Source organism: Mytilus edulis, chromosome 1 (genome assembly GCF_963676685.1).
Source record: "Mytilus edulis chromosome 1, xbMytEdul2.2, whole genome shotgun sequence".
Lineage (NCBI taxonomy): Eukaryota > Metazoa > Mollusca > Bivalvia > Mytilida > Mytilidae > Mytilus > Mytilus edulis.
In genome coordinates, this window is record NC_092344.1 from 113505093 (window position 1) to 113649271 (window position 144179).

Below are 144179 nucleotides of genomic sequence, written 5' to 3' on the forward strand. Positions count from 1 at the left end.
GTTTTTGCCGGTGACGGATGAACTCGAAAGTGGTCTATAGGAGTGAAATTGAAAATCGCAGTTGCAGTACAATTCATTTTCATATTGAACATAAATCACTATTTATATAAAAGTGCACAAAAAGAAACGCATATAGGTCCCATTCATTTATTTTAATTGAACAATTGAATATTTAAGCAATATATAGTTTATTTTAGGTTGTTACAGTATTTTAAATATACAATGTCGGTATTCATGAGCAATTTTGAAATTGTACCCGGATTTAAAACCCTGCCCTCAATCATTTTACCATCTCAAGCCATCGTTGCAACATAAACATCAAATGTTAATAAAGGTCTGAATACACATGGTAAAAAGATGGAGAACAGCCGTACAAGTTCGTCAAAATAAAGACTGAATTTTAAATTTGTCATGTCTTTATACTAAACGAATTTATTAATTCCCAACAAAAAAAAGCTCCAAAAATCTTACAGACAGTTGTTCTATACTGGTACTAGTAGACATTTAATGAATAAACCTTATTGTGAAGATTGTAAAATGTTTATATGTTTCCTTTATTAATTTAATGACGCTACAATGCACCATCGTCATATTAGATTATTGGAATAAACAGCAAAGTGGTCTTCGAAATCAATGACTTAAAATCGACTCTTGGGTCATGTACATGACACCACCTTAATATATGTGTACGACGATATCAAGTTATATATGTATATAAATAAAGAGATTTGGTATGATCGTCAAAGAAACAACTAACCACTACAGCATACAATACGTGGGTTTAGACTGTTACTGTAAATACTGTGTAAAATAGAACTTAAAAGGAACGTGATGTACATGTTTAGCCTAAAATTGCATTGATATTTTTGAAATTTTCGATAGAAAATCAATCACTGGCAAAATCGGTACAATCATTAGTATAATAAATATTTACAATATAGAACAAATAAAAGCTCAATATAGAATTATATAATGTGATAATTATTACGTTAGGGAAAACATAATATCAAGTAGCTAAAATGTATAACAAAAATACCCAACTCAAAGCCTATTTCAAAATCAAAAAGTCCATAAAAACTGACACAATTAAACGCTATATTAACCAACAGAACAAGTGAAAAACAACTACAATATTCCTAAAATTGGAAGAACTTTATAAATGAACTACTTAAATCTATTAAAAAGCTTTCTTACCTTTTTGGCAATGAGGGTTTAATAAAATAAATTAAACGACTGTTTAATATCAATGAGTTTTATTTGAAATCAATATGGATTCCGAAGAAACCTATCTGTTAAAGCCAAAAATCAAAACGAGTTGTCTTTAATTTCCAAAGAATATCGGATATCTTTGATGTAAGGGGATTCTGTGTCGACCTAGAAACAATTATAGATACTATAGGTGTGATTTATATCTCTGGTGTCACCAAATGCAATCTGTGCTGATTTAAATTGTTCTTTTTCTATTACATTCATGAAATTTTATCCTCATAGTAAAAAAAAAATCACCAATCAATGTACGATACACAAAGTTTACACTGTACTTTTTGAGGATAGATGAAAAAAGTTTGTCTGTGTCCCACTTATATATTTTAAGTTCACAGATTCAGATTCAATATTTTATTACAATAGCACATCTCAATTTCAATTTTAAGATGTCAATTTCGGTCGTGTACTGATCAATTTACAGTATAGGTAATTAATAACAGGAATATATATTAAGTACATCGTACATCTGTATTATATATCGTATACAGATACTGTATAAATGGTAAGTGTTTTCACTGACGTGGGTTAATACTGAAACTTATATCCTACATTTTGGGTAAAATATCCCCTTATCAGACGAATTATTTCAAAGGTTTATAACCTTCGGACGTATTCATCAATTCAGATGTAGGTGAATTCAAAACATACATGTTTGTATCACACAAGTCTAGATAATTCAATTGCTTTTTACACATGGTTACAAAATCTTTACCTACAATATCTATATGTTAAGGGTTTACTTACCTCAAAGACAGTCAGAACACAACCTAAACGGGTATCACTAAAAACCAAATCGTTTTGTACCGGATAGTAACAATAGGCTAAACGCATTAAGACAAAGGCTAAACCCACTAAATCAATGGGCTAAAGCAAACAATGCGCACATATGTATTCTGTAAAAGCAAAGACAGGTTTGTAAAACTATCATATTAATATAGGCAGCATTTTACGTAATTTAGATTTTATCATATTATATACTTAAATTTGCAATTGAATTTAGATATTTTTGTGAGTTAAAATTCAAAATTTCCAATATAAACCAAGTACGTAGTTTAACCCATTAATAGAGACCGAAGTTTTCGACCAGGAACAAAAATTGCAGAGATAATTCATAGTCAGGAAACCAATAGTCAGGTAACCAACATGACATGACTCCAGAATTTTGTAAAATTAATGCGAGATGACCCCAGGGTGACATAGGTTGCTGGGTTGCGTCTTAAGTACCTGTGTTTAATTGCTCTCTTCTTTGTCAGTTGATAAGCTCAATCCTTGATAATAATTCATTGGCTTCCTCGATACAATAGATTATCGTCAGTGGACTCATTTATTCATAGGTTAGAACCTTGGTATTGATAAATGATGTCCAGAGTAGAATCATTTATCTCAATAGTTTATACGTAATATTTACAACTATTTGTGCAATAAATAGATATAAGAAAATGTGGCGTGAGTGCCAATGAGACAACTCTTCATCTAAATAACAATTTATAAAAGTAAACCATTAAAGGTCAATATACGGCCTTCAACACGGAGCCTTGGCTCACACCGAAAATCAAGCTATAACGGGCCCCAAAATTACAAGTGTAAAACCATTCAAACGAGAAAACCAACGGTCTAATCTATATAAAAAAAAACGAGAAACGAGAAACACGTATAAATTACATAAACAAACGACAACTACCGTACATCAGATTCCTTACTTAGGACAGGTGCAAACATTTGAAAAGTTTACTTTCATCTGCTGAGCAAAACTGAATTGAATAAAAGGACAAGGCACATCTATGCTTAGTAGGTACACAAATCTGCATAGGTAACTTATAAACCCGCGCGAACAAACGAGCGCCTCTTATAGTCTAATAACACACGTCCGAATCATCATGTTTCTAGATCGAGTTAAAATTTTATTTCTTTTATAAGAGCAAATATTAAAAAGACAAAACCCTTGTGATATTATAAAGAAAGCATTCCTGTGTTATTCAATGACAAATATAGGTTTACATTCGAATGTAACTGAATAATTTATGAAGACTTTAACAGAAGATCTTCATCAACGGATATAATTTAAAACATGAATTTATAAAATATCTCTTTCTCAGTCTCTTTCAAAACAAAAGACTTCGTATATAGAAATAAGAAGATGTGGTATGAGTGTCAATGAGACAACTCTCCATCCAAGTCAAAATTTATAAAAGTAAACTACTATAGGTCAAATTATGTTCTTCAACGCCGGAATATGTATATATATATAAGTGCATGTGTAAGATGTCAATTGTTAAATTCAATTATTCTGATCAATTACGACAGACCTTAACATATTCATCTAACTTTAGAAATAACATGATTAAGAAGTCTGTAAAGATCGTTAGTAAACATGTTTATTTTCTTGTAATAATCTGGAAAGCAACACTCAGCTTGCTCTAAACTAAACAAAGAAGGTGAATTATATTTTGCTGGTTCATGGTCACGAAGGACAAAAAACACTTGAAGTCACACAACCTGCACATGTATTTGTCTGTAAGTCGATAAGTTTCTCAATCAATTCTACTAAAACATGTTCGAAACATACGTATTTTATCCGTTTTACCGAAAATCAAAGAACTGACTTACAGTTAACTCGGATTGTCCAAAGATATGTTGACAGACGAGTTAATAATAGGGACTGCAATCTCACTGAATACGATAAGCAGCAACTGAGTTAGTGGTGTTTAATTGAAGTGCAGTGTTAAAAAAAAAAGCGAAAGATACCAGAGGGACATTCAAACGCATAAGTTGAATATTATTAGTAACATAGTGTGTTAGTGACCTAATATGATATATACAGGGTCAGTAAATTCCATATGGGGTGAGAGCAAATTCACATCGTATACTCACTAAACATTAGATCAATCAGTAGTTTTATAGTAAAATTTTAAGTTTCAGCATCTAGTTTTAAAAGTACATGTAGCCGCACTAGCCGGTTGGTGTTTAACCACATGTGTTTAGTCAGATGGTTTCCAGTAAAACATAGGATTTTAAGTCCACAGGTACCTAAAGTACTTAATTATGCTTAATAGATCGTTAACATAATATGAAATCATTTTGGTCATAAAATTACTTGCTAACTTGCTAATTTGCTGCGTATCAAATCTCGATATATAACACTCAGAGCAAATATGACCCGACATAATAACATATAATCGATTCTCGAATATCAAAAAAATGTATTTAGATGCGTATAATCAGTCACACTTAAAAGCATGTGGGAAGTTTAATTGTGTAGCAGTTGGTAGCATGACGATAACCCTGTCAGAATGATTACCGATCTATTTGGAACCCGGCCTTCATCTTCCAAAAAACGCCACAATAAAAATAAACCAACTATTCGCGCATGGTTCATAATCGTTCCGTACGTGCTCTGTAATACTCCAGTTATATTTAGTGATGGGGAAAACGATAGTACTCACTACCACCATAAGAGACAATACTATCATTTTACATGTTTTATGAATTTACTTCTTCATAAAATAAAAAATCCAAGAAAAACAAGATAGTTATGTGTGGTAGTCGTGCTCTTTATCATTCTGTTTAAAAAAAATTGAAATAGAACGACCGTATTCTTTTTGAATTGTTTCCATAGCAACCTTTATTTAAGAAGCATATTTGAAGACGAAAAAATCCTACTACCACATTCAATCCCAGCGTACCAAAATTGACTGCCTTCACACAAGTGGGTACGCAAAAAGGCAAGATAACGCGAGGGACCAAAGTTGACCTTCTTCACACGAGTGGGTACGCAAAAGGGCAAGATAACGCAAGGAACCAAAGTTGACCTCCTTTTCACGAGTGGGTACGCAAAGGGGCAAGATAACGCCAGGAAAATTCAAAACTACTATTTTCCTTGAACTGTTACGTGGTATAAGCGAAACGGATTTGAGTTTTGAGTCTGAGATTGAAATAAAACTACTACGAGATTTATGGAAGGAGTTAAAATAGGATAGCAAAACTTCGAATACCGTGAAGGTTATTTTCGTAAAGATGCTGTTACGAACAACGCGAACAACCAGAATTAAGAATTTCAACTTACAATATAAAATAAAATTGAGAATGGAAATGGGGAATGTGCCAAAGAGACAACAAGCCGACCATAGAGCAGACAACAGCAGAAGGTCACCAACAGGTCTTCAATGCAACGAGAAATTCTCGCACCCGGAGACGTCCTTCAGCAGGCCCCTAAACAAATATATACTGGTTCAGTGATAATGAACCCCATACTAAACTCCAAATTGTACACAAGAAACTAAAAGTTAAAATAATACAAGACTAACAAAGGCCAGAGGCTCCTGACTTGGGACAGGCACAGAAAAGCGGCGGGGTTAAACATGTTTGTGAAATACTCATTTGTCTTACATTCGTTTAAATAACAACAGCGGAAAGTGGTCCAGTAGCGAAGGAAACGATATTGGCAGTGATTATTTGTATTTTATTTTCCTGTCGAGATATCGTCGTGTGAATATTATAATGTTATAAGTCCATTTTACAGTGGAAATGAGTTATGGGTGTCAATAGTTTCGTGCTGCAATGTTTTATCTCCCTATATATTTAACCAGGCTTAATTATCTTCAAATTTGCCTAAAACAGTAGTATTAAAATGATATATCTCCAAATACAATGTTGTATTCAGAATTATAGTGATCTAAGTACAAACCAATGAAATTGACGGATTCTGGGTCACATGACAAAAGTTTACCAATGGAGATAATATGAAATGAGGGCATTATAATTTAATAGGACTTTATGGCACTTTCATACATAAATATAGTCTTTACATGTTGTTAATATTATTGACAAAATATAGAAATTTTCAAATGGTCCAAGTGACAGCTTTTTAATGAATAATAGCAAAAAATATACATTTTGTTTAGCTGAAACATATACAGATCCCTTTCATATCATGTCATGAACTTAATGTCCAACTGTTATGATGATGTGCTAATTATGATTTGTTTATAAATCATCATCCTATAAGGAGTAAAGGTGCCATTTTTGTAATTCTTTAGTTTTATATTCATAAAGTCATTGTCTAATTATTATGTGTCATTTTATTACTGTCCTTTTAGAAAAAGAATGTCCAATGACACTACATGCCCGCCAATGATCTGTATTTAAAATGACTAACAGTTTGTTCAGACACAGACCCATTACAGACTTAACCTTAAGATCATATCAAATTGATTTTTACATTCTTATCCCCATCCGTTCCAACCAATTAGGTTTTTTATGTATTTTTACAAAGTTCTTTTGAATCTGTAATAAAAATACGTAAAAATAAAATATAAGAGTCCAACTCAACCCAATATTTTCAATTTAGGTGGATGAGAATCTATCAATTAACTTGATCTGGCCTTACCCTAACTTTGGGTCTTTAGCATTGACTTTTTATTACAAAAGACAAAGTCAATAAGTCTTGACTTATTACGACCCAAGCATCAACTTTGCATCAAACAGTCCACATCATAAGCTATCTATGTACAAAGCTGCTTGATGATATCATAACTCTTATATCAAAAACTTAAACCTGAAACTTAACCTGGTTTTTTAATATTGAAATTCTATTAAGAAAGACAAAGTCAACGTGTACCTTAACCTTGCAAGGACAGACGCATAGACAGAAGAACTATACGTCCAGTTTGCCTTGCAGGCATAGCTTTATAGTTCAAAGAAAACATAAGACACTATTTTAACCAACAAGATTGTGTATGGCCTTTGTTTCTACTGCCGATTTTATTCAATTTTAATGGCATATACATTGCCCAGTAATAATATTATAATGTTTTATGTCCAATACCATTTTAATTCTTTCAACTTTACTTATCACAAGATTAAAATGTACTATCTCCAAACTTGAAATATGAAATTGCCGAAATAATATATACTTGATCAGATTTCTGAAAAGGACAATTTAATCAGATGTGTTGGAACTAGTATTACGCATACTTTTTGCATAGCTCTTGTTTTATATGACTGGATATCAGACTGTCCAACTTTAAATGCCATTTTCTCAGTTTTAGAAAAAGGGGACATAAAACATTATAATATTCACACGACGATATGTTTATTTTCCACTCCATGTTGTTTGACTTTTGACTGTTTTCAGTGTCAATGGAGGTATCAATAATGCTTTCGTACGTGCATATAGATTCCTATTGACCACACGTTTATATGGAATGTGGGATCAACAAACGGTCAACAAAAATAATAATAGACGATTTCACGATCAATTATGCAATAGTTCTAGTGATATAAGTGTTCGCCAGAGAACTCTTGTTTCATTAATTACATTATCGATAACATTGTCCACGTCAAACTTAAACTGACCTTCAACTCTGGGTTGTAAACATAAGACGATAAGCAGGAGCTAATCTAAGTAATAAAAACCACAGGTGCCACAGGTGAAATAAATTTATATTTCCAAAACTTTTCAAATCGTGATTTTGTTATATCAACACAAGGATTTGTATTGTTGAAGACCTTATATTGTTCCTGTTTAGTGTAGGCCGTATGAGATAAGTTTTGTAGTTGGATTGCAGCTAAATTTTCTTTCAGTTACTTTGGTTGTTGGTTTGCTGTCTTTAATATTGACATGTTTAGACCTCACATCTCCTGTATAACATATTTTTAAAGGTCAATTGAAATATTTTAGAGTGACAGTAGTAGTTGTAAAGCAGTGTTATGAAAGACAATAAATAAAAAGACATTTACACATTTCACTTTTTTTTAAATATTCATACAACAGTTACATCAAGATCATGTGGAAACAATTTAAATAATTATATTTCATGTATGAACAGAACAAAACTAAATGTCACAGTGTCAACAGTTTAAAGATTTCTCCTTTAAGGCTTGTCTTAGACTGGATGAGGGTTGAGATTTTGCTTTCTTGGTCAGTTTATTGCGTTCTATACGAGTAACAGCAAAGCCACGGATGGTTAAAAACAAATGAATGATGTCTTCAGTTATAGCTGACACAATATCTGCAGTTTCACCTTGCATAAGAATGTCACAATAATGTTTTACCATGAACCCTTCCATCATAGCTTCTTTTAAAGGATCAATAAGAAGCGAACTAGCACTATATGAAGGTTCAACTGTTTTGCGAATAATTGTCTCTAATTCACGGATTAATAAGAACAGGGAATCTGATGGTTTCTGAAGGCCACCACGGTCTTGTGTCTTATACCACTTGTCATATTGTTTCACAAAGTTAACACCTGAAGAATTGTCTGTAAATTTATTTATGACGGACAACTTCTTAGTAGAGTACCTGGTGTATCTCTTCTGTAGAGCACGAATGGTGTAACCAGCAATATAATACAGAATGCTTTGGTCATTTTCTGTTAACTTTTCCTGATTTGATGTTGATTTCTGAACAGCTGTCATTGTTTGAACTTTAAAAATTTCACCAACAATATCCTCATGTACCATCTGTAGGAATAAGTTGGTATGGTTCAATGAGTGAGATGGACAATGCGAGTGAAAAGTGTTTGTCAATTCTGGCTTTACTCTACTTATGTGTAAACGGCGAAACATTTGCTCTTTGTCACATGAGGAAGATATGTTGCTTGTAGTTTCAACAAATATCGGCTGAAAATATTTCAACAAAATGTCTTGCACTACTGCTGAATTGCTCACAAATTTGCAAATGTCTGTTATGCTGTCATTGATGGTAAATGGATCATTAGCAATGTTGGACAAACTGGACTGCAAAGCTGTAGGGAATATTTCAGCAAATGAACTTTCATTTAAGGCGTCACGGACTGTGCTAGGTAGTTTACTATCTGCATGTGTGCGATGGTCTGTTGCTCTCAAATTCTGTCCATGTTGTTTCTGGACATGACCACGGAAGCCTGAAATTGTTTTCAGAGTCTTTTTGCAAACAGGACAAGTGTATGAAGGTTTAATACATGTATCTGGTACAGGTTCAGACTTTTTCTTTTTGGCAATGTAACATTCTTCATCACTGTCACTGGGTTCTGGATCATACTCAGTATATTCACCTAACAAAAGATCAAGGTCAATATCTTGGTCCCAGGATAAAAAATCTGACATGGTTGTAACATTGAATAATAATTTGTACTGAAAGTTGATTACTAAATATTCCATTTTATAATATATCTAAGCTTGTTCTGATACTGAGATCAAAGACTTCATTTAATTAATCATCTTGATTTTTTTTAAATTAAATGTTATGTTTTGAGATTAAAGGTTGTAATTTATTTAATTATATATATTCTTCACTAATTAATCTAATCACCACAAAAGTATATTTCAATTACAAACAGTTCCTTGCATAATTAATAAAAAAACAAAGAACTATTAAAAAAAACAGAAAGTCAAACAACAAGCTGTGACAATCAAATAATTATTTCATCTTCCTCTTTGAGTAAATGATTATTATGAAGATAATAAATGACTACCAAAACTGCGGTCACATGAGGGGGAAAACTCAATATTTTTTATCTTTTTCCGGGATGAATATCAAATTTACAAACTTAATTTAATTTTAATACGAAAATTTCACAAATAAACTTTATAAACGCCAACTTTTCCTTTTGGTCTATTTAGGTAATTATCACTTTGTAATTTAAGAGAAATAAGAATTGTTTTATCGGTAAGTCTACACAAAACTAATATCGTAAAAAGATCGTAAGATCGTAGCTTACCATGTGTATTTTCATAACGTTGTTAACCAAGCGATAAAACCGGATATTTACAATACAAGCGAGTATCATGGTATAAGTGGCGAGTTTACGACTTCTCACGATACGCGAGAACTAATGAGATACCGCGAGATTCCAATCCTTCTATACAAATCCTTGATCAACATGATAAACCATGATTTTCGAATTCAGTAATAATTGTTCAGAGAAAACTTAACGATGTTACCCTATAATATTATATACGCTTCAGATTTAAAGACTTATAAATAATGCCGAAATATATCCAAGTTCAAACAATCAGCTCACTAATTTCAAAACTATCAATCCCATCATTAATATTCATGTACAGTAAATGCTATATGAATTATTATAAAGTAATTTCAAGCTTATAATACAGAAACGATTTTCTGTGAAAAATTGACAACCACTGACTATCATATCTATAGGCCTTTAATAGACCTGTAATTATGTTAATGGTGTCCAGCTGAATGCTGACATTTGAAATAATAACGGACACATAGACAACTGCCTTCTGTGTTAAAATATCTAATTTGTATCTCACTTTTGACCTTTAAGATGCTTATGGAGAATAACTGATTTAATTTCAAATTCAATAATTTATAAAGTATACTAGGTATCCAGCAATGCTGGTAATGTTTTTTTTTAACTAATAATCGTATGAAAGCTAAGATAAATGTCAGTTTTATATTTATTCCAGTTCAAACTGACATCAATGCGGATAGCGACACAAACATTGAGATATATTACATGAGCATGATCTTAAACATTACTTTTGGTTACATTACTTCTGCCCGTGACAATCATAAGAAAGACTCCGTGAATGGGGCATTAGTCTTTAAAAGTACGATTCAGGGCAACACCATAGAACAGTTCCTTTAAGTCAAACTAATTTGACGAAAATTTACTTGAATCGAAACAATGCTTAACAAAAATTATGATTAATATTCAAAATTTGCAGGTTTCATCTCTTTTAAAAAAAAATCTTCTGACGAGAAAAAGCAAGCAACAATTCCGCTACAAGACCAAGTTACGACCTTACCTTTATTTATTTCAGCCCCTGTCTGTGTACGGAGGCATTTGTCTTACCCATTATCACGTGTATCAGGAATGATCATGAATCATTTATAGAAAAAAAATTGGAATTTTTATGGTTTGAGTTGCGGCCCCTGACTAAGGTAACGGGTCTGTGAGTAGCTCTGCAAAAAATAGACTTTTAGTATCAATTCTCGGTGAATATCGAATGCAGATTATTTAAAATCGTAAAGAATACAAGTAATGATAAACATTCACTCGTAAAATTGCATTTGCAATTTAAAACTACCAAGATATTTCAGTGAACATGACCAAATCAAACACGCAAGAAGAATCCAATATGGCGTCGTATGCCGAAGCATTTAAAAGAGGTCCTAAATCAGAAACAACTGACTCTCTGTCCTCTGTTAAACCAGTGTTTGTTGAAGAATCAGACGTCTTTAGTCATATCCCCAAAGAAGCCACTAGAGGCTTATTTTTAACCATATCTGAAATGTACAAGGCTGTAGGTGCAGTCGTGCCAGACAGATCAGTTATGGGCCTTCAGAGAATTAAAGGTCTGTGGAGGATATATCTCGACACATTAAAAGGAAAAGAATTTCTCCTTTCAGAAGGTCTTGAAATTCGAGGCAAATCTATCTCTATATACTCTATCAATCCTAGAGTTCGCATACAAGAAAATTCAACAGATGTGAAAATTCGCATTAAAGATGTACCACTCTCGGCTGACGATGGACAGATTTTGAGAGCCTTAGAGGGGTACAATTGTGTAATTTTGAAGCACTTAAGAGAAAGGTTACGTTACAATGATATGATAACAAACTGTCAAACTGGTGACAGAATAGTTTATTGTGAAGGTCCATTGATCTCTGCTATTCCAAAGTCCATTCCAATTGGGAAATATAGAGCAACGGTTATATACAGAGGTCAACAAAATGACAACATTAAATGCAACAAGTGCATGGAGCTCGGACACACAACCAAAAATTGTGAAAATGATTGGAAGTGTAGAATCTGTGGTGAATCAGGCCACAGGCAAAATGAATGCACCAGTGAAATGCCTTCTGAACAGGAGCAAGAAGGTGCCACAAGCACACATCATGAAAATCATTATGACCCGAGTGATGTAAACACACAACAACCAACAAACAACAATGAAAACATTGAAGCTATGCAACCAACTGAACATGAAGCTCATGCAGAAAATGATTCTGCCTCAGATACAAACAATCACGATGATTTTATAAGATCACAATCAATCTTCTTCGATGACCAGATCTCTAGTCCTATATGTGATCAACAAAATCAACCTCTGTCAGCAAGACCGAAAATAAAACCAGGTAGAAGGGAAACGAACAAATCCTCACATACATCCAGTGAGGCTACCAGCAGAAATTCCCGTGGTCAATCACAAATCACCAGTTTTATTAACGGTCCAAACCAGTCTACACGTAGAAACCAACATCAAGATACTCCGGTCAAAACTTCAAACAGAAGTGGTTTAGAGAAGTCTCCAGTGACGCCCACAGAGAAACTACATGATGGTGCCAGTAACAACAAAAGTAAAAAATCGAAAACAACGAAAACCTAGAGTGATCATTATATTGAACATTGAAATTAACACTTAATCTATTTCAATCTAGTTGATATTATATGTAATTTTTATCATATAAAAAAAAATATATAAAAAAATGTCACTGTATATAACACTTTTCACTTTTTCTTTTCTCATTATTGGTATATATTTAGAATGTAGTCCGCTGTATTCTAATTTTCTGATTTTGGCAAGTGATACCTATCACAGATTAAAAAGTAAAGAAACTGTAAAATACAAAACATTTAATTGGTATCAAACTACTTATTTTTTACAATCATTATTATCAAACACACTGTTAAATGTTTCCAGTAATGCTACATTGGAAAAAATCCAATTTTTATTAATCTGTTCATGTTTCTTCATTCAAATTCAGTCAGAGAGGTCTTCTTATCCTACAAATAAAAATAAATATTTTTTACCATGTATGTATATAAAAATTGTTCTTTTTTTTAAAATTGATTTGCATATGTATTTCAATATGAAACACATAAATAATTGTACTTGTATTTGTTTAACAAACATTGAGTGTGCTAAAATTAAGAGGCACATGTCAATGTCTGTTTTTGAAGTCACATGGATGACCCAAATAATGACCCATGGGGTATATGTAAAAGAAAACAATAGATTGTATTTATTTACGAATGTAACTTGTTGTATGTTTTTAATAGAAACAAATTGTGTTAACACTTTACTTGTGAATACATGTAAAAACATTCAAATGAAATACGCTTTTCTTCCTTTTTGCAAAAGGATTGTAAAGACAAATACAGGTAAAAATTTTACCCTATTTATAAACATTATTTACAAAGATAACAATCATGACAATCAGAACATTGTCAAAAGTAAAAATTGTATAAACTTTAAAATAAACAATTTAAGTTTCAAATGTAGAAGAAAAAACAGTAGCTTATGCTTATTCATTAGACAAATCGTAGATAAATGTCCTAGAACAGACAAAAGTAATAAAAATAAAACAACTGAAAAGATGTCTATTTATAGTCTCGTGCTCTGTGAAGGTCAACTTCAGTGTGACCCAATTGTATCACTAAACGGGAATTTACCTATGTTAATTTTTTAAAATACACATAACACAGTAAGAGACTACAAATAAAATTAACTACTCACCAACCATGGTATTTAACAAACATCTTCATATCTGTACAGTTAATTGTAAAGGTCTGCAACAATCTGATAAAAGAAAAAGATTAATTGAATGGTCTAAATCCCAAAAATGTGACATTCTTCTAATGCAAGAAACACACTTTACAGATAGTTTAATAAATAATTTAAATACTGAATTTGAAGGTAAACTTTTACTGAGTAATGGTTCTAGCAATTCAAGAGGTATTGCCATATGGCTGAATAAAAATTTAAACTTTAAAATAATTGATGACTTTAAAGATAAAGAAGGAAGACTTTTACTTGTTAATATTGAAATAAATGATACTATAATAACAATAGTTAATATTTATGCACCAAACAATCCTAAAAGCAGAAATACTTTTTTCAAAACTGTCCATACATTAATAGAAGAAAAAAGTTTAGGTCAACTTATTCTAGGAGGAGATCATAATGAAATTTTATCACAAATTGATTCAAAAAGTAAAACTAAACAACAAAAAAATAGGAAAAAAGTTCACAATTTAAATAAACTTATAAAGTCATTAAAACTCAATGATGTATGGAGAACAAAAAATCCAAATAAAGTTCAATTTACATGGAGCAGAAAAGATAGGTCAGAGTCAACAAGAATAGATTATTTTTTAATAACTCCAGAAGTATTCAAAAACTGTGTTTCATGTGACATTAGACCAATAGTATTACAATACACAGACCACAACTGTGTTTCTTTAAAAATAAATCTTAACAGAGGCCAAAAAGGAAAAGGATACTGGAAATTAAACAGCAGTGTACTTCAAAATGAAGACTTTACTGAAATAATTAGGAAATTAATTAAAAAATTTAAAAACAAAGCTAAAACAAGAACAGATCTTGACATACTGTGGGACAATTTCAAAATAGAAGTTAGAGACCAGACAATAAGCTATTGCAAAACAAAAGCTAAGAATAAAAAAAACCTTATCAGCAAATTGGAAAAAAATTTAACACAATTAAATGATATTATTGATACATGTAACAATAAAAACAATAATAATATATTAAAAGAAATAGATAATATAGAAAATGAAATAGGAAAACTCTATAACGAAAAAATAAAAGGGAATCAAATAAGAGCAAGGGTAAAATGGGTTGAAGAAGGAGAAAAAAATTCTGCATATTTTCTAGGGATGGAAAAATCAAGACAGAGTAGAAAAACAATAACCCAATTATATGATGATAAAGGTCAAATTACAAGGGATCAAGACAAAATATTACAATTAGAAGCAAATTATTATAAAAAATTATATTCTACAAAAAACCCTGAAATAGAAGCAACTAAAAAGTATTTAGATTCTCTCAAGGAATATAAAAAATTAAATGATTGTGAAAGTAATTCTTGCGAAGGGGAAATAACTGTTGATGAATGTACTGATGCAATTTTTAAAATGAAACTTAATAAAGCGCCTGGGCTTGACGGACTTAATGTGGAATTTTATAGAACATTCTGGGATGAACTTAAATCTTTTATAGTCTCCACATTCAATTACTGCTATGAAAAAAGAGAACTATCTAACACTCAGAAAGTTGGCTTAATATCTCTAATTTATAAAAAGAATGACCCCTTTTCACTTGACAATTATAGACCTATTACTCTTTTAAACTATGATGCTAAATTACTTGCTTATGCCTTAGCACAAAGATTAAAACCCCTGCTACCAAAGATAATAAATACAGATCAAAAAGGATATGTCAAAAATAGATATATTGGTTTCAACATTAGACAAATACAAGATGTCATCGACTATTCTGAAACTTTCAAAATTGATGGGGCAATTTTATTTCTGGATTTTACAAAAGCATTCGACTCATTAGAATGGGACTTCATGTTTGAGACTTTAAAAAAATTTGGATTTAAAGATAATTTTATAAGGTGGGTTCAGACAATGTACTCTGATATTAAAGGATGCATTATTAATAATGGATGGGTTTCCTCTCGCTTTAGGGCATCTCGCGGGATCCGACAAGGATGTCCGTTATCATCATTACTATTTGTTCTAGCTGTAGAAGTTATGGCAATAAAGATAAGGGAAAATAAAAACTTAAAAGGCATAGAAATAAAATTAGATGGTAAGAGTAACACCCTGAAAATCTGCCAATTAGCTGACGACACTACTCTATTTCTTCAATCAAAAAAAGATGTATCTCTAGCAATTAATCTAATAGAAACATTTGGTACTCTCTCCGGTTTGAAATTGAATAAAACAAAAACTGAAGGAATATGGCTTGGTCAATTAAAACACAGTCGGGAAAAATTTGAAAATATAAATTGGTGTACTGCACCAATCAAAAGCCTCGGAATTTACTTTGGTTACAATAAACAAGAATGTCAAAAACTTAACTTTGAAAAACAACTGTTAAAAAGTAAAAAAATAATATCTGATTGGAATAGAAGAAACCTTACTATCATAGGAAAAATAGTTGTCATCAAATCTTTAGTTTTACCAAACCTAACATATGTTGCATCAAACACTATTATTCCTAAGGAAATGTTGCAAGACTTTAAAACTATAATATACAATTTTATTTGGAAAGGCAAAAGAGATAGAATAAAAAGATCAACACTTTCAAACAATTTTCTAGAAGGTGGACTTAAAATGACGGACATTGATGCTTATATAAAATCATTACATATCAACTGGATTCTTAAATTAAGTGAAAATAAAAATGACAACTGGACAATAATTCCCAAATTTTACTTCAACAAATTAGGAAAAAATCTTCTTGTATTTAAAATGAATTTAAAGAATATAAACGACATTGATAAAAGTAAGTTACAGTATTTACCGGAATTCTATAAACAACTACTTAAAGATTGGATAAGTGTAAAGGGAGGTAATACAAAATATCCTAAAAATTTTCTTGAAATTAGAAAACAAGTTTTGTGGGGAAATGATAATATCCGGTTTAATGGAAAATGTTTAAACTTTGATGATTGGATAAAAAGTGACATTATCAATATAAATGATGTAATTGATGAACAAGGCAATATCTCTGAAACAACCATTTTAAAGAAACTAAAATATAAGCAAAATTGGATAAGGCAAATATATATGTTAAAAAAAGCAATACCAATTGATTGGAAAACAGATCTTTGCACTGAAGATTCATTCAAAACTAAAGTTAAATTTATAAACGACTTAAAAATTATGCACAGGACAATTACTCCCTTGATGAGTACAAAAGAACTGTATAAAATATTCACACTGAAAAATAGTTGTGATAAACCAAATGGTTTTCTTATGTGGGAAAAAATATTTGAGAAAAACTTGAATTCTAAATTGAAAAATACTTTTGCTTTCATTTTTCAATATCTAACTGATAATAGATTGAAAATATTTAGATGGAAACTTATTCACTACATACTGCCAAGTAATGAACTCTTAAAAAAGTGGAAAATAACTGAAGACAACTTATGTAAGCATTGTAAAAAAAAGGAAGACTATGAACATTTTTTTATCAATTGCTGTTATAATAATGATTTTCTAAAAATAATAATGACATTAATGAAATCCCTAGGTATTGAAAAAGATATTATAAACCTTGAAAATTTGGTAACAGGGTACAAAATTGATGATTTAGCATACTTTGATATTAATTACATATTGACTATAATATCCTTCTCAATATACAAATCACATTTTGTCTCAGAAAAGAAGACAAAAAAAATAAACATTTTAAAAATTTTCCAGAAAGAAATTTCAGAAATTATTGAAATAAACAAATTTAATAACAAAAAAACTAATCAGATAATTCTAAAAACAAATAGATTCATTGCAAAGATTCAATTGAATCAGGACTAATCTTTTTGCGAAAAACAAAACATTGTTTGTACACAAGCCAAATATGGTAATATTTATGATCAAGTTCAACCATGCATGTTCAATGTTTGTAAGCATGTTCAGCCATGCATGAGTCACCACATGTAAATTATACAACATTTTTTTTTAAATTTTAAAATGTGTATTTACAATGATTAAAAAAAGTTATAGTATAAATGTATCCGTTCGTTTATTAATATATGTGGAAAAGTAATGTATCATTTCGGATGTCGAGTGTTTCAACTTGTTACACTTAAATTACCTATTTGTGAATTACACACATACATTTCGACAAAAACATCAGTAGATAACTTAAGAAAACTTAAATAGTAAACTCACCATATATAATCGTTAAATCCAGTGGATAATTTTTATATAATTTAGACACACATCCTAACTATACCCGATAACGCACATGCGAAAAACAACACATACTGTGCCCAATACTAATGGAAACACGGATCATACCGATAACGGAGTTGATTCCGGAAAAAATAAATACTATGAAAAAGAGAAACAAAATGTAATGTATGTGTATAATCACATTAATTTATAGTATATATTTTGTGAAAATTTTATGTTATGAATACTAATATTATGAATAAATAATACCTTGCCAAATAGTGCTTCCCTTAACTATTTGGTAAGCTAACATGAGGGATACTAAGTTAAAGCTGTAAACTTAGTAATTTGTTACAGCAAGATTGCAATAAAGATATTGTTACGTTAAAAAAAAAAAAAAAAGAATTTTTATGGTCAAGTTCTTATATAAAGCACTTTAATGTGCAAATCGAGATAAATACATGTATAGACATATTGAACAGCAAATATTTTTGAAACTTCATTGTGTTAACAGGTTAATGTAAACAATTCTTGCATCTTAAAATTAGTTCACAACGAGTGATATGTTCACAACTTTGCATAACATAGAGGCGTAGGCATCATCCGTATTTTCTATAATGGATAGTGGCATTTTCACAACTTGGTGTGGAACAGGTGTATGCCATCACCCGTGTTTCCTTTAAAATCCAATGTAGGGTGGTATTTAATTAAAATTCGGTGATACATGATGACCTTAAAGTCTTGGTTAATAAATATTAACTGCTTTTAATTATGGCGTGCAAAACTGCGATGTTACATATATGGAAATAGATATATGGCACATATTCTGCCTGTTACAATTTGGTGCGTGTTTAAAATCAGTTTACTACGAAATAGACAAAGCTGTGTAAAGCAACTAGTTATATTTACCTTAAGAGGTATCTCTCTCTAAATTAAACAAGTACGCAATTTTCATAATAAAAGATTGAGAATGTACAAGGTATATCACTTATTTGATGTTGAAACCGTTTTTCACACCTCTAAACATTTCACTATTTTCTGATTTAATTAAAATATGTAGTTTGGTTTTAGTCGTTTTAACATATATTACGTGTCTCGTTTCGTCGATTTCAAAACCTATATCTTAATACAGTATGCAATCGACTTTGGGTTATTCAAAAATCTAGATTGTAAAAAAATGGACTGAAAGCCTGCATTGTAAACTTGTTAAGGGCATACGATACAGTTTTGAACCTGTATTTACAAGTTGATGAAAATTTGCATATACATGTAGGCTATTTTTTACCTGATCAAATCAAATATGTAATAAAAAATATACCTTCATGTGCTACATTTTGAGTAAAATAAGGTCGAAATTTTGTATATTTGCTCAAAATTCAGATTTGTGTCCGTATTTTCTTTTTCGAAAGAAAGACATAACTTTTTTGTTTTAAAAGATAAACACAAATTGTTTTTTTTGTTAAATAATCGGTAATTTCTGTATTTTATAGGGGTCCATGCACTCGTTTTCAAATTAAATCAGTTTGAATGATAAAAATCCGTCGAAAAATGCATCTTTTACCGATATGTCATAGTTTGATATCGCGAAAATTACATTTTACGTTAGCAACGTCATTACCTTCCCTGTAACTGTATCGTATGCCCTTGACAGTGATGTCTACTAATATCACTTCAAGGCTATCACTTATTCGTCACTGTTTTATATAATCCTTAGTGTATACTGAAGATTTGTACAAGCAGAGAAAGTGTTACATATATATACATGTATATGCATATAAAATAAATAGTGACCGAAAACCAAGAAGCAAGTCATTTTGGTATGATTCATGTAAAGAACATTGCAAAGAACTGTCAGATATTGCATTTTGCAACTTTGAAATGACAAAATTAAAAGGATAAGAAGAAAAAAAAAGTTAAGTGTCATTTCTTACACTTTGCCACATTCTTGTATCGTTTTAAAGCCTTTTAAAGTTATTATTTGACCTTCTAAAAGCTACACAATATTATATTTATTTAGGATAAGGGTCATAAAATGCTATAAGAATTGACAAAATAAAATATTTACTCAATAAGTATTAAGGTTTAATAATTTCTAGTTATTTCTTATCGTTTTCTATTTTCATGTCAATGACTTTAACCGCATTTGTTTACATGTACATGTATACATAAATCTTAAATCCGTTTAAACTGATCGTGACCTTTAACTTATTCTAACAGAAATATAAAGTTCCGTTAAACCTTGACGACAATTCCCTTAGCTTACTAATACAATAATCCAAAAAAATTGTAGGGATTAGGTTTTGAAATACATGTATCAAGAATTATTCTTCAAGGGTAATGAAATATATTTTTTTCAGTTGTTTACGTAACCTTACTTTGAATATTTAACACTGAGTGGCATTCGAGTCGCAACATTAACCTTATGTTGAATTTATTTCTTGTTTAAATTTACGATTGCGAGTTGATCACGGTAATTTTTATTATGAAAATCGGGTTTTTTAATAATAGAACAGATGTTCCTTCATATTCATTTGTTAGCAGCACAAAAAACATAATAAAAACTACGTATTTTAAAACAAACACAATATTAATCTCTCTAATATATATATACGTCATTTGGTTTTTTATATTTTCACTATATATAATACATTTGTAATAAATGATAATAAAAATTATAAATAATTATATTTATAAAACAAGATATATGTTGGTTCGTGTATTAGTATTGGTGTCGATGCACCTAGCTTTGACATACATGTGAGAAGTCAATCGAGAGAAGTGTTGCTCTTGCAAATGAAAATGTGAGGACATCTAGATTAGCTGTACTTATAACATCAATATGTCGAACACTCTTAGGTACAGAGCACCTTAAAAAACCCAAATATTTTAAAAACTATAGATCATTCATTTGAAATGTTTTATTCTACCTAGTCTTAAGACATTTCTTTTTTGACATATGCTAATATTTCGAACACGCATAAGTTAGTATAGTAGCGTATCCAAATCCTACGTTAAAAAACCCAAATATTTCCAAAACTATAAATCATTCATTTGAAATGTTTTATTCTACCAGAAAAATAACAGATATACATGTGTATATATGTCTCTGATTTTACCTAGTCTAAGACATGTCTATTTCGCTTTCTTGTTTTGACAATTATATGCGCCATATGAATTTTCAGAATTTACTTATTATATCAACATGTCTAGGTTTCTATATTTTCATTTTTGGTTTAGAGCCATTTCACCTGTATATAAGGAATCACCTGTTGACCACTAACCTGGTATATTAGCTGTCACTCCATATTATCACCATTGTGTAATCCAAAATATTTCACTAAAACATAAAACTCTTATTTAAAATTATGTCCCTTTTATCTTGAAAATTTAAAATGTATACATGTAGATGTTCAAAACATGAAATCAATCAAAGGGATTTTAACGCATGCGTTAACTGACCATCCTCTATCGATAAACTGACCACTAGAAATTGTTTGATTACACAAACAATACTTGAATAACATACCTAGGCAGATTATTATAAATAATATAATACACAACGGGTGATTAAATGTATCGGCTAAAGAGAAGACTTGTATGGTCGTGGAAGAAAATTAGAGACTTTTATTCACGCATAGAAATTAGTATTTCAATATTCTAAATGAATACAATAACGATCTGTACAAGTACTGCACATATTAATAAAATATTAGTCGATATGTAGTTCAGAAATCTACATGTAGTAAAGATTACACAAACAAAGAGCGTAAATTGGCACTGGCAAAAATAGCAATTACAGACTTGTTTCGATGAACAATATGTAAATAGCGAAGATGCTATGTTCACAGTCTACCTTTCTGTTCTTTTAAAGATAATTAATTAATGTTTTACATTCTATCTCGTATTTTTATTTGAGGGGGAGGGGTGGGCAACAAGTTTTTCACATGACGAATCAGTCTTTGTCGGTAGTTGTCGGTGGACAGATGAATAAATCTTTGTAGTTGTCGTCGGTCATTATGTTGATTGCTGGAATAAATACTTGATTTTAAGCAATTTTCTAGAAATGTATAACTGCATCACCACACATCAGGTTTAGTTTTAAAAACAACATTTGTAAAAATATTTAACAAAACAAGTTCATATCACTAACTTGAAAATTAAATACAGCATAAAAGATGTTAATTGCGAATTGTTTTTAGTGATCAGAAATATTAACATTGATTACTTTAACATTAGCAATGTTAACGGACTTGAAGCTAGGGTTTGCTTTTACATTTGATGCCATTGAAGGACACAAAGGATCAATATTTAATGACAAGTACATGCGCACAGAACTTTACTTGGTGTTCTAAGAATCTAAACCTTCTCTTGAATAGACAACAAAGACAAATGAATAAATAAATATAATACAATAAACAGCGGGCAATAAATTGAACGTGTATTTGTATTGACTAAAGAGCATATAGACAATCAAATCCAAGAGTATGGTTATGAAGGGGGCGAATAAGTGGACGAAGTCAGAATAGATAGTTATGAATATAAGCAAATTAGTTTCTCCTTTTTGTTATTTGATATACAAATTAGCCTGAAAGTGTACATTGATTTGGCTGAATGAGAAAGAAAGCGATATAGTCAATGAATTAGTTATGGCAAATTCAAACCAATTAAGCAGTTGTTTAGTCAGTTTTAATTTACTGCCATCCAGATGACGTGGGACAATTTCGATATAGTCACATTTGAGCAGGCGTATCATTGATTAACATGACCTAACCATGCTATGAATTTGCAGCAGATATGATGTGTTCACGGATGAACGGTACTCAAACTGTTTAAATAAACATTTTAAAACGTTTTTTCTTTATATATATTTTCTGAAATGATATCAACATGTTCAAATATGTTATCCAGTCTAGCGAGATACTATTGAAAAAACTATACAAAAGTATACTGTATGGCAAACAAACTACCCATATTGAAAGTCAATATTTATCTTATGGGTGTACACGCTTATTGACTGGTCATAAATTCGGACACCTGTTGACCATTACAAGAAATGTACATACACTTTGTACATACAAAGTGTATGGTACAAAGTGTATGCTAGAAATGGTTAAAAGACAGAACTCTATTTCAGTCATTTCGATTGTAAAGTCCTGCCTGGAATAACTAATTTATTCTATAGATAATTGTACTTGTTTGTTAACAGATACAACTAAGTAATAAGTGGTGGAACATGTGACCAAACTACGTCAAATATAAAGTGATAATGTATGATTCTTCTGTTAGATATGTATTCGTTTAATTTGAATAGTATAATATTCCATACGCTTAAAGGAGAAGGTAATGCTAAACACCATGGATACATTGTAGGCCCCCTATTTTAGTGAAATATCAAAGACAATTGTTTTGTTTTTTTATCAAATATATGTTTTTTCAACTTCCATAGATATCGAACTATCATTAACCAAATTTAACTCCGAATGCTTCAAACTTTTAACATATTCAAAGACACGTTTTTCCTTGCCTAGTAAGCAACACAACCAAATGGTCAGTACTTTTTGGAAGTTAATAAAAAAAAACCATTTATGTATTAATTGAAGATATGGTAAACCAAAATAGATAAAAGTAGCACTGGAGTATTCGTCAACGATGCAGAAACCCAGCAATATTTGTAGTTGGGTAAAACGCTCATCAGTCGAGCGCATAGTTCTATGTTATTTTATATACAACCATGCGACTTTATATCACATTTACTTATATAAAGAAAATGTAATTTGATATACAATGATACAACTCTCCACTATGGACCAGAATGACACAAAAATTAACAGGTCAACGTACGACCTTCAACAATGAGCAAAGCCAATACCACATAGTCAGTTATAAAAGGCCACGAAAAGACAAATGTTTTTAACAATTCAAACAAGAAAACTAACAGTATAATTCATGTACATAATGATTAACGAAAAGAAAAACAAATATGTAACACAGAAACAAACTACAACCACTGAATATAAGTTCCTGACTTAGGATAGGCACATACAGAATGTGGAGTGGTTAAACAATTTTGAAGGCGCCAAACCTTTATATAACATTGGACAGTGGCGTAACCGTACAAAATTTCCGTGAAAAACAAAAGACAACTACAGAGCTCGTTCCTGACATGAAAGGCTCTTGCTCATAAAGCAGCGAAAACCTTTGTCTTGTCTCTTCTCCAATCCGACCAACCCCTCTCTGAAGCACTCCTTAACTTTTTGGAGAATGTTAAACTTAGTAGCATGGGTTTCACTTAAATTAATGAATCATTTCTTTCGATTTTTAGTGTGAGTTGTAGATGCCTGAATAGTTTGCAATCCAATGAAAATCGGAAACATTTCCGATTTACAAAAGCACATTTTATTTTTATATAAAAATAAAGAGATGTGGTAAGACTGTCAATGAGAGAACAATCTACTAAAATTCGAATGAGTGGATGTAAGCAAATTGATAGGAAACCGTAAGGCCTTCAAAAATGAAAAAAAACCATATCGTATTGTCGGCTATACAATGCATCGATTGGCATAAAAAAAATATATGAAGCATTTCAATTTAGAAAACAAACAGCCTTATCTATAACAAAACAATTTACGGAAAACAATATGAAAGACATGGACCAACATACCGGAACAATAGATTGGAAGCATACTAACGTCGCTCCAGCTTTTAAAAAGGAAGACAAACACAAAGCAGTAAACTATCGACCTATTTCTTCAACTTAAATCTGTTGCAAGTTAATGGAACACATAGTCACAAACCATCGTATGAACCATCTCGAAAATAACAACATCCTCAATGATCTCACGGCTTCCAAAATTCACGCTCATGTGGAACTCAACTGCTAAGTACCTTCCTTCATACAAGAATTATCAGAAACAGACAATAAAAATATTCAAACAGATTTAATTATTCTTGATTTTGCTAAGGCATTTATTAAGGTTCCACAGCGAAGACTTCTCTATAAGTTACAGTATAATGACTGGCTGATGGCTTTCCATCCATATAAATGTACTGTTCTATCTATCACAAACAAAAAAAAACCTATACAGCACAACTACATTTTAAATGGTAATTCACTTGAATCAGTAACATCACCTAAGTACATTGGTGTCACAATACAGTCAGACCTCAAGTGGAACAAACATATAAATGACATTTATACATCCAAAGGTAACAAATCATTGGGTTTTCTAAAACGAAATTTAAAAACAACAAACCCACACATAAAATCCCAGCCATACCAAGCACTCGTCAGACCCAAACTTGAATGTTCTTGTTCTGTTTGGGACCCTCACACAACCGAATCGGTATCCGAAATTGAGATGGTCCAACGACGAGCTGCTCGGTGTGTCTGCAATAAATACCATAATACAATTAGTGTTACAATAAAATTGTGAATGGGAATGGAGAATGTGTCAAAGAGACAACAACTCGACCATGCTTAATACATTAAATTTACCATCACCTACAGAACGAAGACTACATGTACGTCCAAGATTTTTAATGATGAACAAAATATCATACCATCTTATTGCTATTCCATCAGTCATACTCATAAAAGCAGACTCAAGAACAAGAAAAAATAAACATCCACTCTCTTATAGACATATCCATATATCAAAAGACTCCTACAGACATTCATACTTCCCGTACACAATACCACAGTGGAACCAGCTCCCTAATTCAGGAATCATCCATTGATAGCTTCAAGGAACAGCTCACTTCAGCTGTTGTCTGTCCTATTAATTAAAAGCATTAATTTAAATTGTACATAGTTTTAATTAAAAAAAATGTGAATTTTTCATTGCACTTCAATTACATTTGTTTAAATTGGGGTAAAAATTTTGTAGATAGTCCACGTATGCGAACAGTATAGTTGTAATCATCGGATGTCGATGGAATATTGTATACCAAAAGAAGACACGCTCCTTTGTGTCAGGCACAAAGAGAATGAACGAATGAATGATTTATTGAATATTATAATATTAAAGTGCCACCTGAATTACAACAAACAATTATATTCAAATGTACAAATGATAATCTGATGCACTCTATGATATGATACACAAGATCTTTTTATTACCAACAAAAAATGGTTCAAATTGAGACGAAATGTGACGAGTGGGGGGTGGGGGGTTATTAAGTAATTTTCAAAATCGTACATAGGTATATTTGGTCTTATAATAACATAGTACAATACAGTTATAAACATGCATTATTAATACTGTGTAATATTATTATAAGCCTTTGGTAACACGATTTACGTATTTATAACACTTATCTTGATTTTAATTCTATTTTAAGATTTATTTAATCTGTCAAAATTATATCAGTATGAAAGTTATAATCTGATGGTATTAACTAAATTAAGTATCATCACTTATTCTTGTGTAAGCTGAAGTATGTCCACTTACATACTTTCTCATTTCTACTTTAAACATTGGCGCAATTATAATGACCAGCTTTTTCTGAGTGAATTAGCATTAATGGTTTAAGATTCACTCACTCTTTTGATTGGGACGTCCTCCTTATTCTAAATAATCACAAATCTTTGCTTATATTTCGATTTAATCCCCGTGAAAGTATTCTTAATGTTATGAGAAAAAAAGTAGGTTTAACAACAGTCCTCGTATGGACCAACTATTGACAAAATTTGTGTTAATTAACGTGTTCCTTAACATGTTGATATATCATGTCACCAATCCCCAAGATACTTTGCAATCCAGCGGATTTCAACATCTTAATATATTCCTAAAAGATACATGTTTCGCCATCTAACAACTTAAAGAGTCTAAAATAGTCGTCTTGTCTGAAATTTAAGTGGTTCTTTTCTTTGATGACATGGTTAACTGAATTTGGATTCGAATAGTGAGTGGTGCAGCAGGAGACGCTTTACTCCAGCCCCTCTTAGTGACTTACTTTCAGTTTAGCTATATTTTCTGCTCACTATAGCCCTTCCTCTGTTAACTTCGACGGAAAAGATCGATTTATAATCCATACACTCACAATGTTTGGCACATCGTCACTTCCCACTTTCCACATATTCTGAATATTTCTCCAAAAATCCCTTATCAAATGGCAAAATCATAGGCTAAAACACATTAAACAAATGCAAACAACAGTAATACTCCTGAATTGGTACAGGCATTTCCTTGTATAGAAAATGGTGGACCAAACCTGGCTTTATAGCAAACTGAACCTCTCACTTATATAACAGTTGCATAGAATTCCATTAAATTGACAATAATGTGTAAATAAATCAAACGGGCATACTAGGTATAAATGTCAAATATAGAGGTACAGCAGTCAAAATTGTTTTATAATGGTAATCACTATAAAACAAACAAATATGGGGAGAGATCCGTTTGCGCCAAAAATGTGTCCTTTTGCGCCACAACTTTTTTTCTCAAATGCTACGTTTGCGCCACATGTTTTAAAATTAGATGGTTTCATTTGCGCCAAAAATAAAACATGCGATTGCGCCAGTTAAAAGAAAATAACTTCCTTACTCCTTTATTCGGACTTGGAATCGGCAGTGTAACACGGCACATGTTTCCTTTTCTGAAACATATGTTTTTATTACTGCTGCTGCATGGGTACTTCCCAATTTAATGTATGTAGTAGCTTTTAACTTCTTTTTATTGTCCAAAAACACAAACATTGAAGGATGAAATCCATAAAATAGTTAATAATAGTTCATAATAATAATAAAGCCCATACGCATGGTGGGAACAAAGCTCTGTGTCATCAACATTTGTGGCTTAAACATAAAGAGTAAAAACTTCTATTTTCTATATTGGCATATCTTTGTTAAGCAAAGCAATAAGTTTTATTCTCTCTCTGTACATTGACTGTCTAATGCTGCTTAAGTCATTTAATTCTCTTCAGAAACTCGTCTTTATGGCGAAATATCTCCTAACATGTGATACCTTTTGGGGCAAAAATAAGAATACATATATAGTAATTATTAATATTTATGATAGATATGTGTACAGGTAAATTGGCGCAAATGAGTTCCGAATATTGGCGCAATTGATACATTTTGAAAATAAAATTTGGCTCAAATGATACCCCTGAAAAACAGTAATTGGCGCAAAAGGACTGCTGCCCAAATATGTCAGCAAAGAAAAAACAAAACAGACCTTATCTTAGATAGATTTGGTTAATTTTAAATCTTTTTAACCATGTAGCTATTGAACTGTTTTATTTAGGCTCTTAAACATCAACGGCTTTCAAATATTCGGCTTTAAGCCTTGTATATAAATGTAAATCGATTAAGCGTTTTCAGGTGCATGACATTTTTAATTGGTTGTATTCAAATTTTCTGATGAAGTAAATCCAGAAAAACGAAAAGAACGCACCAAGTCTATAAAATGTTATTTTCATGCCATCCAGGTAAAAGGTAGATACGTAGCATCGATTGCGATGTTTAACAGTTGTACATTCAAATGCGAACTCAGAAGGACCTGGAAATAATTGCATTAACTCTAGACAGAGCAACACGAGCTTCAGTTAACAATTAGATGATGACTATAGATCGATGTTCAACCTTTTGATATAGAAGCTAAATATTACTAGGCTCATCATAAAGACTATAAGAAATGAAAATGCGAGCGATCGAAGCTCTTTCTTGGATGTATTTCCAGCACGATGTGTCAGAACCTAGTATTGGAAAGCCAAGGATGAAAACATACAGAAACATGCAAGGATCTATAGGACAAAACATAAAGCTAAGTAAAAGACAATACATGTAGTACAAGATCAGATAACAGAATCACTGACTACTGCTGAGCTCATGATACCCGTTGGAACTAATAGTCCACCAGCAGAGGAGGAATCCACTCAGTGCAATAAAGATTAAAAGAAACAACACTAATAAATGGTATGTGTCAGATGCGCTTGTATGAATTTACCTGTACTAGGAACAGTCACAGGTATTTATGAAAGGCAAAGATGTGCTAGTTGTAGAAACAGTCACATCTGAATTTCGATCACCAGAAAGAAGCCATGTATTAATTTTGCTGCATATGATATACTTAGTATACAATAAATGCACAGCCATGTCTTAAAATCTTGGAGTTTAACATCAACAGAGGTAAAAATCCAGTGCAATAAAAAAGAAAACAAAAACAAAACAATTAAAAACCAATTGTTCAGAGAACAATTGAAGGTCTTTCCACCATTAAGGATCTATTTTGATATGAAAACATTAAAATTTGGTTCCAAATGTCAATTTTAGCGTCAAATGACAGCTTATTGTACGCTGATTCCAAAAATATATGGTTTCTATACAAAAAAATATAAATAAGGGAGATAAATGTTTAACTTCCGGTTCAAAAGATGTCACTTTGGTAGTTTGGTATTGTTTGAAAGTTTACTTGACACTGATTCCAAAAATATATGGTTCTACACACTTTTACATTAATTTAGTACAAAAAATAGCTACTTCCGGTTTACAAAAGGTCACTTCCGGTTGCCTTTTTCAAGGTGATGTTGTTTGCAACCTGAATGCAAAAGTCCCATGGCTTTATCATGTAAACATATGAGGTAAAATCAAAAGTCAAAATCTAGAACGTTAAATTTACCTATGACCTTGAGCTTAATTTCAAGGTCATAAACCAAGGACCTCAAATCAAAAGACTCGTAGTCCTCTACTTTATATTGTTAATGAGTTATATTGTCATACATATGATATTAGATATAAAAAAGGGGAAAACTCGCGTCAAATGTCTACGTACCCTTTCGTCTAAGATTTAGGTGTTACGACATGTCGTAACTAACAATTTTGTGAAATTATTTTGTCGATATCTTATATGATTTCTGAAAATAAGAGATAACAAGCTAAAATCAAAACTTTAATCATGACCTTGACCTTTGACCTTGACCTCATTTTCATATTTTTTTGGACCAAGGACCTCAAATCGAAAGACCCTAGGCTTATGATTTACGGTTTTAGAGATATAGTGATAACAAGAAAAAAGGGACGCGGGGAGATAACTCCTATAAGAATACGTGTTCGGTCACACAGGGTGAGTTTTAAAATCTCCATTACTGTACAACATCATTGACCAAAAAATCCATTCGATAGGTTGTAAGACCAAAAAAAAATCAGAAGAAAAACAAAAGGTTTTTCCACGAAAAGTGGAAAGACCTAATAATCAGAAGAAATTCAATAGGTCTTTCCACACGGAAAGGTGGAAAGTCCTAATTATATATGGTATTTGTCAGAAGCGCTTGTCTGAACAAACCTACTCCAGTAACACTCAAAGTCAAATTTGTGAAAGGAATTAAGGGATGTACTAGTTGTAGAAACAGTCATATCTTAATTTCTACCAGCAGGAAAAAGACATGTATTAATTTTGCTGCATATGATATATACGATAAGTACACAATATAAAAAAGAAGATGTGGTATGATTGCCAATGAGACAACTATCCACAAAAGATCAAAATGACACAAACATTAACAACTATAGGTCACCGTACGGCCTTCAACAATGAGTAAAGCCCATACCGCATAGTCAGCTACAATCATGTTTATAACACTTGAAGGAGGTCCAAACTGGATATCGCGGTTCTGAAATACCCATATACCCTTGTTTAAAAGATATGTATTAATTTTGCTTTATTTGATATTCACAAAAATACACAGTTATGCCTTGTTATCTTGGAGTAGGTTGAAGCTGAATATCACCATTCTGAAATACCTGTATACTCTTGTGTCCCAGTGATTTTGATTAACTCACATCTTTACTCAATCTACCCACACATCAGATATTACACATTATTATAAATGGTAACTTGTTTACAATTCTGATATTAGAAAAAAAATAAACATGAAACCGATAAAAAGATTGTTTAAGCTACACAAAAATAATGTTTGACTTAATGCTGGTTTCCTATTCCTAGGTAGTCTGCAATTCTTGATATGACAGACGTAAAACACAGGCAACCTGTCCCTACGCGTTAGTGAACAAATGACAAAACAGGTCAACGATGATATGATAAGCAGGCAAAAAGTAAATTAACAAAAACTCGTAGAAAAATTCAAAACTGAAAGTCCCATATCAAATGGCAAAATCAAAAGATCAAAAACAGCAAACTTTTGGATAGCAATCGTCATTTCTAATGAAGACAATAGGGAATTAGAGCTGGTTTTATTGCTATCTAACTCTCTCACTTATACGAAAAAGTTATCAAAGGTACCAGGATTATTATTTTGTACGCCAGACGCGCGTTTCGTCTACATGAGACTCATCAGTGACGCTCATATCAAAATATTTATAAAGCCAAACAAGTACAAAGTTGAAGAGCATTGAGGATTCAAAATTCCAAACAGTTGAGCCAAATACGGCTAAGGTAATCTATGCCTGGGATAAGAAAATCCTTAGTTTTTCGAAAAATTCAAAGTTTTGTAAACAGGAAATTTATAAAAATGACCACATTATTGATATTCATGTCAACACCAAAGTGTTGACTACTGGGCTGGTGATACCCTCGAGGACGAAACGTCCACCAGCAGTGGCATCGACCCAGTGGTATAAAAAGTTATCAAAGGTACCAGGATTATAATTTAGTACGCCAGACGCACGTTTCGTCTACATAAGACTGATCATACGATAGTCACATACAGTTCCATAATATTGACAACGATGTGTGAATAAAACAAAGAAATATAATAAAAATATCCTAGCTAAATATATTGCAACAAATTTTTTATATCATAAATTGGTCAAACATTTTACATAACTTTAATACAGATATATGGGCTTCCCTATTCTAGTATTTATTTGATTGTAAATCTGTGTATAAGAAGATCTTGATTTCAAAAGATAAATAAAATTTCTCGATTAACCCTTAACATTGATAGATTTGTCTGTTATGCTGGTATAGCATTGATAGCACCACCATACTCCCGCCATGTTCAAGGTTGTTTTAACATTAGGTGCAATACAATGAGAAAGAAAAGTGTTACATATGTGAAAACGTCAGACATGAAGAGACGTGTAGCAATTATTGGTGCCGGTTGTAGTGGTCTTACGGCAATAAAAGCTTGTCTGGAGGAACATTTACAACCTGTCTGCTTTGAGTGTGAAGATGATGTTGGAGGACTGTGGAACTACAACGATGAGCCCAAGCTTGGAAAAGGGAGCGTGTTCAAAAGTACTGTTATCAATGTTAGTAAAGAAATGATGGCGTTCAGTGATTTCCCGCCATCAAGACATCACGCTACGTTTGCTCCTCATCGTCAAGTCTTGGATTACTTCAAGTTGTATGCAGAAAACTTTGGACTGCCGGAGTTTATTAGATTTAACACAAGCGTTGAGAAAGTTGAACAGGCAGACGACTATGAAGAGACAGGGCGATGGACAGTGATCTATCGAAGTGAGACAACTGATGACGTCAAAACAGAAACATTTGACGGCGTAATGGTATGCACTGGACATCATACATTCCCTCACATGCCAATATTTTATGGGAAACGACAATTCAGAGGAAGAATAATGCATTCACATAGTTACAGAGACAGCACAGAATTTGCAGACAAAAAAGTTCTTGTAGTTGGTGAGTTGGTCCTCATACTTTCTATTTTCAAGTGAAGTGTTATTGTTAGATTTTAACTTGTATTTTCTTTTCATTATTTGTTGTGTTTAAATATTAAAAATTATTTTAAACGTATTCGAACCCAACCTCACATATATTCACGGTACCAAACTGATTGTTACAAAATCACGTCTGAAACTTCTTCTCTGTTTTTTTCTGTATTTATTAGGTCACAATTTTCTCATAACCACTTCATATGCGGCAAGTAGATTGGCTTTAATGATTTGTAATGTGTAAACACTGTTCAGATCTTTAAGATACCTACTATTGGTTTCCCAATACTTTTTTACAATATGTTGAAATATAATTTTCGTCATATATTTCTCCAATAGCACTGATAGAATATGTATGTTTTCTGTTGTGTAATGCTTTAAATAATGAGTTGGGTATTGTCATTGCAAATTTTAAAGGACCAGATGATGGCCGTTGATTTTTTTACTTTCACGTTCTCGTTCTTATGTCTATAAAAATATATTGTTTCAATTGAAATCAGATTTATTTTCTCTATGGTTTTTTTTATTTATAGGTTTGGGAAATTCGGGAGTTGATATAGCTGTAGATCTGTGTAAACATGCAAAGCAGGTACACTGTAGTTTTCCTATTCTAGATTATTTATTTGTATACAGACACTATTATTATTATTTTTTTTTTATTTTTTTTTTTTAGATATTTAGTAAATTTCACAAAAATGCTAACGACTAAGATTGATCGTAAGTAAGTATACTGAATTGTTCATGACTTACGTTTTTTTTTTAATTGCAGTTTGAGAATAAAAGAATTTGTAAATTTCTCATTATTTTCATGTTTTTCAAGAAGTAATAACACGTTTTGGTTTTCGCCACATTTCAGTTATAATATTGTTTAGTTTATTTCAGTCTAGACCATATGTGATATGATTGCCAATGAGACAATGCAACTGAGCTCACATGACTTTTATGTTTTGTTATATCGGGTGATTATTTGAACAGTTCATAGTAAACCACATTACAAGATAACACACGATTGCGAGTCTTTAACCGCAGTAAATTAACTATTCATATCTTTTCTTTCACTTAGACTTTCCCAATAGAAATATCCTTATCATTATATCATTTTTGGTCGTATAATGTGTTTCATTTAACATTTAATAGCAGCTAACTAATGTCGACTAATTGATTCTTTATCGTGCAAAAATGTATCTTCGGAGACAGATTGTTTAACTATTTGGCTATTACAAAAATAATTATATTAGGAGCAATTGTTTTGGGATTATCAACGAAACAATGAAGTTTCGGTGCATACTTTAACTATACAAAAAAATGAATGAAATGAGTTGACTCAATTTTGATCCATATATGTGTTACAGTTTAATTTGATATCAACAAAATTTACAGAACACAAATAAAACGAGATGGCCTGTTTCAGGACAAATAAAACGAGATGGCTTGATTCAATCTTTACGAGTGATAAGATTTAGATTCGGACCAATTAAAAATTTGCAAGTATTAGCAAAGATGAGCCATAGGTACAAGTGAAAGCTTAGAAACAACAAACACTGGTGAATATTTATATGACTACATCTATTATTAATAGTTAGTCTTAACAATAACTAAGAAATTATAAGAGCCGATTAGGAAAAGGTATTGTCTACAAATTTTACTTCCTGCTTTGCACAAGGTCGTGTTAATACTGTATATGACTTTAAATTACGTCGTTTTATATTTCTCTTTGGAAGAAGCCTACATTCGCTAATATTGGTCAAGAAGTTTTTAGATCACAGGATTTCATCCGCCGTGTGTCCATTATATCTTTTTGATGTGATTCAAGTAATGCGTTTTGTTGAAATTTCCAGTTCATAAATTCTGATGCTATAACGCTCTCAAGCAAAGTTGGTCTTAGATGGTATTAACTGGCCTATAATGTCCTTTTAAATTTGTATTCTGGTACTCCAGAAAGGCAGACAGTTTCTTCTCTTTTTAGTGGTACTCACGTCGTGTTACAAAAAGAGAGTTAAATAAATGGCGATTCCCATGGGAACAAATTGTGCCCCTCTTCTTGCCGATTTGTTCATTTATTCTTATGAGGCTGACTCCATACAGGAACTACTTAGAAAGAAAGAAAAGAAGTTATTCTTTAATTTATTTCCGCTATATTGATGATGTTCTCTCACTAAATAATTCACAATTGTGTGACTATGTTGAACACATCTATCCCATCGAACTAGAACTAGCAGATACAACAGATACAGTTACGTCTGCTTCATATCTTGACTTACATATAGAAATTGACAATGAGGGTCGGTTGAAAACAAAACTTTACGACAAAAGAGATTATTTCAGTTTTCCAAATGTGAACTTTCCATTTCTATGTAGCAATATTCCAGCAGCGCCTGCATACGGAGTATATATATCCTATTTGATACGATATTCAAGGGCTTGTGTTTCCTATCATTATTTACTTGATAGAGGGTTGCTGCTCACAAGGAAGCTATTCCAAATGTTGAAGTTGAAGTCATCCCTTCGTAAATTTTACTGACGCCATTACGAGTTGGTTGACCGTTATGGAATATCCGTTTCACCGATGATATCGGTTTCTTATGACGTAACTACAATCCTCTTCCCTGAGATAATTCCTAGTTTTTAGTGGGATTCGTGTTCCTTAGTCTTTAGTTTTCTATGTTGTGTCTTTTGTACTATTTTTTGACTGTTTGTTTAACTTTTTTTAGCCATGGCGTTGTCAGTTTAGTTTCGGTCTATGAGTTTAAATTCCCTATTGTATTGCTCGCCCCTCTTTGATCATTTGCTTCAATCGAAATGTTAATGTTGAAGACATAGTTTCAAATATGCACTATAATCTACAAAAAATAAAGCAAATTGTCGGTCGATGTCAATGCTTGTGGACGTTTCATCCCCGAGGGTATCACAAGCCCAGTAGTTAGCACTTCGGTGTTGACAAGAATATCAATTAAATGGTCATTTTAATAAATTTCCTGTTGAAAAACTAAGCCCAGGAATAGATTACCTTAGCCGTATTTGGCACATTTTTATATTTTGGGTCCTTAATGCTCTTCAACTTTGTTATTGTTTGCCTTTATAACTTTTTTTTATCTGAGCCTCACTGATGAGTCTTATTTAGACAAAACGCGCGTCTTGCGTATCAAATTATGATCCTGGTACCTTTGATAACTATTCCAATAGAATTGCGAAATATGTCTTTTAAATTGTTGTCTAAATTTAAGATCTTTACTAAAACACACCCGCACTATCGTTGGATCAAAGTACCTACACCTTATTTTGAGTTTGTAAAAAAATGAAAATCGGAAAGTTTTATATCGCCGCCCTGTTGTTCGAGGTTTTTATAGACATAAATTTCAGACCTCGACGTCAGTTTACCATTTATGCTTCCCGCATATTATCTTTCAAAACATCAACAATACAATTCAACTATAGTGCATTCTTTTGTTTAACTAAGTCTTATAAGAATATAAACTATTCTGAATTTGACGAGAAATTGTTCATTCAATTAGTGCAAAACTTCTTTTTGTCCTAGGTATATTTAAGTTCAAGAAGAGGTGCATGGGTTATAAGCCGAAAATTTCTATGTGGCATTCCAGCTGATGCATTTGCAAACACCAGATTATTATTTTCCTTGCCTAAATCTTTCCTGAAGTGGGCATTTCAATTCTTTGCAAATTTACATTTTAACCATGGATTATATGGTTTAAAACCACAAAACAGGTAAATACAATCTTTAATCTTATCAAATAAAGTTTTTTTTTAATACGCAATCTGGGACTAAAACACTTTAGATATTATAATGTTATATCATTGTCAGAAATTAAACATGGTTTTTATAACAACCTTTCTTAAACTTTTTCCGTTTATAAATTTTTAAATTATAAAGATAGGTTTCAACTCCTCCCTCAAAAGTGTCCTTAGATGGATTTGGCTATTATATTAGGTTATTTTTGATCACATAACTGTTCGATTGATTCGGTTCTTATAATTCCTTGGATTTCCAATATTTGCAGAACATATACAATGCATTGATTAAAAATCTTCTTTAAGGTTTTGACTTTTACACATTTGTTTGGTAAACATTTTTATCTGTATTTTTTCCTTTTCCATTTCTTTTACTTTTTAAACATATATTTACAATGTTTCTATACCGTGTAGTATATGTCAAATTTTAGCCATCTCCTGTTGATTAGTTATACATATTAACCCTTAATTTTCTTTTTCTTTTTAAATTTTCTATGTAATGAATTTTTCGACAGACGTTCTCTATCGGATAAGGAAGTGGGCATTCCTAGATTATATTAGGAAACTAATCTTTATAACTTATTTGCTGAACTGAGATATTTGTTTTAGAGGTCTTGAAACTCACCCTACAATCAGCGATGACCTTCCAGTAAAAATGTTATCAGGACAGGTGATCCTTAAACCAAACGTCCAGCATTTCACAGAAACTGGTGTTATTCTAGACAACAGTGAATGTATTGAAGTTGATGATGTTATCTTTGCAACAGGTAAATAAACGGATGTACTGTTGATTCCCAAATATTGTGGTAACAGCTACTTTTAATTGGAAGTTAAATCACAAAAATACTGAACTCCGAGGATGATTTAAAAAGGAAAGTTCCTAGTCAAATGGCAAAATCAAAAACTCAATCACATCAAAAAAATGGATAACAACTGTCATATTCCTGATGTTATATTTAACATTGCCATTAAAGTGCGAGGTTTGGCATGCCACAAAACCAGGTTCAACCCACCATTTTTTCCTTTAAAAATGTTCTGTACCAAGTCAGAAATATGGCCATTGTTATATTATAGTTCGTTTCTGTGTGTGTTACAATTTAACGTTGCGTCGTTTGTTTTCTCTAATTTTTGAGTGTAAATTGACATTGCGATAAGACGTGTCATGGTACTTGTCTATCCCAAATTCATGTATTTGGTTTTGATGTTATATTTGTTATTCTCGTGGGATTTTGTCTGATGCTTGGTCCGTTTCTGTGTGTGTTAGTTACATTGTAGTGTTGTGTCGTTGTTCTCCTCTTATATTTATGCGTTTCCGTCAGTTTTAGTTTGTTACCCCGATTTTGTTTTTTGTCCATGGATTTATGAGTTTGAACAGCGGTATACTACTGTTGCCTTTATTTGGTACAGGCCTTTTCTAATGAAGAAAATGGGGGATTGAACCTTTTTTTATAGCCAGCTAAAACTGTATCTGCTAGAATGTCATAATTATAGACAAATCAGGACACAAACCATGTGTACAAATATTATTATCAGGTATTGAACTCATCAGTGATGAGGAAAACGAAAATATATTCAAAGTTGTACAAAGATTTATTTTAGAAACAGGTATTTGGTTCATAAACAATTGTTTTTATGTCGATTAAGATGTTGAAACTTTATTTTAATGTAACCTCATTTTAGAAATATCTACATATTCCTCAGTTACATGCGTGACCACAACTATAAAACAATGAGTTGATTACATTTTTCGATCAAACTTACTTCTGAGTAACGGGCAAACCACCGAATAAACATGCAATGTGAATTGAAAATTATATTATACGAGTTTCTAGTTTTCTCCTCTTTTTTTTTTTTTTTTAAAGGAGACGGATTTATCTAAGTTCTTCTTGTTTCCGAATACCAGTATTTCTATTGTATTTTGTGCACTTTTGAAAAATAAAATATTGTTTAAACCAAACCTCTCACTTGTATGACAGTCGCATCTAATTCCATTATATTGACATCGATGCATGAACAACACAAACAGACATAATAGGTAAAAATATCAAAAATACTTGTTATAATCTCAATGAAAATAATATTGAAAAAAAACGACATGTATTAAACTCATGTTGAATTATTCCCCTTAAACCAGTTTATTTTCGTGAGTTACAATAAAAAAAAGGTTAGAAAATACTTTATTTGAACACCGTAAATCTGACCAAAGGCATATAGAAGAGATAATGTTAATTGTGTTTTTACAATTTATCAATAATAACGTTATGCACTGTGTAAGATGATGTGATTACTCTGTTTGCATATGAAGACATGCTTCTTTTACATTTAGAGCTTTCCATGATGTGAACACTCATCATTGAAGATACATGTCGGTATCTCAGACTTTATGTCTTTCGATGATGTTATTATGACCAATACAGATGTGTGTGTATGTCAATTAAATCGTATTCCAGCGACCTAGAAAAAAACACACACATTGTATGCACCAACCTAGAGAGGCCAACATACGGTTTCGACAATAGAAAAGTGTCGATACAATATTTAAAGATTTCTACCCTCTGAATTTAGAAAAAGGTGAAAAGATGTGAATGATATCAAAAGCGATTTGTATTGTTATATTACGATCATATTTCAGATAACTCTTAGTTCGTTTACTTAAATTTACCAATTGTCTGCCTTGGAGTTCAGTATTTTTGTTATTTATTACTTTTTAAAAGTTTTAACTGTATCAAACAACACTTTAACTGGAACAATAACTCACCAATTACAATGGGTATACTCATATGTATATAAATATATGTATAACAAATAAAAGCATTATAGAAACGGGCTACAGCAATACACCTAGTTCAACAACATTAGAGACATATGTATATGCGTTCATCCCATGCAAGTTTACACTTTATCTTTAGGGTATGATTTTAAGTTTCCGTTTTTTGATGATCAAGTGATATCAGTGGACAAGAACAAAGTCTATCTGTACAAGTATATGTTCCCGCCCCACCTTCCTTACCCTACACTGGCATTCATTGGACTTGTCCAGGTTATTGGTGCTGTCATGCCAGTGTCAGAAATGCAATGTCGTTGGTTTACAAGACTCTTAAAAGGTATGTGAAGGTAGTAATAGAATTTCTGTAACTCTTCCTTTGGTTTGTTGATAAAAAAAAATTACCGACTCGCATTAATTATTTTAAGCACACGATTAAGTTTTCCTCTTCCTGTATATCATAAATTTTATTATGAAGATTATTCGTTGTTGTATTATACGAGACAATTTGAGTTATCTCCCTTTGGTCGACTGACTTTTATATATGAAAAAAAAATAAAAATTATAATATATATATTACCTTTGACAGAAAAAAAACCTAACCCATTTCTGGTTAATTAACGAAAAGAAAACATAAGTGCTTATTTACACTTAAAAATAAATAAAAATAATTATTAACACAGCTCGGAAGATAATGTATTTACAAAATATATATTTTTTTCTTTTTGTTTTACATTACAACGGCACTTCAATAATATTTATAAAAAATATAATTTTTAACACCTTCAGTAAAATTTCAGGAAACAACTTTGCTACACAGTAATGTCGCTAATTATTATGGAGATTAGAAGATTACCTATCCTAAATGATATTCAACTAATGATAATATACGATATAAGATTTGAACTGGTGAAATATCAAGGAAGTTACACGATAGAACAAAAAAAAAGTTCTTTTCTATGTCAATTTTTCACATATTCCATTTTTAAATACTAATTTGTGATTTACTTTCTTTTCCCTCAACCAAATGGCTTCTGTAAGCGGTTGAAATGGAATTACATGTATTATCTATAAAAAAACGATAATGCTTTGATTAAAGATCTAATGACTATCTTCGATTACGCTGAGAAACTAATATCAGTTCATTTTACAGAAAATTGAATGACGAATGTGTATTGCGATTTAACGATAGTTATTTCCTTTTGCGTAAAAAATTTACGTGATTGAATATCATATTACAAACATGTATCATTTAACAGGACAGAATACATTACCGTGCCGAGAAATAATGGAGGAAGACATAGAACAGAAGAGAAAACGTTCCAGCTTTATAAAAACACAACGACATACAATACAGGTACCTGTAATGTTAACTACTAGTAACTAACTTTAATTGAGGTCTGGAGCTGGCATGTCATTTAACTGCTAGTAGTATTTTGTTATTTATGTACTATTGCCATTTTATTTATTTTCTTTTGTTACATCTTCTGACATCGGACTCGGACTTCTCTTGAACTGAATTTTAATGTGCGTATTGTTATGCGTTTACTTTTCTACATTGGCTAGAGGTATGGGGGAGGATTGAGATCTCATAAACATGTTTAACCGCGCCGCAATGTTGCGCCTGTCCCAAGTCAGGAGCCTCTGGCCTTTGTTAGTCTTATATGATTTTTAATTTTAGTTTCTTGTGTATAATTTGGAGTTTAGTATGATGACCATTATTACTGTACTAGTATACATATTTTGTAAGGGACCAGCCGAAGGACACCTAAGGGTACGGGAGTTTCTCGCTACATTGAAGACCCATAGGTAGACTTCGGCTGTTGTCTGCTCTATGGTCGGGTTGTTGTCGCTTTGACCCATTCCCAATTTCCTTTCTCAATTTTACTTTCCATCTGTAGTGAGATATTTGCTAAAGATGCAACTTTTTGGTTGTGGAGGATATACATCTACACAAACATAATAGTGTCTAATTTGATTTGTAATAACATGAGCAACACAATGCCTACCCTCCCGGAGCACCTGAGATCATCCCCAGTTTTTGGTGGGGTTTGTTTTGCTTAAGCCTCGGTCACACCTTACCGGATAGCACGAACGGACGCCTAACGGATGAAAATAAAAGTTGTCCGTTGACAAAATTGTTATCCGTTGGGAGTCCGTTGATTTACTGACCGAATAAAACGGACGTGTAACGGATGCATAACAGACACACACCGGATATGCAACGTACGAGAAACGGACACGTACCGGACAGAACGGATGTCGAACGTACATCCAACGGACGAGTACCGCATAAAACGAACACCTAACGGAAGCGTACCGGATAAAACGGATGAACAAGATTAAAGCCTCGGTCACACCTTACCGGATAGTACTAACGGACGCCTAACGGAGGAAAATAAAAGTTGTCCGTTGACAAAATTGTTATCCGTTGGGAGTCCGTTGATGTACTGACCGAATAAAACGGACGTGTAACGGATGCATAACGGACACACACCGGATATGTAACGTACGAGAAACGGACACGTACATGTACCTGACAGAACGGATGTCGAACGTACATCCAACGGACGAGTACCGCATAAAACGGACACCTAACGGAAGCGTACCGGATAAAACGGATGAACACGATACAAGATACACGGAAAAATCAAAGGCGACAATAATAACACATGTAAATCGCATGAATATTCAAAATGTTTATGTGTAACTGGTTTTAGTTTGTTCTTCAAAATTCCGCCAAAGGGCAGTGTCTGGCCGGAATAAGAACTGCTTGATTGTGTTGACGTGCCTATACTCTAAGATCGATTATGAATAATAAGAATTCATGAACCTTAAGAAATCTGACAAACCAATAATTGGCATTTCTGACGCATAATTTTCAATTGGCATTTATCCGTTTCAGATCCGTTCATCATCCGTTTTATCCGTTATACGTCCGGTAGAAGTCCGTTTCTCATCCGTTCAACATCCGTTTTATCCGTTAAACGTCCGGTAGAAGTCCGTTGGTGAATTTATCTTCCAGACCTTCAACGGATGTATAACGGACACGTAACGGATACAAAACGGAAACGAAATGGACGAGTACCGTACAAAACGGACGCCTAACGGACGTTCAACGGACATTTTATCCGTTGGACGTCCGTTCAAAGTTTTGAACATGCTCAAAATTTTCCACCGGACAGAACGGACGTCAACGGATAAAACGTACGCGTAACGGACATGCAACGGATATGGACGGACGTCTAACGGATAAGAACGGACGTCTAACGGACATGAACGGATTGAAAAAAAAATTATCCGTTAGGCGTCCGTTCAAGCTATCCGGTAAGGTGTGACCGAGGCTTAACGAATAACTCGAACGGATGCCTAACGAATAACTTTTTTCAATCCGTTCATGTCCGTTAGACGTCCGTTCTTATCGGTTAGACGTCCGTACATATCCGTTGCATCGCATCAATGTAAATATAACGGAAATTGATGAGACTGTCATCAAAGTGAGAGGGTTAGCGCTATAAAACCATGTTTAATCCACCATTTTCTACATTTGAAAATGCCTGTACCAAGTCAGGAATATGACAGTTCTTGTCCATTCGTTTTTGATGCGTTTTGTTATTTGATTTTACCATGTGATTATGGACTTTCCGAATTGATTTTCCTCTAAGTTCAGTATTCTTGTGATTTTACTTTTTTGCATGTTCGTTAAGCGTACGTTTTATCCGTCGACATCCGTTCTGTCCGGTGGAAAATGTTGAGCATGTTCAAAACTTTGAACGGACGTCTAACGGATGAAATGTCCGTTGAACGTCCGATAGGCGTCCGTTTTGTACGGTACTCGTCCGTTTCGTTTCCGTTTTGTATCCGTTACGTGTCCGTTATACATCCGTTGGAGGTCTGGCAGATAAAGTTACCATCGGATGTCTAACGGATAAAACGAATATTGAACGAATTTGAAACGGACTTCTACCGGACGTATAACGGATAAAACGGATGATGAACGGATCTGAAACGAATAAATACCAATTGCAAATTTCGAATCAGAAATGCCAATTAGATTTCTTAAGATTCATGAATTCTTATTATTTATAATCGATCTTAGAGTAAGGGGACGTCTTCACAATCAAGCAGCTTTTATTCAGGCCAGACTGGTATTTTGAAGAACAAACCAAAACCAGTTACACAGAACATTTTGAATAATAATGCGATTTACATATACATGTATTATTATTGTCGCCTTTAATTTTTCCGTATATCTTGTTCATCCGTTTTATCCGGTACGCTTCCGTTAGGTGTCCGTTTTATGCGGTATTCGTCCGTTGGTTGTACGCGTTCGACATCCGTTCTGTCCGGTACGTTTCCGTTTCTCGTACGTTGCATATCCGTTACAAGTCCGTTATGCATTCGTTAAGCGTCCGTTTTATTTGGTCAGTACATCAACGGACTCCCAACGGATAACAATTTTGTCAACGGACAACTTTTATTTTCATCCGTTAGACGTCCGTTCGTCTTATCCGGTAAGGTGTGACCGAGGCTTTAGTCTTTAGTTTTCAATGTTGTGTCTTGTCACAAGTTGAGTACTATTATTTGTCTGTTTGTCTTTTTCATTTTTAGCCATGTCGTTGTCAGTTTATTTTAGATCTTTGAGTTTAACTGTACCTCTGGTATCTTTCATCCCTCTTTTGGAAGAATCCGTAGAACATGTTAAAACAACCGAACAATAACAATCCATAAGCGACTTTATGGGGGAACTAAACTTTTAATCTACTCAAATTATCCTTAACTTTCCATTCAAATCCTTTCTCGGGGGTTAATACTATTCAAACATCGTCAGCTTGATCTTTTTTTGATTATGCATACAATATGATATGTTTTATAGCTTTAGAAAATCAATCAAAAGCCAATGCCAAAAATATTTGTGTGCAAACTTTAACAAATATCTCTGAAGCTCTCATTCATCCTCATTAATAACCTGGAATATCTGTCTAGCTCGTTTTCATTTACACAAGGAACCTTTCTTTTGTAGTTTTTTTTAAATGCTTCAGTGTCAGGGATTGATTTTCATCTGGAATATCTTCTATAGAATATTCAATGGCTTCGAATATAACACTAAGATTTCTGCTGGAGGTCAGATTCGTTAGCTCTAAAATTACAATACTCTGTAGTAACGAGTTTTAAGTTTGATTTTTGTATTTCACAAATGAAAAGTTATACGATTGCAGAGTTAACTTAGTGATACATACTTCTACGAATTAATAATTATTTCATGTAAGGTTTCAATTCGTTGAGTGATTCTCAAAAAAACTATTTTCTATACAAAAATTGTACTTTCTATCGGCTCCAGTTCTAAAACTAAGTATACATTCGTTTAATACCATATTGGACAGAGTTATAAGGCTTATTTCGCGGGATTCAAAAATTGTCATGGTTTAATGATGAAGGAGTCATGGTTCTTATGAAGATAAAACTTATTGCTGAAACAAGATACATAAACAATTACTAGTATAACGAATTAGAATACATCTACAAAGACGCAAGTACATCTGTCAATATGCTGTGTCAATCAAATTATCTCCCAGTCTTATCTGTCACAAAGATAGGTCTTTGTCTTGAAGAGCAACTGTTATCGATCGCAATAGAAAGTACTTTAGACTGATGTCATATGAACGTTTTCTACAGAAACCATTGAAGTGCAAGTTTCATGGTACAATTGATCAATAGTTTAAGTGTGTTCTTGTCATCTATAGTTTATCTTGAATGTCAATGACAATGAGTTGTAGTTCTTTACGATGACTCCGGACAATGTTTCATTTCTTTTCAAATAACTAGTTTCTACTTATTTTCTGATGATTTTGTATTAGAGCAAATGTAAAATAAATCTGCATTAAAAATATTTATTTTTTTGTTATTGACATGTACAGTGTAAGGGTATATATACGTAAGATATTTGCGTAGTACATTAACTAGAGATTAACCGATGGATCTTAAACATTGCTTTTCGATCATCAACAATGCAAAAGACATTATTATCTTATTCGGAGCCGACATTTTCAAAATCATGTAACAAATAACACACAGCTGTCATCAAATATAAGGCTTAGTGGGTTGTTTTTTTTTTGGTGAATGGTAGTGCAAAAATATAAGACAGTTACATGTGCAGTAATGAACATGAAAAATGGGATTATGGGATTAAATCAAACGGGAATTAAAATTTAAAAGTGCAAACATAAATAAAACATGGTTAATCTGTTTTAAATTGTCATATTATGTGTTATTAATAAAATACAGCTATAGGTTGTAATGCGATTACTTTAAGGAATAAACATGTAATGGTTGAATGTTCAAGGGTAGTGTGAAAGTTAAAAAGTTTTTGTTGACATTTAACAATATGTCGCAAATAGATTTTTTTAACTGGCAACTTCGTTGTTATAGGATCGTAGTACACTAATCAAGTCAATGATTTTTTTTCAGAATGATTCTTTAAGCACTTCCCTGCCTGATATTTTTTAGTATTTTTAACATACTTTTATATTAACTCAAAATATGCAAATACCATGCAGGGGCACCTGCTGCCTTCCCCTAGTTAAATTCAAATCTAATTAAGAACTGCCCTGTAATCGTGTGATGTCTTTAGTGGACCCCAGTCCTCATAGAGTTTTTTGCGTTAATAAAATATTGAATCTGAATCTGAATCTGAATCAATATATCTTATAATCTGATATTCACCTTTCAATTATGTATGTATTAATAAATACAGATAAAGGTACACAACCGTTAGAAAGCAACCAAATGACAAACACAATTTTGGATTTAATTAATACAACCATGGAAGCATTATAGTAACGTGATGTCACTATAATATTTCCATGATTTGGTCTTCTTGAACAAATATATAATGTGTCAAACTTTATATCGTCGCGAGTTGAAAAAAGTAGGTGTTTTTGTTTTAGATTTGATTCAGTAAATGTCTATCCCACTGAAACTTGTTATTTCGGAAGTTAAATTTAATTGTTACAGTATACCAAATGGTGTGTAAATCGGTTGCACTGTAACTTGATAAAATGGTAGTAAAAAAAATACTGAATTGTGTTTTTTTTTTATTTAGATTATTGAATGTAGTATTTATTTATTATCTGTTTATATTTTTTAGTCATTTTATATTGAATATATGGATGAGGTTGCAAAGGAAATTGGCGCGAAACCAAACTTGTTCCGAATGATTTTCAAAGACCCCGTCTTGGCATTCCACTGTTTTTGCAGTCCCTGTATTCCTGCCCAGTACAGACTTGTTGGTCCGTGTAAATGGGATGGAGCTAGGGAATGCATCAAAACAGCATGGCAACGAAGCTTATCTTCCTTGTCAGAAACGTCATTTCCCTGGAACAGAAGTGACGCCAAGAAAAGTTCGACCGACGACAAAAAGTGGTTGACTGACGACATATCCACTACCGCTATAGTCACAGTGCTCTTCTTTATTGTAATTTACATGTATTTTTTCACCTAGAACTCACTTGAGTAAATGTTACTTTTAAAGATGGATGTTATTTGTAGAGTATACCGTTTTACTCACTGTATATATGAGTCTATAAACTGACTGAATGCATTTGATCTGTAAATCAAGTCGTACAGTGCAAATACATGTTTATTACAAATCTCTCAATACAGGGTCAACTTATACATGTCATGTAAGGTATTGGAAATCGATTTTTTCACAAAATAAAAGCTTAAAAAGATAACTGAATATTTATTAGAGGATCCGTTTTTTGACATTTTAACAAAGTGTTATCTTTTGAATACTAGATATAACTATGGTTTATTGACTATTGATCCTCTGTATAGATTGGTTACCCTTTAAAGGTACGAGAAAACGACAAAACTTTGAGTTTAATGCATTAACGAATTGATTGAGATTTAGTAGCTTTATTTTGGTAGTGGTTTGTGTTGTATGATTTTCAATTTTGATGTTCTATTCATGTTAATTTGTTTTGTCTGTGTGGATTGTCATCGTTTTAAATATCCATCCCTACAATATGTCGTTTTTGTATGCTTCTATGTCTACCACTTTCTATCAAATTTCTGCAATATCGATCGCATTACAATACTTGTTTTAAATACATCGGGTATTTTAAGATTGGTCAGCAATATGCAGTTCAATCTCAAAGTAAAATCAGAAAAATACTGAACACCGGAGAAAATTCAAAATTCAAATGACAAAATCAAAAGCTCAAACGCACAACGAATGGATAACATCTGTCTTATTCCTGACTTGGTACAATAATTCTCTTATGTAGAAAAGACGTGGATTAAACCTAATTTTATAGCTAGGTAAACCTCTCACTTGTATGACAGTTGCATCACAGACATATGTATTGCACGCAACAGGAAACTGGCTCGGACATGTCAATTATTATTGATTTATATCCGCTCCATTTCGATTCTGTTGGATAAGTTTATCATTTGCAATCCTATTACATTTCCTTGTTTGTCTTCAACAAGGTTTATAATGGCAAACTATTGTCATACTTTTTTCTTTTCTTTGTTTTGTCGTTGATATTTTAAAACAAGCCATGAGGCACACAGAAAAAAAAACGGTTATCAAAAGTTACTTTGCCATGGCAGCAGTTTTAAAAGATTGACAACGAAAATGACATGAATTGGTAGCTTCCAATTTTACGCGTCTCGAAAGAAGTATTTTCGCAAACATTGTCTAATAGTTTTCGTAGACATTAAACGTATAATTCAATATAATGAATATGTAAGTCAAATCATTGACATTTTAATGATTAATTACCGGATATGTACTTACAAGAGCAACACGACAAGTACCACATTTGAATCAGGATCTGTTTACAGTGTAACCTTCCGGAGCACATGAGATGACTCGTGGTTTTTTATGGTGTACGTGTTGCTCAGTCATTGGTTTTCACGCTACGTTGTGTTTTGTATACTGTTAATTCTCTTTTGGTCTTTTTCTGTATTTTTGCAATGGCGTTATCAGGCTTATTTTCGACTTATGGGTTTGAATGTAGCGTATCTTTCGCCTCCCTTTTGATACATTTGAACATTAAAATATTTTGAAAGGAATATGGCCAATTTTTCACTCACATAGTCAAACTCTTCAAATTTGAAAATCCTCCTGGAAATTAAGTATCTATGTTTACATATAATATAATAGATAAAATATTACTTCACATCTTTCTCTGACTCAAACAGTTATTCAGCGTACAACAATTGTTTACTGAGGCAATGCAACTTTTATAATATTTTTTATCAAACTTCGCATCACTTAACAAAATGATTGTATTAGTTTTCGAAAGACAACACATAGCTTAACTTCTGATATAATTAATTGTGGTTTCTAATAGCAATGATCTTAAGCTGGGGTCACACATTCACGATTTTTACTGCGTCCTTGACAGGACCATTCCCGATTAAAATTTATTAAAAGTCTGATCAAGATCCTATGAATCGTGGATGGAAATTCAAACTTTAATTAAAATTTGTAAAAAAAAAAATTTAATCACGACAAGAATCGAATATTGTTCAGGAAGCGTCGATATTCAACCGTTTCCAAGTGAATTTATCCCGATAATCCCGTTCTAACTCCGCTTCTAATCCGATTTGTATGTTTCGCCAGGTAAAATTCGACCGAGTCTGTCACGACTGCGTCCCGATTCTACCGAATGTAATCCGACAGAGATCAGATAGTGACAAGACATTGAACGACGCTGACGGAAGTTATCCGTTTGAAAACTGTCGGCATACTCGGGATGATCGGGTACTGTCGGAACGTAATCCTATCACGGTCCGCTCTATCGCATTGCAAACGGCTTTGTCTGGTCTCAGTCGTATTGTATTCTGTAATTGTCGGGACTCTGACGTGGGTATCATTGACGAATTTAGAATTAATAACGGGACTGTTTCGGAACGGTTTCGGCAAAAACGGTTCGCAATCGACAAGATCTGGATGCAATCTGGACTCAATCGGCAGAAAAACAGCAATGAAAAATTTCTCCAGATCATTCCCGTTCCACAGAACACCGTCCCGAATACACAGAACATTGTTAGGAATTCTATCCGATACAGCAGAATCTGTCACGACATAGGCACGAATGTAATCCGACCAGACAAAATCGGCTGAGTTTCCCCGAATGTTACGGGACGCACCTATCTGTCGGGGTGCTTTGCCGAACTATTCGGACCCTTCCCGTCCAGTAGGAATCTGTTACGAACTAAAACGACTGCGTTCAGACAATAATAGGACATTCCAGATAATTGAGGATACTAATCCGACTTTTTCACTTTTCGTGTCGTATCGCTGTCTGATCTAAAACGGAAGCAATAATCGGCAATGTGTGAACCTCGCATTATACATTTTCAGGAGAAACTCAAAGATTGAAATTTATTTTTAAAATGTAAATTTTGATAAAATCTTAATTTCGATCGAAAAAAGTATAGATAGATATACATAAACGAGACCGCAACCAAACAGCACACGATCACCAAAAACAAACGGCTTTTAAACTCTGGCATAAACTGCTTAGATATACAATTCAAGAGCACCAGGCCATGTTTAAATTTCCAACAAATCTGTAGCTTCATGAATTATTTCTTAATCCACAATCGAAAATGCCAAAGGAAAAAAATATATTTAGGTTCCTTATCTATAAACTTTCGGTGATAGAGATGTTTATTTTTCTGATACAAGTGCTTATGATCATCCACCAGAACTTGTGGTTATCTGATGTTCAATACTTACGTACTTTGATTATATACATTTTGTACGTATATAGACGTACATGTACTTCGAGAGGAAAACTGACAATCTTGATCAATTGAGATTAGAGTCGAACACACCGGTCTAATATATGTATTAGTGGTTAATTATTCAGTAAAGGATTATTATAGCACAAATTACTTAAAATCTTTTCTAAATTCTTCCATAGAAATAAACTTTATTTCAAACGAGATAGCACACCCTCATTATAACGGAGATGTTATTTACTGTCTACAGACATTTAGAAACGATCCTGGTAAACTTATCGATCCTTTAGATAAACTCATTCTGAAAGGTAACCCAGTGGCGGATCCCGAGGGGCGTAGAGGGCGTACGCCCCCCCCCCTCTTTTGTTTGGACCTTTTTTTTTGTAAATTGATTAATCAGACAAGACTTCGAGAACTTTGCCATTTCCCGTGTATTTATTTTTTATGCGACAATTCTTTACTTATAATGATATGTTATTTACTGATTATGCCAAACTCATGTGATTCGCTATGGTGGAGTTGACCAGTTCGCCGTAAAAACGTCGCTCAGTCATTTTGAAATTCAAATTACAGTTACACATGGATAGACTGAGGATGACAATCATGACATCGTCAAAGCGAAACAGGATTGAGCAAGAACGTATTGACTTCTATTTCACAATTCCACGAGACAGAAAGTTATACTCTTTTACACTTTCATGATAAAAAGTTCCACAGCAATATTGTTTACCTACGAAAACATGTGTAACCCCAAACGCCCCAGCCTATTTTAACTAGAAATAACATAGCTGAATGATGATCCCCAGTCAGTATAAGCTCTAGATAAATTTAAAGTCTAAGGAACGAACCATTTGTTTGAAAAGGCAGTGCGAGATATATATTTGAAAGAAAACATCTGACTCTGGTTTTTGCCTTTTAAAAACAAAAATTCAGGCCGTATCTGGATTGAAAACAATAATCTTGTCCACCTTTTTGGTTAATTTGGAACCCCTCAATTCCCTTAATTTGGTTGGATGAAACATCTCAACAAAAGATTTGGATAAAAAGTACTTGTTTGTCTTTCTTAAATCGTGTCGGTCGTATCGTAAATTTCATTGAATAGCCCGGCGTATATCTGGTTTACAAAAAGAAATCTTTGAGGTTATTCTAACTTAACATACAACAAACGAGAATTTTCCATGTCTATTATTTACTGACAAGTGCCAAATGTAATATAGCAGTACATAGCTTTGGATCCATACTATCATTTTATGATAGACAATTAATAGGGAGAATACAGCATCAAAAATGTCCAACCCTTACACTTTACAGCAACTATAAAATATACATGCTCACATTAGGAACCGTTTAAAATGTGCATTTTACACTTATTTTATGTTTCTAAAGAGTCCCAAAAAAATTTGGCGATCTTAAAACAATTTCGACCCCTTTCTTAAATCATGGATCCGCCCCTGTAACCTATTTAACATTGTAATAAGATGTTTGAATATTGTTTTTATTTGTATCACTATTGATTTTGTTATCAGTAAATTAATATCATTGTTATAAACATATGCACATTCATGGCTCTACAATCTGTCGATACATGTATAATGGCGTTGCACAATGTCATGTTTATGACGTCTTTATATTTTAAAGATCCATCGAATGTATGATAAAATTAGTCTGATTATGTTTATATTTTATTAGTTGTTATTGGCTTTGAACTAGCTTTCAGTAACTGCGAGTACTCTCAAATCTGTACTTAGTGTCTTTTTGTTGTTGGGATGTACCCTTCCGCGTCAGTTTTGTGTATTTCTATTTGTATCTATCTGTTGAGTTAAGCCTTTTTCAACTGATTTTTATAGTTTGTTCTTATGTTGTATTCTGTAACACCACTGTCGTAGGTTATGGGAGGGTTGGGCATCCGCTAACATGTTTAATCCTGCCACATGATATATGTGCCTGTCCCGAATCAGGAGCCTGTAATCCTGTGGTTTTCGTTTGTTGCTGTGTTACATATTTGTTATTTGTTCATTATTTTGTACATAAGTTAGGCCGTTAGTTTCATCTAGTGAATAATTTATTGTTTTACATTTGTCATTTCGGGGCTTTTTGTAGCATACTATGCGGAATGAGCTTTAAAAATTGTTGAAGCCGTACGGTAAACTACGAAAACATGTGTAACCCCAAACGCCCCAGCCTATTTTAACTAGAAATAACATAGCTGAATGATGATCCCCAGTCAGTATAAGCTCTAGATAAATTTAAAGTCTAAGGAACGAACCATTTGTTTGAAAAGGCAGTGCGAGATATATATTTGAAAGAAAACATCTGACTCTGGTTTTTGCCTTTTAAAAACAAAAATTCAGGCCGTATCTGGATTGAAAACAATAATCTTGTCCACCTTTTTGGTTAATTTGGAACCCCTCAATTCCCTTAATTTGGTTGGATGAAACATCTCAACAAAAGATTTGGATAAAAAGTACTTGTTTGTCTTTCTTAAATCGTGTCGGTCGTATCGTAAATTTCATTGAATAGCCCGGCGTATATCTGGTTTACAAAAAGAAATCTTTGAGGTTATTCTAACTTAACATACAACAAACGAGAATTTTCCATGTCTATTATTTACTGACAAGTGCCAAATGTAATATAGCAGTACATAGCTTTGGATCCATACTATCATTTTATGATAGACAATTAATAGGGAGAATACAGCATCAAAAATGTCCAACCCTTACACTTTACAGCAACTATAAAATATACATGCTCACATTAGGAACCGTTTAAAATGTGCATTTTACACTTATTTTATGTTTCTAAAGAGTCCCAAAAAAATTTGGCGATCTTAAAACAATTTCGACCCCTTTCTTAAATCATGGATCCGCCCCTGTAACCTATTTAACATTGTAATAAGATGTTTGAATATTGTTTTTATTTGTATCACTATTGATTTTGTTATCAGTAAATTAATATCATTGTTATAAACATATGCACATTCATGGCTCTACAATCTGTCGATACATGTATAATGGCGTTGCACAATGTCATGTTTATGACGTCTTTATATTTTAAAGATCCATCGAATGTATGATAAAATTAGTCTGATTATGTTTATATTTTATTAGTTGTTATTGGCTTTGAACTAGCTTTCAGTAACTGCGAGTACTCTCAAATCTGTACTTAGTGTCTTTTTGTTGTTGGGATGTACCCTTCCGCGTCAGTTTTGTGTATTTCTATTTGTATCTATCTGTTGAGTTAAGCCTTTTTCAACTGATTTTTATAGTTTGTTCTTATGTTGTATTCTGTAACACCACTGTCGTAGGTTATGGGAGGGTTGGGCATCCGCTAACATGTTTAATCCTGCCACATGATATATGTGCCTGTCCCGAATCAGGAGCCTGTAATCCTGTGGTTTTCGTTTGTTGCTGTGTTACATATTTGTTATTTGTTCATTATTTTGTACATAAGTTAGGCCGTTAGTTTCATCTAGTGAATAATTTATTGTTTTACATTTGTCATTTCGGGGCTTTTTGTAGCATACTATGCGGAATGAGCTTTAAAAATTGTTGAAGCCGTACGGTAAACTACGAAAACATGTGTAACCCCAAACGCCCCAGCCTATTTTAACTAGAAATAACATAGCTGAATGATGATCCCCAGTCAGTATAAGCTCTAGATAAATTTAAAGTCTAAGGAACGAACCATTTGTTTGAAAAGGCAGTGCGAGATATATATTTGAAAGAAAACATCTGACTCTGGTTTTTGCCTTTTAAAAACAAAAATTCAGGCCGTATCTGGATTGAAAACAATAATCTTGTCCACCTTTTTGGTTAATTTGGAACCCCTCAATTCCCTTAATTTGGTTGGATGAAACATCTCAACAAAAGATTTGGATAAAAAGTACTTGTTTGTCTTTCTTAAATCGTGTCGGTCGTATCGTAAATTTCATTGAATAGCCCGGCGTATATCTGGTTTACAAAAAGAAATCTTTGAGGTTATTCTAACTTAACATACAACAAACGAGAATTTTCCATGTCTATTATTTACTGACAAGTGCCAAATGTAATATAGCAGTACATAGCTTTGGATCCATACTATCATTTTATGATAGACAATTAATAGGGAGAATACAGCATCAAAAATGTCCAACCCTTACACTTTACAGCAACTATAAAATATACATGCTCACATTAGGAACCGTTTAAAATGTGCATTTTACACTTATTTTATGTTTCTAAAGAGTCCCAAAAAAATTTGGCGATCTTAAAACAATTTCGACCCCTTTCTTAAATCATGGATCCGCCCCTGTAACCTATTTAACATTGTAATAAGATGTTTGAATATTGTTTTTATTTGTATCACTATTGATTTTGTTATCAGTAAATTAATATCATTGTTATAAACATATGCACATTCATGGCTCTACAATCTGTCGATACATGTATAATGGCGTTGCACAATGTCATGTTTATGACGTCTTTATATTTTAAAGATCCATCGAATGTATGATAAAATTAGTCTGATTATGTTTATATTTTATTAGTTGTTATTGGCTTTGAACTAGCTTTCAGTAACTGCGAGTACTCTCAAATCTGTACTTAGTGTCTTTTTGTTGTTGGGATGTACCCTTCCGCGTCAGTTTTGTGTATTTCTATTTGTATCTATCTGTTGAGTTAAGCCTTTTTCAACTGATTTTTATAGTTTGTTCTTATGTTGTATTCTGTAACACCACTGTCGTAGGTTATGGGAGGGTTGGGCATCCGCTAACATGTTTAATCCTGCCACATGATATATGTGCCTGTCCCGAATCAGGAGCCTGTAATCCTGTGGTTTTCGTTTGTTGCTGTGTTACATATTTGTTATTTGTTCATTATTTTGTACATAAGTTAGGCCGTTAGTTTCATCTAGTGAATAATTTATTGTTTTACATTTGTCATTTCGGGGCTTTTTGTAGCATACTATGCGGAATGAGCTTTAAAAATTGTTGAAGCCGTACGGTAAACTACGAAAACATGTGTAACCCCAAACGCCCCAGCCTATTTTAACTAGAAATAACATAGCTGAATGATGATCCCCAGTCAGTATAAGCTCTAGATAAATTTAAAGTCTAAGGAACGAACCATTTGTTTGAAAAGGCAGTGCGAGATATATATTTGAAAGAAAACATCTGACTCTGGTTTTTGCCTTTTAAAAACAAAAATTCAGGCCGTATCTGGATTGAAAACAATAATCTTGTCCACCTTTTTGGTTAATTTGGAACCCCTCAATTCCCTTAATTTGGTTGGATGAAACATCTCAACAAAAGATTTGGATAAAAAGTACTTGTTTGTCTTTCTTAAATCGTGTCGGTCGTATCGTAAATTTCATTGAATAGCCCGGCGTATATCTGGTTTACAAAAAGAAATCTTTGAGGTTATTCTAACTTAACATACAACAAACGAGAATTTTCCATGTCTATTATTTACTGACAAGTGCCAAATGTAATATAGCAGTACATAGCTTTGGATCCATACTATCATTTTATGATAGACAATTAATAGGGAGAATACAGCATCAAAAATGTCCAACCCTTACACTTTACAGCAACTATAAAATATACATGCTCACATTAGGAACCGTTTAAAATGTGCATTTTACACTTATTTTATGTTTCTAAAGAGTCCCAAAAAAATTTGGCGATCTTAAAACAATTTCGACCCCTTTCTTAAATCATGGATCCGCCCCTGTAACCTATTTAACATTGTAATAAGATGTTTGAATATTGTTTTTATTTGTATCACTATTGATTTTGTTATCAGTAAATTAATATCATTGTTATAAACATATGCACATTCATGGCTCTACAATCTGTCGATACATGTATAATGGCGTTGCACAATGTCATGTTTATGACGTCTTTATATTTTAAAGATCCATCGAATGTATGATAAAATTAGTCTGATTATGTTTATATTTTATTAGTTGTTATTGGCTTTGAACTAGCTTTCAGTAACTGCGAGTACTCTCAAATCTGTACTTAGTGTCTTTTTGTTGTTGGGATGTACCCTTCCGCGTCAGTTTTGTGTATTTCTATTTGTATCTATCTGTTGAGTTAAGCCTTTTTCAACTGATTTTTATAGTTTGTTCTTATGTTGTATTCTGTAACACCACTGTCGTAGGTTATGGGAGGGTTGGGCATCCGCTAACATGTTTAATCCTGCCACATGATATATGTGCCTGTCCCGAATCAGGAGCCTGTAATCCTGTGGTTTTCGTTTGTTGCTGTGTTACATATTTGTTATTTGTTCATTATTTTGTACATAAGTTAGGCCGTTAGTTTCATCTAGTGAATAATTTATTGTTTTACATTTGTCATTTCGGGGCTTTTTGTAGCATACTATGCGGAATGAGCTTTAAAAATTGTTGAAGCCGTACGGTAAACTACGAAAACATGTGTAACCCCAAACGCCCCAGCCTATTTTAACTAGAAATAACATAGCTGAATGATGATCCCCAGTCAGTATAAGCTCTAGATAAATTTAAAGTCTAAGGAACGAACCATTTGTTTGAAAAGGCAGTGCGAGATATATATTTGAAAGAAAACATCTGACTCTGGTTTTTGCCTTTTAAAAACAAAAATTCAGGCCGTATCTGGATTGAAAACAATAATCTTGTCCACCTTTTTGGTTAATTTGGAACCCCTCAATTCCCTTAATTTGGTTGGATGAAACATCTCAACAAAAGATTTGGATAAAAAGTACTTGTTTGTCTTTCTTAAATCGTGTCGGTCGTATCGTAAATTTCATTGAATAGCCCGGCGTATATCTGGTTTACAAAAAGAAATCTTTGAGGTTATTCTAACTTAACATACAACAAACGAGAATTTTCCATGTCTATTATTTACTGACAAGTGCCAAATGTAATATAGCAGTACATAGCTTTGGATCCATACTATCATTTTATGATAGACAATTAATAGGGAGAATACAGCATCAAAAATGTCCAACCCTTACACTTTACAGCAACTATAAAATATACATGCTCACATTAGGAACCGTTTAAAATGTGCATTTTACACTTATTTTATGTTTCTAAAGAGTCCCAAAAAAATTTGGCGATCTTAAAACAATTTCGACCCCTTTCTTAAATCATGGATCCGCCCCTGTAACCTATTTAACATTGTAATAAGATGTTTGAATATTGTTTTTATTTGTATCACTATTGATTTTGTTATCAGTAAATTAATATCATTGTTATAAACATATGCACATTCATGGCTCTACAATCTGTCGATACATGTATAATGGCGTTGCACAATGTCATGTTTATGACGTCTTTATATTTTAAAGATCCATCGAATGTATGATAAAATTAGTCTGATTATGTTTATATTTTATTAGTTGTTATTGGCTTTGAACTAGCTTTCAGTAACTGCGAGTACTCTCAAATCTGTACTTAGTGTCTTTTTGTTGTTGGGATGTACCCTTCCGCGTCAGTTTTGTGTATTTCTATTTGTATCTCTGTTGAGTTCAGCCTTTTTCAACTGATTTTTATAGTTTGTTCTTATGTTGTATACTGTTACACCACTGTCGTAGGTTATGGGAGGGTTGGGCATCCGCTAACATGTTTAATCCTGCCACATGATATATGTGCCTGTCCCGAATCAGGAGCCTGTAATCCTGTGGTTTTCGTTTGTTGCTGTGTTACATATTTGTTATTTGTTCATTATTTTGTACATAAGTTAGGCCGTTAGTTTCATCTAGTGAATAATTTATTGTTTTACATTTGTCATTTCGGGGCTTTTTGTAGCATACTATGCGGAATGAGCTTTAAAAATTGTTGAAGCCGTACGGTAAACTATAATAGTTGTTATTTGTTGGCTTTCCATAGTTATTCTCTGTGTTATTTGGTCTCTTGTGAAAAGTTGTCTCATTGGTAGTCATACCGCATATTCTTGTTTATATCATCGGTGTTCAGTGGCGGTTCCAGCGGAGTTTCAGTTGTTTGGAACCTCCTCTTTTTTGATTGACAATTATGATTGTGTATGGTTTAACCCCCTCCCCTTTTATATGACTTGCATATGTTGGACCCCTTTTAGAAATGGCTGGATCCGCGCCTAGTGTTGACAGGCTATTGATACAGTACACGAACTACTGTACTTAAATTAACTGTTTACAATTATTTTAATTTTTGAAAAAATATAAGGCTTAAGTTTTCTATGTCAGGAATAGATAACCTTGGCTGTATTTGGCAAAACGTTTAGGAATTTTTGGTCCTCAATTCTCTTCAACTTCGTACTTTATTTGGCCTTTTTCACGCATTTTAGTTATTCGAGCATCACTGGTGAGTTTTTTGTAGACGAAACGCGAGTCTGGCGCAAATACAAAATTAATTCAACGTCTTAACTGTAAAATACGCAAGAGTTCCGTATGACACATACCACATACCAAATCAACACATTGCAGTTTACTTCTGGGCGACGTCAAATGGAACTATTTCCGTACAAAATCACGAATTTGTTTATACTTTTCTACAGGGAAATGGTATCCAAGTGAGGTACATGCACAAACTTAACAACTGTAACTAAATAGAAAAGATTAGTTTTCCCCAATACAGATTGATTGTTTTTCTGAAAAGTCTCGGTCATTAACGTGATATAATTAGCGATTCTTTATAGTCATTATAATTAGTCGGTAATAGATCATGCCAATTTAGTTGTGCCTTTTTAATTACTTATATTTGGAGTAATGAAGGTGAAACGGAAATTAAACTTATGTAATTCTACCATTTACTTCTTGTATTACATGTAGCTGAGTTATGCATGACGTTTTATACTAATCCTTTTAAAAATCTGGAAATAGAAATATCGATCAATATCTAACAAATTTAAAGAATTAAATCGGATGACAGAAATGATAAAGATTACATTAATCAATATGCAGTATACAAAATATATTTAAATTTAAAAAAAAAGTTATTTAAAATATAAATCTATATTTTTCCATTAAATAAGGAAGCATTAAGTCATTTACGTGATATTTTTATGGTTAAAATTCAAATCACACCGAAAGTATATTTTATAGAATCTCTCGGTTGATTAGGACAGGTAAAATAGCCTTCTACCTGAGACATTTAAATTCGATTCAAAGCGTCCTTGGCAACCGTTGATCCATGCCCTAACGAGTCGTTGACATACTCGTGTTGATGTAATTTCACACAAACATGGGGTTTTGAAAGCTTTATTTTTTTATTTTCTGACATCAAGTTTTCTCGATGACTGAAAGGGAGTGCTAGCTGTAATTTCAGGAACCCCTAAACATAAGGGGTGCTCATTCAAAATGGCAACTACTAACGGAGGACACCTTCCGGTGAAGGCGATCTTGTCAGGACATTTACGAGGATATGAGATTCCAAACATCCCACCAAAAGTTGTTCGAGTTTTTCTGGCCTCTACAGGACAAGGTAAGCTGACCCTGATGTTTAATGCAATCTTGTTTTTATCAATGCATTTTTCTGTCAATATTTAACGATTTTTATTGAAAGATAATGTAATATAAAATCTATGACATGCTCGATGACATGCTGCTAGGGAAACTAGATATTAATAGTATGAAATTCAAAACAGTGTAGCTGTGGCCATTGATTGACCCATCAAAATCATCCATTGACTGGGACAATTTACGTGAACGTTTGTCTGTAACAACCACTGTTCATGACGTACCTACGATAGACATTTAAACTGTGGGGTCAACAAAGGTTTCTTAACGCCTTTAATTATAAAATAATTCGAAAAATTAATCAGGAATAACCTTTGTGTTTTGATTTATATAATTGATATAAATCAAAATATCGTGTTATTTCTGATTAATTTTTCGAATTACTTTATTTAGGTGTTGAGAACCTTTGGTGACCCCATAGTTTAAGTGTCTTTAAAAAGTACATAGTGAGCATTGGTCGTTACATACAAACGTTCACCTAAATTGTCCCAGTCAATGAATGATTTTAATGTGTCAATCAATGGCCACAGCTACACTGTTTTGAATTTCATACTATTTGCAGTAAATACATTGATTGCACTGAGAACACATTTTGTCATTATTCTTTGCGCAGGGAGTATTGATATATATTAAATATTCAGCACTATATAGGAATGATTTTTCAGAGCTAATCTTAGCCATGTACTTTATTATCCTCCTTTTTTTTAAACATTTTTATACTAAAGTATAACAAGTCATAAACTTTAGAATAGTAAACACTAGTAATTTGACCTCATTTTATAGTTGGCAAAATATTATAGATGCAGATAGGAATAAAAGGGGTGTTTTAATGTCAATATGTATATTATGTTATTAATATTTTGGGAAAAAATGCTTCGAGCTTATGTTTGTATTGTTATACGTGACTGAACCGAATCAAAATAAAACTTTTGCATTCGCAATTGTATTCAAGATGTGGAAAATATGTATATATCTATACATTGGGTCTAAGGTCCACATTTGAATTTCACTTGAATCAAGACCATTACAGGCTTAATAATGATTTAATAATAAATCAACTATCGAAATTTACCACTTCAATTGTAGTGTGTATATAGGAAAATAAATGAAACATAAGCATGGTAGGACGATGTGTGTTGTCAACAGTGTCTTACTAGGTCCCTTTAAATTTAAATAAAGAAAATTCAAATTAATGTTTTAAACTAAACAATTTGGCACTCTGTCAATACAGAACATAAAGTTCCAAATTTCAAAAAGCAATAAACTTGAATAAACATTAATATTAAAAGGTATATTTGAACTTCAAATTTAAAACTTTCTCATGAAAACTTTAATCGAGTTTACCTTAAGTTTGCTTGATACTTTTGACCGACCGAGTTCAGTTTTATAGTTGAATTGCTTTGAAAATTTAAGATTCCATATTGATATAGTGTCGATATTAATGCATGGACATTTTAATTTAGTTGTGTTTGTGACTTTCATTACAAAATAGGTACTATATCAAGTTAAACAACCCATTCACGTTGGTTAATAACTTGAATTTATTGCCGATGCAAATCTTCACGGATTATTGTCTATATGAACCGTAGATCCTACTGGTAAACTGCACAAACAAAAACACACTAACGCAAATCCGTACCCTTTAACTCTTTATTTTTACAACCATGGTATTCCAATATATCTTTATTGCAAATATATCCAAATTAGTCAATATGACTACGTGGCGTTAAACACCAATAAACAATAATATTGTAGGCCTTTTTACAGTCAGTCATATTTGAGACTGAGTCCACCTAAGACTGAGATCACAATTTTTGATGGGGTTCGTGTTACCTAGTCTCTAGTTTTTGTCTGTTGTGTCTTGTGTACTAATATTTGTCTGTTTGTTTTTTCTTATATAGCCATGGCGTTGTCAGTTTATTTTCTATTTATGAGTTTGAATGTCCCTCTGATATCTTTTACCCCTCTTGAAGAAAGTAACTGGTTATTCAGTAAGTTACATGCATAGTTTTAAATTGTTCATTATCTCTCTCCTTGACAGACACAGTGACAGAGAGGAATACATTAGTTAGAGAAGTCTACCCTCAGTTACGACAGTATTGTAGACAGAAATACGGATTAGAATTCCAGGTAACATACAGGATTAAGGTGTAAATATTAGGTCAAAATACTTAATTATAATACTATTAAGCATTCGAGTCATTTTAAGACGGCTAATAGAGGAGTTTCTATCTAAGATCTTAAAATTAGTTAATTAAGAATAAACAAAATAATTTCTTTACAAGTATTATAATTTATCTCTTGAAAGAGTATGATCAGCAGAAGAAGTCAAAAGTATCGATAATATAAAAAATTATGACTTGTTTCAAAATCAGTTTTGGTGATACCCCTTTAATATGATCGCAATATGCCAGCAAAGAACAAAATATGAATTCAAATTTATAGACATATGGTGAATAGACGTCAGTCAATATCATACGATCAATAAATGTCTCTATGTAGAACATTTTCAACCATTTTAAAGCTCACCAAAATTGATTTTGAAATAAAAGACATATCATGGATACATTTTCCTCATGACACACATATTATTTCTGCTTCGATGAAGGCGGAAACCTTCAAGGATAACTAGAGTATAGAAGTGTCCTGACAGATGGAATTCTCTAGTCAGTTACACCCTCCTAAAGGGGAACTTTAAGACGAAAAGGACGCCAAGTTGGGTATAACTCGAATGGAGCTTACAATGTTACATTTTATTTATTGTTACGACACTTATAAGACCCCCTTTTTTTGTAGGATCCGTGAGTGAATATATTTTGTGTCATTACATTTTCCGCACATTGCACCCTTGTGGACCCCAAGGAGAACCATTGCAATCTAAATTATTTGTTTGATTTGTATATATAAACCAGTCTGAAAACACATAGCATATTTGCTTTTGGATGTTAATCAATTTACAATCAAAATAGTTTTATCAATGCATCCATCAATACATGTTGTCGTCTTCAAAGCAGCCATTCCCTACAGTTATACACCTAACTCACTTCTTTAAGGCTTACCACATTTCTACGTACTGAATCACCATTATTTGTTCTCTTTTTAAAAAAAATTCTTGGGGTTTGTCTCCCACAGTAGAAAAAAACCCCACTAAAATACAGTTTCATGGGGGTTTTAAGACCAAAAATGTGTATTTGTAAAAACTCCTAAATGTAATATACATGTACATGTATATATGATTTTTGTCGCTTCCTTATATTTCTATCTATTTACAAACAAGATGCTAGTCTTTGTTTTGTTTACTCTGTAAGTGGTCTGCTCTCAACCAACAAGATGAGAATTATAAGCAGTAAACCATGCACAGCATTCCGTGTCTGACATTTTAGCATATGGTTCTTAAAATCAGGAAAATTTGTTTAAAAGAATCAACAGCATCATGACGCACGAAGGTTTTAATGAAAACTTTTTTATGTGTTCATCGGCTTGCTGTCTTATTTAGACGCACAAAGATGAAATTAGCTCGAGAATAACAACGTTGATTGTCTCTTAATTGCACTCTGAGAACCATACGTCTTTCCATTTACCAAAGAAACAAGTTGAAGCATTTATTAAGCTGAAGTTTGATGGATTTTCTATGGAAACCCCATTATCAAATTAATTGAGCACAAAACGTACTGATTTAGAAACTGTCTTTATATATGGATATAGTAAGAAACGTCGCAGCATGTTTTCTCTTCACCCTTAACAGCATTGTCGTCTTGTATAAATCTTTTCATGCGGTGGATTTTTAAATTTGTAATTCACACACGTAAAACAATTAAAATTCAATAAATAGATATCTTTATGACCTGTCGCCTTTTTTCTTCTTCTTCATTTTAAATTTAATTCATTACAGAGTTTAAAACAAATACTGCACCAACGTTATCTATAGTTCAAAATCTACGAAAATCAGTTAAATCTATAAATAAAGTTAAACTCATAATAAATCTTAAATGTTTTATACACATTTGAAATACAAGTATTGATATAAAAGAGGATGTAACTGCTATAACTTCGAAAGGACTAGATTTAGGTACGTGTATGTAATGTGTCGGTTGATTGATTTGAAGTCGCTTAACACCCACAGTATATATATATCTGCTTGATTCATTGCTTTTTTCCCGGTTATCTATAGAGATTTATTCGTCCCAATTTGTTAAGAGGGAAAGAGGTATAGTATATAATTTTTAAAAGATTCCAATCATGAAACGCAAGTCGTGTTTGATTTTGGATATATACATACTATTTAAAGTCTCAATAGGGTCAGAACAATGTTCTGATGATAACATAAAAATTAAGGTGCACACATGAGTTGGTGCTTACAACGATGTAACAATTTCATATACACTTTCTGTGGTAATAAAACGTTGTCAATGGTATATAGGTATAACTAATGGTTTTGACAAGATACAATGCTCATGTTGTATCATTATTTTTTTTTCACTAGAATCTTATGTTTTAATCCTATATTTTCCGCTTTAGAATCCAAATAAAGGGCCAGTCAAGTTCCATTGTTCAGTTTTAATTTATTAAAATCGTGAAGTATGCTGTGAGGGAATCATTTGTTGCAGCCGTTTTAATTGTTTCCTTTCCTTTACATTATAATTGCTTCGATTGTCACCATGTCTTCAGAATTTCTTGTCTTTCATATACATTTGTAGTAAAACTTTAAAGAAATAGTTTTCGACGGCTAAACATTGTTTTGTTGGTCTTGACTGACGGATACAGTTTATATGTAAATATATATTTTTGTTTATGAATATGTGTATACAAGTTGAAAGTTGAAATACTAGTATTATGTCAAAAAAATCATGTTATTCCTTTATGTTTTAGATTGTGGATCTGGACTGGGGACTACCGACAGATAGTTTGCATGCAGACCAAAGCCTTACAGACTTCAAACTTCGTGAAATAAGACGATGCCAAAGATATACCGCTGGACCCACTTTTGTTGTTAGTAGCCGTATATATTTAGTTTGTTTTGTTCATTTATTTAATCGCATTGAAGCATTTAGAGCTACACATAGCACATGTTATAAATATATTAAACGTTTTTACCAATTTATGGTATCTATATCCTTATTGTAGAAGTTTTATTTAAATATGACACACATATCACCCTCATATCATAATGATGAGAAATGTAAATAAAGGCAACAGTAGTATACCGCTGTTCAAACTCATAAATCCATGGACAAAAAACAAAATCGGGGTAACAAACTAAAACTGACGGAAACGCATAAATATAAGAGGAGAACAACGACACAACACTACAATGTAACTAACACACACAGAAACGGACCAAGCATCAGACAAAATCCCACGAGAATAACAAATATAACATCAAAACCAAATACATGAATTTGGGATAGACAAGTACCGTGACACGTCTTATCGTAATGTCAATTTACACTCAAAAATAAGAGAAAACAAACGACGCAACGTTAAATTATAACACACACAGAAACGAACTATAATATAACAATGGCCATATTCCTGACTTGGTACAGGACATTTTTAAAGAAAAAAATGGTGGGTTGAACCTGGTTTTGTGGCATGCCAAAATTTTAAAACAACTAAACAATCTATTACATTACAATTAAGGAATTCGAGATATGTCCAAACATGCAAGTGAGAACAAATTGTGTATCAAATTACCAAATGTTTACAGGTTTGAAACATTTTCGTAAAGACAGAATATGTCTACTGATATAAATTGATTTTTTCGTGTTTACACGTCCAGTAGGCTAGTGCAATACCAAAACATTTTATATAAATGAATAATTACAGTATAAGAGTATTTCTTTTTGACAAAATACCCTTTTTTTCAGGCAATAATTGGTCAGAGATATGGCAACAAAGTCTTGCAGACGTCAATCCCGGCTGAGGAATATGACCTTATTAGAATGGTACTCCATAAACACAAAGGTAGAGAAACAAGGGCAGCACCAATACTGGATAAGTGGTACATAAAGGACAACAACTCTATTGCTCCAGTCTTTATGTTACAAGATGTCGCTTCAGTCATTCCGGACATAATATCAGTAAGCATTAACAGATCGTTGTTCGACAATCATGTGTTTCTAAATGTCAGGAAATATGTCCCTTTATGCAACTTATGTTGATTTTATTTGCAGCTGGAGATGTTTTAAACTTGTATTTTGAAAAAGAGTAATTGATTATTTTAGAATTTCTTTTTCAATCAACCTAAATATCTGGGATTTAATTAGTTTTTAGCTATATCTATGAGATTATCTATTTTAATGCTTTTATATATTTTTTTAAAGAACGACAAGGAGAAGCAGAAAAAAGCTGATCAAGAATGGAAAGAAACTGAAACTGAGATGAAAAGATTGTTGAATAAAGGAGCAGAATTTTGTTACCTCGAAGGTCTAATTGACTCAGATACAAAACAAAAGTACACTATGTCAGGTATGTATCAGATTAGGGTAATCTCCTTAGTAGTTGTGAAGGGATTCATGTTACATATAGGATAGTTATTGCTTTATATAGTTACTAATTTTAAAATAATTGGTTGAACTTTTACTGAGAGTAATCTAATTTGTGTGTTGAATTATAATTACGTTCTAGTTTGATCGTTTATTTATTTCTTCTCGTCTTTGATGGGCAGTTGTTCTATACCATTACATTGAAATTATGATTTGGTTGACCTCTATTAATTTCCTTACGTAAACACTTGTAAGTCATTTGAGCATATTTTACAATCTTTTTCTTTTTTTATAGTAAGATTTTGTTGTTGTTAAAAGAGCTCCTGTCCTAATTCCATCACCAAACGTGACTTATCACCGAATATGTATACTTACAATGAACAACATGTGGGTTTTACTTGTGGAACAGGAACTGTCTATCCCTTTTGGTGCACTTGCGTTTACCTCTATATTTTGTTCATGTATTTATCTGTCTGAGAAGTGTTTTGTTTACCGTTTTGTTTTCCTCTGTGTCTGTACTATTTTTAGCCATGGAGTTCTCTTGGTTCTTCCGACTATTGGTTTTGATTGCTTCCTTTGTAACGTCTCCATCTTTAATGCTTAAGGATACGGAAGAACATTGTTATACTTACGAAAATTATTGGTGGCAAGATATGTACTTTTGTTCCAAATTACTTATTTCTAGAACGAAATTGCCTACGTTTGTCCTTTAAGGTTTAGTGTCTAAATGCATGGTTCATACCCATCTTCTCTATTTTTCACCCTTATTAAGTGCAGCATATGAATAAAGTGAGATTTAGGGTACACTTTTAGTTTCCTTGGTTTTAAATGGGTATTTACAGTACATTATGTTGAAAATTTTAAAAAGGTGTAAAAGTATATGGAAATTTTATTGTTATAGAGGGTTAATTGGTATACCACATCAAATGATTCTTAGTAAAGAAACGTGTATATTATACTTGTGAAATTGAAATAGTAAGCAGTTTCATCTTAATTAGAAATGTTGATTGTATTGGATTTATTAATGTCTCAATGTACTGTTTTGATATTTTAGAATTTGAAAATCAAACACAGATCGGAATTGAAGAAAGCAGCTGTCCATCTTCTCTTGGTGTTGTTCTTCTACGAAAAATTGTAGATTTGACAAACTATATAGATGACCCTAAAGCACCTATATTTACCGAGATATTATACAACGATAAGACCGAAGAGTATGAAACGGATACAGTATCCAGTCATCTACTCAGTAAAATGGCAAACAGACTCAGAAATCTAGTATCAGAAAACAACACAACGTCATTCGACGTTTTGTGGAGATATGATGATGTCATCAGCCCAGAACTACACAAAGATTATCTGAAATCATTCTGTGATAATTTCAAAAACAAATTGATAACTCTTATTGACAACGAGGCTTCCAAACTACCAGTAGACGTAGAACCAGAAATATGTGAAGAGGCGTTAAGTCATCTCATGCGATGCCGTGATTTGGCTGATGATTTCTGTGTCCGAGCTGAAGAATTAGTTGCCTTGCAAAACTACCTCCAAAATAATTACAACCATCCCATTGTCATCCATGGTGCCTCAGGATCAGGGAAAAGTACACTGATTTCAAAGTTGTGTGTTGAGGTCAGTAATAACCAGATAAATATAGCAATAAGTAAAGTAATGTGCATCCATGGCAATTGTTTACAGGTATTACAAGTAATCATGTATTGAATCGTGTTTAAAAAGGATAAGTAGTTCTAGAAGAGGGACGAAAGATACCAAAGGGACAGTCAAACTCATAAATCTAAAACAAACTGACAACACCATGGCTAAAAATGAAAAAGACAAACAGAAAAACAATAGTACACATGACACAACATAGAAAACTAAAGAATAAACAACACGAACCCCACCAAAAACTAGGGGTGATCTCAGGTGCTCCGGAAGGGTAAGCAGATCCTGCTCCACATGTGGCACCCGTCGTGTTGCTTATGTGATTACAAATCCGGTAAATAGTCTAATTCGGTAGGTCACATCCATGAAAGGGAAGGGGATTGTAGTTACGACGTAAGGAACATATCCGATATCATTTGTGAAACGGTTATTCCATAACGGTCAACCAACTCGTGATGGCGTCCGTAAAATTTACGACGGGATGATTTCAACTTCACCATTTGGAACTCTTGGTTTAAAAGCTTCCTTGTGAGCAGTAACCCTCTATCAAGAAAATCATGATAGGAAATGCAAGCACGGGAATATCGTATCAATTGGGAGATATATACCCCGTATGCAGGTGCTGCTGGAATGTTGCTACTTAGAAATGGAAAGTTCACAATTGGAAATCTGAAATCATCTCTTTTGTCGTAAAGTTTTGTTTTCAACCAACCCTCATTGTCAATTTCTAGATGTAAGTCAAGATATGAAGCCGACTTAACTGTATCTGTAGTATCCTTTATCTCCAATTCGATGGGATAGATGCGTTCCACATAGTCACCAAATTTTGAATTGTTTAGTGAAAGAACGTCATCTATATAGCGGAAAGTAGAGTTAAAGGATATTGCTAACTTCTTATCTTCCTTCCTAAGAAGTTCCTGCATGAAGTCGGCCTCATAATAATAAAGAAACGAGTCGGCAAGTAGAGGGGCACAGTTTGTTCTCATTGGGATGCCGACAGTCTGTTGAAAAACACGTCTTCTACCTTTACATTATGTTTTTATCACATTTTAATATATAGACTCATTTTTACTAAGTATTTCGTGATTCCGAACATGTTACATTATAACAACAGTTAAAATGCATTAGGCGAAGAGAGAGAAAACCCCATTTCAAAACCAAATATATCATTTTATACTTTGATTCTATTGGAAAAGGTAACTATTCTACATGTACTGTAAATTAATATATGCATGGATGTATCACGATAAATCACAATTTTGTATAGTACCACTAGACTATCAATATCGTGTGATTAGGATGAGTTAGAAAGTTTGTAAGTTATTCACAAACAAACACATCGCCCCGAATATACATGAGACATTTGCCAATGGACGGACGTTAATCGAACATTGAAAAAAAAACATTTTATAAGCAATGTATGTATGCTTCTAAAAATTGAAATGAATTAATAACAGTCAACAATTTTACATAATGGTGTGTTCAAATTCCATTCTTGTTTTCTGTTTTTAGATACCAGAAGTGTTCAACAAGAATGCAATAACTGTTGTACGATATGTTGGATATACGTCTAGGAGTTCTGATATCAAACAGTTGCTAAGCAGTCTTTGTACACAGATCTTAGTTGCGTTGGGGAAAGAGAATAACGAAATTCCAAAAGATTTCAAAGACCAACAAAACCTGTTCCACAATTTATTGAAGAACATTCCAGATGACAAACTGTTGATACTATTATTGGATGGAATAGAGCAGATTTCAAAGGACTACAACGCTCACTTGTTGTCATGGCTACCTGGACAATTGCCAACAAATGTTAAAATAATTTTAACAACTGATCCGGTTTCTAACAAAATTCTGGAGAAACTGAAGAAAGACGTCGTTACAAATGAATCTTCATTCATTGAACTCCGAGATTTAGATCTTGAATCATGCGTACTTACACTTGACTTTTTTCTGTTTCGCTATGGACGGAAACTAACTGATCAACAGAAAATGGCATTTCAAAGTGCATTTTCAAAACATCCATGTCTTCTTTACATTAGTCTTTGTGCTGAGAAAGCTCGTCACTTGAAATCCACTGAAACGATGGAAAACGTTATTTTTCCAGAAAATACTGTTGATGCAATAAATAGATTGTTCGATGAATTAGAAACGGATCATGGAACCACGTTAGTTTCCCGCGCAATGTGCTATCTGGTGGCATCAATGACGGGATTAGGTGATCTGGAAATGGAAGATGTTCTTTCAATGGATGACGATGTTCTAAATTCTATTTATGTCACGCACCATCCACCAACAAGACGTATACCGTTTATAAAATGGTTGCGTTTAAAGGAAGTAATCAATAGGTTCCTTCTAGAGAGGGTAACAAATGGTGTAACATTTTACTATTGGCGGCATGACCAGTTTGCGGACGTCATTCGAGAACGATATATGAAAGATGAAAGCATAGTGAAAACCGTTCACTCGTTGCTAGCCGATTATTTCCTTGGAACATGGGCAAATAAACCCAAACCCATTTCGCCAATGTCAAATGAACGCAGCGCGGTGATTAAAGCGTCTGGAACCAACAGCGAACGTTTTGTACCGGAACAACCTTTGACTTTTCAACTTGATAACAGTCCAGTAAGATTTAATCGCAGGATGTACGACCAGGTACCTAGAAATTTGTATAAAGCAGAGAGATTTGATGAACTTAATAAACTGATTTTGTTTAATTATGAATGGATATATAGCAAAACGAAAGCTTTGTCACTTCAGCATATTTTTGCAGACTTTGCTTTAAACCCAGGTGTGGAGGCTCATTTAGTTGAAGAAGCTTTGCGTGTTGCCGAAGCTACAATCGAGACCGATATCAATAATATGGCACCTGAGATATCTGGGCATCTCCTACCATACTACAAAACTCTTCCTAACATTAAAGCTTTAGTATATCAGTGTGATACGGCCGGGTTAAAACACTGTGCAATGGTGCCAAATTTTTCTTACTTGCAAGTTCCTGGAAGCTCTCTTCAGTTTACATTTAGCACCGAAGTTCCGTCTGATTACTTCCGTTTTATGAAAGATGAACGATTTCTTCTGTCAAAGCACAGGGATTCTCCATACATTAATGTATTTGACATGATCACAGGTGAAACCAAGAAGAACATTTTTACATCAAATGGCGCGCTTTATGTTACGCCTGACGGTGCAAAATTTCTCATTGTAGACCATGTGACCGAAAAGGCCATTAAAGTTCACAAATCTGAAACGGGAGAGTTCATTGGTCAGTTAATCGTACTTAATAACATCGATGTGAAACCAAAGGAGAAATACAAGATAAGCGACATTTGTCTGACCAATGACAGACTGTGTGTGTTAGTAACTACCGATGTAAGTTACCTGTGCATAGCTGACATAGAGTCTTGCCACTTCTTACAGATCATTTGTCTAGATGGACGTTCGGACATGTGTAGGATCTCGAATGATGGTCAGTTTGTGTTCTGCAATTCTAATGAGTTTCTTCTATCATACGACGTGTACTCACTCGAACATATTTATACCCTAGCAATAGCTTATCGACCAGTCTCAATGGCCTTTACCAAAGATGGATGCAGAGCTTATCTGTGCAATGAATCGGAAACGAAACTGACCATCATTCATTTGCATCGTGGGTCGGTTGAAATGGTGTACAAAACAGTACTAGATGAAGACATGCCTAACGACAGACTTCAAAATCTGTGCATTTCACCAAATGACGAGATGGTGCTTGTAAGAGGTCTAGAGAACATTGTGGTGTATGGACGTTCAAATGAAAAGGTTATTGCAAGGTTTCCTCGACCAAAGGATGTCCCAAAAGAATTCAAACTGCCAAAGAGGAATATTGTAGAACTGAGCTATAAACAAGCAGAATTTTCAAGAGACGGCAAATTTGTTATTGGTACAATATTTAGAAACATTTATCTTTGGCAGATATCAACAAGCAATCTTATCACTACAATACAAGCACCAGTCGGTATCATTGCAAGGCTTATGGTTTGTCAAAAGAGTAGTCACGTCGTAACGCAGCTGGATCACTCTAACGAGATACAAGTTTGGAATATAGGTGATGCCGTAAACCAGGTAGATATGCTTGACAAGTTATCAGGACCAATAGTTGACGTCCAAGTCACTTCCGACAACTCCATTGCATATGTTGTATGCAAAAATAGCGACGAAATAGGTGTAATCGACATGTGCAGTGGTGTCATGTTGGATTTACTCACACATGATAGCAACGTAAAGGATTTTGCTATCACTCCAACCGGAAGTTACGCCCTGGTATCTACATCAACCAAGAAGAAAGATATTTCGAACAAACTGTGGGATATGTCAGAAAGACAAATTATTAAGGAGTTTGGAAATGCCGTCGGGTTTTGTATATCTCCACACCAAGAATCATACATTTTGTTTGTGTCTCAAGAAAATATGAAATATCAAGCTCCCTACTCCGTCACCATGTTTAGATTCATCGGAGACGCTTTCCACGAATACGTTCATCCGTTGGCTTTGAAATTCGTCCTCGACAAACCGTTTTTGACCTATGATGACAAATATTTAGTAGTTCTTACAGCACAGGACCACATACAGACAAAAGCAGCGTATGATACCCCAACCATCTGTACATTTTCAATGGAAGAAGATATGAAGGTTGCGTATTTTACACCGGAAAGTTTCGAAGGTTCTGTCAATATCGGGTCAATACTAAAGTTAATGCCTTGCAAGAACAATCCATATACGATTGCAGTACTTTACGAATCAAGTGATGATATCAACAAAAATTATTACGCAAGTGAATCCGGAATGGGTCGCGGATTTCTGATTCTTGACATCTGCAGTGGGTCTTTGATAAGCATTTGTTACCCATTCATGCCGAATGAACCAAGAGTTGATAGGGGCATTCTTTTTGCGGACGACTTTTCATTTTGCCTCGACGATCTGTCAAATATATTCGACATAGGGCAACAAGACTATATTGGCCGACTTACAGATATTGGCGTTATGCCATGCTTAACGGCATTAAATGGTGACGTCATTGTTTATTGTGATAGCACAAAACTGCTTGTAGTGCGTGTGCGTGATGGAAAGTTAATCGCTGCATGCGACGTTCATTCCCGATTGTGCAAGTTAAAATTATGTCCAAATGAGAGAACTCTAATTGCCGGATGTGAAGACGGAACCATAGCCTCATACGTCATTATTGACCCGGAAGCAGATGATCCCGAATCAATCGTCCAACATCTAGGCAGTAGGCAAGTTGAAAATAGCGGTGAAATGGATGGGCGTATGTCCCGATCGTGGGATAAAGTGTCAAGTGAAGCAAATCTGTCTCGACCACCATCTGCAATGAGCAATGGACCCAAAGAAAGAATACTCTTGAACAAAGTCGAACACATGCCAGTAGTTAGGCCGAGCTCTGATACACTTTTGTACCTTAATGCAAACTCAAAAACATGTTCTGTTATGTAATTCATAGTCTAGTCTTATTTTATGTTCAGAAACTTCGGTTTTCTTTGCTTGTATTTTATGCATACGGCATTCATGCCACATATTAATGTATACTACTTTACATAGGGACTTGCATTGCTCAACATGCTTAATAATTACTGTTTGGTCTGTTCCAATTTTATAATTGATATAATATTTTTTTTTAAAGCAGCCTTTTTATATATCATTGGCTTTTTAACGAAATAGATCACTGCAATCACGTGCATTTGCCTTACAGAATATGTTGAGACAATGCATACATTATATACAGTATATTTAACATCCTATTTCATGAAAGCTAATTGCCCTTTTATTATTCAAGATGCATAGCCGAAGATACAGTGGTCTGGCAATTTAAAACTCGCTTTCTTATATATAAGTAAGATGAAATATTTATTTGTAAAAACAGGAAAATATAGGTTGAAATGTTTCGTATATTTCGGAAACGTCGCTTTATGGTCCAGTCTATATTCATTGTTGTATTTAAACTACCAAACAAGTGCTCTTAATATACAATTGTTAGAAGCCAAAGTCTGTGATATTTGTATATTTATTATTAAAACTACGTAACTGTAAGAATAGTTCTATTCTTTGATGTGAATACAAGAAAATAAAAAGTGTACGTCAATGAGACAACATCCCAACAACTCAATTAAACCAATGAATCCAGTCCATTGCCTTTTGATATATATAAAACAAGAATGTGTCCATAGTACACAGATGCCCCACTCGTACTATCATTTTCTGTGTTCAGTGGACCATGAAATTAGGGTAACAATTCTAATTTGGCATTTAAATTAGAAAGATCATATAAGTTTCAAGTTGATTGGACTTCAACTTCATCAAAAACTACCTTGACCAAAAACTTTAACCTGAAGTTCGCACTGTCATTTTCTATGTTCAGTGAACCGTGAAATTGGGGTCAAAACACTAATTTGGCATTAAAATTAGAAAGATCATAGATTCAGTTTCAGATTCAATAGTTTATTAAAGTCTCACCACATAAATACAAGTATAAACACAATATAATATCAAGTACACAATATAAAAATTTAGAATGCAAGTGCTATTCTTAAAAGAACTATGAGATAACATTGAGAAAGGAAATGGGGAATGTGTCAAAGCGACAACAACCCGACCATAGAGCAGTCAGCAGCCGAAGGCTTATGAGAGACTGTTATATACAATTATAAAACAACAGAATTAAAACATAGTTTTGTTATTTACACAAAACATAAAAGTGCAATATCACCATGCACATTCAATGATAAAACCTGATACATGTACATAATAAAAATAACAATGATATTTAACAGTATAAGATACTATTTAGTCGCAATAAAACATAACAGGTTTTGGCAACAGAACTACAAACATTTTCATTTTTGAATAAAAATATTAATTTTTCATCATCTGACAAAGTTAAACACATATCATAGGGCACATGTGTACTGAGTTTCAAGTTGATTGGACTTCAACTTCATCAAAAACTACCTTGACCAAAAACTTTAACCTGAAGCGGGACGAACGAACGGACGCACAGACCAGAAAACAAAATGCCCTTCTACTATCGTAGGTGGGGCATAAAAAAGAATACGTGGTATGATTGCCAATGATACAAAAAAATCTCTATCCTCAAGAGATACAGAAATTAACATCTATGGGTCAACGTATGGCCTTCAACAATGAACAAAGCCATTACCGCATAGACAGCTGTAAAAGACCCCGAAATGACAAACGTATGGCCTTCAACAATGAACAAAGCCATTACCGCATAGACAGCTGTAGAAGATCCCGAAATGACAAAATGTAAACAATTCTAACGAGAAAACTCGAAATATTCAACATGTTTGAAATGTTCAATCTGTGAATATGATAGTGAACTCTATGAAGATGTTTGTGGTGAGCGTCAATAACATGTGGTTGCCTTATTTTTTTTTATTTTTTCACATTTTACTCTTTTATATTACGGACGATGTCTTTCCCTAAATATTTTGTTTCCTTTGTACTCTTTTTCTAAAATTCGATGTCGCTGCAATATAATCTTAATACTTAAATCACGAATCTAGAGTATGATTGTAAACATATCCTTATGTAGAAACCTGTATACATGTCTCTATGCATCGTATGTTGTTATTTTATCTTCTCGTGGTAATTCCGAAACCTGATGAATGAATCTCACTATTCACTTAGAATCTAACAAAATGTGTCAACAAGGAGATCAGATAACTAATCTGTATTTTCTATGTTTCTATGCTACAGTTTGGAGAATGGACTTGGCAAATCTAGCAGCAGAAATATGATATATGATATTAACTCAATAATTGATTCCTTCACTGATGATTTCGTATAGTAGAGAGAGATTGAAAATGAATGTTTAGGAAAAGTCATTTGTTTCAACAATTTGATAAGATTTGATATCTATAATATCTGGCTTTAGCATTCCCTCGGCATCTATTTTACTCAATTTGAGAAAGCATAATGAACCCTGTGGCAACCAAATATTAAAAATTGTTTGGGGACGTCCGTATGATTTTCCTTGGGGCATTGTATGAGGGTATTGAAAATTTAAAACATGGCCTGGTAAAAAATTAAAAAAACACTAACTTTGTTTTCGACAGATTAACACTGAATATTCTGCAACACAAATGCAGGAAACAAATATGCACAAAACTTGGTGAAAAAACATATTCTCGCGGCGTTATAGCAGGCGGAACAAATATCCACCAAAAGATATAGAATGGCCGTCCCTTCAACAACTTTGACTACCTGTCTATAAGGGTCTCATAAAGTCTGTTTTATTTCACAAGCCATACTAAGAAATGATGAAATAAAGTGTCAAAGCACATTTAGGAATAAAAAAAATAAGGATTTTTGATAGTTTGCCTTCGTATGATTTATAAACTCAAAAATTAAAAGAAAGGTATTTTTTATTTCAGTTTCACAGAATACTTAACATTGTAATGCTTAAAATTTAAGTTAACATTCTATAACAACCTGATAAAATAATTGCTGTGTTGATCAGTGTTAATATTGTCATACATTCTCATTATTCCCCATACAGTTTAACTAGAAAGCTTGATCAAAACCTTCATTCTAAGGAATTCGATTCTCACCCTAGACATTTATTTGGAATTGACAGCCTGGTTATCCGTCTTGTCAATACCGTCAGTTTAATAATAACAGGTATATAAAACTGTCACTCTTAGATGTCTATATCAGTGTTTAATATATAAAATGCCTGCAAGATTCAGTCATTTTACATAATGACTAATTTTTCTAGGCATTTTACAAAATACCTGGAAAAGTTACAAGGCATTTTACAAAATGCCTGAAATTATTTCAAAGAAAGAAATATCAAAAATAAAAACAAATGAAAGATTTGAACACCAGAACGGTTTTATTTATGATAATTATTACTGAATGAAAAAAGAAGAGTTTAAAAACTGAAAAACAAATTTTACTGAATTATTTAAAAAAAACTCGACAATTATTTATCATTTCCCAAAATGTTTGATGACAGAACTGTTACACAATATTTGTCCTGAACGTTTGTAAATAAATAATTGTTTGCTGTAAAATCTGGTTTTAGCACTTCAACCATATATGGAGAAACTTGAATCATCACACATTCGCAATAAGCAATTGTCAATTGACCCCTTATGGAGTTATTGCTCTTTATAGTAAATTTTCAACATTTTTTTTAAAATGTTTGTAATCTTTTTCACAAATAAATGTAAACCTAGCCACAATTTTCAATAGGCTATTTTGATTGAAAACTGTATCCGACGACACAACCAACCATATCTTTGCATCACATCAAAACACAGCCTTGTATGGCAAAACCCATATTGCAGAGGGAAATCTGTTTAGATGTGGGTGTATGACATTAAAATTTTCATTATTTGGAGATATTAAATATTGTTATATGTTAGGAAAATGCAATACTGTTTTCACGTTAAGAATTCTTCATTTTTTTTTTTTTTTATTTATGGCTGTTCTGCAGGTGGAATTTTCTGTCCATATCCAAAATACCTTCATTTCAATTGCAAGCGTCTGTCCTTTATTCGGGTCAATCCCCTAAAGAACTAACCCATATGGACTATAACCAATTTGTTCTTGTCTAAAAAATGTATGACATATTTGCGAATTGGTTTGCGAAATTTCGATGTTTCTATCAACGCAGTATATTTTTGATTGGGATTCGCAATAGTTTTGAATGAGATTTGGTCTTTATTTTAAGTTCTATGAGGGATAGAATATTTATGTTGTATATTCATTATTTTCTCGTATCCTGGTTGTCAAATGACATCCAGAGAACTGTCTTGAATACCCATCTATGCTTTGAAGCTTTTGATCTCCGAATACAGTGTGTATTGCTAATTATTCATTTTTAGATGATGACGTTCCCTTGTCACCATCTGATGGTGTATATATCCAACGTGTTCTATTCGCTCGTGTATCATTAAGATGGCGTAATTACGTATTAAATTTGATTCACTCATATGGTCTTTGCATCGGAAATACACACATTTATTCTAAATCCAGTTGATGGAATTATACGACTCTTATACGGGTTAGGTTCTTATCGTATATTTTATGATGGCATGATACTAAACCCCTAACGGGAGGAGTTGTGTTTGATTTTCATATGATGAAGAATTAATCTTTCAGTTAGTTTAATCAGGTCTGGAGCATATCAGTAACTCCTTGTAGTATTGTTAGTTTATGTTTCATTGTCATTATGCATAGTTTCTTTGGTTACCTATTCTGAAATCGGACTCGTACTTCTTTTAAACAGAGCTTTACCGTGCGTAGCTGTTTTTGTGTATTCTACATGGGTAGAGGTGTAGGGGTGGGTTGAGATATACTAAAACATGTTTTACCCCGCTGCATTTTTACACCTGTCCCAATTCAGGAGACTCTGTTCTTTGTTAGCCGTGCTTGTTTTTTTTATAACTTCTGTTCATTTATATGTTTCGTAGTTTAGTGTGACGTCCATTTTCAGTCAGTGTGGCAATCTCATACACGAGGCATCGGATTTAACGTTCCAATTCCGATTGGACGTGGCTGTGTTTTAATACACCATGCTTAGCCACAGACTCTACTCATTATCGTGTTTTTTTTTCTGACGGATATAAAGAAGACAAATAGAGACCATTGGTTCACCTCTGTAAATTATATACGGGTGGAAAATATTGCGAACAAACCCACACGAGTATTTTAATTAAAACTTATCACCATAAAAAGTCTAAGATTTGTCTTTAGAATGGTGGATAGCTGTCTCATAACAAATCATACCAGATCTTTTAATTTGTTTTAACATACTTTAAGCTTAAAGTATACCTACGATTAAATGAAGAGACAATACCAATCGAGGAAGAATGTACATACAAAAGAAAACAAGGTGTTAGAATGAAACTTGATCAGAAAAGATGTCGACAGAGATGAGTGTAGGAACGAATATGTTGATTAATGGTAATAAACTATCTTCATATTCGTATTTGAATGAGATCGTACAATGTTGACAAGGTAAAAATGAACAATTTTCGGGAAACTGAGCCAATTTTGTCTTGTTAGATTACAATCGTGACAGATTCCTGCTACGTCGGTTCACTGTCTGATTTCTGTTGGAGCGCATTCGGAAGAATCGATAATCTGTCGGGGCAGATTCGGGCGATTTTTTGTCATGGGGAAAATAAAAATCGGAATTAGAACGGAATAATCGGGACACCCTATCAATAATATATGATTCTTGTGAGAGAAAAACTAGACATTGTTACCATATTGCGACACAGCAGCATCTGTCAGACGTAGTTACGATTATAATCCGGCTAGCAAAATCGGATAAGTTTCCCAAAAGAACGCACCTAACAGTTGGAAATGCTTAATCCACCTCTCCTGGCCATTCCCGTTTCGTAGGACTAAGTAAAGATCGTATACGACTGTGTTCAGACAATGATAGGATATTTCAGATCATTTAGGATTTGAATCTGACATTTTCACTGCTTGTGTCGTACATGCAGCGCTGTACGTCGCTCTGACATGTCTGATCTCAAACAGAAACCATTGATAGCATAATTTTGCGTGAACGCCGTATTCATTGTAACAAATTGGAAATATATTTTAGATAAAGCTCAACGGTTTTGATAATCAAACTTTTTTTCCAAATTAACTTTTACAAAATTATAATCCATTCTCGTTATTTTTCTCTTAAATGAAAAAAAAAACCTATGTGTTTGCATAATGTTATATTTCACATAGAAATATGATTAAATGGAAATTTCTTTAACTAAATCAATTCATCATAACAGTGGGTATTATTTATTATCTCAAAAATAAATACACATTATTTTATTGAAAAATGAATTAATTTCCCAATAGGCACTCAGGGATTGAAACACAACAAATCACAACCTTAACAGTAACATGGCATACATGGAATTATGTAATACAAAGAATGTCTTCTTGAAAACGAAGCACCAATCAAGAATGTTTTAGTTGTCTAGATGTAATGTAATTTCTCTCTAGACGATAATCGAAAACATGTCCATAGTTATCAATCTATTATATTTCAAGTTAATATATAGTATGAAATTCAAAACAGTGTAGCTGTGGCCATTGATTGACCCATCAAAATCATCCATTGACTGTGACAATTTACGTGAACGTTTGTCTGTAACAACCACTGTTCATGACGTACCTACGATAGACATTTAAACTGTGGGGTCAACAAAGGTTTCTTAACGCCTTTAATTATAAAATAATTCGAAAAATTAATCAGGAATAACCTTTGTGTTTTGATTTATATAATTGATATAAATCAAAATATCGTGTTATTTCTGATTAATTTTTCGAATTACTTTATTTAGGTGTTGAGAACCTTTGGTGACCCCATAGTTTAAGTGTCTTTAAAAAGTACATAGTGAGCATTGGTCGTTACATACAAACGTTCACCTAAATTGTCCCAGTCAATGAATGATTTTAATGTGTCAATCAATGGCCACAGCTACACTGTTTTGAATTTCATACTATATCGACACACACATTGTTACAAGTGTATCTATAATTAAAACTGTAAAAGCAAGTTAAGATCCCAACTTACATATCTGAATTGCAATAGAATGTCATATTGATAAACAATTAACATTCTCCCGTGTACCATTAAAGTTGTTTTTTTCAAATTTTTTATCCAAGAATTGTACCATTCAAATACGACGACAATATTTAACAGACACAATAGTTGCTTAGCTAGCACCAAAGCGACACAGATCAAAGAGCTCACAAAGGAACATTTTCATTTATGACTTGTATGTACATATTTGATTTGCTGTGATCTGACTTTGGAGTCACATTGACATTGGGGTCTGGATTATCCTCATACTGACCTTGAAAAACCGAATCACTACTGTTAAATGTACTATTTTTACACAATAACATTTCTCGTGAATCTTCATCTTCTTCGTTTATATTAGTATCCGCTTTCTCTATCAGATCCATGTGCATTAAGCTTTTTGCTATATTTGGCAAATTCTGAATTTTATCTACCAATTTTTCACGTCGATCTGTTTTCCGTAACATGGCCATTTCCTTGACGTACGTACGTAGCTGATTATCTTGCTTGTTTTTGCGGATGTGTGAAGCTATCATCATTACGATTGATAATCCATAGATTAGCACCACTGCTACAACATAATACAGAGCACCTATGTCGTCATTGTCTTTACGTACAGTATCAACTACTGCTATAAAAGTTTCGTTTTCATTACTCGTCGACTTGATATGAATTTCCAAATTACTTCCAATGTCCATCATTTTCCTGAAAATGTAAACAGAAAAATTTTGAAACGCATTAGATTGATTTTATATTATAAATTATAATAATCACTTTATTATCCATTCTCATATGATTGTAAAACGTGATGGCTTCAGAAATAAATAATAATGATATCACTGACTTCTATCCCCGCTTGTCTATTATTGTTGTCTGCTTAGCAGATTCTGAAATAAAAATATATAATGATATTGGCTATCTTAGTAGGCCACCGTTCTTCAGCTATACAATTTTATAGTCAGTAGTTATAAGTTAAGCTTCAGGCACGGCATAATTAAAAAGTTGATTACATTACAACATAAATGACCTTCAAACTAGTCTTGTTTCCTTTTGTTCGATTACCTTATTGATAAAAGAGGGACGAAAAATACCACAAGGAGAGTCAAACTCATAGATAGAAAATAAACTGACAATGGCTAAAAATAAAAAGACAAACAGACAAATAAAAGTACAGAAGACACAACATAGATAGCTAAAGACTAAGCAACACGAACCCCACCAAAAAAACTGGGGGTGATCTCAGGTGCTCCGGAAGGGTAAGCAGATCCTGCTCCACATGTGGCACCCGTCGTGTTGCTTATATTTTACAAATCCGGTAAACAGTCTAATTCGGTAGGTCACATTCGTGAAAAGGGAAAGGGTATTGTAGTTACGACATAAGGAAAATATCCGATATCATCTGTGAAACGGTTTTTCCATAACGGTCAACCAACTCGTAATGATAAGTGTTATCAGTTTAGTGTACTTTTAATTATAAATATCTCACAACGAGGAGATAAGTTACCTCTCAACATCAACCTCATTACCTGATAATGAGCCTACCCCAGTCAACCTCATCACCTGATAATGTGCCTACCCCAGTCAACCTCATCACCTGATAATGTGCCTACACCAGTCAACCTTATCACCTGATAATGTGCCTACCCCAGTCAACTTCATCACCAGATAATGTGCCTAGCCTAGTCAACCTTATCACCAGATAATATGCCTAGTCTAGTCAACCTCATCACCTGGTAATGTGCCTAGTCCAGTCAACCTTATCTCCCGGTAATGTGCATAGCCCAGTCAACCTCATCACCTGGTAATGTGTCTACCTAGTCAATCTCATCACCTGGTAAAGTGCCTACACTAGTCAACCTCATCAGCTGGTAATGTGCCTACCCCAGTAAATCTCATTACCTGATAATGTGCCTACCCCAATAAACCTCATCAGCTGATTATGTGGCTACCCTAAACAACCTCATCACCTGATAATGTGCCTACCCTAGTCAACATCATAACCAGATAATGTACCTAGCCTAGTCAACCTCATCACCTGATAATGTGCCTAGTCTAGTCAACCTCATCACCTGGTAATGTGCCTAGCCCAGTCAACCTCATCACCTGGTAATGTGCCTAACCCAGTCAACCTCATCACCTGATTATGTGCCTAGCCTAGTCAACCTAATCACCTAATAGTGTACATAGCCCAGTCAACCTCATCACCAGATAATGTGCCTAGTCCAGTCAACCTTATCACCTGGTAATGTGCATAGCCCAGTCAACCTCATCACCTGGTAATGTGTCTACCTAGTCAATCTCATCACCTGGTAAAGTGCCTACACTAGTCAACCTCATCAGCTGGTAATGTGCCTACCCCAGTAAATCTCATTACCTGATAATGTGCATACCCCAATAAACCTCATCAACTGATTATGTGGCTACCCTTAACAACCTCATCACCTGATAATGTGCCTACCCTAGTCAACATCATGACCAGATAATGTGCCTAGCCTAGTCAACATCATAACCAGATAATGTGCCTAGCCTAGTCAACTTCATCACCTGATAATGTGCCTAGTCTAGTCAACCTCATCACCTGGTAATGTGTCTATCCCAGTCAACCTCATCACCTGGTAATGTGCCTAGCCCAGTCAACCTCATCACCTGATTATGTACCTAGCCCAGTCAACCTCATCACCTAATAGTGTACATAGCTCAGTCAACCTCATCACTTGATAATGTTTCTATCCCAGTCAACCTCATCACCTTGTAAAGTGCCTACACTAGTCAACCTCATCAGCTGGTAATGTGCCTACCCCAGTAAATCTCATTACCTGATAATGTGCATACCCCAATAAAACTCATCAACTGATAATGTGGCTACCCTAAACAACCTCATCACCTGATAATGTGCCTACCCTAGTCAATCTCATCACCTGATAATGTGACTACCTAGTCAACCTCATCACATGATAATTTGCCTACCCTAGCCAACCTTATCACATGATAATGTGCCTACCCCAGTCAACCTCATCCAATGAAAATGTGCCTACCCTAGCCAACCTGATCACATGATAATCATGTGCCTACCCAAGTCAACCTCATCACATGATAATGTACCCACCCTAGACCTCATCACATGATAATGTACCCACCCCAATCATATCAACCTAATCACATGATTATCATCCTTTCACCAGATATACTTCACAGAACTTCAATATAAAGCCTCTTTTTTCTTCATTTAACATCCATTCGTATATATGTCGGTTTCTACATAGATACAATTTATATGACTTGTCTATCAGACTGGGCATGAATAGGCAAATTGCAGCATAGCCCCTCCCTCTCCCCCCCCCCCCCCCCCCACGCGAGAACAAAATCTGAACTTTGTTTTAATGTTTACATAGAACAAGTAAACCTGAATAGACAAAAGTTTTCCTTCCGTCATGATCATTAGGATTATAAGGAACATCTGCCACCCACAAGTTCAATGATTTGATGATCATACATCCCAGCACGAGACAATATTAAATACATTGTCTACAAGCTCGAAGAAAAGAAATACTAGTAATTAGTATCTATTGCCTTTAGTTCAATGCCTTTATCAGACAACTTGCGTCAAATCTTTTCCTTAATAGATTAATGTACGGTTATTTGGTATGTGTTGTTAGCTCAAACTATTGTTCGGAAAAGAACTTGGTAAACTACTAATTACTGTTGACTTCCAGAAGCACTTGTATGTTTACAAGATTTAGTTTGTTTATGAGTAAAGGATGTGTGGAATACTAGTAAACGTCAATTAAAATCAACCGAATAACAGAATAATGAGATATAAAGGTCAACGTACTACCCTATTTGTGTATATATGAACATATTTCAATTACTAAATCTTTTCTGAGCCTAGCCAAGCTATGTATACATTTAACATTTCACACCACCATAAATGTGCCACAAAATAATCATGAAAGACACAAACCCACTCAGGCACAGGCAATGTTCAGAACATTGAAATGATGCGGTGTTTTAATTTGTGACGACCTTTTGCTGTACGAATCACTAGAATGACAAAAGTTAAAGGAAAGAGCAGACAAATAAAAAAAAAAATACAATAGAATCGGTAATACCGACGTCAGAAACGAGTCTAACAATACAAACTTACATCGCATGTTTATAATCAATGAATAATTTGCTTGATTGAAATAATCATAATTATCTTACCTCTTATAAATTTCTAGTAATATGATTGGTTAAAAGCGCCCTCGTGGAGACCGTGTATATTTCATATCAGGTTAGTAGGGAGGCGGGGCTTATTTCATACAAGGTTAGTAAGGGTGTTACGTGCCATTATATTCCATATTAGGTTAGAAGGGAGGCGGGTCTTATTTCATACACGGCTAGTAGTGGTGTTGCGTCCCTTTATAAAAACAAAACGGTACTGAGAAAAAAATCTTAAAGGTTTCAACAGACGAAGAAATTGATGATTAAGATTGAAATAAATTCATAAAACACATTTAAACCCAACAAGTTGTAATTGTTGGCATCTGTTTTTGTAGGATCAATGGAAGTAGTTTCTTAATGCTAACAGTATTGAAGACTTGCTCATTTTGAAAGGTCACTAGTCTAAATTTCACACGTTAAGATAGTCGGTAAGATAAATTCGTTACATAGTGTGCTAGTGACCTAATACGGTATATATGGGGTCAGTCAATTCCATATGGGGATTCGGCCAGTTCATAACAATTTTATTAAATAATCCAATTTTTTCAAAACAGACTTGTTCTGAATGCTGTATTACATACATCAATTGTGAATACAGGGACAATATTTCCAATACGGACTGGCAATTTGTGAATATAGGGCCAATATTTCTACTACGGACTGGCAATGGTGTGAATATAGAGGCCGATATTTCTAATACGGACTGGCAATGAATCTTGAATTACATGCACAATATATGTTTACATTTAATTGAGGATTCATTGCCAGTCCGTATTGAAAATATTGGACCGGGCCGAAAAGCAATTATATATTTATAGATCACGTGAATTATATGACCAGGACGACATCACCAGTATGACACATGCCGTTTTGGTATTATTAGGGCTGTTTAAATCGTATTATTTAATAAAAGCCTTTATCATATACTTAGACTAAATAACATATAAATTTTACCGTATGATAATAGCATTAAATTGACTTAAATTCCATATTTTTCGAATTGGTGCTTAGCGGGCTGATATGAAAAGTTTATCACATGCTTCGATTGTTATCACATGCCTTTCCGTAACGTTATCACATGGCATTCCGGTAATACTCGGCCAATTCCGGAAAATACACCTTAATGTTACGTTTTCAGTGAAAAACATTACAAAGTAGTGTACAAAACAATTTCTTGAATACTGGAAAGTATATTGTTTAAAACGATAAAAAAAACAAAAAAAAAACAACACTGAAACATAATTTAGAAAGTTTCTTTAAAAAGTTGACTTTTCCAAACAATGATCATTATGTATATTGTTGACTTATTTTTTTGTCGATTCGTCCATAATATGTTTTTTTTTTCTTTCTCTCTTTCTGTTGAGGCATATGATAGAAAGATTTCAGATTGAATGTATCAAATTTTGGGTCCGACGGCCGTGAACTATTTTACTCTTTAAACTTCGGGAACCACGCAAAAGGATCAATATGTGAATCTTTTATTTTTCTCTACTGTTGAAGCATATGATAAAAAGATCATAACATGTCATTTTTCATATCGCATGTATTATCAGCCCTCGGTCAATATCAGCCCTCGAGCCATGCGGCTCTTGGGCTGATATTGAACCTAGGGCTGATAAATGCCATGTAATAATCTGATAATAAGTTAATTACTCCAAGTTTAAAGGGTACCTAGTAAATACAAGTCGTTAGCACTGGTATCAGTATCATTTAGTCATAATTACACCATGCCATTTGTCGGTAATGATGCGGGTCGTTTGTAATTACTTAGCAAGTATCATAATATACTGTGCATGGTATATGGCATGAATTATTAAATTATATGTTAGTTTAAGTTAACCTTTGCCAATTGAAAAGACGTTTCCATATATTTGGCTTTCCAATTTTTGTGTTTGACCGTATGATATAAAGTAAATTTCTGATGTCCATATCGTAAATTATTTACGTACTGCATGTTTGTTGTATGCCCATTGCAGTTAACCGACATAAACATGAATGAATTTCCATCATGCAAGTATTCAACGTAGTTTGAATTAAGTCAACATGAACTCATATTTCATCATTTATATAAATGTGAAAAAAACACGATTTTATACAATGTAAACTATTTATCATCTAAAACATGTTTACAAAAGATTTAAGAATTTAAGGATGAACAATAAAACTTCCATCTAAACTCATTGTAACGCATATTACAAATATAAATTATAGGCTATACAAGTAAGCAAAGTGTATCTGTTAAATTATAAAATTACAAAAATACAAAAATACTCACACTATTTATATATGTACCATAATGCTTCAGCATGTAAACTGTGTCCCTGTTTCAAGTGTTTCCGTTATAAATATGTTTATTCCAGCTAGCTATTGACAGGAAGCTAATTCCCATCAAAAGTGTACGGCTTAGCACATTTGACTAATGTGTTTTAAGTTAGCAGCTGTCATTCCAGAACACTATTGATTTTAATGACAACAATACTGGACTCATTACAGTCGTAAATTCTATAAACAATTGATTCTGAACATCGAGAGGTTTCATCGCAGATCTCTCTAATTAACATCATATTTTAAAGGTAACTGTGTCACTTAGGAAACAATTCACGAAATTATCGGTGGTCAAAAATGCAATTTATCTCGCTTACCGTTAACACAGATAGAAGTAATTGTTTTGTTTTTCTGCTTTAATATACAATATATGGAACTGATGACAAATTGTTCCCAGTAACATATATATATGTATGATAATCCTTTAAATTCGGGTACCAAGTAAATTATAAAGGAGTAAGATCAATAAGGGCAATATTTGGCCCCGATTATAAAGATCAATGTTACAAGACAAAAAATGTTTTAAGTTGACTTAAATACATGTGAGAAAGTTAAATAGATCTATTTTTGTCAAAGTTTAATTCTAACACGTTGATTTGTACATCCAAAACGGTCAAGTTAACAGATTTAGGTCGAATTTGGCAATATCAGCTGGATTTCAACCACATTTAGGATCAGGAAACATAGAGCGCAGCCCGGTCGACAAGCTAAATATTCAAATAAGAAATGTGAAATGTATTCACAAACATTATTTTAAAAGATCTTTGTTGTCGACGTATGCGCTCTATGTTTCCTGTCCAATAGTCAATGGAAATTTACCCATTTTCATTGATTTTTTTTCGTGGAAGGTCAATATGAGTACAACTTGCGACGTCAAAATAAAACGCAGGAACGTAAATTTTCAACAAAATGGCTTATTTCCTATCTAGTCACTGTATGAGCTATCATTTTTTTGTGATGTGTGTCAATAAATCCTAATTTGAAATTTACGCTAAAATTGGGGGCCATTTTAGGACCTTACCGAACCTACTCCTTTGACATTATAATGCGTTTCTTTGTTTAAAAAATGAAATATTGCATGAATAACGACATTATGGTAGCCGAAATGCACAAAGAAATAAAGCACTTAGAGGTTACCACAACCATAAATGTAATATTACATCTATGCCACAACTATGGTTTTGAATAAGAGAAATAGGGTCCAAACATCTTCATACTTAATTGTGAATTTTGAGCAAGGTAGAGAACTCACAAAAAACTGTGCTTTATATTGTTTATTTGCGAACATAGAGTGTTGTTTGGTAATAAAATGTAGTAAACTAGGTAAACAAAATGTGTAGATATCAATTTGTGTTGAAATCAAACACAACTTAATGCCTTTGGATGAATCTATATTTGGTTCTTGTCTCGTCCTCGTAGTAATCTATGAACATGTTGAAATACTTCAAAGGTATTTTGTGCAAGATAATTCTTATTACGTATTCATTCTAAATATCAATACCTGCGTCGACATTCAAAGAGAAACATACAAGAGGAAGTAAAACCCTACTTCATGAATAAAACCAAAACCAAGCTTGCCAAATATTGTTTATTTTGTTTGAAGTGAGTAAAACAAGATTTATAAAACAGTTGGATTCGTATGTTTATTTTGAAAATTTTTCGTACTAAGTGTATTGTTATTTTTTTTAGAATTCTTCATTTTGCGGTTTAAGACGAGCAACAGTCTGTTCACCGTTCTAGTAATGAATACCCCCAGATCAAAATATTTCATCGCATTACCATCTATTGGTCTTCAAAGAAACAAATTCTCAACGACTTATTTTCTAAATCACTAAATCAACAAATAAAAAGTTGTGTTATTTAAAAAAGAAGGAAGTTAATATATTATAGTTCGACGGTTCAATCACTGTCAGACAGCAACACACCAATCTTTCTGTTGCCATGAAACACCAATGATTGCAACAACAATTCTAAACTAACTATATCATCCGTCTACATTCTGTACACAATTATGGAGAAATCTGTAATTCCTAAACTAATTACAAGGTAACAGATGACAATATATAGATAGTTTATTTGCTTTAAATATACTACAAATATTTACTGACTGTAGACATTTTCTCATTTACAGTTTGAGCGCTAGCCGCAGACAATTTTCCACATTTAATGATGATGGGTCCCTGGAGAACAATATCTAGACAGATGATACAGTATTAAGTAATCAAGTCTACCGACCTTTATGACAGACGTATTTGTCTATTAAATAATTCAATATCTGATGTGATTGGTGATGAACTTAGTTATGAAAAATAATAAAATCTAAATTTCATGGATTAATCAAATCATTTTAGGTTGATCTCATTTTAAAACGCTGATCCACACAGTTTACTCAAAATAACATAATTATGATATACATTTTTGTAATATAATAACAAACTGTACACACATAAACATTAATCTTGTACCATATTTTATTAATAATGTAAGAACTTGCCTTCCCTTCAAAACAAAAGACTTCCATCAACCAAGCTGACTACGTGACTGCAGCCCTGTGCATCATTGTTATATATTTCGAGCACCACCGATGAGACATAAGTATGCTGTATGCAAATTCTGTTTATTTTCTACTGGGTAGTGTTTTTTATAAACGTATTCAATAAATGTATAAGATTAAAAGAACATTTCAATCGAATACAATAATAATAAAAAGACTCCAAAAGAGTGTGATAGGCACAGAAAATGGCTAAAACTTTACAAGGTTCGTAACAAGCAGAGTACTTGCTTAAATCAAATTGACAATTGGGGTCGGTTGAAAACAAAATTTTAGGACAAACTAGAGTTTCCTTGATAGAGGGTGCTCACAGGAAAGCTTTTAAACCTGTATATATATACAGATGATAACGGATATGTTCCAAATTTCGTTATTACAATTCAATTCCCTTTTCCCGAGTTTGACCTACCCAATTAAACTTATTACCGGGTTTGTGGTCACATGAGCAAAAGTGTTTGGTGGGTATTGTATTCTATAGCACCTGAGATCACCCCAGTGTTTGGTGGGTATTGTATTCTATAGCACCTGAGATCACCCCAGCGTTTGGTGGGTATTGTATTCTATAGCACATGAGATCACCCCAGTGTTTGGTGGGTATTGTATTCTATAGCACCTGAGATCACCCCAGTGTTTGGTGGGTATTGTATTCTATAGCACCTGAGATCACCCCAGTGTTTGGTGGGTATTGTATTCTATAGCACCTGAGATCACCCCAGCGTTTGATGGGTATTGTATTCTATAGCACCTGAGATCACCCCAGTGTTTGATGGGTATTGTATTCTATAGCACATGAGATCACCCCAGCGTTTGGTGGGTATTGTATTCTATAGCACCTGAGATCACCCCAGTGTTTGGTGGGTATTGTATTCTATAGCACCTGAGATCACCCCAGCGTTTGATGGGTATTGTATTCTATAGCACCTGAGATCACCCCAGTGTTTGATGGGTATTGTATTCTATAGCACATGAGATCACCCCAGCGTTTGGTGGGTATTGTATTCTATAGCACCTTAGATCACCCCAGTGTTTGGTGGGTATTGTATTCTATAGCACATGAGATCACCCCAGTGTTTGGTGGGTATTGTATTCTATAGCACCTGAGATCACCCCAGTGTTTGGTGGGTATTGTATTCTATAGCACCTGAGATCACCCCAGTGTTTGGTGGGTATTGTATTCTATAGCACCTGAGATCACCCCAGCGTTTGGTGGGTATTGTATTCTATAGCACTTGAGATCACCCCAGCGTTTGGTGGGTATTGTGTTCTATAGCACCTGAGATCACCCCAGTGTTTGGTGGGTATTGTATTCTATAGCACCTGAGATCACCCCAGTGTTTGATGGGTATTGTATTCTATAGCACCTGAGATCACCCCAGTGTTTGATGGGTATTGTATTCTATAGCACCTGAGATCACCCCAGTGTTTGATGGGTATTGTATTCTATAGCACATGAGATCACCCCAGCGTTTGGTGGGTATTGTATTCTATAGCACCTGAGATCACCCCAGTGTTTGGTGGGTATTGTATTCTATAGCACCTGAGATCACCCCAGTGTTTGGTGGGTATTGTATTCTATAGCACCTGAGATCACCCCAGTGTTTGATGGGTATTGTATTCTATAGCACCTGAGATCACCCCAGTGTTTGGTGGGTATTGTATTCTATATCACCTGAGATCACCCCAGTGTTTGGTGGGTATTGTATTCTATAGCACATGAGATCACCCCAGCGTTTGGTGGGTATTGTATTCTATAGCACCTGAGATCACCCCAGTGTTTGGTGGGTATTGTATTCTATAGCACCTGTGATCACCCCAGTGTTTGATGGGTATTGTATTCTATAGCACCTGAGATCACCCCAGTGTTTGATGGGTATTGTATTCTATAGCACCTGAGATCACCCCAGTGTTTGATGGGTATTGTATTCTATAGCACATGAGATCACCCCAGTGTTTGATGGGTATTGTATTCTATAGCACCTGAGATCACCCAAGCGTTTGGTGGGTATTGTATTCTATAGCACCTGAGATCACCCCAGTGTTTGGTGGGTATTGTATTCTATAGCACATGAGATCACCCCAGTGTTTGGTGGGTATTGTATTCTATAGCACCTAATATCATCCCAGTGTTTGGTGGGTATTGTATTCTATAGCACCTGAGATCACCCAAGCGTTTGGTGGGTATTGTATTCTATAGCACCTGAGATCACCCCAGTGTTTGGTGGGTATTGTATTCTATAGCACCTGAGATCACCCCAGTGTTTGGTGGGTATTGTATTCTATAGCACATGAGATCACCCCAGTGTTTGGTGGGTATTGTATTCTATAGCACCTGAGATCATCCCAGTGTTTGGTGGATATTGTATTCTATAGCACCTGAGATCACCCCAGTGTTTGGTGGGTATTGTATTCTATAGCACCTGAGATCACCCCAGTGTTTGATGGGTATTGTATTCTATAGCACCTGAGATCACCCCAGCGTTTGATGGGTATTGTATTCTATAGCACCTGAGATCACCCCAGTGTTTGATGGGTATTGTATTCTATAGCACCTGAGATCACCCCAGTGTTTGCTGGGTATTGTATTCTATAGCACATGAGATCACCCCAGTGTTTGGTGGGTATTGTATTCTATAGCACATGAGATCACCCCAGTGTTTGGTGGGTATTGTATTCTATAGCACCTGAGATCACCCCAGTGTTTGATGGGTATTGTATTCTATAGCACCTGAGATCACCCCAGTGTTTGATGGGTATTGTATTCTATAGTACCTGAGATCACCCCAGTGTTTGGTGGGTATTGTATTCTATAGCACCTGAGATCACCCCAGTGTTTGGTGGGTATTGTATTCTATAGCAAATGAGATCACCCCAGCGTTTGGTGGGTTTTGTAATATTATTTTAAAGCTAACAATATTTGGAATTCAATTTTTTGTCTTCCTTTTTTGGTTTAATAATAAGCTTATGAATTACAGTTTAAAATACTGACTTTGTTCAAAAATTGGGTCTGGTATTTTTGAGAATGAACATCAGTTCTTTTGATAATAATTCGAAACGAGACTTAAAAAATAGCTTACATTCACGTGGTTTAAACTCTGGTACCGGGATAGTAATTCGATCTTATACTACTCCTGTTTTATATAAATATTGTACTGTAACTTGTCATTGCTTACATCCACGTTCATTTATCTCTTTTGATAGATTACTGGTTTGTACTTACCACTTCACTTTTTTTGTATATATATGCTTGTACTTCATGGTTATGACGTAGCCGTATCGGTGTATGACATTTACTTTGAATTACTGCTATCGATATTATAGTTTAGTAAGAATTGACTCATTATAGCAAGATGAGTGGCTTTCAGGAACAGTGATCAATGTTAGAAACAGTATTGTTCGTAATTGTTTGCTTGTACTTTTATTTTGTTATTCATTTTACCGGTTTCATGATAATATTTATTTTCCTGTAATGTTCGTTTTTTTTTTTGCTATTCCACTGAAATTAAAAGAGGAAGTGTTTAGATAAAATAAAACGTTGATACAAGATTGGTTAACTGCTACTTTTTGTTTTATTGTTAGATCTTTGAGATTGTTTCTCAATTTTTTAAAACTGTGGGCACAGTTTGTAAGCTGTTGCAAACCGAATTACAAGTTTTTTTTTATTTTGTGTGATCACTCATTCCTTTACAATTGAACAAATAATGATAACTAAACAAGGAATATCAAGAAAAAAATGATAATCGCCATTGCCATGGTAAACTGTGAACGGTGATTATTTTGTATTGTAATCTGAACATCTTTTGTACTAGAAATAATTGGAAAACTTATGAATATGTAGTCGTTCATTTGTATCATACTATTCATTTATCACTAGAGCTAAAAAGATATAAAATAATCTAATTAAATATAGATCTTTGATTTCGTTATACTAAATATGTAGTATAACGAAATCTTTATTAGATTGGAAAATAAAACAATTCAAAGGACCAAATAATATGGTACATAATCTAAATAAATGATCCCACATGTTATCTAGGATGAAAGAACAACGATTTTGTTTGCTGTTATATCATGTATATGTTCAAACTTAAACGGTATAGAAAGAAAGTGTAAATCTTTCTGAAACTATATTTTTAGACAAGGAAAAGAGTAGTTATGGCGATAATCGCTTAAAACGAACAACACATTTTTATCAGCACATATATAATTCAATAATCTTGTCAATTAAAGAAAACAGTACATATCATGCAATAATTAAAAGAAATAATGATATAAAAGTAATATTGTGTTGTCATATTGTTAACACAAGATTTATGGAATATGCCAGAGTGTTGGTTCGTGACATTTTATCATTCATACCTCGCTATCGCATTCACCATTAGTGTAAGAATTATATAACATTTCTTAATAAAAGTAATAATTATCGTGTAACATGAAGAGCTTTTAAGATAATTTACAGAACAGATATAGAAACATCCTAGAGCTTTATCTTTATTAGGAAGCTGACTGATAAAAATAGAAAATAAGGTTATCTTCATATTGTAAATAACCAAACAATATTGAAAAATATAAAAGTACATAGCAGCCATGATACCAGGTTTAGATAGTACAATCTTGTCACGGTGCCAAAGAAAGCAGCCATGATACCAGGTTTAGATAGTACAATCTTGTCACGGTGCCAAAGAAAGCAGCCATGATACCAGGTTTAGATAGTACAGTCTTGTCACGGTGCCAAAAAAGCAGCCATGATACCAGGTTTAGATAGTACAGTCTTGTCACGGTGCCAAAGAAAGCAGCCATGATACCAGGTTTAGATAGTACAGTCTTGTCACGGTGCCAAAGAAAGCAGCCATGATACCAGGTTTAGATAGTACAGTCTTGTCACGGTGCCAAAGAAAGCAGCCATGATACCAGGTTTAGATAGTACAGTCTTGTCACGGTGCCAAAGAAAGCAGCCATGATACCAGGTTTAGATAGTACAGTCTTGTCACGGTGCCAAAGAAAGCAGCCATGATACCAGGTTTAGATAGTACAGTCTTGTCACGGTGCCAAAGAAAGCAGCCATGATACCAGGTTTAGATAGTACAATCTTGTCACGGTGCCAAAGAAAGCAGCCATGATACCAGGTTTAGATAGTACAATCTTGTCACGGTGCCAAAGAAAGCAGCCATGATACCAGGTTTAGATAGTACAATCTTGTCACGGTGCCAAAGAAAGCAGCCATGATACCAGGTTTAGATAGTACAATCTTGTCACGGTGCCAAAGAAAGCAGCCATGATACCAGGTTTAGATAGTACAATCTTGTCACGGTGCCAAAGAAAGCAGCCATGATACCAGGTTTAGATAGTACAATCTTGTCACGGTGCCAAAGAAAGCAGCCATGATACCAGGTTTAGATAGTACAATCTTGTCACGGTGCCAAAGAAAGCAGCCATGATACCAGGTTTAGATAGTACAATCTTGTCACGGTGCCAAAGAAAGCAGCCATGATACCAGGTTTAGATAGTACAATCTTGTCACGGTGCCAAAGAAAGCAGCCATGATACCAGGTTTAGATAGTACAATCTTGTCACGGTGCCAAAGAAAGCAGCCATGATACCAGGTTTAGATAGTACAGTCTTGTCACGGTGCCAAAGAAAGCAGCCATGATACCAGGTTTAGATAGTACAGTCTTGTCACGGTGCCAAAGAAAGCAGCCATGATACCAGGTTTAGATAGTACAGTCTTGTCACGGTGCCAAAGAAAGCAGCCATGATACCAGGTTTAGATAGTACAATCTTGTCACGGTGCCAAAGAAAGCAGCCATGATACCAGGTTTAGATAGTACAGTCTTGTCACGGTGCCAAAGAAAGCAGCCATGATACCAGGTTTAGATAGTACAATCTTGTCACGGTGCCAAAGAAAGCAGCCATGATACCAGGTTTAGATAGTACAATCTTGTCACGGTGACAAAGAAATTCGTAGACCATAATGATTTGTTAAAAATTATTTCATGTTTATTTATTCGTTAAAGGTATTGGTACTGCATTGAGAGACAATCAAAATATTTAGAAAACTGCTCTTCATTTCACTTTTCAAAATTTTAGATACTAATTCCCGAAGCTTGACGTTTAATGGATTACTTTTTACACATTGTGACTTAGATGTAGAGATGTTTCATTGTCACTCATAACACATATTCTTATCAAAGTATTTAAAAAAAACATGATGAAAAGAATGGATGGCTCGTTTTATTACAATATTATAATTGTGTGTGCTGTACCCTTATTTTGACATTTTCACCTATTATTTTTCAATATAATAGAATTTGTTGCGACTGTCATACCAGTGAGAGCTTTAGCTTTTTTAAACCAGGTTAAAGCCACAATTTTCTACATTAAAAAATGCCTGTTTCAAGTCAGGAATATGACAGTTGTTATTCATTCGCTTGATGCGTTCGACTTTGGATTTTGCCATTCATCAATTTGGATTAGGGACGGTTTTTTTTCTCTATTTTCCTCGGAGTTCAGTAATTTTACAATTATATTTTTTATTACATCTTGTTGAATGACAAGATTCAATATATTGCAAATCCATTTTTAAAAACTATCAATTTACTTTTTTTCAATTTTCAATGACTGAGTAGTAAATGGTTGAATATAGTACTCGGTGTTATTTATTTGAAATTCGTGTTCCACAATTAATTATAGAATAAATCTTAAACCAGCAATTAATTCGTTAGAACTCCCGGAGTAAAAGCCTAGATTTTCCTGTCTAATAAGAAGCTAAGGGAATATGTCAATACTTTACGTCAATAAGATATACGTAAAATATCACAAAGACCCAGCTTCCAAGAATATTAAGTCTATTAATAATTATAGGATGAAGTGCATTCATTGGCAATGAAAAATAACTAAATCTAATCAAATAACGTTTTAATTTATCCTGAAATTCATTTATTTTGTTCTTGTATCAATTTGAAATTTCTTATTATCAATTTTCCTGTATTAAAAATTAAATATTGGACATTGTCCTACTGGATATATTGAAATTAAATGCAATTGCAGCATTTTGTCACAATGTTTTAGCTTTATTCAAATGCAATTGCCTCCAAGAACAAATGATTCGTTGTGGAGTTCACATTGTATGTTTCGGGTTGTTGAGCTTGTCAGCTATTAAATCAATTGCTGAAAAACAAATGCAACGAACCCTTCGCTTTCAATAATCTTACTACACTTCATTATATACCTTAAAAGACTTTTGGGGATCCTCTGGTGTTTGTCGTGATGATATACATCTTTGAAAAGTTGGAGGCTGACATTGTACCTGCAATAATGTTTAGAACAAAAAGAATGGAGCGATGTCAGATCATGGTAAGCAAAGTACGGGCTCACAATGTTTCTCTTAATCGAATTGATAACAAATTCAAATTCAGTGAAAGTCTAGGAATAATACGGAATAATACATACCAAACTGCACTGTCTACATGCAGTTCTTATAAAGTCATCGTCAGTTGTGCAACATATACAATAAGTTAACTTTTAAAGAATTAAATGTTAATGAGAAATACACATACAAATAGCACACAAGAAGGACAACAAAACATCTTACAGTCAAACAGAAGTGGTCTCGATCTGGATGGTTATCTGAAATTAACTGGTAATTACTACATTCATTGCTTATATCGAAAGACGTACTCTACGTCAGGAATGAAATAGTTCAAAAGTATTTTTTTCCTCAATTTCTTAACGGCTAACTCAGTATAAAAGATAAAGTAAAACATAAGCTTTTAGCAAAATTGTGATAATTTCTAGAGCAGGATGCTACAATTATTATTGCAATAAAAAAACAGCTAAAATTTCCTGTTTGATAAAAACATAATGGAAATATCAATAGTATACTCTAGAGGTGGCCTGAATTAAATGTGTAGTGCAATCTAATAAAATTGAGAATGGAAATGGGGAATGTGTCAAAGAGACAACAACCCGACCATAGAAAAAAACAACAGCAGAGGGTCACCAACAGGTCTTCAATGTAGCGAGAAATTCCCGCACCCGGAGGCGTCCTTCAGCTGGCCCCTAAACAAATATATACTAGTCCAGTGATAATGAACGCCATACTAATTTCCAAATTGTACACAAGAAACTAAAATTAAAATAATACAAGACTAACAAAGGCCAGAGTCTTTTTCCTCTTCAAATAAATTAATATTACTGTTCTGTCCTATGCACAAGTTTTCTTCATCCAAACCAAAACACTAATTAAAAAACCCAACTCAGTTACCCATATCTTGTCTTAGATATATGGGAGAATAAATCGTACTTTGATAACATAATAAAAACAAAACAATGATTGAAACAGACATTGTCAATATGCTTGATTTCTTCATCGACAACTTATTTGGTATACTTGAAGGACGTGTTTTCCAAAAACAACTATAAAATATTGGCATATATAAACTGTATATATTCAAAGCTGTATATAAACTGTATATATTCAAAGCTGTATATAAACTGTACATATTTAAAGCTGTATATAAACTGCAAATAAGCATCTTTTGAACTGTACATCAAAATTACTTGTATAAATTAGCTGTGTAGCATTTGTTTCACCGATGACTACGGATATATTCCATCTGTCGTTTTTACAATCCCGTCTTTTTCCTCTAATATGATTTACCAGATTAGAAATACCACCGATTTGGTACATACACGGTCAACACGAAGGTTACCACAAGTGGAGCAGGATCTGCTTAACCTTTCTAAACACCCGGAATCACTCCTGGTTCATGACGGCGTCGGTGTTACTCGTTCTAAGTTACCTATGTTGCCTATAAAAGAAAGTAATTTAGATTTTTTGGGAATATTTGATATATTTGCTCAATTATAAATTGGTAACAAGTTAGATAATTTGATGGTTTGCCATTGCTGCAAGATTCTCTTACATGTATCAATTGAAATCGTATAAATCGTTATAGATGAAAAGGGAGCAGACACACTGCTTTATTTTTTTAATGGTTAAAACCATCGGTTGATAGAAAACATATAAAGGTAACAGCAGTATACCGCTCTTCAAAAGTCATAAATGTCCATGACTTTTAATCTAACATAGCTATTGGTTTCGTCATGTCTCTCGCTCTGACCTTTCATTCTTTCATGGTATGGTTTCTTAAATGTATAAAGAGAAATGCATTATGCTTGGTCATTTCATACGATATCATTTTCTTTCCCCATATTTGTCTGTTAATTTTCACATTCGCTTCTATTGACATCGCAAACTAACCAGCAAATCACGAATATGGAATGTAATAATTACAACTGATATATCTGTTGGTCAGGATTGATAAGTTGATTGTATATATCATGCTGCTAAGAGACGAGACTTCAAACGAGACACAACTGGACGTACAACAAACAATAACCAATTAATCAATCGAAGAAACACATAACAGTTATAGGAACATTTTATCAGTTACTTTGAAAATTATATTCATTAATTTATTCCTGCCTGATTCTCTTTACATCGTACACCTACACGTATACTATCATCTTTAATCATCGAAACCATTCTGTTGTGATAATTATAAAATTATTTCACTCATGCATACGTCCATCGTTTGATTATAGCAAATAGATTATGGATGCTATTCAATAAATTGTTTTTTCTTCTGATGGAATATTAGATATTTTCAAACTATCACTATTGTCTTTATAAAGATGTCATAGGTATTATTTCATTTACTAGTATATAACATAAAATAATGATAATCCAGAAATGCTTGTTTATTTTACTTAAGCTTTTTTCACACTCAATTGATTCGCTTTCTTAACCATCGTAGTATTTTTTCCAAAAATCACTACCACTGTTCTGAAATTTCCTCTTATTAATTTCAAAATACGACGGCACTCTGCATTTAATCCCAGAGCAAAGATCCGCATTTTTAAATTGCCGCCAAAAGAGTGTTTATTGTCAATATTACCTTTTCTTAAATGCTATAATCTGAAAAAGTCAAATAATAAAAATACTGAACACAAAGGAAAATTAAAATTGGAAAGATCCTTGTCAAAAGGACAAATCAAAAGCGAAAACACATTAAACGGATGGAAAACAACTGTCATATTGCTGAAGTAGAACAGCCGTTTCCTTATATAGAAAATGGTGGATTAAACGTTTAAAGTTAAACTGTTTAACTATCTGTCATGCAAGGGATACCGCTCTGCAATTTGAACCGATATCAAGAACGTCTAATAATGTTCTAAACTATATAGAAAAGAGAATTGGCAGGGATATTGTACTGAATGAGTCAAATCACAAAAATAATTTGATGGTAAGAAGGATAACTCTTTGTATCCCAAAATTGATTAACATTGCAAACGACTTTATCCCCCTTTGTATTCGAAGAAACCAAAAAAATCACTTACACGTGTATACTTATTGATTGTTTTTTTTTCATATAAAGAATTCATCTTAATATCTATATTATTACAATATTATGTAAGGTTTATAAAAGGAAAGTTATAATTAAGCAATTATATCGGATTCGAAGTGGATATATTAAAAATTGAAACGAGATTTAAATTTAATTTATATCTATGTTTTATTCACTTTAGGGTTTGATTTTTTAAAATAGTATTAATTAAATTTAAGTTCACAGTAAGGTTTAGGATTTTTTTTTTTTTTTTTTTATTTTGTTGTCTTGGACTTGTAACGGAAAGATTTCAATAGTTGGTGGCTTTGAAACAAATGTATCATAATGATAAAAATATACTATCGTGCTTATTGTAAGGCTGCATTAGCAATTGCGTTGATTAATTGCTCTAAATTTAATTTTCCCAAGGTTTAATGAATTAAAGATACCCTTTTATATGTAGGGATAGTTTATGGTCTAAAATTTCTGTCTCATGTGTGTGTATAAATATCTCAAGTCAGCGTTCAAGCTTCAATTCATTGTCTATTTCCTGGTATGACGAACATTCCGGATTCCATTGTACTATTTCTTCCATTTTATTAACTAGCCATTTAGTTATAAAAGTCATATGCATCATTTTTTTAATTTGAATTTTTATATGACTTTAATAGATTTTAAATCAAAGTCGGATTGAAACCGTATAGGTTTTTGGTGAACCAAAATCACATAACAAAATTTTATGTTGTTAGAGCTTTTACGTAACAAAAATACTTTTAACTTGTGGATTCTAATTTGATGTTGTTTAAAGATCGTGACTTTACATCTTTGGTTATATTCGAATAAATGCTAGTAACAAAAAAGTTTCATAACAATTTTTTTATCAGTCTTAACATATAGAGATGTGGTATGATTGCCAATGAAACAAATTAACATATATCTTAAGAGTTTATTTCAAATATAGATTGAAACATAAAATCTTCAGTTATTATCATTAACGTATGTACCAAATGTGTTTCTTGCAATACATTTTCAATTTATGCATTAATGCCTGGATATAATTTTAAAGAGTTAAATTAAAATCATATGATCAAAGACTAATGACTAAAATTATTTAGATAATTGGCTTACTATCTACTCGTTAGCTTATTGTCTATGATTTAAGCTTTATTCTTATTATCACTTATTGCCGCTAACATAGACATTGGATAATTATAACAGATAATAATAAAAACAAACCCATACACCAACCTTATACGATTCACTTACTCACAAAGACGTAACTTTGTGCAAGTCATCCTGAATCAACGAACAGGAATTTCAAGGCAAATTCATACCAACTTTCTTTTATTCCATGCACACACATAAGATCAAATACGTTAAATAATAAAAATTGTAATGTTTTAGATGTAGCCTGAATTGTTATTCTAGATTGTTATGTCTGAGTTTTAAAAAATCCAGCTGATTCTGCCTTGGTTTTAAACAAAACAATGTATATCAAACTGTTTCACCCCAATAACTTTTGAATGTTTTTGTTTTGAAAATTTTCCTTTTTTATGGATCGCATTAATCATGACTTCATTTGTTCAACAGAAGCTTATGTACTTGTCGCACTTTTTTTTTTAAATTGACAACTTTGACAAAACATTGTATATAGATCGAATATGGCTCCTTTGCACAATTATAATCAAAATCTTTAATATGTCATTCTGACACGTTCACATGTAAAAATTATGAAATATTCTTCTACTTTTCACGAATAGGTATTTTGTAAGAAACTAATCTTTCATATCAACAATAAACTAACATACCACATGGATAGAAGCAATAATAAATACTTATATATTTTTCATTACAAATAAATCAGAACTGTTGAATGCAAACGTTGTCCAGGGAAAAATCTTGAAACAAAGCAATTTAAAACAATATTCATAACATTCACCTATCACGACATTCTAAAGATTAGAATTATTGAAAAATAATTCTCGTTGATTTTTTATAGATACTCTAATATACTTTGTTAGTTTAACAAAAAAATAATAAAAAAATTGTATAAAATGTTATGGTTACAACTATTTTAATCGATGATTATTCTGATTCGATTATTGTTTAAAAGTTGAAATGATTTTTGAAAATTTTCACGGAATAGTACATTTTTTAATTTCATTAATTTCACTAAAATGCCAAATGTATCATTTCTTTAACAGTAGTTTAGTTTAATGTGCTTACGGTTTTTAACTGACCTTTCTATCCCATTGGCGTATACCCTATTATCTAGTTTTATCATATTTGAAAAATTTAAAATTAGACATGTTCAGTACTACTTTTTTCAAAATAGGTAAGTTTTGATTTCGCTACGTAAAACATGTTGATGATTGTACGATACTGGATTTGGCTCTCATATTTGTCGGCTGTTTTTTTTTTTTTCGATTTCGCATATTACCTTTATAATTATTTAAAATAACCAGCAGATCTCTTTTATGGAATGAAATAAATACAACAGTTACTGGTATATCTGTTCGTCAGAATTGATAAGTTGAAGGCATATGTCATGCTGCTTAGAGACGAGATTTGAAACACGCAATGCTAGTAATAATTAAAAGTTATATTCATTGATGTATCACTACGCGATTATCCTTAAATTGTACACCTACAGAATGATTATCATATTTCGTTCTTTCATCATCAAAAACCTACAATTCTGTTGTGATAATGATAAAATTGTTTCACACATGCTTGCTTTTATCGTTTGATCATCATTTCAAAGGAATAGAGAATAGTAGATGCTGTCCAATTAATGGTACTTTCTGTTGGAATCTTCAGCATTTCGGACATGAACATCAAATCATGTGCCCCCAGACCAAACTGTTAAATGTAATATATTCTTTGATATGACATAACTGTCCACAACTTTTAAAACTATAAATGTATATCTTTTTAAATGTATAGGTACCTCTGTTCGGAAGTTGTGCCCTCAATCTTGTCAATCCCTCAAAGATGGAATATAGAATAAGCCAAACCAACCACACAGTTTCAGGGGAGGGAGAATAACTCTTTGTATCCAAACTTATTTAAAATTACAAATGGCGTTAACCCCCTGTGTGTTAACAAGAGCCACATAATATGCATACACATATATACTTATTTGTTTTTTTGTTTTAAGAATGCCCGATGCAATGTGATTGCAAGAAGTGAGTTGTTTGCTTCATTTTAAATAATCTGCTCGAAGTTCGGAATTTTTGATATTCTTCTTTTTAAATAAAGAAAGGTATACATTTAAAATATTACAATATTTTGAAAGTTTTAGGATTGTTATCCTTTACCAATTATTAATAGGATCAAAATTCGATGATTTGAAAAAAGTTTATTTGAGTTCGTTCAAGTGTGAATTCTAGTGAACAGTCTGAAGACTTTCGATTTAATAATTTCGTTATTTAGTGCTTGTAAAGGAAAGGTTCCAATTTTGATTGACTTTGAAACAGAAGTTACACATGATGGTAAAATTATATCTGTAAATGGTACAGCTGCGTCTGGAATGGCGTTGAAAATTACGTTAATATTTGTTTTTCGGAGAGTATAAGAATAAGAATTCATATTATGTATAGAACATTTGGTGATATAAAATTGATATAAGTTAATGGTTTGATAATGGTAAATATTAAGGCTTTGGTCAATTTTCTGGTAATACGAGTTCCTTCTTTACATAAATCACTGGAAGAGCAAGAGGAAAGATATTTATTAAAGAAAAGAAAAAAAGAACTGTACATACATTATGCATACAACACGGCGTTGTCAGTTTGTTTTTTATGTATGAGGTCGGATGTCCCTCTGGTATCTTTCGTTCCTTTTGTACATTAATACAGCAAATAAACAAAAACAAAATACAAAAAAAATTAACAGAAAAATTAAATGTTGTATTGTAAATTTTTTTTTTAGATGTAAGCTTGACTAATTATTCACATTTAATAATTTCATGTAGACTGGTTATTTTAGATCGTTATCTTATCATTGTCTTGTTAAAACAACAAAATAATTGAAATATAGTGACTGAGACAAAATTTGCATCTGGCGTACACAATTATGAGCATGGCATTTGTGGTGATTTTTTGGGGGTTCTATGGATGGGGTGGAGAGAAGGATAAAATAATGTGGCAAAGTTAAAAATGTTTGTGAGTGTATATTTGAAGTAACAAATCCAGCAATACAGCTGTAAGTGCAGCCCATATCGGCACACAAAAGTCGGTCGAAGGAAGCTACATAGCTCGGTTAGAACAAGAAATCCACAATAGAGTGTGTATTCTAATATTCTCAGGCAAAGTTGACATTTAGATGGATGTGACTATTCTTTATGACCTTTTTGGTTCTAAAGCTCTTTAACCGTTTCGTTTCGTATGCTTCATTGTCTTTCAGATATTTCTCTTTAAGATTTACTGGTGAAAGTAGATTCAGAAAAGCTGTTCGGAGTTATGAAATTGTAACGTGTTGTCTTCAGTGTGTAGGAAATTGTAACGTGTTGTCTTCAGTGTGTAGATGCTTACCTCCGGCATAATGACATATGCGAAATATAGCATAATGTCGTTTAGTTTATGATGCATGTTTTAATCAAGGAATCATTAAACTTCCTTCAATAAATGTTTTCACTTTATTAGTGTTCCTATAATAGAAGCTTGAACAGATTTTTTTATTAATACCTAAGACCGAGCATCTTACGTAACCTGAAAATTACTATCGAATATTATGTCATTCTGAGAAGTTGGCTTGTCAAAGTGATACGCCTATCATTTTTCTATTTTCGACAAATAGGGTGTTTGTTAGAATTAAACAATCCATATCAATATGAAAGCAACAGACCAATTGAAGCAATAACGATGAATTATATACTTTTATGAAATGTAAACCAGAAATGTTGAAGGCAAAATTTTATCTAGGGAAAAACTTGAAACATAGCAATTCGAAACAGATCCATGACTATTTGTAATCATGACATTTCAAAAATTAGTTTATGGTTTTTATATAACTCCTTTTATCAATGTATAATCATATAAGAAAAAAAACCAATTGTACAAATGTGTTTATAATATAAATTGATTTCTTTTCTAAGAAAGCTATTTTTGTTAAATTTAATTGATTTCTAAAGAATTTTCAAGAACTTAACTATACATAATTTTTTTTTATTTGATTTGCATTCTTCAGTTAACTCATGTTTACAAAAACAAATATTTTCAGTATGACCTGTTTGCAAAATGGTATGATTTCGATTTTTAAACGCAAAAACATGTTAGCACTACAGCCAGGAAAAATAAATAATTTACTGTTTCCTGGAAGTGATAAGGACTAGTAAGACAGTCAAACTGGCCATTTTATTATACAATTGAATCAAAATTTTCTACGAGCAATTTTATTTAAACATTATTTATGATCAACTGTTTAGCAAGTAGGCCTTTGGAGTAGTCAATTAATAAAAAAAAAGAAAGATACCAGATGGAGGGTCAAACTCAATGGTAGAAAATTAAAAGACAACGCCATCGATAAAAAAAGAAATTGACAAACAGACAAACTATAATACACAAAACACAACATAGAAAACTAAAGACTAAGCAATAAGAACCCCACCAAAAACATGGGGTGATCTCATGTGGTCCAGAAGGGTAAGTAAATTCTGTTCATCAGGTGTCACCTGCAGTATTGCTAATGCTAGTAGAAGCCCGACAATCAGTCTAATATTTGATAGGTCACATTCGAAAAAAGGAGACGGGAATGTAGCATTTAGGAAAATATCCGCTTCCATCTATGTTTACGATCAACCAACTTGTGACGGCATCTGCGATTTCAACATCACCACTTGGAACTCTTAGTTTGTTAGCTTCCGAGGAGCAAAATCAGGAGAAGAATTACAAGCCCTTGGGTATCGTATCAACTGGGACAATATCCCTAATGCGCCTTGAAATAAGGAACTCAAAAGTCACGTGTAAACAAAAAATCTCTGTGTAGTGATATTTGACACATTTCTATGATAAACAAATGACTGAGCTGAACCATTTATGTTAATTTAGAAAGTAAGGGAACACAGAATAAATGTGTTAAAACTATGGAGCTATTAAATGTGTTCAAAGTATTAAATTTTCAAAGAACTTATTGTGTTAAAAATGGGATTTTTTACCATGAGGAGCTGCATCGCAAAAGGATACTCGGGGTTTGCTAATTTACGGGAAAATGAATCACACTTCGTACCCCGAAAATTTAACCACATATGTAAAAATGTCTCAGCTTCAGAACAAGCCATCATACACATACAAGTTTACGATATGGGCTGAGCAACAAAAGAAAACGTTACCATTACCGCATATGGAGAAACAATTACGCATATTGCCCCAACTGTGAGATATATACTCTGTATGCACCGCTGCTGGAATGTTACTAGACATGCAACCTTTATCCAGTTGTATATTCAAATAGTAAAACAAAAGCCAGAAGTTCACAAGTCTTTAACAATGATCGCCTATTTGTTTTATATTTTTCGGAAAGTAAACAATTACGTAAAAAGAGCTCTTACTGGGCACATTATTACAAAATAATCAAAATAAAACGGATTTGACTATCTAAAAGGAGAAACTTGTAGTCAAGTATTAACGCATGTATAACTGTTGCGTGTCCAGTATGTTTCTGCTATTTCACGTACTATATCATTTAAGCTTTTTCTTTAATAACAATTATTGCATTGATTTGATTATTATTTGTGAAAAGATCATTTAAACCAAACGGATTGCTTTCCGCATACTTGGTCTGATGGTTTTAACCATAAATAAGGAAATGAAAGTCATCGTCTCTTCTTATGAAGTATTTCATATCGGAACGAGTAATATAAATGTGAATATCACTTGGATGAGCAAACCTGTTATTTCATAATCAATGCGAATGTGAACGTATTATCAATAACTGAATTAATCAAATTTTAGCTACTTTGTTATATCTCCAAAATAAGGGGAGCATAGCAGTAAAAAATAGCATATGACCTTAATGGGTTCTCTGCTTTAAATGTTTTGCATTTAACTAGTGTTATAGAACGGATCTATTATAAAAGGTTTAATATGGAAAGTTCGTTATTTCTTCATATTATATTTGTGAAATTACAATTGTTATCATGGTATAATTGTCTGTCTTACAGACATAAGCTGGTTTTACAATCAGTATTCATACTACAAAAGAGAAATTTATAAGTCCTTGGATAATTGTCACAGAATAAAATATTTTAAGACCGGCTATGTTTTCTAGTATTTCCTGTTAAGCCTATTGATTATTGACAATTATGCATTTCTTTTCCGACACTGGCGCTTGCTTTCACAAATGTAAAACTCAAAAGGTCATCCCAAGTCTCACCAAGATAAACGCAATTTTAAATGGCAATTGTTTCTACTGAGAACTGTTTTTACAGCTTCTATAATCTGACGATGATTTTTATTTAAGATTAGGTTTGTTTGACGGAAATTATACATGACAGGAAACTCGATCAATAAAAATGAGTGAATGTATCAAGTATCATGGCTTATGCAATCATTCTCAGTTTCATGTGCCTTCGTCTTTTGTTTTACGTGTTTATTTTTATTCAGTGACATGAGCATCAATTATATGGTCATTTTTATAAATGTACTGTTTGCAAAAGTAAGAATTATTTTTATTCCAGGCATAGATAACCTTAGCCATATTTGGAAACACTTTTTAGAATTTTGGGTCACCAATGATCTTCAACTTTGTACTTATTTGCCTAATTGTTCTTACATTTATTTGTACTGTAGTCCTGTCATGTAATGTTGTCGTTTCAATGTTATATTTAACATTGCCATAAAAGCGTGAGGTTTGGCTTACCGCAAAACCTGGTTCAACCCACCATTATTTTCTGAGGATGATTTTTATTTAAGATTAGGTTTGTTTGACGGAAATTATACATGACAGGAAACTCGATCAATAAATATTAGCTTACCGCAAAACCTGGTTCAACCCACCATTATTTTCTAAAAATGTGATGAACCAAGTCATTGTTATATTATAGTTCGTTTCTGTGTTTGTTACATTTCAATGTTGTGTTTCTGTTGTGTTGTAGTTCTCCACTTCTATTTGATGTGTTTCCCTCAGTTTTAGTTTGTAATTTGATTTGATTCTTTCTCAATCGATTTATGAATTTCGAACAGCGGTAGACTACTGTTGCCTTTATTCATTAAGTTTTAATTTAATTCATTTATTTAAGCAGTCGAGTAGAAATTGCTTGATAATATCCGTATTATACTGAGAATGATGAATGAAATAACTCATGTTTTTTATGGTTAATTCTGAATTCTGTAATTGAGAATACTCATTATTTCTTGGAGATTTCTCACCAGATTCAAAATGATAAAGATAAAATTAGAAGCATTAACAAATAAACTTTTATATAAGCCTCTGATAAATAAAAAAATTGAACCAACTATTGGACCAAACAAATGGCTGCGTATATTTGATATAGATGATGTGTTATATCAAAACTATTTATATAAATTTTTATTCAGATATTTAAAAGAAAATAAACTTAGAATTTTTAGATGGAAATTACTGCAACATATTCTACCTACAAAGAAACTGTTATGCAGGTGGAAAATTGTAAACAATAGTTCTTGTAATTTTTGTACTCAAGAAGAAGATTATGATCACTTCTTTATACTGTGTCCATATTCAAAACTTTTTTGGAATAAAATAAAAGAAGTTTTAAAAACAGTAAATTTTAAGATAAAGCTAAGACATGTACACTTAGTATTTGGATATAAAACTTCTAAAGAAGAATATTTTGACTTTAACTATTTTTTAACAATTGTGGGGTTTTCAATTTACAAAGCATACTACATATCTGAGCAAAAGACAAAAAATGTCAATGTTTTCTCAATTTTTCTCAATGAGTTCAATAAAAGTGTATGTTTGAAAATTGAAAGTAATGTTTTAGCAACTATTAGAAAACATATGAATAGTCCTATTAAGTGATTAAGTGATATTATTTAATATATATTTGATGTACAAAATGTTATATGTATTTTACAACTAATCACTACCCTGAGTGATTAGCGGAATGTAAAAGGGAACATCAGGAGGAGCTTGGACACCTGAAGGATATTGTAACAAGCCAATAAATATTTAATTATGTTGTTAAAAAAATAAAAATAATAAAGATACGTTCAGATAAACAGAAGTGGCATAACCATTATATTTTATTTGTTCCTTTGAATACTGTCAGATTTATGTTCAATTAGTTTTGTTAGAGTAAAAAAATATGATTCCAGCACTATGTTATTTTAATTTCCTTTTTAATAGTGCCAGACGTTGTATGATTGTGACTAAATATTCCTATTTTTAATCTGTTTTTACGATACTGCGAAACATTCGCTTGTCAAAGTAATGAAATATTTTTATCGTGCCAGGAAATTCAGATTTTGAATTGTTTACCCCTAAGAATGATAAATAATCTTTATACTTTTTTTACCAGCGGAACAATGTGAAGAAACCATAAACACGACTGATATATGTTCTTTTTGTCGCACATTTATGAAACCAATCATCGTTATAAAGGATGGACACTGCGTATACCAACTATATAAGAAACATACATCATGCTTTAAATTAAAGATATAATAAAAAGATGTGGTATGATTGGCAATGAGATAATGAGCCATCAGAGATTCAGTTCCCACATCAATTCACTTGAGTTAAGAACAAATTTTTATACTTATTTAAACCTGAGTTTTCCTTCGATTTTTAGAAGATTTTTTCATTTGGTTTTATACACTCCTACGGCTAATCTTTAAATGTGTATTTAAAATTTTAAAAAATCGAGATTTTGTATCTAAAAATGTTTATATGTCTGTATATACTATATGCAAGCACTCACTCAATATTCAGAAAATCCATAACAATTGAATCGGCAGGGTCAAATTGCCTTTGATGAAATTTATGATACATGTATATTGTTTTAAGCTTTCAACTACCTAGCTGTCGTTAACTGCGATTACTCTCAAATCGTACTGTTTTGTTAATTTGACCTGTTGATACTATTTGTAATAGGTTTTTTTGTTTATTATTTAATCCTTACTTATTCAGATTATATCTGATCAATATATAAAGGCAACATTAGTTAACCGCTGTTCGAAATTCATAAACCGATTGATCGGGTTACAAACTAAAACTGCGGGAAACACATCAAACATAAGAAGAGAACAACGACACAACATGTATATAATAGATATACATGTTTCCACCGAAGTGGCGACTAACAACAGAATGCAAACGAATATGAAAACAACCTAAATCAGCACATTAAAAAGTCACAGTCGAACAACGTATTATATGTTAGCCGAAGAGATCAACGCACAAAAGTGACGTCACATTTAAATTTCTATTTTTTCCCATAAAAATAGGATAGAGTTCAAGATTAAGTTTTTAATACTGATAGAACATGTATTAATAATGAGGAAAATTACAATAAATTGTGACTTGAATGGAGAGTTGTCTCATTGGCACTCATACTCTTATATTTATATATTTTAGATGTCAATTGTGAGTTCATAAACGAGACATGTTCTCCATTTATTAAATTCATGATTCCAATCGAAGAAATAGTGCTTGTGACTTTGTAGTAAAAATAATAATTCCATGGACGTCTCTTGATGAAGGCTGTAAACAAGTGACAAATTAGGGTGCGGGGGTTTTGTACATACTTAGCCACGTCTGGTCATGCATTTATACACAGGGAAGCACTTGAATTAAGTACACATGATCGATGATGTCTATTGTAATGTTCTGTTTTGCTTGTAGTATCAGTTGCATCGATGTTTACCTAGTATCAGCTTTTTGTCAAGTTAAGTGCTTTATGATTGATAAGTCACAAATATATTTCATTCTGAATGATTATAGATGACGGATATGTGTCTTTATATCGACACTTGACACTTTTGAATAAGCTTGTAAATGAATTTAAATTCATTTAGTGGTATTTTATGTCAATAAAACTATTGCTCCTGTGTACTAGTAAACGTAGTTAAAGAAATATTCTCATTTTCTCAGCTAGGATGTTTTCCGTTTTTCTCACCTAAAGCCTTTTGCTTTGCATTGAAATTTCCCCTTCTTCCTTTTATGACCAATTAACTTTGGTCTATCGAAGTGTAAACTAAGGGAAGGGAAAGAATGCTAACGGACCAATACAATTCAGGTATTTGTATGCAAATCATATAAGAATTATGAGCTGCTACCCAATGATTTGACTTGGATAATACACTCGAGGATGAAATAAATATAACATGTTCTTTATATCGTTTTCACCCTTTATTTTAAAGAGCTTCTACATGTGCTTCTGATGGACTAAATGTTATAAAAGACATATGCATATAGTGTTGAAACAATGACATGATTTTCTATTTGTATTTTATTGTTTTTTATTTATTTAACTATTTGGTTAAATTGTGACGGAGAATAAACTTTATACTGACATCTTTGATTGTGAAATGTCAGTTCACAATCGGTTAAGATCCTTGCTTAAATCTGCTTAAATTTTGAGACAGATTGACAACAATTATGGAGAACTGTATCTTTGAATGATGAAAAATAAATGAGTTGTCAAATTATTCAGAGTGATCTAACAAATTCAAAATATCTGTTGGTTATTCTTAAACTTAATCATTTATAGGGAGACCATTCAAATGGTAACATTTGTATGAAGGAATAATACAGGTCGGTGACACAATTATAACCGTTTTTTCTCTTATAAACATTTTAAACATATCTTCTCATATGTTATTTCAAAATTCTATGGATTTCTTTTTCACAAAAGAGTGTTTTTATGAAAAAACCATGAAAATTTGTGCAGTTTAACATGACTTGTAGCTTAAAAAATAGCACAGTGACCAAGGCCTTTTGTTATATTTTAAAAAAAAGCAGGTCTAAATCTACGTTTGGCAAAGTATAAGAAATATTATCTCAAGAAATATTCCAATGATCCACCATACTACATGGTTTAGTTTGACGATGCATTCAAACCTTAACAGTCTTAAATAAATTAACTTTCCATGTTTCAAATAATTAGCATACAGCCTAGGGGAGATACATTTATAACTATTTTAATTTTTATGAAGAGTATACGTACAAAACGATTTTTACCGTTCACATGCTTATCTTGAATTGGCATCCTTGATTTGTGTCGTGTTTGTATTCCAAAGTTTAAACCTTTAATAAAGATATCTATTTTCATATATTAAAAGACTTATCAATAATAGAGATGATATATTGCGTAAATTACAAAAAAGAAGGCGATGTAATAAATAATTTAAACAAATCATCAGGGGTATGTCTTTTTCGTTTGATGAATTATAAAAAAAAATTGTCATGCTGTTATTTATAAAACATCTACAAAAAGTGGACTTTTTTGGAATAAAATTCAACCGGTAATATTGTTTTTAGTATTGCTGTTTCAATCTAATTTATATTTCATAATCAAATTTACGTACTTTTTTCTTAACTCATTAACGAAAGCCACAAAAACACAATGTATGCCATTAGACGCAACTAAATATTTTCAATTTAATGTTTCCTTAATTATCTACACATATCAGCTGAATCATAAAATTCAAGAAGTCTTCTTTCAAAAAAATATTGAATTCTTAGATATTACTGGTTGACGTATACAATAAACCCAATTATAGTAAACTAGACACAGAAAAAAATATCTCATTTTCCAAATGAAATACTTATTTCAAGATATGCTTATTTGTCCGTATATACCATACAAATGCATATAAATAACCTTTGTAACCCCTGTAATGATGTTGCTGATTTACGAAGATCTTGTCTTTGTTTTGATTATAATCTATCAACCCCATCTCGAAAGTTTCTACCACCGCCTTTGCTCGTATTTCTATGATGCAGATTCATTTGAAACAACACAAATCCTTACATAGGTTGTCAAATTGATAGAGATGAGATCTCTGGTAGATTTTTAACGTGGTAGGTGATTTAAAACTACGAGACAAAGTGATCATTAATTAATTCATGATTACGATCGAATAGTGAATTAAGTCTCCCGCAAAAAAACAAAAAAACAAAAAAGAGAACAGTAGGTGACCTTGTTTTCAGAAATAATTGCCTAGACCCTCCTTCATGTCTTATGCTGCAAACGAGTGATAAATTATGCTGCAGGGAGTATATAAATACATAGACACGTCGGTACATGTATTTAAATGCAGGGAAATATAGAATAAGCATGATTGATGATTTTTTTATGCATATAGGCCGTACATTGACCTATAATGGTTTAATCTTATAAATTGTTATTTGGATGAAGAGTTGTCTCATTGGCACTCATACCACATCATCCTATATCTATATATGGCTATTGTAAACTTTTGTGTTGCTTGTGGTATTGGTTACTATTATAAGTTATCTACTGCTCCTCAGGGTGTACTTGGATACTTCAGGGTGTTAAAATATCCATATCTTCGGATATGAACGTAAATAACGTTTTTATCTCCGGTCTTATTCTAAACCTGACGATTTATAGAGAAATTCGACCACAAAGTTCAACGTGAAAGTAAGGTTTGTTTTTAATTTTTTAAATATATTTTATTGAAATTTGAGATTTTGACATATTTTTAAAATGTGTACCAGTTCATTGAAAAAGAACGTGTAAAACATATAAATCAAATAAATCAAAAACATACAAGACTTACAAAGGGACAATTTATTTGTTAGTTGATTCACTTTTAAATGTATACCACATGTTGAAGAAAACATATGTTGAATGACTATGCGTTACAAAACTTAAGAGACTTAAATAGAATAGATTTTTATACCAAATTTTATCAAAAATACTCGGCGAATACCTGAGTTAGCTAAACTCTTGTTTTGTTTATAAAAGATTTCCCAAGTATGCTTCAATTAAAAAAAAAACTTAATTAAAAGACCTTTATCAGTCGGCATGCACAACAACACACTCCAAAACGTTTTAACCAAAGTTAACTTATTTTATAGTTGCCTAGGGAAAATATATTTATTATCTTGAATATTTTTTTATATGAACAGTATAAGTTCAAAATGGAAACATTTCAATAAAAAAAAAACGAAAGAAAATTGTAGGTTAAAACAAACAAACGTCTTTATGTCAATTTATGTACGACTCAGAAATACATTAGGTCTAGACTTCTTATGCTATGAAGGATATCGTGTCTTTTCCTGATTGTCTTATTTCATTTAGAATTTAGTTGAAGCTGTGTATTCATTTTACGTAAATGTCGATGATCTTAACAATTCGCATGTTTATTCCTAATTTGTGTCGATCTTGAATATCAATGTTTTATAGCATGGAAACATTATTTAAAAATTTAACTCATTTACAAAGTTTGATTTGTGATTTTTTTTTTATCATAACTGTATTATTATTGTCAATCCAACAAACTTTCATCTTTCGGATAAATTGTATTTTAAGTTGTCAAATGGGAACAAACGATTTTTTTCATATATTTTGAGGCTTTTACAACACAGAGACAATTACAAAAGTCACAAAAAGAAGGCGATCCAATTTATCATTCAAATAAGCCACCAGGGATATGTCTTGTCCTTATGATGAATAATAAATGAATAAATGAGAATGTTTCACTTCGTGTTGATACTTGTAAAACAACTGCTCAAGTATATTTTATCAGGAATAGGATGGAAACAGTAGTACTATTTTTAATATCGCAAAACAATATTGCTTTGAGAAATATTCTTTACAAACAAACAAACAAACAAATTAAATCATAATCAAATATACATACTTTCTCGTTTATTCATTAAGAAAAGCCAATATATGTTTTTATACTTGACTACATTTTTCAATTTCATTTTTTATAAATGTATCTTCTGATCTAATAAAAAAAAAGATTTCTTTCGAATACAAAATGTCAAGTCTTAGAATGGTACACAATAAATGACATTATTGTAAAATTAATCCGACAAAAAATAAAAAAAAGAATGAACAAATTTGATTAAATTCTAACTTAAATATTTCAATCCATGAACAGATATGACGATACTGTCAGCTACCTCAAGGTTTCAGAATATTACGATAAATCGGTCAGTGATACAAAAACATACATAGTGCACGGTCATATTAAAGACACAGTTGAAGCCAGCAAATACTTGGATAAACAATAAGTAACAACTTAATTAACAATGTGGATAAACAATACAGTTGCAAATGAAATAAAACATTTCAATTTTATCCGCAGAGATCACAACGACAGCACACAACCTATAAAGACATCTACAAATGCATACATTGAAGGACCTGCAGTGGAATAAGTAAGCACATAATGGGATCCAACAAACAAAATAATATCAGCGAAATAAACAGAAAAGAGCACCAAGATTTGTGCACAACACATGTACAACCGAACACTTGACTGTATCAAAAATATGGTTTCAATATAAGTCACCATACTTGTTATATTATAATATATATTAACATTAGAAAAAAAACAAACAGATTTTTCGTTTCTATTTAAGAATTAAGATGTTCTCATCTTATCTTCAAAGTTGTTTGTGCTCATATATGAACTTAACAGATTCAGAAGGGGTCGTTCATATCTGCATGGGTTGTATGATTGTATGAGATAAGTATTCAATCGGTTCTTGCAAAACCATTTTCGGGTCGCATATGTGTCCTGTTGTACGGCAGAGATTCTGCCTCCCTCCAACATACACTCATTTTTAAATAGCAGTATTACACTCTGAGTTCAGATAAACCCACTACAAGCAGGAAAGAAGTTTTACTTTTGAACATTTACAAACAACAACCAAGCATCATCGACTTTTACTTCTCTGTATCATTGCATTCAGTTAAGTTTAGACATCGCTCGACAATGCATATGTATGACATTGGTTTATTGTTGGAGCCGCTTACGATTTTTGAAAACGCACATTTACTGTTGTAATGTAAAGTTTATTCAAAGTACTGTGTCAAGGCATGCCTGACAAGTGATATTTAGTGTGAATTCTTTTAATTTCAAAACAAAAGTACACTCATACACGTATTATATAGCGTCTGGCTATCAAAATCATCACGAGTAAAGGCTTGGTCTTGTCCTTAAATGTAATAAGTTTCCATGGATAACCTTAAAATTGTCCCAAGAGTTGTAATGGAGTAAATGAAATGTAACGCCCTGTCAGCTCTGAGCCTTTGCAAAGGTTGGAGGTATTAAATCAATCTCTCTTTAGTATCTAAACGTTGAAACCACAAGTTAGAAAGTTTTTAATCTACCTTTTTATTTTCTTGTTTTGACAAATAAGCGTATGCAATATTTTATTTTAGGATAGTTTCATAAACATGCAAACGTTCGATGCTCTTTTAATAATTAATTTGAAACATAAACTACAATGCTCAACATAAAATTAAGTATTATCTTGGAAAATATAATATATATATATACGAAGCTACATGATGTTTATGTCCAAATTAAGGACAAGTTAATGATCCTTCAAAAATTTTCTAAGAAATAGAGATAAAAATTAAGCCGAAGATTTAAGGTTTATCTTATAAGTTAAAAAAGTATTTATGTATTACGGCATTAAAGCGGGAGGTTTTGCTAGCCACAAAACCAGGTTCAAACCACTATTTTTTCCCTAACATGACCTGTACCAAGTGATCAGGAAAATGGCTGTTGTAATCTTATAGTTCGTTTCTGTGTGTGTTACATTTTAGTGTTTCTGTTGTGTTGTTGTTCTTCTCTTATATTTGATATGTTTCCCTCAGTAATATTTTGTAACCCTGATTTATTTTTTCTCAATTGATTTATGAATTTCGAACAGCAGTATACTACTGTTGTTTTTATTTAGAGAAGGTCATTGGTTTGTTTTAGTTTAACTTGTTGGAAAACCAGAAAGATTCAAGTCATCTAGGTCGCAAATTAAAACTTACCTTTGGAAAAATAAATCACAAACAGACGAAACTGCATAATGTTTGAATTCATAATAAAAATTATTAAAGATTTATCTTTTTTATTTTTGAAAGAATCATGTAAATATCAAAGATTAACATGAAAGCCGAAAAGTTTTCGGTCACTTTCATAAATCTACACGTATCTAATGTATTAAGTCGTTCTATAATTATAAAACAAGAATAAGATCTTATGAAAGGAAACAAAACTTATCCTTATAAACCTAACTATAATAAAGGTATTGTTCACACATTATTTGGGTTTTAACTTTTGATCTTATCCGAGATACAAAGAAGAAAGAATATATGTAATGTTAGACTATTACTTATTGTGTAATTACGTCATTTATTTCTTGCTGGTGAAAGCTCGGATAGAACTCATTTCTTTATTGAGTGGTATTGATCTAGAACTTTTGTTCCTGTTGCCTTCCGTTAGTAAAATTTACCGTTTAAAAATTAAATACGTACGAGCGTCTAAATTCTGAATAAATGCGACACTCGGTGAACATAAAGTCTAAGATTCATAAAATATATTATCGTTCAAATAGACTACTTTCGTGTATGTCTTTCATCGGGAAAGTTCGCCAATGTGGTGCGCCTTGATGACGTCATTTACCAGATGTAGGGGACTGTCTGTATACCTGAACTATTAAAGCTTATCAAACGTCTTCGTGATCATCATTATGCAGGATAAACTATAAATAATTGTTGTTCCATAGTTACTTCATACTATTTTCTGTAAATGTGGTTCCTCTGTAAAATGTTATAGTTTGTCAAAAGTATTCAAGTATTGATTAAAAATACGAATGAAACAAAGAAAAAAACTTATTTCAACATACTAACAGATACCAAAATTATTTCTACTACATGGCAGTTATAAAGATTATGTACATTGTAAACTTTGTACGGTTCAACAGGACAGTATCAATATAGTCTACGCGTATTTTTCTCTTTTCTAACAATCTAAAACATCGATTTGCAGCTCATACCATTATAAACAATGATTCAGGGAACTTAAATATTTGACATGAGACTTCAACTTAATTTCAACTTAATAGTCTTACGCAGCCAATCAAAATCTGAACGTATCGATATTTCAAATCAAAATGATAGTTATGAATGTACAGTAACCAAGATGACAGCTATTTCGAAGTTCATTTAACTTTTTGTTTTTGTTTGTATATTTCGTGTTTTTGAAATCATGATTATTTAGGACGTATTTTCGTCGGAAAAAACTGTACCAAGTCAGAAACATGGCTTGCCCTAGTTCTGCTGTTTAATTACATTTTTATGGAATTTCCCTTTTTGAATTTACCTTAGAGATCGGTGTTTTTGTATACCCTTTTAATGTTATATTTGATTAACAAGGTCAGAATCTTTGCACACAAATGATAGATTACAGGTATGTCTACAATTAAAGTGTAATTTAATGTGTTGCGCATTGTTATGTTAAAAGCCGTGTTGTATGGGTCGTATATTTAGCTTAATCTGATTAATTCTTTGTATGATCTCACCAAACCAAATTTAAATTTGCTCACATGAAAAAAAAGACCTGAAATACTTTACAAGTTATAGATATTCACCCCTTATCATATTTCATGGTATCATTATCGTAAGACAAGTACTTAAAAACGTTCTGATAATTACAGAATTAAATAACAACTAATTTATAAAATATCATAGTCTTTAAATATGCTGTTTAACATATAATCTACCATTTGCCTAAACTAAAGGTATATGGTCTGAAATATTTCTTTGTCAACAAAGTTACAGCGGTTTGTTCTAGATAATAAAATTGATTTATATTATAGTCAATGCTTTTTTACGATTTCAACGTTCGATGTTTCTTGAGTGTTTCTCCTCATTATTGTCACAGATCACTCGCAGACCCTTGCCTATAATAGTGTGATTGTATATTTGTGATTATTGTATGCTGTCGCATTGGGTTTTTTTCAGCACTGAATAGTCGTTCTTGTAAAGTGTGGTACCAATGTCATTGTGGACGTGCTAGCATGTTGAATGACCAATGTTATTGTCGAAGAATTATACGTTTGTTACTAATAATACAAGAGCTTCATTGCACGCACAAGGGATATTTTCAAAAATATATTTTTTGTAAACAGTTGGAAAAATCCTTTGGCTCAATAATATTGGAACTTGACTATAAAAATCATTGTTTTGTAGTCAATCTGTTTTTGTTGACTATACCAATCATTGTTTTGTTATCAATTTGTTTTTGTTAGATGCATTTCTGTTTCGTATCGATCAGATACTGTTACACCACTGTCCTGGGTTACGGGAAGGGTTGGCACGCCTTCAAACTAATTGAACCCGCCACATCCTATAATTGCTTGTCCCACGTCAGTAACCTGGAATTAAGGGGTTGTCGTTCGATACTCTCATCCAAGTATTACTTCGAATATAAAGGATGAGAGTAATTCTAGTCATGGAGCCTGAAGCCCGAGAGGATGTTAAAATTTACCAACCTAGTTTGGAGGTTATTGCTTGCCCAACCCAATTATTTTGCTGCACAAACACACTTTAAATCATGATTGGCACAGGTAATAGCCTCAGTATTTATAGCAAGGTATAGTTATGTCATACCCATCGGTCGAGCATTTCGACCTCTTTTACTTGAGATGCATCGTTGCACATTTGCATTGTTATACTTGGTGGAGAGTCATTTTTTGTACATCAATCGAGGCTTTAGTTTTCTAGTTCGAATTTAACATTTGTCATTTACAGGCCTTTTGTAGCATACGGTATGGTGTTTTTTCATTGTTGAAGGTACATTGACCTATAGCGCAAGATGAAATATATTATTATTATTTTACAAAAATGAGGGCTTGAAAAAATCCCATTTCCTCTTCATGAATGTGACATACCAAATTAGACTATTTACCGGGTTAACTATAACATGAGCAACACGACGGACACCACATGCGGAGCACCTGAGATCACCACCATGCCCCCCCCCCCCCCCCCCCCCTCCCCCAGTTTTTTGTGAGGTTTGTGTTGCTCAGTCTTAGGTTTTATATGTTGTTTCTTGTGTACAATTATTTGTCTGTTTGTCTTTTTCATTTTAAGCCATGGCGTTGTCAGTTTATTTTTGATTTATGAGTTTGACTGTTCCTCTGGTATCTTTCGCCTCTCTTTTGTAATATATCATAAATTGAAAACACTGAGAACAATTGATTTAAACAATCCACATATTCTTGTAATAACGACCAGTAACTCCAAACATGATGTACTTTAACTAAGACGAAAACATGCATCAGTCTGCTCTATGGTCGGGTTGTTGTCACTTTGACACATTCCCCATTTCCTTTCTCAATTTTATCAGTAATCATACGCAGTCATGCTATTAGGTTGTCGTAGACATCGTTCTTAGTTCTTCAAGACAATTCTTTATTTATCATGTGCCTGCCGTTTCGTTGTAATTAAAGTCAACTTTTTAAATATTGTTTTTTTTTTGTAAAAATAATCATTTTCGCTATCATTAATTTATGTATTGATTTCCATTTTTATAATTCTTGTTTGATTCATTTTAGTTTAAAGAATTTGTACAATTTTTAACAATATGACCTATTCTAAATCAATTAGGCTGTATGATTGTCATTTTATTTCTCGCCAGACAAACATTTCGTGTATATAAATGCCATCAAAGATGATCAATGAGGATCACATTATTAAATGTGTAATGGACTTCCGCTTTGAGAAATTCTAGCCATTTCATAAATAAAGTTCAAAGCGATAAATTAAAATTTTTAAACTTAATTTTTAAATGATAATATGATCTTATTTAAATAATTATACTTCCTATTTAAATGCTAGTTTTGGATTGGTGAAAACAAAGGTAGCATTTTACTCAGCAGGGGACATTTTTCAAGGTCACTTTCTCGTGGTGAACATAAATTGAAAATAATAATATAATAAACAATAATTGAATTTAAATCCATGATTAAAACAAAATTTTAATAAAATATATCTGACAAAAGGAACAGATGATATTTCGGTCAATAGTTTTAATAACCATGATGCTAGAGTAGATCAGTACCAAATCGTAACAGTTCACTAGTTTTGTCGCAACTAACCCTTTGCACTCTAAGTTATCTGTTAACAATCTTTAAATTAAAAGTAGAATAACAAAGATAAAGTAAAAAAACTCCAAGGAAAATGTAAAACGAAAAATCCATGAGTGCACTGTTTGCAACTAATGGCCTGCTGGGTTATAACTTTTTACAACTTTCACTAATATATATGCTTATTTACAAAATGTGTTAATAACATTCAGTCGACTATGGTGTATACATTGACAAATAAATTTAACTTTGTCAAACGTGCATGCACCTGAAATACTTTGGTTTTGTTTTTGGTTGGCTGACATGTTATTTCAGTTGTCATTTTGCAAGGATATTCTTTTTTTATGAATATAATTTCGTCATAGATTTGACTAATGAGACAAAATTATTTCATTAAACGATAGATCATGGACTATCTTTTATTTGTATAACGATTTTTAAATGAAAACTTTTCACTCCATTTTGATGTAAAATAATAGATTTAGTTGGTTTATTTTGTCTATATGTAACAGTTTTTGTATTGAACTTCAGTGTTGTTTTATAAATAATTCATACTAAGTGGCGTTTCACTTTTTCTCATAATAGAATGTTCATAATCCATCTAGTAAAGCCATAAAAAAACATGTATGTCATAATGTGTCTGATGTATGTGCTGTTATATATAAGAAAATAGTTTTCTAGGAAAAAATATATTAAAGAATCAAATAACATTTGATTTAGATTGTTGTCGACGCCTTTATGATGATATAAATAGTCTTTGATAATCAAAAAGTTGACGTATACAATTAACTATATTCTTGTAAATATGAAAAAATCAACAGAAAAGGAAATTAATTTCACATTTGTATATTTAGAATCTTATTCTTTTTGTGTTTTAGTAATTTATGTTAGTAATATAACGGTTGATTATATTTTTCTGTTCAATCATTCTCAATGACTTTCAGCTTTTCCTTTCATAGTTTCACTCAAATGACATGTATCTCTTTTTCCCGATGATGACATTTTGGCTGTTTAAAATGATTCGTACGGCAGGTAATGTACGTATTCTAGTAGCCAATCTAACCTTTGGAGTTCATACGTTTTCCCTTATTACTCTATTGGAGCAGTCTTTGTTTGAGGTACACATTCCCTGTAATGTGAACATGCACGAGCGTGACGTATGAACCGAGGTGTGTAAATGCCATACGATGGTGCAGATTGCTTGAATGAGTAGTATTAACTTCCCTGTTCAAAGCCATGTATATTTCAACATTTAGGCATTCCAAAAAGACGTGTTGTGTGTAAGGAAATGATAGCATTCATATTGCACCAGAAATTGATAGTATTCATATTTAACACTTTACAGCAAACACAGTCAAATACATTGCCAAATATTTAATTCTAAATCAAAGTGTGATAGTTTTATGACAGCAATTAAAATGTGTTATCTCTATGTGTTTTGATTGCATCTAGTTTTTCAGCAAATGAAATCCATAGAACAAAATGCCTCGTAGTGTACCATAAGGGTTTGACGTGTTTCCGATATTTTTAGTATTCGCCTGGCACTTCGAGTTACATTTTCCTTATAAATTCTACCATTATTTCCCCTTCCTATATAGAAAGTTAACAACGATATTTAATGAAGTACTTTTTAAAGAGTGATTATGTACTCGAGGGTCAATGACATGCGTATTTTAAAATGCAAAACCTAAAGTAACATCATTCTTAAAGGGGCACTACCTCCTAATTATGAAAAACATTGAGTATGATTTTGTTTATTTCAATTATTAATAAAAGTGAAATATAAATAAAGATTCGACTGTGTCAGGTCGGTGATGAATTTTTCACTTGCAAGTAAATAATTCGACCTCATTGAATCCGTTTTCATGTGACCTTTATTTCAACCCATTAGCTAAATATTGGTTGTGCATGCATTAGTCGTGTTTAGCCATTAAAAGGAAAACAATGAAAGTAAAAAAAAGGTGAACCATTTCGTTGACTGATTCATTCAACAACAACAAATCAATCTTAAACAGGTAAAAATGACACTTAACTTGTTTGTTAACCTTTAACATGAAATCAAACAGGCCTACACATATTCAATTGCACCAAATCGCTATTTCTTTATATCTATGTTCATATTTATATCGGGTTGTGTGACCATCAGCCGTCTCCGAAGGCCATCTCGATAGTAATTAAGAAATTCTGATATAGTTTTTCGAGTACATGCATTGTTAACTTTTAATTTCAGACTTATTGTAATTTTGATACACGTTCTTGTATGTAAGAAATCAAATATTTGACGGCCACTGCCCTTTTATTAAACCAAGATTTAGTGATCTAAACGTTTGAACTGGCTTCACATCACAGATCCATACAAAACTTAATCTATTTTTTTACTGGTACAAAAAGCAACCAATATAAATATATTTTCAGTAATTGCTTGATGCAACTTCCAAGAATAATAAAGTAAAGGCACGAAGATGACAGAACCTTCAATGTCTTTATCAAGCCTATACATTATATCTTGATAAATCACGAATGTGATCGACATATTTTACAGCATAGATTATGAACGAATATGTAGACTCACGTACAAAAAAGTATAACAATCTTTTGCAATGTCTCAATCAATTAAACAGCTTAGCTACAAGTGATAGATCATCACTTTGGGATACACATAATCGTGGATATACATATACTATAAATATTATCAGCAACAACAAGAGACTACAACCACACATCATGTTTCTAATGCCGTCAAAATAATTTGTTATTTAGTTTTCAGTTAAGTTATTCACAGCAAAATACTTAGGAAAATGCAGGCAGATTATTTTTGTTTATAATTAGTAAACAAACTTATTGTTTTTGTTATGTGTCATATCCAAAACATTAAAAAGGTAGAACAATTGAATTAATCTATATTTAATTTTAGTCTACATGACTTGTGTTGTTGGTTGTTAAAAAATCTGCAACAAAGTAAATTGCAATGTCTGGTTTCTCTTAGTTCTTTCTTTCTAAGAAGAAATGTCTTTATACCTTTCTCATAAAATTTGGTCTATAAAGTAAATAGTTGTATTTCCGGATAGGTGCATTGTTTACTGTACTTATTGTTAGCCTTGGCATTCACATGTTATTGTTGACTTTTGAGTGTGTATCTTTCGTCTCTCTTTTACAGCGCTGCGTACCAATTTAGGACGTACTTGATATTTGTTTTGTTTGATTAAAGAGATTTGTTTCAGTTGAATAATTTTACTTGCAAAAAAACAAACTTGGCCCCAAGATTAGAAATATTCTCATTATTTTGTTTCTCATTGTCAAAAATGTTCTGAAACTACATTATTCTGCCATTAAATTATAAAAATGTAAAATAACAAAAATAAAAAACTCCGAGGAAAATTCAAAACGAAAAGTCCCTAATCAAATGGCAAAATCAAAAGCTCAAACACATCACACGAATGGATAACAACTATCATATTCTCTAAATTTGTACATACATTTTTTATGAAAACAATGGTGATTAAACCTGGTTTTATGGTTTTATAGCAATCGAAACATCTCATTTGTATGACAGTTGACAGAATATTATCAATGGATTACCTGTTGTCATGTTAGAAACTGTATGTGTAATTTGTTTAGTTTGGTTTCTGTAATGCGGCATGTTGTGCCAAAGCTTAATTTACTTTACTTTCGTGATAGAAGTTATTACGTTGTTTAATGCAAATAGTTTGTGCAGTTCATTTTTATATTTCATAATTCCCGCAATATTTTGGTAATGATTTTACCGGGAGTTCGTAGCACATTTTAGGTTGTCATTCGCGACTCAGATGTTATGCGGAGTAATTTTCATAGGAACTGCATAACAAAAATTTTATATATGTTTAAGTTGTATGGAATTACCTTTTACACATTCATTTATAACGATAATCTTTCATAATTGTAGTCTTTTGCTACACAGCGTTCATGTTTACATTGTAACCGTTAACCGGAAGTAGGGAATATTTATTTTTGTGTATTCACTTTGTAAACTAGGTCGACTATAGTCAGTTTCAAATTTGGATTGCCAAGGATCAGCTGTTTTTAGAAACGAACTTCAGATATAACTTCACAGATTAGTTATTTTATAGGTAATTGAACACATAGAAACTATTTAAATACTATTCATTGTAAATTGCAATACATTTCACTTTTATTTCTGTTATAATAAACGGAATATATTTTACACCAGTTTTTCATTCATTGCTTTGAAATTGGTAAACTTAATAAACGGTCGGCGCTACACGGCACATAATTATTGTTATATCCAAACATATTAGGTTTTGTGTAAATCACGCAATTTATTCACGTGAAATAGTCAAAACTGGTTCATGTTGTAAACTCAAAGTAATTGTTGTAAAACTACATTGAATTAAAAATCTTATCTGTCCTCATCTTGTCGTCAGAGATATTTAGCGATAAGATAATCTTATCAATACATGAACTATACACCTGGAAAAAGGTATTGCAACGCTTTCATTGAAAACAATGTAAAGTGGCATGATCGTAGAATGGTTATAATTTGGATTTTACCAAATACTTTTAACCCGTTTATATTTCAAAATTGAATTCATGGTATTAACTTCTTTTTCATCCAATAGTAATGCTACATGGATAGGACATAACAGTTGCACGGAAATAGTTTTTCGCGCTTTTCACAAAAAAATGCAAATTTTGCAGGACTCATTTTTCCAAAACGTTAGTTCTGCAATAGATACAGATGTTTTATGCATGAAACTCATTCAGAACTGTTAGAAATGCCTAGTTTAACATATATTTTCTGTACGAGATGTTAGTTTCTTGTAAAATTACTTTTATAAAATGTCGGTATAGAAGACAAAATAAAGATTGATTAACATTTTCAGTACAGCTCTAATGATGCGTCTCTCTAGTCTTAATTTTGCATGAATTATATATGACCAAAGGAATGACACAAAGTGGATAGGATTTATTTAATCCGCTTACATTGATGCTATCTGTGACAAATATTTAATTAAAAAAATTTGCGGAAAATAAAATTGAAATAAGTCTGAAGTTTTATTAGAATCCTAGACAATTAATGGACAACTTACAAAAGACAATTTTGATGCAGAAGCCGATACTTTACATATTTCACCAGATGAAATGGTGTTTGGCAAATAAATAATACCTAATATAAATAATGAGTTACTTAAATTCTTGTTGTTTTTGGTGGAAATTGTCATATTATCAATCATACAATCTCTTATTTCATATTTGTGTCTATTTCTTTTATAGTTTGTTTTAAGAAGAAGATATTTAAATGGCAGATGTAATAATTCACAATAATTTGCGTTGGTATACAAAATATGTGTAAATGTGCAGTCAAGATTTTTCGAACAATTGTTTCTATGTAAGTGACGTAAACGATTTGGGTTTTCCAAATGTTTTCAACAAATACAATACAGAGCATAAAATTTCCACAGGGGGCATTTAATGATCTCATTGGGAAATATAAGTCCAATGGTAAATCTTGTGTGATAATATGTATATTGTTATATTGTTAAAGACTATAAAAGTAAATCTATGAACGTTTAAATGTCCACTTTAAAATCGGTATTATGAATTGAACACTTACACATGCAGTATATAATTTTTCAATGGCCAACAAAATATTTTTACTGTTAATAAGCTTAACATCAAATATAACGTGCATACATGGATCAAATGGATATAGTCATTGGAGTCCTGATGGAATAAAAGACCTGTGGTGTCCTAAAAGCTCCAACTGTAATGCCGAACCATCGCCAATACATATCGACCACTGTTGTGCATGTGATGCTTTGCCTGAATGGGAGATGCTAAATTATTCCCCACAGTATCTTAGTTTGGAAATCACCAATGTGAAGGGTTCCAGTCGACTCATACAAAATACTGTTCCAACCAATAATCGAATAACTTTTATTCATACCAATGGAATTTTATCGATGTTCCCAGAAAATGTTTGTAATTTTAGTATAGTATATGTGGACGTATCCTGGAATCAATTAAGATCCGTGGGAAATATCACGTGCCTCACAGAATTGGATACGTTGATTATGAAAAACAACAGAGTAACATACATTACCAATCAAACATTTGTTGGATTAACAAAATTAAGAATAGTGGACTTTTCCTACAATTTAATATCTAAAATGGACTACAATATTTTCGGAAGCATCCATATTATGACATTTAATTTTGAAGGTAACTATTTGTCAAAACTAGATGTCTCAAACGTTCTCATTGCGAATAAAAGCATATGCGGGGGAAGCTATGCTAATAATAGAAACCCCATTGAGATGACAAATATTGGCCAGACATTTCTTGGAGAAGTCAGTGGTTTTATATGCGGCGATTCTGATTTCTCAAATGTGTCTATTAACGAACACCCGATATTTACAGTTTCTGAAAAGATAGATCAGAGGACAATCGGACAATATGCTCCATGTGGCAAAGGTAGATACAGTGGTTTAGCATACGACTGTGATTGCAAGGTCGCAGAGTTTTTTCATCTACAATACTATGAATTTAGTCGGGTATATTCAAAAGAATACAGTGAAAGCCACTGCCGTAGTCCAAGTATCCTGGAAAATATACGTATTGAAGATCTGTATTTTAATCAAACACTACGTGATTATATGACGTGTGACATAATTGATTCATGTCCAACCATTGGGGACTGTAAATGTGAATGTACAGCACAACCAAATCAGTTTGCTATCATCGTGAACTGTTCAAATAAATCGTGTACTGATTTTCCATCTACAGTACCGACGGTTTTGAATGATTCGCCATTGAAAAGTGATGCGTTTTCGACTATTCCCGATGTGATACTTAAACATGACATTATACTAGATATGGGTCACAACCAAATTTCAAATGTCCATCCAAGACATGCTTATTTTTCTCGAGTAAGGACTTTAGATTTAAGACACAATCCCATTAAAACAATAAGTAATGACATTTCGAATCTAAAATCTGCCACTGATATCATCCTGATGCAACATAAATTAAATGACTTACCACAAAATATAAAAAATCTAGAACCAGACATTTTCCATTTCGGAAAAAATGGGATACCATGCAGTTGTGACAATCGTTGGATCGGTGAATGGAGATTATTCAAAGACGCTTCTAAACATTATCCATATGCTTTGTTATGCGCGAACTATAAAAACAAAACGTTTGAGGACATGTTAAACGAGTTTTCGGAATGTTATGAAATAGAGAAATATTATTGGACGCTGTCCATTATAATTCCGGTATCTCTATTTCTTATTTTCCTTTGGATGATTCAATGTTTACACTTTGAATTCATGATTTTTAAAAAGCGAATTTTTTCTTCAGAAAAAAATCAAAAGTCATGGGAAACTGATGTCTATATATCATTTGACGATGAAAGCTTAGAAATACGTTACTTTGTACTCGTAATATTAGAACAGTTCTTTAAAAGAAAGAAACTGACGACATATATCCCATGTCGCGATGCATGGCTTGGGCGTAACGAAGAAGACAATATCAAATGTAATATGAACAAGTGTAAATACTGTCTCGTTATTCAGTCAAGCGGAATGTACGATTCTGACAATACTGGTGCCATTAAAAGGCGCATGGAATATAAATTAGCCTGGAATTTGTTCACAAAAAACAAAATCAAGAAAATTCTTATTTTAACCTTCGATAGTAAAACACCACAACAATTCCAATCGTCAAGATCACGTGCTTTGTTTAGATTTGGACTGGGGTTTGTTGTTCCGAATAGAACGAACTCTTTGTATGATAAAATAGTACTTACGTTCGACGAACCTTTAATAGTTAATTCAAAGTATAAATTACAACGTTCGAAACAAATTCAAAATAGCCTGTGGAAAAATAAAACACAAACAGACGTAACCACGTAATGAATATTTCTGTTTGAAGTTTGTATATAGTTATAAATATAGTTGTATACTTTTATAAACTGAATTATGTATATGTGTAAAATACATACAAACGAACAGAAATGCATTTGCTTATATGGAATAAAATGTTATATACCATAATAAAATCAAAATATTTTTTAGCGTTTTATATATGTATTAATATTCATTGTCATCCAGATGAATTTTGAAATACAAAAAAAGCGGTTAAATTTAAAATTAAAAAATGTCACAGTGTACAAGTCCGTTTTTACTTTCCTGTTGGTAAAATAATGAAAAACAATTCAATGAACAACCCTATCAGACATATTTCAATTTTCAATTTTATAGTTGGTTAATGTGAAATAGGTTGGAATCAAGCAGCCAAAACTGTGTAGACATAAAACACTTACAACATACCTTCGTGTTATAGAATGTCAGTTTTTTTTCAGTCATTTTTTTCTGAATATAATTGAAAGTTTGTTTTGTAGGTTCTAAGGACTTTTTAATTTACCATTGAGTTTGGATTTTTTATGAACTCATATTTTACTAGACTAGAACTCTATAGTTGCACTTTGTCCCCCTATCATTTGAATGAGTCTTTCAATAATTCCTAACATTTAACACGATTATATTTTTGTAGAATAGTGATTGTTGATTCAAAAACATTATTGTTTAAAGTGTTGCAATTTCAGATGTACAAATTCTAACTCGATAACCTATACTAACTCGTTTATTCCAGAAGAGGAGGAATTACTTCTTTTTCAATGCCATCATTTATCAAAAAGCATTTCCTTTTGATAACTGATTCGGAATATGATCTATTATCATATATAAGTATTCTATTGAGATTATTACATTATTAATCGTCAATAATTTTGTCAAATTAAATCTATTGATTAGAAAATTCAACTGTCAAATAAGTTCCCCAAAAAACTCTGTTATTTTGTCTACTGATTTGATGGGTTAGATTCTAAATATTGATCTTAAGTATAGTTAATGCTTTCATTTAAATTGGTACGTTTTCGAGGCAAAGATGTCACAGCCCATACAAAATATTTAAGTTATCGCTCTCCATTAACCCCCGTATCAACTCCATTTCAAGTATAGTGTTTTCCCGTTTGAATGGTTTTACACTAGTTATTTTGGGGCCGTTTATAGCTTTTTGTTCGGTGTGAGCCAAGGCTCCGTGTTGAAGGATGTACATTGACCTATATTAGTTTACTTCTATAAATTGTTATTTGGATGGAGAGTTGTCTCATTGGTACCCACACCACATCTTCCTATATCTATTTATTAAAATACATTGGCAACATCGCAGGTCCATGATCGAATCGAATTTGTCCTTCTATTTAGCTGGGTTTTGTTTTGTTCTTGTTCATAGTTTAAACATAATTATTTAAAATGGATTGGGAAATAAGTTATTACAACTTATACTAATCCCTTTTCACTTTGCGGGTACGAGGGCTGCCTTGTAGCGGCATTAGCCTGCTCTTTTTCGAAATCAATCTACAAGGGTGTCTTTTTACGTGCAAAAGATAGCGCTCTCTCTTAACAAGGGCCAACTATGTTTCGTCCTCTTCCGACGGACTATCATCGTTTCTCAAGACCATACTCGCAAATTGTGCCGAGGAAGATCGGAAAAGTCAGTCCCTGAAATTTTTTCCCCGTCGCGGGGATCGAACCAGGAACCTTTGTGTTTGTAGTCCGATGCACTTTTTTTATCTGTAGTCCGATGCACTTTTTTATCTGTAGTCCGATGCACTCTTTTTTTTTATCTGTAGTCCGATGCACTTTTTTTATCTGTAGTCCGATGCACTTTTTTATCTGTAGTCCGATGCACTCTTTTTTTTATCTGTAGTCCGATGCACTTTTTTTTATCTGTTGTCCGATGCATTAAATACTACTCCACGGTTCTAGTTGTTATCTGCTGATGTCACACAATGCTTAAGGTGGTTTTATTTTCCGATTATAAAAACTGTTTTCATCATGAGAGGTGGAATATACCAAATGGATGTTCAAACTCTTTAGTCAAAGACAAACTATAATGCAATGACCACATCAGATGACAAAACGACAAAAACAAAAACTACAGATTGAGCAAAACGAATCCCACCGAAACCAGGGTGTGATATCATGTGCCTAAGAAGGATGAGAAAATCCTTCTCCACATGGGCACCCGTCTTCTTGCACATGAAGAACAACTTTTGTGGTAATTAGTTTGTTAAGAAAGTGCGGAGATAGTGTAATGGGTATGTCTGTTCATAATTGGTAATTCCTTGTGTATTTCATTGCACCTCCAGTATTAGCGGGATAAACAGTAATGACTATGCTCAATTAAACTTGATTTAAAATTATTCCAACCGGTATGCATTTCAGTATGGTATTTTTAGAAATCAGGTCACTTAAACACGAATTTATCAGCTTTTGTGTCACTATTCAGAATGTAATCCCAGAATACGTCTCTTATCTTTGTAACTTTGCTCTCACCCCAGAAATATATTTTGTTGATTCCTTATTTATCGACATTGCATTTGTACTCATAATGAAGCATAATTCATAAACAATTTTCCTAAAGAAACAAAAGAAAAAAATATCCGGCAAATTTCTTTAATTTCGTTCTCAAATTCATGAATATTGACTTTATCTATATTCAAGTTTTACGGTCACCATTACTTTTATGATATGCTATTATTTTGGTATCGGTAATCTGCCTAGCAAGAATAATTTTTTGAACTATTGAACTGTTTTTATGTTATTAAATGTTGTTTAATTTATTTGGTTGTATGAAAGACGTCGCAATACATATTATTGATAAATTGATACAAAGCGACACAGAATCGTGACGTTTCTGGATTGTTTCATGGCGGCGTTGCCTGGTGTTCTCGAAAATCACATTCTGTCTGTGTTATAATGAATGATTAAACAGCAGGTTTAAAGAGGAAGGAAGTATCCCTGGTGTGGTGCTCATCATAGATTGGCACAATTGAACTCATTAAAATATGAGCACAGTCAATAATGAGTGAAATAAAATCCAATGACATTTATTATGTTCCCATGAGACCTTGAACTCAACAACATTTTGATACTATAACCGTTGATATTCTATAACTAAATGATTAAATGAGTTGACCCGAATTCTTTCCTTTTATTCGAAATAACCTAAGGAAAACTGGATGTGTGTACCCAGTGTATTTGTGAAGTGCATTGGTTATGTCTCTAGTATTCAGAAAACATTTGTTGGGCGAAATGATGGTACCCAGTGTTTTTTTTTAAGACTTTTGGCACCGTCTCTGGTATTTAGGCTACGTTTGTTTGACCGGATGTTGTCGCACAGTGTATTAGTGAAGCCGCTTGGTTCGGTCTTCAATATTTAGACAACGTTTGTTTGACGGAATGATGTTACCTAGTGTGATTGTGAAACCGCTTTGCTCGGTCTCCAGTATTTAGACAACATTTGTTTGACAGGATGATGTTATTCAGTTTAAATGTGAAGCCGCTTGGTTCTGTCTCTAGTATCCAAGTAACATTTAACTGACAAACATATCGTAGTCGAAAGTAAAAGTTTTTCACTTATTATATTGATTGATGTGCTAATCAATGATTTATGAGATTTATTTACATAATACCTTGCTGTGAAAGTGAAATGTATTCAACACTCGAGCTACAACAAATGCTCAAGGACAAGTACTAGTATATGAACAACTGTATGTTTAATTTTCATATGTAGTATTCAATAAATAAGTACTTTAAATTACTCCAGTAAATGACCCTTTACGCTTTATCTTTACACGTCTTATATTTTTCATGCTTCAGTAGTCTAAACAGATTCAACCAGTTACACATTCAAATGTAAAATGCATACTTATATTACCCTACTAATACAAATGTTATATATTTTGCTTGTTTTTTATTTTAAATATACATCATTCACTTTTCTATTAACTATATGCCTTCAAATTTAAGACACATTGAACGGTAATACAGTTTTCTTTCCTTCAACTATAGATATTTATTTACAGAGGTTAGAATATGGGAACAGATGTAAAAGATAAATATTGCAAAATGTAATCTAATTGCTCACAGACATTCATGCTATTTTGTTATGTAAAATGCCATCTTTCAGCATCGTTTATTTTGCATAATTTAAGCGTGTATGATCTCTCATAAATGTCGTTTAAATAAGTTTAAACTGTTCACTTAGTCCAGTTATAATACTAGTTGGAAGTAGAAGTAATTGCCATACCACTACATTTTCTATATATGCGCTTTTATTATTTTTGAGTTAATGTCGATAGGCAGGGATTGCAAGGTACACATGTGATTAGAATTAGAAATTCTGCTTAGCATGATCTGCTTTGTAGTCCTCTTTTGTCCAATATACAGTAAGACGCCATTTTGAAATTTGATTTACTTGATTATCGAATGTGTGAAACCTCGATACCAGTTTGGCAGGTACTTGTTCAATAAATGTGTGATATTGATCTCAATGCGGCTGATGTATGTTCATTAAAATGTGATTCCAATCTCGGTGCCTAGGCATTTTCCGTTCTTTTTTCGAATAGGAAATTGAGACAACAACCAGACAAAAGAGACGGAACCAGCTGAAAAATTGACGTCACACTAAACTCCGAAACATATAGATGAACAAAAATAAAATATTCAAAATTAACAAAGGTAAGAAGTTTATGATTTAAAACTGGCACAAAAAGCAGTTGGGTTAAACATTTATTTTGTGAGATCTCTCCCTCTACCATATACATCTAGTAACCTAAAAAATAAACTAACACACATCAATACGCACAGTATAACTCGAATAAAGAATTCCGATTCAAATTTCAGAATAGGTAACAGAGTTATTTAAATGAGTAAAGTCACATGGTACAATGAAACAGGTTAAGAGCACATGTCTAATGTTTTTGTTTTGAATGGAAGGCTGTTACACTACTCATACGTACTCCATTGAGTATTTTATCTTAAAATAAATTGAAGTAACATAGAGACCTAATGAGTAACTTTTTTGATTATAGGTTTAAAATTATGATATTCATAGTCAGAGTTCGTATATATCATACATTAACATACATGAAGAAAAAAAATATTTATCTTTAAAAATGAATTTTTAAGAATTATTTTTTGAAGATTTATAGAAGTCAAACAGACTATAATAAAAAAATCGTGTCTGAAATGCTTTGGGTGACACAAAAAAAAAAGCATATCTTTGATTATTATATTGAAAAAGATATTAGTTCTTTAAAAATAAAGTCTCTTAAAAGGAATATTACATTCTTGGATATTTCGAACTTTTCTACTTGAACCTTTTTTCTTCTATGTTCCTTTGGAATTTCAATCAAAGATAAAGAACTGGATCTTCTATCACAGTATTGGATACTTTAACTATCCTGGATAATCATAGGTCTGTTCTATGTTCCTTTGGAATTTCAACCAAAGATGAAGTACTGGATCTTCCATCACTGCATTGGATAGCTAAACTATCCTAGATAATCATAGGTCTGTTCTATGTTCCTTTGGAATTTCAACCAAAGATGAAGAACTGGATCTTCCATCACTGTATTGGATAGCTAAACTATCCTAGATAATCATAGGTCTGTTCTATGTTCCTTTGGAATTTCAACCAAAGATGAAGAACTGGATCTTCCCTCACTGTATTGGATACCTAAACTACATAAGTGTCCTTACAAACAACGGTATATTGCTGGGTCTTCCAAGTGCTCCACTAAACCTCTTTCTAAATTATTAACATCTATTTTATCAGCATCAAAGTCGGGCTTCAAAGTTATTCTAGAGGTGGCGTGAATCAGATGTTGATATTTAAAAATTCCAAAGATCTTTTAGAATACATACAATCTAACTCTCTTTCATCTTGTAACAGTATGAAAACATTTGACTTTTCTACTCTTTACACAAGAATTCCACATTCCAAACTAAAAGACAAATTGAAAGAGTTGGTATTGCTTTGCTTCATAAGGAAGAAAGATAAGAAGTTAGCGATATCCTTTAACTCTACTTTCCGCTATATAGAAGATGTTCTTTCACTAAATAATTCATAATTTGGTGACTATGTGGAATGCATCTATCCCATCGAACTAGAGATAAAGGATACACAGATACAGTTAAGTCGGCCTCATATCTTGACTTACATCTAGAAATTGACAATGAGGGTCGGTTGAAAACAAAACTTTACGACAAAAGAGATGATTTCAGCTTTCCAATTGTGACCTTTCCATTTCTAAGTAGCAACATTCCAGCAGCACCTGCATACGGGGTATATATTTCCCAATTGATACGATATGCCCATGCTTGCATTTCCTATCCTGATTTTCTTGATAAAGGGTTGCTGCTCACAAGGAAGCTATTAAACCAAGAGTTCCCAATGGTGAAGTTGAAATCATCCCTTCGTAAATTTTATGGACGCCATCACGAGTTGGTTGACCGTTATGGAATAACCGTTTCACAAATGATATCGGATATGTTCCTTACATCGTAACTACAATCCCCTTCCCTTTCATGAATGTGACCTACCGAATTAGACTATTTACCGGATTTGTTATCAAGTTAGCAACACGACGGGTGCCACATATTGAACAGGATCTGCTTACCCTTCCGGAGCATCTGAGATCACCCCTAGTTTTTGGTGGGGTTCGTGTTGTTTATTCTTTAGTTTTCTATGTTGTGTCATGTGTACTATTGTTTGTCTGTTTGTCTTTTTCATTTTTAGCCATGGCGTTGTCAGTTTATTTTCGATTTATGAGTTTGACTGTCCCTTTGGTATCTTTCGTCCCTCTTTTTTATTCGTTACCATGCAACTCGAACAATTGTAAATTACTTGGTATTATATTAAATTTATATTTTCAAAACAATACAATCGTATCATCTTGTGATGTGTCTTCGTACTAATAACAATGTTTAATTGATACGACTGTATTGTTTTGAAAAGTAAATGAAAAGTCGTTATATTTTCCACAGGAAAAATACTTGAGCCAAACGATGATGTTTTAAGCGATATCTTCAAACAAACCTGATATATTCATTGAACAAAATAGAAAGGTTGACTCTATTGTATGAAATAAACTTGTAAATCTGAACTAACTGTTCAGAATAAGTTTATAGAAAACAGGTTTCTTCAACAGGACAATCGCATTTTAGACAAAGGAAATTATAATCATAATTATTATCGGCGAATCTTCGTATAATATAGTGATTCTATGCTACAGAGCTAACAGTTAACTAGTTAGGTTTGAGACAGGATAATTGGCCTTTTGATTGATAATTCATCACAGCTTCCAGGTTACGTGTTTGCTTATTCATTGTCTGGGCCTCATGTTCACCCATTTATGGAAATTAAAAAAATATACAAATAGTGCACTCATCATTTGAGATAGAACATCAATAATATAATAACAAATTTTTATAATTAGTATAATCATCTCAGAGGAATTTTTGTAATTTGTATCAAAGTTGGCCTCATACGGAATATAGTTTGATGTTTCCTTTTCAAATTTGGTTCGTATGCGGATGTTTAATCACGTAATGGATCATAAAAAACATGTTTTATTTGTTAACTTAAACAAATATCTATGGCATAAAAGGGACGATGCATATTTGTATGATGCAATTTCAACATTGTTTTAGATATAACAACTGTCAAATTCATTTTCATGCACATAGTACAATGACAATTTGTTCTGTTAAATCGATTTGAAGGCCATGTGTTAAAAATAAAGCTGGTAATGTGACGGGAAAAGCCTTGTGTATTTTGAAAATGATTGATATGATGGAAAACAAAAGTTAATTACTATTTATATATGTACATCGTAGAATTTTTAGGTTTTGTGATAATTACACTGATAAAATTACCTTCGGTTTTAGTGATCTTGTCATTCCTATATTATAATTCATTGTCTATAAAAATAAAATTTCCGTGGGTTTCATGTTATGAAATTCATAGATTCTGTTACACATATTACCAAACTCTATTAGATAAATCTGGCTCCTTAAAGTAAAGAAAAGCTATAATAATTGTAATTTAAAAAAGATTATTCGTTTTTAATTCATTAACAAACAACGTTTTTGAAAGAATAAGTGTATTGTTTCAGTCTTTCTTTGTTGATTATGGTACGGATTTTTACTGAATATCACACTGTCGTACGTAGTGAAAAGAAATTTTTTTAATACAAACAACCTAATTTAAAGGAACATGTCTACTATTAACATCCGAATTTCACACAAGTAATAAGGATGCTGGTGATGACATTTGTCACTTTTCAAGTCAAACTCTTGAATAATTTGCAATCTTGCAAGGAAGTTTATAATTACTGAGGTTCCTCACAACATAATCACAACATATAGTAATAAAAGCTGAAGACAATGAACACAGAGTTTTGATATTAAATTATAATTGTTCTCGTTATACAACAAAGGAACAGAATATCAGGTTATATTAGTTTTGTATAAAATATGCAAATACAAACAAACGATTTAATATATTTTCTACTGGAGTATAAGTCAAAATACAGAATTGTTACCCAAAGATAGAGATGGTTTCAGACTGACTAGTTTTTTCTCAATGTGGTTTCAGAAGTTAACAAATGGGGTAAAAGATACCAGGGGGACAGTCAAACTCATAGATTGAAAACAAACTGACAACGCCATGGCTAAAAAAAGACAAACAGACAAATAATTGTACACAAGACACAACATAGAAAACTACAGACTAGGCAAAAAGAAGCCAACCAAAAACCTCAGATACTCTGGAAGGGTAAGAAGATCATCCTACACATGTGTCACCCGTTGTGTTACTTATGTTAATAAAAATCTGGTTAATAGTCTAATTCGGTAGGTCACATTCGTGAAAAGGGAAGGGTTAGGTAGTTACGACATAACGAACATTTCCGATATCATCTGTGAACGGTAATTCCAAAACGGTCAACCAACTCGTGATGGCGTCCGTAAAATTTACAAAGGGAAAATTTTCAACTTCACCATTTGGAACTTTTGGTTTAATAGCTTCCTTGTGAACAGCAACCCTCAATGAAGGAAATCATGATATTCAAGCCCGGGAATATCGTATTTCGTTGATGTGGTTCATATGTGTTTCTCGTTCTCCCGTTTTTTTTTATATAGATACGACCGTTGTTTTTTTCCTGCTTGAATTGTTTTACACTAGTAATTTATAGGTTCTTCATAGCTTTGCGGAGTGAGCGAAGACTACGTTTTAAAAGCCGTACTTTGACCTATAATTGTTATCTTATATATTATAATTTTATTAAAATTGTGACTTGGCTGAGGAGTCGTCTTATTGGCACCCATACCACATCTACTTATCTATACTTAGCTGTTTTTGGCAAATCCTTTTGAAATATTTGGTTTTCAATGCTCTCAAACTTCGGGCTTGATTATGACTTTAACTACATTTCTTCGGGCGACAATGATGACGAAAATAAATTACCAACTGTTTTTGCGATTGATGTACGAACCCATCACTATTTTGTTAACTTCTGACAAAAAGAGTTATTTTGAAACCATCGCTTTGGTTAGTTGTAACTTAGTTTAGGTCGGTTGGTTGTTAATTTTTCTTGGACACTTTACTAATGTGTTTATGTTACATGAACATTTACCTGAACATTTTGGTTGAAGTTTAACTTAATAGAATATGTAGCGTCCTCGTGGAACGTGACCAAATATTTCATAGTTTTTATCTGATAATTAAAGTAAGATTATTTTGTTCACCAGATCTCCCCTGTTCAGTAAATAGTATGCAACTATTTCAGTGTGTGTGCGAAAAAAAGATATGAAACAAGTAAAATCACAAAAATACTGAACTCCGAGGAAAATTAAAAAAGAAAAGTCCCTAATTAAATGGCTTAATAAAAAGCTCAAACACATCAAATGAATGGATAACAACTGTCGTATTCCTTACTTTTTCGGGCTTTTTCTCATGTAGAAAATAGTGGTTTAACCCGGTTTTTAACCTATCACTTGTTTGACAGTCGCATCAAATTTCCATTATATTGACAATGATGTAATATAAACAAAGCAAACAGACATACTAGGTTAAAAATGTAAAAAATAGGGGTACAGCAGTCAACATTATGTTATAATTTTAATCACTATAAAAACAAAAAAATATACGTTTGGGTATTTAACATCCAATCGTTTATGGTAATATTCTTTACAAAGCACAAAAATGTCAGTATTCACCTCAAAAGCTTACAAAACCTTTCAACATACTTATTAAGAAGGGACATAGTTACGATACTGTTGTCAGGTTATTAAAGATTGCATATTTTGGCTTTAATATTGATTCACTTATAGGGTCTTTGCATCGGAACTAAACACATTTATTTAAAAAACAGTTGTTGGTATGACACGGGTTATGTTCTTCTCATATATTTTATGATAGTATTATACTAAACCCCAAACGGGAGGGATTGTGCCTGATATTCATATGATGAATCTTTCAATCATTTTAATTGAGGTCTGGGGCTGGCATGTTAGTTATTTATGTATCATTGTCATTTTATTTATTTTCTTTTGTTTCATCTTCTGACATCGGACTCGGACTTCTCTTGAACTGAATTTTAATCTGCGTATTATTATGCGTTTACTTTTCTACATTGGCTAGAGGTATGGGGGAGGGTTGAGATCTCATAAACATGTTTAACCCCGTCGCAATTTTGCGCCTGTCCAAAGTCAGGAGCCTCTGGCCTTTGTTAGTCTTGTATGATTTTTTATTTTAGTTTCTTGTGTATTATTCGGAGTTTAGTATGACGTCCATTATCACTTTACTATTATACATATTTTTTAAGGGGCCAGCGGAAGGACACCTACGGGTACGGGAGTTTCTCGCTACATTGAAGACCCATTGGTGGCCTTCGGCTGTTGTCTGCTCTATGGTCGGGTTATTGTCGCTTTGACACATTTCCCATTTCCTTTCTCAATGATTAGTTTAGACATCCTTAAATCTTTAAATCTTTAAATATACGTAAATCAGAAATGAATGAGTGCCATTGAGGTAGCTACGAAGAGATCAAATGACAAAGAGTTGAACAATTACCGGTCATCGTACATCCTTCAACATGAATGGACAGAACGCATTGTAACCTATAAAGGGTCCATGTAAGAATAAATGTCAAACAATTCAAAGGAGAAAACAAAAACCCTTATCTACAATGTAACAATTATCGTTAAAGACAAATATGACAGACAAAATAAACTAGTCATGATACCTGCTCGCATTTCATGTTTCCATTTTTATGAAAAACCTAGTTTAAACATATTTATTTATAGTGGATTGGGAAACAAGTTTTGCAACTTATATTAATCACTTTCCACTTTGCGGGTGCGAGTGCTGCCTTGTTGAGGCATTAGCCTACTCTTTTTCGAAATCTACATGGGTGTCTTTTTCGTGCAAGAGATATGGCTCGCTCTTAACATGGGCCCGCAAATTATTATCCCCTTCCGTGCGTGGTAAAAGAAAGGCTGAGGATACCATAGGGATATTCAAACACAAACTGAAACCGTCATATATCAAAGGAAAAAGGATTTCAAAACACAAATAAAAAACTACACACTGAATTCGAACTTCATAAAAAGTTGAGGATAAACTGCAGTTAACAAACACTTATCTTTATACTAGACGAAATAACATTTGGAACAGAGGACAGAATGACGAACGATCGCACTATCTGGAAAACACAACACCCATTTTTATCTGTCGCGGAGCATACAAAAACGTGGTTTAATAACACGAGACATCGAAAAACATTGGATTATTTCCGAATTTCAACTCTACTTTATATCATTGTATATAGCAAAAAGACACTTTGAACCTCATTAGTAGAAATGATTGTGGGTTTTATCAAACGTTTCTTTCGATTTGTTATTTTAGATCTGTTTAACGTATGTTTGATATGAGTGCACTACTAAGCAATCTAAAAAAATGTGTTATTATTGAAATCAACGAACCAAGTGCACGTAAATAATTAATTGACTAACATGAAATATCTGTTGTTCTCTATCAAACATAGCTGTAAGAGGTCTAAGTAATGCGTACACAATGCATTATAATCGGTTTATTAACACTAAATCACTGTTCCAAACGATGTTCTCGTCATTAATTGAATTGATAATAAATACCAAGGTCTAATCATAACGCTATCATTGATTTAAGAACACAATTGCCAATCTAATATGAAAGAGTTTGTCGTAATATACCCATTGCAATCTTCCTTTAGTTTAAGTGCAAACTCTTAACTCGACATCTAATAGATTCCACTTTTAGTATCGAACAATTATCATCAAGTTATATTGCTGTTCGATTTTATTATTAGCTAGATTTATAAAGTGTTTGACTAGTTCCTCCAAGCGAATCCACAAGAGATTTCATAAATTCTCATGCAGCTCTTATTGAAAAAAATCAGGTTGATATGTAATTTTGAATGAATAATTAATCACCGGTGTTATAGAATAGACACAATTCATAGCTAATTTATTCACTAAGTTGTTGTTTATTACCTTGATTTGTGTTTTCTTAATTGGTTTATGAGATTTCAAAATCGGTAAAACATTTTACCCTAGTTTATTGAGTTTTTGTTTGAATAATCTGTGTTTAAAATGACTTCAGCTTTTTAACAGCGCCACATACAGCTTAATGCGAAAAGTACGATCAAACATATCGCAATTTAACTACGATTTCAGCAATAACGGCAACATCATGTTTCATATAAATACTGCTCCATTCCTTCTTATTTCATTAATTCGATTGTGGTTTTATTTTTATACTTTTTAACCATAGGATAAATTAAAACGATAGTTTTATGTATTTTGTAAAGTTTCAGGTACCTTTTATGATAAAAAAAATCTGTCTCAAATGTTAGAAAGGATGCCTTCAAACATGTCATATGCACTGATATTTGTTCTGCTTTAGTAAAGTCAATTACAATGCGTCATAAACCAAACTTGAACAGTGCGAGTTGTAACTGTAAAACTATAAGTAGTAAGCCTGGAGTAATCTCGACGTTATCTAGTCCTCTAATATTCCATTATTTTACTGTCGTCCTTGTCATAATAATTGAATGGTCTTTATATTCAGTTGTTACAGCTTCAAAGAGAATTCTTTTTTTTTCTACAATAACTTATACATACTAAGTATACATGCCGGTACAGCTTACATGTAAAAAAAATCATATTAAAATAAAATTAACTAGAAAACAGGCATTGAATTAATCCCAAGTTTTTAGTCGGGTTCGCATTTATAGGTCTTTTGTTTTTTATGTTGTGTTTTATATACTGTTCTTCGTCTTTTGATCCATTTCTTTTTATTTAAAATTGGCGTTGTCAGTTTTTGTCGGCTTAGGAGTTTCCTTTTTGGTATTTTTCGCCTCTCTTTTAGCATGTATCACATATATATTATGTATGAGTACATTTTTTGACGATACAAATAAAGTTTGATTTACAAGCTAAAAGAGAAAGAATTTTGTAAACTGGCTTATTGTTGTTGAATTGGTAAAAAAAGACTTTGTTTGAGACATTACCAATGTTTATGTTTTAATGTTGTGTCGTTGTTCTCCTCTCATATTTAATGCGTTTTCCTCAGTTTAAGTTTGTAACCCGGATTTGTTTTTTTTTTCTATCAATTTATTTCTGTTTCGAACAGCTGTATACTACTGTTGCCTTTATTTATGTTAAAGAGATAGTTACCTTTGTTGTATAATAAAGAGTAACAAGAAAAAAGACTCTGCATAACAAGAATGTGTCCGTAGTACACGGATGTCCCGTCCGCATAAAAAATGTTCAGTGGACCTTGACAGTGGGGTAAAATCTCTAATTTGGTATTAAAGTTAGAGAGATCATATCAGAGGGAACATTTGTACCAAGTTTCAAGTTGATTGGACTTCAACTTCATCAAAAACTACCTCGACCAAAAACTTTAACATGAAGAGGGACAGACGGACGGACGAACGGACGCACAGACCAGAAAACATAATGCCAATAAATGGGGCATACAAATTCGACTTTTAAATTTTGCCAGATATTTTTATCAGTTGTCAATAACAATTTTTTCATTAGATATAACACAGTAAACAACAAAATCCTAATCGATTCGTACTTTTCGAGCAAATTGTTGTTTATTTCCAATTCACTTACGATTGATTCAGTTTTACCAATTTTGCCATTTTTGTGTCTGTGTAAGTATGTTTCTTGTTATTTGTTATATATTAGTTTTGTCACGTGCACCCCATTTTCGATTCTAAGGTTTAACTTATCAATGTGAATAATGAACCACATGCACAATAAATATTTGGGTAATCATTAAATGTCTGTTGTTTGAGTACAAACTCAGCTGTAGGATATGTTAGTATTTATTTTTAAAGTATTTGACAGGTTTCAATAAATGTTTGATGTTTATATATTATGGGCAAAAAATATTCTTGCGTTTTTGTCTTTTAATTATTTTGTTTTTAAGACGAAAGTCAAGAATGAATATGTAACCTTAAATACTATAATTGTAAAAATCAATTTGTCAGCGATATATATTATATATTGAATTCTAACATGACGTCCTTCAAACGCTTTGAGTACACACCCGTGGTGAAATATGAATATATTGCCAGTGCTGTTCCGATTGTACTCCCACGTCATATGCTTTTTTATGAATGAGATACCCGACGTCATAGAACAATGACGTTAGAATGTAAGCATTTTACGGGAAAATACACGCTTGTGGATCCGAAAATCATCACAAGGAAACATACACAAATGATGCTAAAATGTGGCAAAAGCCCTTTATTGTACATCATATAAGACATATAAATAAATTATCATTCAAATTCATCCAAAACTGTCTAAATACATTATTTTAAATAGTTTAAGCATGTCACTAATGCAGTTTGCTCCGTTCTTTTACGCTAGTTTATTAGTGCGTTTATTTATGGGAACGGCAAATATTTGCCTACACCTAGAGCGCTTCGATCCAAAAGAATTGCCGTATGTGTCCTATCAGAATCGAAATAATTCATGGGGGCTTGAATATATCTAGATTTTACCACGGGTTGTCCCTTTATGCCGATATTTTACCCCTCGCTATCGCTCAGGGGTAAAATATTTGTCATACAGGGCCAACCCGTGGTAAAATCACGATATATTCAAGCCCCCATGAATTATTTCTTAAATATTTTCTATATGTAACCCTTTGATACCCTGGTCATGTGGTAGTGTAGGGGTAGACGTGTGTAAAATCCTGACTATTGAAAAACAAATAAAAAAATGTGTTAGAAAGAGATAACGATTATAAATGGGTACAGCGGTATACTACTGTTGCCTTTATTTATTCACCCCTTATTTTATTGATTTTGTATTTTCATTGTATCATATATCAAATGTTTTCTTTCAGTGGATGTTCAATAGTGTTAATACGTCTTTTGATTGAGTTTAATCATTTCAAATGATATTTTATAGTGTGTCTTTCTATGTTTCAGACAAAGGTAAGTTGTTTAAACCGTCGGTATTGTGTTTGCAAATGTCCTAAGTCGGGTATCTGATGTTCAATAGTTGTCGTTTGTTGATGTGGTTCATCAGTGTTCCTTGTTTCTCTTGTTTTTAATACATATATTGAAAGTTGTTTTCCTCGTTTGAATTGTTTTACACAAGTCGTGTTTGGGT

At 32.6% G+C, this 144179-nt stretch overlaps 2 protein-coding genes across 2 annotated transcripts; both read left to right on the forward strand.

The window, feature by feature from the left end:
* Window positions 1-31908: 31908 nt before the first annotated feature.
* Window positions 31909-46809, forward strand: LOC139500356 (flavin-containing monooxygenase 5-like). Its single transcript, XM_071289102.1, has 7 exons — window positions 31909-32533; window positions 33099-33154; window positions 36101-36288; window positions 36922-37079; window positions 39222-39416; window positions 40336-40433; window positions 46224-46809. Exons 1-7 carry the CDS (start codon window positions 31924-31926, stop codon window positions 46575-46577), a joined length of 1659 nt encoding a protein of 552 aa, XP_071145203.1. The 5' UTR covers window positions 31909-31923; the 3' UTR covers window positions 46578-46809.
* Window positions 46810-58912: 12103 nt separating this feature from the next.
* Window positions 58913-73523, forward strand: LOC139500364 (NACHT and WD repeat domain-containing protein 2-like). Its single transcript, XM_071289109.1, has 7 exons — window positions 58913-59260; window positions 61337-61425; window positions 64165-64284; window positions 65163-65375; window positions 65619-65763; window positions 66835-67409; window positions 68955-73523. The coding sequence occupies exons 1-7, from the start codon at window positions 59137-59139 to the stop codon at window positions 72927-72929; spliced, it is 5241 nt and encodes a 1746-aa protein (XP_071145210.1). The 5' UTR covers window positions 58913-59136; the 3' UTR covers window positions 72930-73523.
* Window positions 73524-144179: the final 70656 nt, after the last annotated feature.

What these genes read in the sequence shown, in the direction of transcription:
- LOC139500356 (XM_071289102.1), top strand. Translation starts at nt 31,924, where the DNA reads ATGAGAAAGAAAAGTGTTACATATGTGAAAACGTCAGACATGAAGAGA. An exon ending in CAAAAAAGTTCTTGTAGTTG is followed by an intron (nt 32,534 to 33,098) that starts GTGAGTTGGTCC and finishes TTTTATTTATAG; the next exon opens with GTTTGGGAAATTCGGGAGTT. An exon ending in TGATGTTATCTTTGCAACAG is followed by an intron (nt 37,080 to 39,221) that starts GTAAATAAACGG and finishes CTTTATCTTTAG; the next exon opens with GGTATGATTTTAAGTTTCCG.
- LOC139500364 (XM_071289109.1), top strand. Translation starts at nt 59,137, where the DNA reads ATGGCAACTACTAACGGAGGACACCTTCCGGTGAAGGCGATCTTGTCA. An exon ending in ACAAAAGTACACTATGTCAG is followed by an intron (nt 65,764 to 66,834) that starts GTATGTATCAGA and finishes TTGATATTTTAG; the next exon opens with AATTTGAAAATCAAACACAG. An exon ending in TTTCAAAGTTGTGTGTTGAG is followed by an intron (nt 67,410 to 68,954) that starts GTCAGTAATAAC and finishes TTCTGTTTTTAG; the next exon opens with ATACCAGAAGTGTTCAACAA.